The sequence below is a fragment of the Falco cherrug genome, chromosome 2 (genome assembly GCF_023634085.1).
Source record: "Falco cherrug isolate bFalChe1 chromosome 2, bFalChe1.pri, whole genome shotgun sequence".
NCBI classification, from domain to species: Eukaryota; Metazoa; Chordata; class Aves; order Falconiformes; family Falconidae; genus Falco; species Falco cherrug.
In genome coordinates this window covers 761,770-902,886 of record NC_073698.1, presented here as the reverse complement: position 1 = coordinate 902,886, position 141,117 = coordinate 761,770, and the positions used below count along the sequence as shown (strand labels likewise).

Below are 141,117 nucleotides of genomic sequence, written 5' to 3'. Positions count from 1 at the left end.
GAAGCTGGGCAGATACTAAAAACAAGTGGAAACTTCAAAATAATACTAAAAAAACATCCTTGAAACCATCTTTAAGTACCATAGAGAAACAAACATGTCACAAGCCCTGTGGTTTCATTTCTTTGATCACCTTTAACGGATTAATTCCCAGTACGCGTAAGAGAAACTGCACACCCACCCAGGTGTTTTCAGCCAAAGCCTAGAAATCACTCAGGCTAGCTAAATCCTGCTTTCTTGATTACTGCAAGCAGGTCTGACGCCTGCAAAAGGAGCACTTCATGAATACCAGAAGCAGGGTGCAACCCAATGTCACGCAGAGCATCTGTGCAAGAGCCAAGATCATTACCCACAGTACCGTCAGCTTTCCTACTTTTGAACAACTCCAGTGCATGGAGCCTGCTCCCTTCTTGGGTAATTGACCTCATTCTCTGGAAATGTCCCCGGTGCTTTGCCTGAGTATTTATCCTGAACACAGCCCCATCCTGTTATTGCTGATTGTGCATAGAAAAGCTCTTCCTGTCCTTGAGGTAGTTTCCAGGGCTCTGCAAAAACTGTTCTCTGCTCTTTGCACCTTGCCCCAGAAGTAGTTAAAGCTTCCAGCGGCTTCCAGAGAAATGGAGAACGCGAAGCACCTAATGGGATGGGGTCTAAACCATCCTTATTTTGTTCTCAATAAACTGCAAAAATTCCAGCAAGCCTTATTTTGCGCTCAGTTATCTCCATGTGCACTGAAGCAACAGAACAAATGACAAAATGTATTTCCTTCTCCATAAACATGCTTCATTTTGCATCATTTAGGCTGAAATAAGTGACTAAACAGCATTACTGAACATCTTGCTTCTCCAGGTCAGCTTAGTAATTTAAGGCTTGCCTCTGCCAAACCCTTAAGAAAATTATGAACTCTTACAGGTGCTCTTCAGCCTTACTTCGCTCAAGGAGCAGCCTCAAGGTCTTTGCTGAATCATAAACTAACCAGGCAGTGTCCTTCTCATCTGGAGTTTGCCCCAAGGCTTGGGCCAGGTTTGGAGCAGGATGCTGCATTTTTCCCACCCGTCGGTGCCAAGGGAAAGCCATCCCTGTTCCCTCCAGCTCACGACAAAGGGACACTTGCCAACAGGAGACACTGCCTCCCTCCCAGGCAAAGCATTCCTGGTCCCAGGTTGAGTTTGCAGCCATCCATCATGGGTGGCCCATGTGAAAGTATGAGGCCGGTTTGCAAAACACTTTAAACCTAGTGATGAGCCAGTTGTCCAAGTGTTGACTCAATTGGCTCCAACCCCAAGTGCTTGTTAGGGCAGGCCCAACACTGGTGGTGCAAAGGACCTTCTAACTGAACGTGGATGAAGACCGTTTTTTGGCAGATGAGCCAAAAAACAAAGCACAGCCCTTATCTCCAGGGCCATTTTCAACACCTCAGCCAGAGGAAGGACTCTGTTTTACGAGGGATGCAGTAGGAACAGGACTGAAACATCATATGGAAAAATCTGAGATCTTGTGTGGTTCTCATTTGATCCGGTCCCTGCTGGTATCCTAATGCTTTCTTTCATCCCACCCCAAAGAGGGGACCCATAGCCATCAGTGACTTTCAGCTCACTCCAACAGGGGACCCAATAGCCATCAATGACCTCCATTCCACCCTGAACAGAGGACCCACACCCATCAACGTGGAGCAGCTCTGGGGCTGCCTGTCCCAGGGACAGCACCAAAGCACCAGGCAGCTCTGGGAAGGGAGCCATCCGTAAAAGCTCCCTTGCCCCTAAAACTGCATTTTTACAAGCAGTGAAAAGGTTTGATCACAAGACTGAGTTAATACACAGGTGGCTATTTCTCTTGTAAGATACTCTAGGAATCTGCTTTGTGTCATTTCTGCTGGTGGACTGGCCCTGCCCATCTGCTAAGTGCCCATCTCCTGCCTTTCTGCAGAGCCTCCCGCTCCCCACGCTGAACGCAGAGATGCCAGATGCAATCACAAAAAACAAGGAGGTATGTCTCAAAGATTTCACAGCACAGCCCCATCGGGTCCAGCATGCTGAGACCAAAGTGGGACCCCTCTTCTTCAGAAGCCAGGTCATCCTTTTTTACTGGGATGTGGTGCAAAGAAGGCTTGCTATGAACACGGCACAGGGACCAGATTGCCCTACAGCATTTCTCCATCACGTGTGTTTCATTCTGTCTCTCTTTTTAAACAACAGAAGGTAAAAAATCGCAAGGTGATTCAGGCTGGAAAATCTTCAAAAGCTGTTTTCATAAACTATCACGTAGAAAAGAATAGTAAGTATAGAGAGGAAAGAATGTTTGGTGATGGAAAGAAGAAACAAAATAATCAGGAGAGTCACAAAATGGGAGGTAAAATTCTCTTCCTGGTGACTAGTAGGTGAGCCATCACTAAAGCCTCCAAACTTCACCCAAACTGTCTCCGTCTAACCATCACACATTAGCTACCCCCCGGTTTCTGGCTCTGAAAAGAGTTTTGTATTAGACATCCCAGTGATTTCTGCAAGATTGCTCTCCTGACAAAAAATACAGACACTTCATATTTTTCAGGACTGGACTTTAGGGGATAAACTCTCCGAAATAATGAATTTATTAGCACAGCTCCCATAGCCCTGACAGCAAGCCCCAAGCCCGCAGAGGGAACAAATTTCCTTCTGTCTTCACCCAGGAGCAGGGAGCTCAGTTTTATTCATTTCTCAGAGGCAAAGAGCAGAGCATCGGTGTGAAAATCCCATCCGAGCACTATAAATCCGTGCCCACACAATCGTTTCCATCACACGGGTTTTTGAAATGACAGTGCAATGAGGTCAGTGGGGGAATAACCCCCTGACTTATTCCTCTAATTCAGCATTAGGCCAGACAGCAAACGGTGCAACTAGCAAAATAAAAACCTGCCCACGCTTGTCCAGCTGTGCCTGCCCTGCCCTTCATAAAACAGAGAATTTCCAATAAATTAAAGGGATAATATTCAGGAAATATGGAGGAAGCTGACATGGGTTGACTTCAGAAGGTCACTTTTCTTGAGCATTTGCCAAAGTATGGAGTGTTTCTTTCAAAAATACAACAGCCCTTAGCAGAGGCCTCCATAGACGAAAGCCCAGCTGATTCCCTTCAGCACAAAGAGCCTACTCATTGCTAAGCTAATTGCACTGGATTAAAATCACCCTGAACAAACATGCATTTGATTTTAATTGCTCAGACTCTGGCTCCAGGCAGCACTGGCCATCCTTGGTGGGACAGGGAGGGCAGCCTGGCTCGGATATTGTCACCAGCCTTGAAAGAGGGGGTCTGAGGAGGCTTTTGGGGGTGAGGAGCTGCCAGTGCTACTGTAGGGGTCTGATTCCTGTTATGACCTGAGAGCTGAGCAAGAGCAGGTGGATGCACCCAAGCTACAAACACTAACTGCGGGGGTGGGAGGAAGGTTCCCCTTCCCATGGCCTTGCTCCAGGCTCGCGGCTTGCATCCCTCTTTCCTGCCTGACTTTGGGTTCTGATGAGGTTTTGGCTCCTGTTTCCCACTGCCCCGATGAGCCATAAAGCCACGCAACATTGAGAGCTACCAGCCCCAGCTTCTTTGATCACCATGAAGTGGCATAGTCTGGACACGATGGCAAAGCATCTGCTGTAAGCAGACGAGGAAGAGATCTGCAGATCTAATTAAACCCAGCAACATGCCTAAATTGCATCTTGAGGGCTTACCTAGGAGGCAGGATGAGCACAGGGAGGAACATCCCTTTTTCTTACCAGCAATGCAGCCTATTGCATTGCTGTTGCCAGGACCTATGTTTGCACAAGTGGAGAAACCTCATCCAAGCGGGAGGTGGGGGATGCACACACTTACGTTTGATGAACTGGGTCAGAGAGAGGTTTTGCATGTGTTCAGAACTCGACCTGAGCTGGCTGAGCACATCCTCGCTCTTCTTGCTGTCGTTCTCCTTCCCACTCGCCACCTGGGGACAGACGAGAGGCTGTCACTGCACCGACCATGCCAAAGTTTCCCCTGAACTCGCTTTTTCTCTCCCAATTCATGACGGGCAGCAGCCCATGCTTCTTGCAGATGGAGTTTGCAATGTTTCTGGGCTTGGCCAGCACTGTCCATGACTAGTGTGGGACCTGTAGCCACCGCAACCTCCCACCTGCAGCTGCTGCTGAGTGTCCACACTGTTGGGTTTCCAATGGTGCTGAGAGCATCCATGCCTGTGTCTGTGTTATGGGGCAAGAGCCAGCTTCCCTGCCTTTCCCAGAAGGAATGAATCACACTTCAAAAATACCAAATGGGGCCGTTACCCAGGTACAGCGCACTGTGTGCTCAGCTCACACGAAGGTGGAAATTCAGGAGGTGTAAGCCTTTGCATTAGGAAAGACGGATATCCTCAGGGAGGTGCTTTTCTACCCCAGAGGGCCTGTTTTACCTCTGGGTCGGGGTGAAGTGGGAAGGAGCAATACACCTAGACCTCCACCCAAAGCAGGTTTGCACACTGGTTTTGGATGGAGGATAAACGTTTTCCCTGTGTCTCTTTGTGTAACAAGGTGCTGCACAGGTGCCTTTGCCCCTACTACCAGCAAGGACAGCAGGCAGAAATTGTAGGAGGAAAAGATCCAGGCGAGGAGAGGGTCTGGGAGGGAAGTAAAATATTTTTCATCTCCTAAACCAAGGCTGACCCAGAGCAGGGAAGTACTGTGGGGAGCAGCCACATACCCCTCACTTCGCCCAGCCCCTTTCTTCTCCTGCTCCTGGAACCCCCAGCTGAATTCTACCAACTCCTACTCTCTTTAATGCTTTTAATTTCTTCTAGCCTCATCTTTCCCATTGAACAGCAGCAGTATGGAAGGGACATCCTCTCCCACCCTGGTCCATGGGAGGGGACAGATCCTGCAGCTCCTTCCTCTTCTTTCTTCCCTATTCAGAGGAACAACACTTTGCAGCTGGAGAACAGATGGGTCCAGGCGTCTCTGCTTAATTTAGCCTCAGCTTGTGCTTACAGCTCTGCAGGACACTAACCCCAGTGCTCAGTGTCACGCTGCTGCTGCTCAAAAGCAAAGAGCTTTTTTGAAGAGGAGAGGTGGAAGATGGAGGGCTTGGATCATCTAAGGTCCATTGCAGGTGCATTCGATGACTGCATGTCCAAGGCAAGGGTGTGACATGCAAGGGCACTGTCACCCCCTCAGGATGCTAAGGGAGAGGAGAATTGCTTGGACGTGCATCAGATCCCCTGCTCTGCAAGGTTTTTTTTGAGAATCACTGAGATGGAGGGCATTAATCAGATTACATGCGGTACTATACATGTGTATTAGCAAAAAGTGTTCAGCAGGAGTGCAGTTTTCATGGAAAACCACAGTGTGTTTTTAGCCAGGCCAGACCCAGCAGACGCTTCTCTGACATCCTACATCAGCTCAGCAACGCCACTGTTGCAACTCTTGACACACATTTAATGAGTAAGTTCAATGAGTTAATGAGTAAGACAAATGAGTTAGTTCAACAGAAATTAGATGTGCTTGATTCACAGAAGGAACTGGACAGCTCTTTGCCTGACGCGATCTCTTCTCCTTTGAAACCAAGGCTGACTATTACACATCAGAAAGGTCAAAATGTCCCGTGCTGCGAATGCCATATTCTCTTTTTGAAGAGGGTCTGCAAGGCAAAAGCAATAAAACTCCTTTCATGGTTTTTATTGCCAGAGCTCAGCATTCAATACATTTTTCAAATGCAAAGATAAGACCCAGCTTCTATTCACTTCTCAGTTAGGTTACAGGGTCTCTTCTCTCTGCTCAAAAAATGCAGTGCTTTCCAAAAATACATCCAAGCTGCTACTGACTGTGGCTTTCTTAACTTCCAGTTGTTTATACTTCAGAGAGTTAATAGTCTGCTGAGCACTGTCTGCATATGGGGGGGAGGGGGGGGAGCCCCAAATCCCCCCATATGGGATGCCTCTGCGTGAGTGTGACCCTTGCAAGCAGGATGTTTCTCTGCACATCTTCTGGCTTAGCACTCACCCGAGGGGCAGCTGCTGTTTGCACAGGGAGCAAAGCCATCAAGGAGGAGGAAATCTCCTCTCCCCACGCTGGCTTGGCCCCTTGGTATATTTTTTGCTGCCTGAAAGGATCAGGAAATGCATTCCTCTGGGATGAAGCAGGCACACACCAGGAAAGCAAGCTGCGGAGGGACCAGCACAAATCCTGCCTGCTCGCTGCAGGCAGGGGGGCGAACTATGCTGGTTCTACTGTCAGAGATGCTCAAGCCCTGCCAACGATGCCACGCTCCTGCCACTGGGGATTTTAGCATTACTCAGAGGAGACATTTTGGCAAGCCAGAGTCGGTAGGTGCAATATCGTGGGCTGGCTGCTCAGCGCTACCCCGACTGTCTGCCATAGCACCGTGCCAAGGAAAAACAATTGTGGGAAACATCTTGCAAAATTCCCACACACTTGGACTTTTCAGGATGGTCCCTTAAAGGGCTCAGTTTCCTGGTGCACGTCCACCAGTGAATGGGCTCTTGTTGCATCTCATGATTTTGAAATGGGATTTTATCTATCGCCGTCGCTGCCAGCCTCGTGGCGGGGTGGAGGAGGCAGGGAGGCTTTTGAGGAAGGAGGATGACGCTCCCTCATGCTTTGCATTAGGAAGAGCATCCCTAACCTGATCTCAGCCTGGGGAAAGCCCCCATTTCCCTGCACGGACATGAATAAAACAGGTATGACTGAGCAGGGCTGAGACCTGAGCATGCTTGGCAGGACAGGTAAATGAAAGCAGCTTGCCTGTGAGCTTTCACCAACCTGTTATTGCACCTGTGAGAAGGTGCTGACAGTCTGGTTTTATTCAAATACACCACTGCAAAAAGGGATAAATAACCTGCTCTGTGACAGAGAGGTTTTCCTTGCTTCATTTGGGGCTTCTACAGAGTTTCCCTCCGGCTGTGCAGAACCTGGCGCTCCCAGCTCAGTGAAAAATAAGGTCAGAGAAGCTATTTTCACATTAAACAAACCAAATGTAAAACCTCATGGCTTGAAAAAGAATTCTTTTCCTCCTACGAGGTCATGCTCCCTACAAGCACTTCATTATGTCTCTTCCAGCAAGTGTGGGTCCCAGCAGGGACTTTATTTCCTAGAGCAGTAAAATAACCAGCCAACAGGCACCTTGCTCACGCTAAATGGGATGATTATTTTTAGCCACTGTTTTTGCCTGTCTTTAAAGCTCCCTGGGGAAAATCCAAACGTGGAGACCACCTCATTCCTGTAACATGCCAGTGGCACCACCACGCCCTGCCATTGGCCCCCAGTTGCTTCCCAGATGGTGCCCTGTATTTCTAGACTGCCTTGGATGGTGCTTGAGGAGCTTTAATGAGGCAGCCTCCAAACATTGCAGCCCCAGGAGCAAATCTTTCCGAAGGATTAAGATTTCTCTGTCCCTGTGCTTTAAACTTTCCCTGCTAACTAATAACCCGAATTGGAGCTGGCAGTTAAGAGTTCCCCATCGGTTATTTTCATTTCAGCTGTTCACTTGCACTGGAAGCACACCGGGTCACTGCTGAATAAACATGGGACGATCTGTATAAATGCAGGCAATCTGTACCCAGGCAGGAACCGGAGAAGTTATTTTTCACTTCCTCAGCACTGTTGCACAATGTCTCTGCTTGCACAGAAGGGTCAGGTTGCTGCCCCAGCTCCGTCCCACCATGCTGGACGTGGGATGTCTGTTGGGACGCCTGGGGACAGCCCCCGACAGAGCCGTCAGCTCTTTGCACCCTGCAAACACCCTGCACGGGTTGGGAAGTCCCCAGCAACCCTGGCAAAGGGCAGGAGGCTCCTTGCAGGCTCAGGCATGCTGGTGCAATCCTGTAATGTAGCTGAGAGCAGCACCAGCATCCACGGGGCAACCTCAGGGCAGGGCAGGAGGGGTCCTGGCTGCATTTGACCTGCAGGAGCTTCTCCTCATCACAAACATTCTGCTTCAGGACCGGAGGGACAGGCGTTGCCAGGACCTTGCCAAGCAATGGTGCCACCTCCAGCGGGAATGGCGATGTCCAAACATTTGAGATGGACATCTGTAGCCACACATGTCCATCACAAACACATCTCTTTCAAGGTTCTCTGTGCTCGCAGCCCACTCCTGCCACTGCACACCAGGTGCTTTGGGGGATAAAATAAGTTGATCCAGCCTTCCCACTGAGGTCCTAAACTTGCCAGCTCCCCACTCCACAGCTTGAGGTACTGCCCAGAGAGATGGGTTTTGCCCTGGGCAAAGGGAGGTGACCTCTTAACCTTCTGCTTTGCCAGGATGGAGCTGCATGTCCAGCTTGGCGTTCCCCTCTTTCCCCAAGCATCTACTCCAACTATCCGGCAGAGCAATTGAAAGTAAAATCTGGAGATACTGTACAGATGACAGGGGACACATCCCCCACCATCCCAGCAGAAAATCCCATCAGACGCACTTTGCTAGGCCATCACGAGTCATCTCATTTCTGCACACCCTGAGCACTCCCACAGCTCACATCCCTCCAGACCCACCATGAAACACCCCCAGAAATCCACCTCCTCTGTTCTGCAAAGGATTTCATCTCCCAGCCTCTCCATCCCATCCCTTGAAGCACAACTTTGCCCCTTCTACCTCCCCCATTAGCAATGCCAAGGACAGAGTGTGGCTCCTTTCCACTCCATTTCTGCACATCTTCCAGCTGAGGTGCCACGTGTGAAGCTTTGAGAGGAAGGACCCAACATGGAAGAGGTTGTCATCCTGCTCACCTCTTCTGGTTGGCACCCACATGACCCCCAGATGGACGGGTACCTTGGGTTAGGGACTGATGGATCAGCAGCAGCCTGTTCTCCCTCCTCAACAACACCAGTGATTTAATAAATAAAGGCAATGCAGTAGGTCCAGTCTCTCCAGACCGAGGCAAAGCAGAACGTGCAGCACCATATGGGAAACCATTAATTACACTGGAGAACATGAACATTAGGAAGGTAAACACAACATGGCTAAATGGGAGGAAGAGAATGGAGCATCCCAGACGGATGTACTGAGCTTCTGTGAGGTGCTGGTGGCTTCCTTGGTGCTTTGGTGCAGAAGCCCCAGCTAATATTTTCAGAAACCCCCTTGGTATAGTGAGACGTCATGTACTACTTAATCTGCAGAGGAGAGGGAAGGTGGGAATTGTCCATGCAGAGGGGGCTGGGACACCATATAGGAAAAATAGGCAACTAAAGGGCTGAAATAACAGAAACCGAACCAAACAGTGCAAAGGGCACAGCCACACATTCAGGGTTTAAAACTAATTTCCACTGCACAGCTGGAAATGCTGGAAATGAAAGGGGGAGGAGAATGAGAAATAGCTCCAAGTCTATCTCTGCATAAGCATCTGGTGCAGCCATGGAAGGAGTCAGTGTGATGTGAGGAAGAACTGAGGACAGTGTTTCCAGGAGAGCTGGGGAAGTGCAGACTCTGCTGTACCACCACTGAGGACCAGATCCAGACTGATACAGCACTGGGAAAACCAGCTTGTGGCTGGGATGGGTGACAAGCAGGGCTGCTGGGATGGAGAAGCTTTTTGGCAGCAGAAGACTAGCTAGCTTCCCTCGCCCAGCAAAAGGAAGGGTTTCTATAACCACACCAATATAGCAATGATTAGGAAAAATTATTTAATCGGGATTACGGGCAGAATAACCAACTAAAGAGTAAAATATAGGGTGGAGATTAGGCAAAGCTTTGCAACATGCAGGGAAATAAGTTTTTGAAACCTGCTACCAGTGAGGCTTAGGAGGAAAGCACTGATGGGATGGACCAATATCCAGTGTGACTGTTAACCGGAGCTGCCAGGGCTTGGACACAACTGGGACATGTAGATCTCCTTCCCATAAAATCCAGCTGAGTTTTCACACAAAGGCATCTGTTTGCAGATGACATGTGCTGACATTACAGGGGAGGCTTTGTCAGGGCGAGGAGGAAGCGTCACTCACCCGCTTTGTGCAGCGTCCAGGGGACGTTTGGTTCTACGTGACTTTGGAGTGTCACAGAACAAAACCTGAACTGGGACAGAGTCGGGTGTACAAGACAGATCTTGCAGGTGAGAAATGCTGGGGGAGGGCAATGCTACTTCTTTTGTATAAGGTCCTCCTGAGAGCACTTTTCCCCTTTTCAAACCCTTTTCACATCACCCACGGAGGTGCAGGGACTGGGGAGGTGCTTTATCAGCTGCGATGCAACAGCTGCTGAACCTGCAGGATGGACAGACACCGTGGCCAAGCAAAAGCACAGGGAAAGTAGTCAGAGTGCAACTGCCTGCATAGGGATGCAGTAACATCGGCAGCAACAGATGGTAAAGCATGAGCTAAACCTTGGCTACTCGGCAAGTGGAAAACACTCAGACACTGTAGTTCCCCACAATCCAGGACACAACCCCAAGAAATGGTTCAGGCACATGAAGGCAGGATTAAACTGAAATTATTGGGAAAAAAATGATCTTGGAAACTGGAAACAGTTTGTCCAGTAACAGCCTCATCCTCTCATGCCTCCCTGAGATCATGACAACTTCATAGCTTTGCTGGGATCGTTTCTCAAATAGGATTATTCAGGATACTTAGGTGCTAGAAACCTACTGAGAAGTATCAAAGCAGAGAAATAAAAATGTTCTGGGTCTGGAGTGGCTGATTTATGAAAAAAGATCAAAAGAGCAAACCCTCATTATCCTTAATGTTAACATTAAGTGCACAAGTCATTCCAGGAACTTCAAAGAAAGAAGCTATCAAATAGAAGTGAAGCTGAAATGTCATTGCAGAATAAATAATCTAGATCTGTCTCAGCTGATGGGAGGAGGCAAATAAATCTCCGAAGAGGCAGAGGGCTGTGCTGTTATTCAGTGTTTGCTGGCTGGTGCCCATTGAGGAGGATGGTCCTTGGTCTGGAGAAGCCACCAAGGGCTCAGATGAGTTGTATGGAGTGAGGCAGGAAGAAGAAAGGCACATGAAGGTAGGATGAGAATCAGAGAAGGGAAATAGTGCTTTTGGCTGTGAGAAGTACTAAGACATGGACCAGCCTTTGCTACTGAGATCTTGTTTGGTGGACTCTGCAGTGGGGAAACACACCCACAGCTTGGTGTGGACACATTATTCCCAGACAGCCCCATCATCTACTGAGACATCTGTGGTCCCAGAGGTCTGCAGACAGCAAGTGGCAAAAGGATAGCTTGGCCTGGGGCACCTGAAATTCCTTTTGGGCCTCCAGAAATGAAGCCCACAGCTGGTGGTGCAGAAACATCTCAGCTTCTTCTGTGGACAGAGCAGATCTGTGCTTTTCCCATGTGTTGTTACGGCTGCTGTGCCTGGAGGTATTTTCTGTGGGTACTATACCGTGCTGGGGCTTTTACAAACATGGTGGGAAAGCCCCCAGCTGATGCTTAAGTACTTGCAGCTTGTGCTTGCTCTACTGATAGCTTTTCGTCCTGCTTTGGACAGGCAGAAACCCTGAAACTGAAAGCAGCCAAGGAAATGCTGACCACTTGAATGAAATGAAGCTGCAGCTGTATTTAGACAGGGTTGACCCAAAGGTTATCACAATGTCCATTCCTGCTGGTCTGTAAAACCCTGTGCTGAGCCCATCCCTCCCTTCCCTTCTTGCAGCATGTTGGGGACGGGGCTTTGTGCCGCAGAGCTGCCACAGGGGTCCCACCTTCCCTCACTGCAATGCCACATCTCCCCCTCTCCATCCCAAACCAGAGCCGAGCACAAGAAGAAACAACAGCTTTGCTCTGTGTAGTGAGAGGACATTGCAAGCAACCCTAAAGCCACAGCAGGAGCCACCACAGTGCTGGGGACCTACAGGAAAAGGGTGGCTGCTCCTCCGGGGGCAGAGGCAGGTAACATTGGAGTCAACACTTTCCCAGAGCTGAGCTTTGTGCACGACACACATTACCCTCCTGCGCTGCATGTCTTACCAGCTCTACCCATCCCTCCTGCATGGTTTTGAGATTTATCCCTGGCTGATGATCTTTTGGAGGGGAACCATGCCTCTAACACGCTCTAACTCGGTGGCCTTAGAGAGGCTGCTGCCTCCAGCTCACTGCAGGGGGTTGCCCTTCCTGATGGAAAAGCGGTCACAATTCTACCCTTAGCCAAACCCTGATTTACCACAAGAGCAAGCAGGAGAAAGTGATTTACATTTTCCTTTCTGCTATACCTACAGAAAATCACCCGTGATAATGCAGATTTCCTACAAAGCTTTGAGCGCTCCCACCGCAGACAGATGTTTGGCCCAGAACAGCATCTGGCAAAGTTGCTACAGAGGTATTTTTTTGTTTTTTAAGCAGAGCCCCTTGCTGCTGCTGGCATGGGATGGGCATGAGCTGGCTTGGCTGGCCCTGACATCTCCTGTCCTGCAAGGGGGGCAGAATGTTGCCATCGTTTAGGTAATTTTCTTATTATTGTTTTTTTAGTGTAAGCAGTTTCCAAAAGCTTTCTGGGGGAAATGGTATAATGGGGAGAAATTCAGTAAGACCCGGGGTGCAAAGGGTGCTAAGGTATGTGGGACTGTTCTCTACAGATGTCAGCCAGCAGAGTAGAGTGAAATCTTCCTGATTTTTTTTTTTAAAATCAATATCCAACCAATCCTTCCTTAAACTCTTCAAAATTTTTTGGGCTGATCAGAGTGCAGCACTTGCAATAAAGCACAGTTGTTTTAGTTCAAAGTACATTATTTTCTCTCAAAAGCCATTTATGAAATTAATATTCCCATCAGCCCTAATAAAGAACCTTTCTCCTAAGATGTAATGCACCCTTGCACGCTGAGCAGGTTCTGCTAATATACATCATCCGTAATGACCTTAAAGCAAACCAAGCTTCACAAGGATAAATCAGGCACGTTGCATTCAGTATTGCCCTCCTCCCACAAAGCTCTGAGCACTTTCCACCCCATTACCTCGCAGGACTGCAGCACCTCTGCAAACCTCACAACATATATAACTTAGGAGTAGATCGTTGTACACCTAGAAGTGTAACTGGTATAACAGGTCACATTTTCCCAGGCAGGTGAAACCCAAATCTCTCTAAGAGTTGCTCATTCCCGTGGAAATTCAGGCAGCTGCAGGAGAAATGAAGAATTCTTCTGCACCAGACAGCACACGGACTTGTTTAGGCAAGAGAGTTTCAATGTTGCCCCAAGGTAAAATATACGTGAAAGGCAATTACACAGGCTAGAATACAGCCAAGGCATCCAGACGAGCACAATTTCACCTACTAAGCGCGTTCCAGCAACTCCAGGAACATTCAAAACCATAGCATGATGCCTTCTCTAAAAGAACAATTTGCTTTGTGGCATCCCTCACAACACGCTGGGACCCGCAGCCAGCAAAACACTTGGGAAGCTCGCAAGCTGTTTTGTATCTTGGCATGAGCACTGAAGCACTCAGGAGGGCTCTGTAGAAGTAGAAAAAAACCCCAACTTGGTAGTAAATACAGGAGGGTTGCTGTGAGAAGAACCTCAAGCCAGACAGAGCTTTCCCAGTGTTACATGTTCCTACACAGATGAATCAACACGCAGGTGCTACTTCAGTGCCCCACCAAGGAAATTATCACATCCATTAAACTACCTGCACCATGCCGGTACTCATGAAGCATCAGCTTAACATACAAGAGCCTCTGACACGGGAGATGAGAGCAAACTACAGCTCACATCTGACTTCGGGATGCAGCTATAAACCGCATGCCCACCTTGATAGTCACGTGTCCCACAGACGCAGCAGCTAATGCTGGTGGTGAGGGAGGAACATGGAGATAAATCCACGAGGGATTGGTGTGCAAATACCTCTTTTGGCATTTCCCGTGGGAAGAAGAAATAAGGCATTGCAGACAGGGCCACGAGACTGGCTGCGACCAGGAAACCGAGCCACCAGGCACCGACCCACCGTGGGTCTTTATTCATGAGCTGGACTTCATCTGCAACACAAATGGAGAAACAGGCATTAAATCAAAGGTGAACAGAGGGAGCCCAGTGCACCAAAGGGATGGCGATGGGTGGCCCCGCTTACCACAAATTTCAGCCAGCTCCAAAGTGGTGTCTCCCAACCTGGGAATCAATGGTTTTGGGGTCTGAGCAGCATTTGCACGTGATGCATCCAATGGTGCTAAATCACATTCCATTCTTTGTTATCACCAGGGGTGCCTAAAAACCCACTCAGCCCTTTGATGGAGGCAACTAGGACAGGGGGATGTCCTAGATCCGGAAAGGCAAAGGAAAGCATCCCCATCACAGCTTTTTCAGAGAAAGGATACCCATGTTGTGAAAAGCCTGGAAATACTCAAGGGGATAAATTCATGACATCTATCCATACGGAAGGGAAAAACCTTTCTTAAGATTAAAATCATAGAACTGTAGAATCATGGAATGGTTTGGGTTTGGAAGGGACCTTCAAGACCAGCCAGTCCCACCCCCCGCCAGGGGCAGGGCCCCCTCCCCCCAGCCCAGGCTGCTCCCAGCCCCGTCCAGCCTGGCCTTGAGCCCTGCCAGGGATGGGGCACCCACAGCTGCTCTGGGCAGCCTGGGCCAGCGCCTCGCCGCCCTCACGGGGAAGGGTTTCTTCCTCATGTCCAACCTAAATCTCCCCTCTCTCAGCTTCAAGCCATTCCCCCCTGTCCCACCACTCCCTGCCCTTGCCCAAAGCCCCTCCCCAGCTTTCCTGTCGGCCCCTCCAGGCACTGGGAGCTGCTCTAAGGTCTCCCCGCAGCCTTCTCCTCCCCAGGCTGCACAGCCCCAGCTCTCCCAGCCTGTCCCCACAGCAGAGGGGCTCCAGCCCTCTGACCAGCTCCGTGGCCTCCGACGGGCCCGCTCCAACAGGTCCATGTCCTTATATTGGGGGCTCCAGAGGTGGACGCAGTAAAATGGAGTTAACTACCGTTAACTCTCAGCAGCCAGGAGCAGTGGTTTAGTTTTCCGCAGTCTGGCTGCCCACAGAAGGACCCCCTGTTCACAGCAGGACTGGGACCCCAGAGCTGTGCCCACCAGTCTGGTCTGTCAGCCAGTACCTGGTTTGCAGCTCAACCAACAGAAGGCAATTGTTAGAAATGCCTTAATAAGGATTATATCCCTTTCTTCTGTCTGTCTTTCTTCAGCCGGCCCAGCCTCCCCCACTGCCGAGCTCAGGGCACTCTGCCAAAGACAACATTTTCTGTGGGGAGGGTACTTGGTGTAAATAAAACAGGATATGCAGAAGCCGGAATGCAAATTCACAACAGGGTGAGCCTGAACCAAGAAATATTTCTACAGAAAAAGGGGATACCTGTGGTTAGACAGTATTCACGAGCAATCCCAGGAAATGAGTCCTCCCAGAAACCTCTTCCTTAGCTGTGAGGTTTAACACAAACGAGCTATTCTCACTGCAGGGGTGCAATTAAAACTGCAGTCAGTTCACTGGCTTTCGGTAGCGTAGATACTGCCACATCTAATCCCCCATCTCTGGAAGCAACAAATGGTAGGTCAAAGAAATTTGATAATATCTTCCCTGCAAGATGTATGGAGCAAACTGGAATTTTAAATCCCTTCCTGAACAAACACCAATATTTTTTTTCTAGGAAAACATGGGGTTACATTAGATTCAGCATTAAGCAGCCACAGCTCGCTAGCTTTTCCCAGTAGGCTGAAGGTAGCTCTAAAACCGGGTGTTCTCCAGTTCTGGCTACTCAGGCACATTTCTCATTCAGCATCCATCTGCAGCAGGTGGCCTAGGAGAACCGAGCACCAGGGTGTGCAGGCAGACAGCAGACCCTAATCCCATTTCTTCATCCTTCAGAGGCAGATGAGCAAAAAACATCTCACCAAGACTCCCCCACTGAGGAGGATGGATAGCTGCAGCAATAAGCTTGGACGTGGCAGTGTCAAGACTAGACTGTGCTCTTTGTGATGCAAATATCATAAATGTGTATGTTGACAAAGTGCAGGTGAAAAAAAATCTGGTGAAGTCAGTGAGCGGGAACGAGCTGGAGGCTCTGAGAAGGAGCCAAAACTAATGCATCTGTAGTGTCAACAGCCACTGCTCATCCAGCCTCAGACCTGATGCTCTCTCTGGTCACCACCCGAAGGAGCCTGTCTGCCCCTTTTGTCAGATGAGGATGTGCAGAGTTGTATAATGTGTGTTTGCTCTGTTAATAACCAGGAAAGAGCCAAGATTCAAGAGCAGCCAAACAGGAGACGACTACAAATACTTCAATAGCACGGCTCAGGAAGAGACATTTGAAAAGGAAATCCCTTTCACGCTCCTTCCTTGCCCTATTCAGCATTTCCCTTCCACTTGTTTTCACCTTCCTTCCTCCCGCCCTCCCCTCCCCTCTGCTCCTTCACGCCAGGGTGCTGGTACCCATTCTCCATTCCTTTTCTCTTATTTTTTTCCCTCCATCTTGCTCTTTCACATTTTTTTCCAGGTTTTTCTCGTCCCCCACATCCACACTCTTCCCCGCTGCTGGCTGACAGCAAAATGGTCCAGCTGCTGTTGCTGGCATATGGCAGAAAATTCGCAGAAGAATGGACATCAGGTCTGCTCTAAAAGCACAATGCAGATGGACAACCCTCTAATCAGACCTGGCAGCAGCCCAGGGGTGAGGGTTCCCCAGGTCTGAAGGATGTTATTAAAATATGGGATACCAGCAGCCATGGGGCTAGGTTTAACCCTGCAGATGCGTGGTCGGGTGGGAAGGACACATTTATCTGGGCCACCCCCCTCCAGCGCTGATGGGAGCGGTCTCAGAGCATCCCCCGGTGATGGAATTGATTTAAGAGGGGAGACAGCAGGCAAAGGGAGCCAGCCCCTGCCCCACAGGTTGCACCCTCATCACTGGGGGGTGGGATGCCCAGAGTGGGGCTGGACTGCTGCTGGCCCAGTAAATGGGATGCAGTGTGAAGGGTGCTGGCTGCCTCTCTGAGGGCACGTTCACTCACCTCCAGTGACTTTGTCGATGTCGACGTAAAAACGCAGCATGGCAGAGCCCAGCATGAAGCCCACCCCTGGCCCGATGACAGTCACAGAGAACAAGATGCCTGCAGAGGGGTGAGAGCAGAGAGGGGCTCAGCCCTGTGTGAAGGGACCACGGGGGCAAGAGATGCCTTGAGGCAGGACTGGGCTGGACCAGTGCCCACCACATCTGCCTCCAGCACAGGCTATTTCCCTAGCAGCTTTCTTATCTCATCCCTTTCAAAAGATAACAACCCTATTTTTTCCATGCTCTGTTCACAAGAAAGGTTTGCAAAACTCAGATCTTTCCTGCCACTTCAGCTTCCTAGAAAGACTGAAATACACCCAGGAACAAGATGTGCCCCTCAGCATAAAAAATCCAAAGGTTTTTTTTACAAGATGGAGATAAAAGTGAATTACTGATGAAAAAATTAAACAAATCTAAGATTCAACTCCTTTCTTAGAGGTGATCATTTCAAGTAGTTTTGGAGCATCTACTAGAGCAACATTTGATGCAGTAATTCCAGTTTCTCGACAGTAATGGCCTGGGTTTGAGCCACCCTTGCTGTCCCATTCAGTTCAAAAGGCTGTCACAGTTAACAGCTGCAAGAGTTAGAAGGACCTGTAAGGACCACCTCATCCATCCCACCACCCTGGGACATCCCTTTTAGGTGTGTCTTCTCCAGCAGCCCTTCTGCTGAAGGATACTTGCCTACCTCCCAGACGGTTGATGCTGCTTTTTTAGCTTCCTATAATTTTCCCTATATCTAAACAAAATCTTCATGGCTGCATCTGCAGCCCATAGCTGCCTCTTGTGAACACAGAGATCAGATTATTCCTGTTCTCTTTGTTGAAGCCTTTTTTGGTGGAGGACACAGTCATTACGCCCATCTCCAGCTTATCACTCTCAGGTCCAAAGTCCCAGCATCTCCCCTAAATCATCTTTTCCAGCACCCCTGGTCTGTCTGCAGTTTGACCAAACTTGAAGCAGATGATAAGCTATTTTTGTGGAAACCTTCCTAGAGCTGGGTAGAGCAGAAGGGCTATAGCCATCTCTGTTCTCATTAATGCAAATTAGTCATCTGGCCTTGCTATTAACTTAATTCTGATTTCCCCTCTTCCCACAGCAACCCCAGCCTTACCCAAATAGAGGGGGGAGTTCCTCTCGCTTGCAAAGTCGTCGATGTAGGAGATCCCAAAGGGCTGGATGGGGACACCTCCAACGCCCAGCAGCGCCTGGGCGGTGAACAAGACAAGGAGAACCTCGTGGTTCTCTCTGGCAGCGTGGGGGGTGCAGCCAGCATTGCTGAGGTTCCCCCAGGACCCCGGGACCCCAGGCTGGCACAGGTCGGTGGTGTTGCTGAACATGCCTGCCATGACAAGGGGAGCAGATCTAAGGAGCTTGGTTTGGAGAAAGCGTTTCCCTAAGACAGCAGCAAGCGTGTAGGTATGCACGTGGTAGATGTCAGGTGAAGGAAAATGCAAAGAAAGTGCAGAGATTGCTGTGCAGGTGTTCACAGTGAGATGGGTGCATGTGCCATGAAAAGCCACCTCCGCTGAAAATGCAGAGCTGAGATCACTTCCAGGACCTTTGATAGATCTTGCAATAAAGGTAAGTGAGAAAACCTGCAGATTTTGTGAATAGCTGCTCAGGAAACCAGAACGCGTTTTACCCAGAAATGGATTGCAAAGTGAAAGTGCTGATTCTAGCAGCTTTATCTTCCTTAAAATGCTCAGGGAGGCGGTGGTGGTGTTTGTAGCAGGATTTCCATGGTTATGCCCCAAATAACATGCAACTCTTGAGTGCACGACACAGGGCCACCTGCACCAGCACTGCTGAAACATAGCTAATTGTTCCAAACTGTCCTTAGCAGCTGACCCCTGTTTGCAGACATGAATTATTCACCTATTTAAGTCTTCCTTTACTGTCTGCAGCTGTGTGAACCAGCTGTGCTCTCTCTGAAGAGTCAGAAAAAAGCTGTTTAATGAAGGCTTCTAAAAGATTTGCTGGAGCTTCATGGCAGGATTTGGGAAGGTAATAGAGAGTGAAGGTTCTCTTCTTTTTCTCTTCTTTTTCTCTTCTTTTTCTCTTCTTTTTCTCTTCTTTTTCTCTTCTTTTTCTCTTCTTTTTCTCTTCTTTTTCTTTCTCACCCTTCACCTTCTTTCAGGGACAAATCCCAAATCCACCCTGACCTGTTCCTCTGTGAGTGATTTAGTCCTGCACGTTTCTCACAGGAGGTTGATTTTCTGGTGGGATCCAAAAACTCAGAGCATTCCCTGAAAGATGGCTCAGCTAGACAGAGGAAGATGGGTGGGTGAGGTGCCCCACAAGCAGCAGAAGTTAGGTGTGAAACTGATGCTCCCTTATTACACACAACAGCATTTCACCCCCAAAGCTGCCCCCGACATCGGGCTGAGTCAAGCTCCTTCCCAGACCTCTCATTTCCCTTCTGCAAAGGGCCTCAGGTGATAGAGTTTATGAGACTTTCTCTTATCTACATTAGGAAAATAAGGGAGCAGTTCACATGCATGAGGACAACTTGGCTCAACTCGTGGAAGCTGAGAGCCCAGATGGCTGGAGAAGACCAGAAGTACCTGGTGTTTGCCTGCTGTGTGGGTGTGCAGAAGGCAAGGGGAACCAGAGGCACAGCTTACGTTTTGATTGTTTTCGTGCCCTTGCCCATGGTTCCAGCTGTCCCCTGGCTCTGCTTCCCACCATCAGTTGTTGCCTCTCAGGGCTGAGATGATTACCTTCTCAGAAAATTAAAATTTCTTGAGGAGAAACCTACAGCTTTCAGGTCCCAACCCCTCCAGGGAAAGTAATTCCCTTTTTCTGTTACAAAAGGCATATATTCCTAGAGTACCTACTGGCAACGGACCGGTCATACTCGTAGGGTCCAGTTATGAAGTGGGGGAGAGACATGAGGAACCCAGCCAAGGAGACGAGGATGGCACCGCAGCCGATGAAACGAGGTCGGTGCACTCGGCTCCCGAAGTAACTTACAAAGACAATCAGCAACGTGTTCCCAACCTGCAGCAGGACACACAGACCAAGAGGTCTCACAAAGGAATGACAGGAGCACGGGGACAACGTCCACCAGGTAGACTGGGAGAAGCAAGCTGTTTTTCACCTCGTTGAAGGAAGCAAGCAGCCCTGATGTCTGGCTGGAGAGGCCATATCGTCTCTCGATGGTCGATATGGAGCTCTTCAGATAGCCGGAGACCAGGAGCTGGGACAGCTGCAGAAGCCCGTGGCAGAAAACGAAGAACTGTCAATACAAAAAGAGAGTGTCCAGCACGATTACTGGGAGCTGCAACAGAACCAACTGCATGTCCCACACAAAGGCACGATTACTGAACATAAAACCTTTGACCATGAGCCTCTGAAATGTTACCCCTGCACCTGCCATCAGCAGTTTTCTGAAATCAGCTCAGGGCCATTAAACTCTGCTCTGGCAAAAATTACAATAGGGTTAGTATTTGCGAGGAGAGTCTGCTTTCTTCAGCTGAAAGTGGCTTTGGACAAATGGATCATTTCAGCTGGGATGGTGCTAGTTTGTGTTGGCCTTGACCCTGAGATCCAGCAGCAGAAGTGGGATGTTGCACAACCTTCCCGCTCCTGTCCAGCCTGAGTCAGGCAGCCATCCCCAGTGCTGGCAGCAGCTCTTCTGGGACAGGAATGAGCCCTTCCACACACAGCAACAAACAGTTTCTTTAGAGAAAGTCAGGAGAAGGTCAGGGAGAGTAATTCAGACCTTCTGTTTTCCTTTCCTTCCTGGGAAGCCCTGGATGTAAGGGACTTATCTCCTTTCAGAAAATGCGATGATTCTTTTCCACCTGCAGAAGGAAACCTTATCAAAGACTGTCATCCCCCAGAAAATCATCTGACCTCATCTCTTCCAGAATTTGGGGCATACTGGTGCTTTGCTTCCCACGTGGCTTGACCGGCCACACCATTAGAGAGCAGCATCCATCTTCCTGCTCCTCGTGCAGAAGCATTTTGCAAATGCCAAAAGAGGGATGGTGACCACCTCCCCTTCATCCAGAGCTCTGCAAACTACTCAGCAAAGGAAAGGAGCTGGCAAGCTGTCTCCTTCCCTGCTGCCACATGGCTCTCCATAGGCATCCTTCCAGTCCCCAAACAAGTTAAAACAAAGTGAAAAACAGCCACGGAGGGGCTGAAGTGTGTCCAGAGCCGGGCAGGGGCTGGGGAAGGGGCTGCGGCACAGCTCTGGGCGGGCGGGGGGAGCTGGGGGGGCTCAGCCCGGAGAAAAGGGGGCTCAGGGGGGCCCTTCTGGCTCCCTACAGCTGCCTGGCAGGAGGCTGCAGCGAGGGGGGTCGGTCTCTGCTCCCAAGGAACCAGCGGCAGGACAGGAGGGAACGGCCTCCAGCCGCACCAGGGGAGGTTCAGGGTGGGCACTGGGAGAAATGTCTTCCCCGACAGGGTGGCCAAGCGCTGGCACAGGCTGCCCGGGGACGGGGTGCAGGCACCGTCCATGGGGGGGTCAGAAGACGTGTGGATGTGGTGCTTGGGGACATGGGTTAGTGATGGACTTGGCAGTGCTGGGTTAATGGTTGGACTCGATGACCTGAAATGTCTTTTCCAACCGAAATCTGTGGTTCTATGATTCTATGAGACAGACCACTCAGCCGAGTGCAGGACAGGCAGTATCCCTGGGTCCTTTCAGAGCTGCTACCCTCAGCCTTAGATGCTGCCGAAAACCACAGGGTGCTGCTTTTGGTAGATGTTTTCCCAGTGGCTGGCTGGAGTGGGGCATTGCTCCAGCTCCATGTGTTTTGCAGCCAGCTCTCACCAGGCAGTAGTCTTGCCCAGAGGAGCTGCTCAGCCTGGCCTGGATTTCTGCTATGTCTTGTTCTGATCCAGGGCTGAAGTGGGGTCGCTGCCGAACTGGACTGCTCTGTAGGCAAAGGGACTATTTACAGCACAAAAAGGGAAAAAGAGGATGGTCAAGCCCCCTTGGCTCCCTGACAACTGGAAAATTGGGGTATGGGTATCACCACCAAAAGTGATGCGCTGGCATCATACAAAGCAGGATGCAATCCACAACCTTCCCCCCTCCAGGCTCATGTCACCACTGAGAGATGCAACAAGTTTTGACCAAGAAAACATCAATGAGCCTAAGGAAAGCTTTCCCAGAGTCAGCTTTGCTAAAACTCCTACTTTCCTGCAAGATGTGCTGACTATGTCCAGGTACTGTTTCCTGAATACACAAGTTCAGATGGAAATGCTGAAGCCAGATTCATTTTTTCCTAGGCACCCACAGCACACAGGCCAGCGAGTACCCAAATCCAAGACCTTCACAGCATGTTGGCCTACACCAGCTCAGCAGCCTCACATCCTCTTCAACACAGGAGGTCAAAATGGTTTGGGAATCTGGTATTTTACTCTCCTCCATCTGGGCAAACTGAAGCACAGAAAAGAGAGATGGCCCTGCAAAGGATTTGCAGTGGCTTGGTGTCAGCGCCAGGCATCTGGGTCCAGGGGCTGTTTGCTGCTCGCCATCAGGTCACAGCACGGCTGGTGACCTGTCAGGAAAAGAAGGAACAGGCCCATGGACCGTAGATCTGCTGGAGAGATGTATGTCCCTCTTTGTCTTTGGCTGCACACATGATGATGCATTTTGTCCTGCAGCAAAACCCACTTGTTTACATTTCTGTATCTGACCACAACATCAGGGTCTCTAACTTGTATGGTCCAGAAAGACAGTCTTTGTGCCTGGAAGATGAGACCATTATTGACACCAGCATGACCCTGGTAAACAGAGGGGGAGATTTCCCTGAGGACCAGCTGCTGCAGAGCATAAGCTCAGCTCTGCTTGAGAACCACAGGGTGTAATTGCCTACAGCACCTCCAAGACACCAGAGGTCATATGGACAGGCACACCAACATGCATTTCTGTCCCAGGAGATCTCAGCAGGGCTAACCTTACAAAACCTGCTTTCATCTAAATCCTTCCCTGCCAGCAGAGCTGGCTTCTTCATACTTGCAGCAAAAGGAGGGAGAAGCAGCAGGCAGCAGCGCTGTTACACATGAAGGCAACACACTACAATCAAACGATGCCTGCTTATCAGCTCCCAGGGAACAAACGCCTCAACCCAGAGCATTCCTTTCCACCCTCTCAAAGTACAGGCTGTGAATCCTGTCCGCATCGTAAGCCTAATGTGGCCAAAATGGAGTGAATCAGGTCACCAAGAGCCATGAATCAGGTCTCCTCCCTTCAAAGACAGTTTTGGTTGAGTCCCGAAGGTTGAGTCTATACTTGTAAATGAACCCAGCTGGGGACCATTCTCTGATACCCAGGCCACTGGGAACAGTAGCCTGCATCCATCTTCACCAAACTTCAGAACAGGGCAGTTTCACCCAAAACACTTGCTGGGAATGGTCCCCAGTTCTCAGCTTCACAGTTTTTGGGGAAAAGTAGCAGCTGGCCCAGGGCCAAGTCATGGAGTAGGTGATAATTCAGAGGTACAGCCAGGTGAGCTGTATGCTGAGGTCTGCTCAGGGTCTTGGTACACAAAATGCCCCCTCCCCTCTTGGAGGAACTGATCCAGGGACTGGCATCAATGTATCTAGCTGTGGTTCCCCAAGCCTGTGCTGGGGTGAAGGTCCAAGGGCGGGCTTGGTCCTGCCTTTGCAATCATGGAATCAGATAATGGTTTGGGCTGGAAGGGACCTTCAAGACCAGCCAGTCCCACCCCCCGCCAGGGGCAGGGCCCCCTCCCCCCAGCCCAGGCTGCTCCCAGCCCCGTCCAGCCTGGCCTTGAGCCCTGCCAGGGATGGGGCACCCACAGCTGCTCTGGGCAGCCTGGGCCAGCTCCTCGCCGCCCTCACGGGGAAGGGTTTCTTCCTCATGTCCAACCTAAATCTCCCCTCTCTCAGCTTCAAGCCATTCCCCCCTGTCCCACCACTCCCTGCCCTTGCCCAAAGCCCCTCCCCAGCTTTCCTGTCGGCCCCTCCAGGCACTGGCAGCTGCTCTAAGATGCCCAAGAATACAGCCACACCATAATGTTCATCACAGGAGGATTATAATTTTCTTGCAGCAACCTGCTGCTTGTAGCTCCAGTCATCCAGACCAAACTCCTTCACTAGAAGAAGGTTCCTGCATTTTCTACAGCCCACAGAGCAACCATCACCTGTCTCCAGCACCACCACACCACCACCACCACCCCCCACACTCAGGTCTGGGGGATGCCCTCCATGCCACAGTCTGGAAGCCAGGACTTCAGGGGATAAACATCCTGTCTTGGAGAGCAGAGAGCTCCTTCACTGAAATCTGCAGTGCATTTTGATAGACTTATCTTTCCCTTTTCCGGAAAAGAAAAGCAGTGTTGCAGGTTCTGGGGAACACAGAGAAGAGCACAAGCCTGGGTCAATGCAAGGGTATGAGGATATTGTTGGTGTCATGACATCTCAAGGGGATTGCAGCAGCCTAAGGACACCAGAGGTGGAGGACAGGGCGCCTGGGTAACTCCAGGAGCTGGTGGGGTGGTTAAAGAGCCCTCAGGGATGCACCATGTCCGACCGAGGGAGCAAGGGCGGTGAAAGAGCTGCAAAGGCATCCAACCGCAGTGCAAACAGCAGGAAGAAACAAAGGGAAGGAAATCCCCATGGGCTGCCGGGCAGAGCTTCCTAAGATCAAGCTATCAATAGCAGTTTTTAATTAAACATTTCAATCTCTTTTCCTCAATGTGGGCCATTTCTAAAAATGACTGCTAGCAACCAAACACATTAGAGGGGCCAACATCTAACATTTCTGCGCTGTGTGTGTTGAAAGAGCAGAGACTGAAAGATTTATGAAAGCCTGGGTACCCAGGTGGTGACTGCACTAGGTGCTGCACAAACGTTTTCAGGCACAAGTCAGAACCCCAGAGCAAGCAGGGAAACGTTTTCAAAGTCAAAATCAAGGTAGAAGTGGTTGAGAAGGAAGAAACAAACAAGGAATGTGAAGACCGTTGCCTGCATTTTCTCCAACTTCTGCAGTGACTATAAAGCAGCTAGTTTGGGGAAGATGTCACAGACACTTGGCTTTTTGCAGGATCTGCCAGACTTCCTGCATTTCCCATTTCTCTATGATGGTGATTTGCTTTCCTAAGGTAGCAAAGTGGGAGGTCTTGCAATTGAAGCTCTGCAAGGCCAAGTCTCCTTCTTGCTCCTCAGGGAGTCATTGCGGGCAACCACCCTAACCATGGGGCAGTTTTAGGCTGGGGAATATTTTAACGAGTGCGAAATAAAGTAATTGTTGTCATGTGATTTCCAGTTTGCCCCATCATAGCTATGATGATGGTGGTCGGTGTTTGAGACCCAGCAGTGTGTCTGTCACGGGGCTCCCCTGGAACCTCCTGTGATATTTGGTGTAGGGCTGACCACATGCAGACTCAGGTGCCACTCTACACCTTTCTCAGCTAGATCTGGGAAACAGCCCATGCCACAGGGCAGGCAGATCCTATATAGCATCACCTTTCCATGCCATCTAGTTACCTTTCCCAAGGACTCAAGGCTGGAGTTCCTCCATGACTGGACTTGGGACTGGTGCGATCAGCTGGCCTAGGTCTGATGGGCTACCACAGCAACAGGAGAAGATCAGAAGGTGACCTGGATCTGCAGATACTAGCCTTTTCCCCAAGACCTGAGTCCTGACAGCAGGACATATCCACAGAAAGACAGGAGCAGCCCCAGAGCTGGGTTCTCCCAGAAGCAACCCCAAGCCCAGCTCTCTGGCACCTCTTTCCCGTGAAGGGCCAAGCCATACTCATAATTTCACCCATCTACATCAGTAGAATTAAAACAATTCAGAGAATACAAACAAGCACTTGCATAGGCTGAGGAGGAAGGAAGGGAGAGGTTTTTAATGGCTTTTTTTACATAAACATATCTGAAACATTATTATAAGAGTCTGCTCAGGCTCTCCGTTGAGATAACACCAGATGTTGCACTAGACCAGGGACCGATGTAGCCCTGCCAAAACCAGCACCTTTGCAGTGCCAGGGTGCAGAGCAACCTTCCTCCTCTGGAGCTGTGCCACCATCACTTCCCGTCACCAGTGAGGCATGGAGAGTGCCTAAGACCTCTTCCCAGAGGGAAGGGCAGCATCCCTGCCAGGCCTGTGCTCAGGTGCCCTCACCCGCAGGCAGCGATGTCCCAGCCCAATGCTTACACCCTCCACAACCAGCACTGGGATGGGTGCATCTCTGCTCTACCACACGTCAAAGGAGGAGCTTCTCTGCAATCATGCACACCAGAAGGAACTTGCTGCTTTTCTGCTGTTCTCTATATTTTTTCATATATTTTTGCAGGCTTTGCTCTACTAAGCTTGTATCACATCAGCAAGCTGCTGTTGCTCCCTCTCCCTTAGTGTAAGAGAATAGAGAAATGTACTCAATCCTAAACAGCCAGTAAATTGCAGACCTGGGGGTTGAACACAAATACCCCCTCTCTTAGCGGTCTGCAAAAAAATTCTTACAAAGCTTCCATTGTGTTCCTGGTGTTGATCGTGCAGTTTGGCAACAGATCTTCCATGTAAGGGCTCTGAAAGCCGCGCACCCAGTCTTGCCCCCGTTGTCAGAGGGAAGTCCCTATCACACTGTTTCCATGTGTTTGGGAGACTTTTGCTGCTATTTTAAGAAAGGGGTTTGTGCCTTAGCACATGATAAAATCCCATGCACTAGGCTGTGCATACAGAGAGGGGAAAATGGGCCTGGGAGGAATCAGTTTTTTCCACTTCAATCAATACCAGTTGCATGTAATTGGGCACGAGTCCCTACCACTGCATAGATCCACTTGTAATAAAAGCTCGGGGCAGGGTCAGCTCTGGTTTGTTCTTGAACTAAAGCACAGAGCAGAAAACATCAAGGGCTGAAGCTCCCACAGAGAGTGAATGTCCTCAGCCAGCTCCTCGATGGCTTTGGGAAGCATGCCATCCCCTGAGGAGGGATGTTGGATTCACAGCTGTGTCTGCTAATGAATCTGGAAGCCACCTCTGAGTCATTAACATCATTGGGCATGTCTTCAAGGTACAGGATGGCAACAGGCAGGGTCTGGCAGGGACGAGGAACATGCCCATGGGACCATGGCATCGCCCTGGGGCTGCTCACCTTCCTACGTGGGGCCCTACCAGGAGGGGTTTCACTGACCACATCAACACACAATGCCTGAAAACATGTGCACCTTAAACAACCCAGCAGTGATCGCATTCTCAGCCACAGTCTTCAAATGTCCAAGTGGACTTTCATGTCTCCCAGGTATCCCAGTTTTACTGGACAAAACCTCTTTGTATTGACTACGGTGGCTCACACTACGGACTATGCTTTACTGCCAAGCAATTAGTCACTTCCAGCCTGCTTCCTTTTCATCTGCAGGTGAGCTGTTGCCATAACGCACACATAGGCCTTCCAAAAAGTTTCTCCTTCTGTAGCAGTCTCCATCAGAGGATCCCGAACTACTTCGTGTCTACAAGTAAGCAGTTCTTCAGCAGAACTGCTCCTCCCCAAACTTGTGTGTCCATCATGAGATGCTTAATGCCAAGCTTGAAGCCAAGCCAAGACCTTGGACTTGAAGAGAAGCAGCAGCTGACTTAATTTAATCTGCTCTGATGGATTGTAGGAACTCATGACAGGTATCTCTAAAGGCTCAGAGACCATCAGCCCCAGGAGCATTGCCCAGAAGGACAGTTTTGAGTTATGCCTCTGAGTTGCATTTTGACACACGGCAACCAAAAATGGAGAGTTTTCGTGACAAGCTCTCTCTCTGGAGATTTTTTATAATTTTTTTATTAATTAATTATTTATTTATTTATTTCTAAAAAATTAAATTGCAGTGCTGTGATTTTTGGTCCTTCATCTACTTCAAACGCATAAACCACATTGTGCAATGGGTTTGTGTTTCTGCAAGAGCCATTCAAACCCTGGACTTGACATTATATTTTCTGAGGAAGTCATTTAGAAACTGGATAGGGTGACCTAACTTCTTGAAAGCAAAAAAAAAAAAAAAAAAAGATCTGGGGAAAACATGCTGTGCTGACTATAATTGTGTGTTTGGTGACATGCATGGTCAGGTCATCTCTGCCTTAGGGACGAAAACAAGTTCCTTCAGCAGTTTAATGTGAAACATAGAATCAGAAGAGAGGATTTGCTCTCCTTGGCCACCGGCTGCAGCCAGGGTAACACCTGGCAATGGCTTCATCGTGGCTGCTCCCAGCCTGCTGTGATTGCAATCATCCCTGCAGCCTCCTGCAACGCTGCTCTGCCCTGGAGAGATCAGTCAGGGATTCCCTGCCGAGCTTTCCAAGCACAAACCCAGCAGTAGGTGTCTATCAGAAGCAGAACTGGTGTCCACCGTATCCTTTACTTCTGCCCTTCTCAGGGTGGGCTCCAGGGACCCTTCAGCAAGCAGCAGACTCTATCAGGCATGGGTGGTTTCAGAGTTGCCCATTGCCCTGCCCAGGACTCGCCTGCAAAACTCCCCACCAAGAGTTTCCTCTACATCTACCTTCACAGACACCTTTGCTCAGCAAAACAAACGTTGATTCTGTTCACAGATCCGAGCTGACTTTGCATCTCAGCAGCTTTAATCTTTGAAGTTTCAAACCCCTTTAAAACATCCCCACAAGGAAAAATCAATGGGATTTTATTTTAAAAGATAATCTTGCTGGTAAGTAAAAAAAAAAAACCTCAAAACCAAAACAGCTGAATGGACTGAAAAGAGGAGTGGGGGAGAAACCTCAGGACCGTACGGCACCGAGCTCTCCCCTCTCCTGTGCCTCCAGCCTCTGCAACTCTGGTAGCCCTGTGCCTTGGTGACTTCTTCTGAGCTCATTTCACCTCTGCCACAAGGGATGAGGTGGACTAAATTTACCAGCATTTGTAACAAAAACCCCAAACCCAAAAGCTTCCCCACAACAGTGACAAAGAAATCTTACATTGAGCGTAGCAATAGACAATGATGCGATCGTTACTGATGAAGTACAATTATTCGGCCAAAAAAGAATGAACCAGATGCTGCAGGAGAGAGGGTGCCAGCCCAGGTGCAGCCCGTAGTTCTGCAAAGAGCTCCTCTTCGGAGAGGACCTGGGATTGCACAGAGTCCGGCAGGACACTTACAGCACTGCGTTGCCATAAGGGCGGGAGCCCCTCTGCTGTGGGGACAGGCTGGGAGAGCTGGGGCTGTGCAGCCTGGGGAGGAGAAGGCTGCGGGGAGACCTTAGAGCAGCTCCCAGTGCCTGGAGGGGCCGACAGGAAAGCTGGGGAGGGGCTTTGGGCAAGGGCAGGGAGTGGTGGGACAGGGGGGAATGGCTTGAAGCTGAGAGAGGGGAGATTTAGGTTGGACATGAGGAAGAAACCCTTCCCCGTGAGGGCGGCGAGGCGCTGGCCCAGGCTGCCCAGAGCAGCTGTGGGTGCCCCATCCCTGGCAGGGCTCAAGGCCAGGCTGGACGGGGCTGGGAGCAGCCTGGGCTGGGGGGAGGGGGCCCTGCCCCTGGCGGGGGGTGGGACTGGCTGGTCTTGAAGGTCCCTTCCAGCCCAAACCCTTCTGTGATTCTGCGATTCTATAACTTTGAAGAAGCAAGGTATATATGACTGTCTCTGGCTTACATTAAAAATTAAATGAAAAGACAACAGGAAGAATAAGGAATCTGATCTCCCAGCTTACCAGGTCACTACCAACTCTCCTACGTAAAGGAAACTATAATTTTCCGCACATGCTTGCAGTGACATGCTAGGAAAAGCCCATGTTAAACCATGTATGTAATACTGCATATTACATACATGTAATATGTATTACATATTACAGAAAATCCCCAAACCTGTGACTGCATAGGAACAGAAAAAGCATTTTCCATCTTGCTCTCCATCTATTCACTCAGCCGTTTTGGACCTGCTCCCACATCATACCACCTTTGGCTCCCTCAGACCTGTGTGTCTCAAGCTCCCGCTTCACAGTAGTCTGTTCCCATAGCAAAGCACTCCCTGGCTGTCGTCTGCCTGTTTAAACAAGAGCATCTTGAAAGCTGATGTTCACAAGCCAAACAACATGCTCCATCGAACATAGCATCTGCCATCCAGCCAGGCCAATACCTGGCTTATTTTTAGTTTCCTGCTTCCTTGTGACATGTGAGAAAAGAACGCAAAACTTTCAAAATGTCCTTTTTGTGGAAAAGAAGACAGATATATGAACTTGATTTTGATGCAAGCTGAGCACTTGCTTTTCCTGACATCACTGTGGTCAATACTGGTTATTATTTCCACTTTGCAGATGTCTTATCAAAATGTTTACACCCTTTTTTTCTTTTGAGTGTCACTACACGTCATCAATAGTACCTTGCAGCAGACCACCAGTCACACAAGTGGTGTGATCATCATCATTACATGGGACTTTTTAGAAAAATACTATTACCACCAACTATAAAAAGAGAAAAGGATTCCCCACCACCTCCACAGCCAAGGATCACGGATCCTCCTCTGCAAACAACTGAGCATGCAAATAACAAGCTGAGGACCCCCGCCCCTGGCACCAACACAGCCATGGGTAGGAGGCAAGACCATAATACCTGCAGGCAAGCTCAACATCAACATGCTAATCCCAAACAGGCAGCAGTGGCCCCCCCACCAGAAGATCTCAGCTGCTACTGCATCCAGCCTCACACCACTTCCCAGCTTTGATAAGGGGCGAAAAAGGGACCTTCACCCAGGGTTCCCCATGGCTCAGCGGTTTGGGTGCTCCAGGACAGGGGAAATGTGGCCTCACACCTACGTTGGCAAGTCAAGCTGGTCCTGTGCCTTCCCTGGGCAGCCCTCCGACCATCAGATTGCTGTGCAGAAGTGACCACCACCACCTGCTGTTCCCACCACAACCAGCTCTTGGGGCTTTTGCAAAGGGCTTAACCAAGTCCACTCGTCTAGCTGCCTGCACTGGGCCTGGCAGAGCTCTTGGGTGGAGGTGTGGAGGAACCGTCTCCCTGCACGGCCCCAGACACCCAGCAGCAAAACAAGGAGGAGCTGGGTGAGCTCGTGTCAGGGTCAGGAGGTGTCGCAGGGCGGGTGGCCTGAATCATTGCTTAGGACATACGTTTTCCATGAATAAATTCAAGCAAGGGAAGCCAACTAGATGCCATTCCTTGCCTAAATGGTGACTAATACCCCAAGTTTTGCAGGCTGCTGTGTGCTAAGCTTCAAGCATCAATTCCCCCTTTCCTCTATCTCTGCTGCCACCATTACATAGAAGCATTTATCAAGGGTATCATAAAAAAAAATTATTTCCATGAAGACCGAGGCTCATAGCTGCTTTGAGATCTGGGATTTGTTTCTCTTGGAGGTTTTTTTTGGGGGGGGCTGTGGGAATTTCACTGACAGTTGTTAAACACTGCAGAAGCTGCAAGTTAAACTTGCGCTGCAGCATCGCTCTCCCACCACTTGATTTTGGACGGAGCTGGCTGCACATCCAACAGCACTTCTGCCACATTTTTCAAATACATTTGGTAAACAGAAGTCTTATCAATGCCTTCTGCAGGAAGTTAAACTCCTCTTTACCAGGCCAGTAATCCAAGAGGGGATTATAGAAAGCAGGAGGTATTTACCTTGATACTGAGAAATGGGTTCCTGCAGAGCGTTTTCCGGGAGCGATCCAAGTAGCTGCTCTTTGTAGCGGTACTTGTCATCCTGTCAGTCTGCTTTATCCGCCTGCCAAAATAAATCATTCAGCACAATGCTAAGTTGCTCTGCCTAAATTCGCCTTGCTCAGCACAGCAAAATCCTGTCATGCTTGCAAACACCCCCACAGCAGGCACACAGTTGTCGTAAGGAATTGTTAATTATTCCTGGTTTTCATTTTCTCTTAGCACTTCACTTCGACAAAGCAACACAGCAGCATGCAAAACACTAACGTGCTAACTACAAAGGCACCTAAGAGGTTAAAAATTATCAATCATTTCACTTCCAAGGAACAAAGCAGTGCTGGGCCAAGATCCCAGTATTTCAAAATCCCAGCCATACAAGAGCATATCTGGGGCCAACGCCTTCCAACAGAATGATGGACGATGTTCTTTAAATATTATGGGGGTGAGTCCTGTTTAGCATCCTTTTCAATGACCGGAGTGATGGGGCAGAGTGCACCCTCAGTCAGTTGGCTGGAGATACAAGACTGGGAGGAGGAACTGACAGAGCTGATGGTTGTGCTGTCATCCAGAGGGACATCAACAGGCTGGAGGAAGGGACACCCAGAGGGACCTCAATGGGATAGAGAAAGGGGCACCCAGAGGGACCTCAACAGGCTGGAGAACCTCATGAAATTCAACTTCATGCAAAGTCCTGCCCCTGGGGAGGAACAACCCCAGGCATCAGCACAGGCTGTGGGCTCACCAGCTCTGCAGAGAAGGACCTGGTGTTGAACGTGAGCCGGCAACACTTCCTCACAGCAAAGGAAAGCCAGATGGGCTGCGTTAGGAGGAGTGTTACCATGATCTCCAGAGGTCCCTTCCAACCTTCTTCTTTTCTGGAGACATCCAAAACCCACCTGGACACAAAAGTGCAACCTGCTCTAGGAGAGCCTGCCTTAGCAGGGGCTTGGGCTGGATGGTCTCCAGAGGTCCCTTCCAACCCCAGCCATTCCATGACTCTGGTTCTGTAATCTCATCTATTCTGCGATCCTGATCCTGTAATAATTATTTCAATACACATAGAAGGGATGTGGGCAATTGTTACTGCCCCAAGCTATGGGAGTCTAATTGCTCTGATCAACCCCTTCATACCCTTGAATCACACGAGACATCTTGTCTTCTTTTTGTCTGCTATCAACCACCTGCCTAGATTGACCGTCTAAATTAGGAAACAGATCTCCAGACCTCCCCTAATACCACCTTAACCCCAGCCACAAAGAGCGTCTTAGGGTCTTCACACAATGCATGGGGCAGGCTCTGGTCTCCACCGTGCTGGTGCAAACCCCCTTGAGCCATATTCTCCTTCCATGGTAGCTCAGCCCCACAAACCCCAGATAAGCTCCTCTGATTTGGTTAGATACATCTGAGACCAGGATCCAGCCTCTGCGTTACATATTGCACTGTATCAAGCTGTCTGAGCTTTGTAGGTTTGTTTGCAATATGCATTTACTCACTGACACTATAGCTGGCGGTCAGTGCTACAGGGTGAGAAAAATACCCACAGCAATGGAGAGATGGGAGAAGAGGCTGAGAAGAAAAACCCAACTGTGCATTAGCTCAGCTCTTAGATGGTGCTGGAGCAGCCTTAGGCCAAGTGTGAGGGAACTGCCCAGACATGAATCACAGAATCATAGAATCAGAGTCATTTAGGTTGGAAAAGACCTTTAAGATCATCAAGTCCAACCGTTAACCCAGCGCTGCCAAGCCCACCACTAAACCATGTCCCTAAGCACCACATCTATGTGTTTTTTAAACACCTCCAGGGATGGCGATTCCGCCACCTCCCCAAGGCGAGGTCAAGCTCACCAGCTGTGGCTGAGGTCACATTTGCTGCTGCATGTCTGCATGGGGTGTAAGTGGTTTCAGCTCCCCATCACACAGGGCTGGTGGCTTCACCAGGGCATGGTGTGCAGAAGTGTGCTCATGAGATCAAGCGGCTTTGGAGATGCTGGCTGGCCAAATTGCCTTCCCAAGAGCTGACTACAGCCAACCATCGCTCTGCCTAACTGAAGGTGGGGGCTGGGGACCTCCCTACAGCCTCAGAGGCAGAAGCTCCTGCCTGCAGGAGCAGGGCTCAGCAAGCCCTTCTCCATCCCTCCATACGTTGGGTCTGTGATGGATTAAAGCCCTCCTTTCCCACCTCTCATTTTCACCCATGGTGGTTTTGCATCTCCACTGGAAGAATCCTTCCACTCTAGCTTTCTGGCTCCCAACCACCACCTAAATTTAACCGTGCAAAGAAATGTACATCAGTGGGAAGCCACCGTTCCCCTCCCTGCCCCGCTGACCTCCTTCCCTTTGGACCTGCGCTCCCTCCTCCCTTCTCACCTGCTATGTCTGTGGAGTGAATGATGCACGGGAGGATGACGTCTTTGTTGGGTTTTTAGTACCCAGGCTTCCTGCTCAGGAAACTGTATTGTTTGGAGGCACGTTAAACACATTAGGCTTTAGCTTGTTCAGTACACTCTAATAGATGTTTCCACCTCAGTGGCATCTGCAAGCTCTACAGCAAATGGGGTGAAAGGTTTTGCATTATTATTTTGTGTAATTCTATTTCCCCCATGATGAGAGGCAAAGGAGCACATACCACAGCCTCAGACAAATTAAAAAAATGTTCAGGTTGATGTAAACTCTAGTAAATGTAGACTGCCTTAACAATGGCATTTATACAACCCTTAAGTGCAGTGCTCAGAAGTAAATTCAAGAGGGGGACCTGCACTCCACTGAGTTACAAGCTCCACAGCATCCTCTGCAAAAAGCAATTGCTGCCCTCAGCCCCATTTCAAGAGACAAGATATTGCTACAACAAAATACAGGATGGGATCAATAAAGTAAATTTGATCGTAAATTAAAGCATCCATGAAAAGCTCCCTGGAACCTCTGGAGGATTAAGCAGCACAAGAGCAAAAGCACCTGCCTCTCTCCAGACCATGGCATCCAATATTGCCTGTCTCTGGGAGCAGCGCTGTGATGAATTATTTACAGCTACCAAGTTTGTTGCTGGAGCTTCTTGAAAGCTCAGGGGTGATGCAGGGAAAAGAAAAAGGGATCCAGGGTAGCAACGGGGGGAAACTAAAAGGAGTCTGGGCCTGGATTTCCAGGGATGGGCATGCTCATGGAGTTGGTAATCACTGTAGGCTTAATGCCCTTCTTGCCCTGGTTATCTGTATTAATGTCTTTGCTAGCCCTCTGCACCAAAGGTGCACTCAATTAGACCTGCAAACAACAAATCCTGTGGTCTGGAGGAATATTTTGGTCCCCCTGCCCATCCTTTCCAGGACCTTTTGTAAATGTGTGCATCCTTTAACACTTCAGAGTGTCCAGGAAGCTGCTACACCTGGAATTAGTCCAACTTCTTCCCTAATCAGCTTTCATAGTCTTCTCAGCAGAAGAAAATGGTAGAAAGCACTGGTAGAAATGTTTTCAGTAATCCCTGCCTAAGCAGGTTATGAACGTCCCTCACCCTTCACCGTGCCCCAGATTCACCACAAATTTCTTTTGTGTTAAGGACAACCTGCAATCATCTGTCAGCAGCTGGTGGCCAAGGATGCACAGCCACATCTGACTCCATCCCACCACACACACCTCCGTCTCACCACCAGCGAGGTTTCCTGATTCCTTTTCAGTATTGCCTGGGCGTGTGCACTGCCTGTGAGAGAGGGAGGTGGGAGAGCCCCGAGAGACTGTGAGGGGAAACACTCAGCGGGGATCTGAGATGATGCAAAGGTTGCCAGCAGCTGAAAATGAAGATAACCTATTGCACTTAGATACCATCCATCCATCCATCCACGCTTCTTTAAGAATTAAATAAAACAGAAAAGTATTTTGATCCAGCACAAAGGAGAACGAGCAGACCAAATATTAAAGCTGATAAGACTTAGTTGATTAAAAAAAATAATAATTTGCATGAAGGTAGCAGCATGCTGAGGTCGGACTGGTGCTTATTGCCTTCGTCTGGATCGAGCCCAGCTGTGGCAGCACCCTCTGGGGATGGCATTTGCTTGGCAAGAGCTGCTTTTTTCTCCTAGCAGATGGACATCTCCGGATGGAAAGAAAGACTATTTTCAATTAGTGCTATTTCTCCTAAGTAACGTCAAGAGGTCTCACTAAATCTGCTCCTCTGCAGGAAGGAGGCAGAACTGGTGCTGCAGGCTGGGTACAGCAGGGGAAGGAGGCAGAAAGGAGGGATGAGACAGCAAATACTAGAACATACACCCATGATGGGGTAAGGGCAGCGGAGAGCAAAAAGAGCAAAACCGAGTGGGACTGGGGCAAGGGGGGAACTTGCCTGGCCCAGGTCTGCAGCCTGATGGCCCAAGCCCCCTCCGGCACCCCAGGAAGAGGATGCGCTGTGGGAATTCCTATCCCTGCCTTGCTCCAGGCATCCCAGCGCATTGGCCATGGTACCCGTGGAGCGTGCAGGGGCCACACCAGCACAAAGGGGAAAGGTAAGGAATAATCAGTCCCAGAGTGCCACCCCTTGATTCTGGAAAACCTGACCCAAACCTGCTTCCAGCCCAGCCCTGCAAGACCAGGACCAACAGCACCCCACTCCCAGGGCAAGCTGCTTCCCATCTCTGTGCCTCAGTTTCCCCAAGAACAAGCCAGGGAATAGATACCACCTGCCTCTATAAAGTGTTTGTGGAGCAGTGGATAAACTGGGAGAGGGAAAGGCTGTGGGCTGTGGCAGCGGGGGCTGTGTTTTTGCAAGGCTGAAGCATTTTGCAAGGCCTTTTGGCAAGCAGTGGTGCTGCTTCTACAGCACTGCAAGGAAGGACCTAACTGGAGACCAGGCTCTTGCAGAAGCTGTGAATGCAGGAGGCCAGCACCCTTTACAAGCACAAGCCCAGAGTGACCATCCCACTTATCTTTATTAGCTACTCGAGAGCAATTAGGCTGTGTTTACACAATATACCATGATTATACAACGTGCTTAATGAGAATCAGAGGCTGCATTTCCTGGCTGTCTAGAGGGCTGGGGTGGCTGGAGAACTAGGCTGTGGCCACGGGCAAATCCCTGCCTGCAGGAGTGAGGGATCCGAGCTGCCTTCAGACCAGAGGGTAGCCTGGCAGCACCCCCTTCCTTCCCGAGCCCCCTTCAACCAGCCCCAGAGACACGGTTTCTGCATGTTGGTCTCCTGGTGCTGGCAACGGGACATTTCTGCAAAGCTAGAGGAGGTGTCACTGCTTGACTCTGCTCTAGGAGAACCTGCTTTACCAGAGGGTTGGACTAGATGGTCTCCAGAGGTCCCTTCCAACCCCAACCACACTGTGATTCTGACTTCAGTCTTCTGCTCCTGGTGAGACACAGCTCAGGAGAACATGGCCACTGGAAGCCTGCCTGGTGAGTTACTGGCCAAAGAGGATGAGCTTGGCCCATACATGGATGGGAAGGGATGTCTAAGAAACATAACAGTGGGGCAAGGAGTAAGGGCAAAGGCACATTTCTCCCTGAACACCTCCCGAAGGAGGTACCTTCACAGCAAGGGTCTCCTGCTCACGATGGTCTTCACCATGGATGGCAAGCAAAGACAAACGCAGCCAGCATCTGCTCCCCATCACACCTTCGCATCTCCCTAGCTCCCAGGGCAGCAGGCTGCTGCAGTTCTGCTATGAGAACCCCCTCTGAGCATCTTCATCCAAACACTTCACTGCTCATCCTCATTTCCGCTCCTCGACCATGAGGAGTGAAGCCCCACGACCAAGCAGCTGCTGCGGCCAGCCCCACCGTTTCTGCACTGCTCTCCTGTGTACAGCTGCACCCATCAGCTCCGACACAGCTGTATTCATCTGCACACTTCATCAGAGGGGAGAGGTGCTATCTTGGCCTGCAGAGGTATTTACAATTCAGGCACTGCTCTGCTGGAGTGCTCAATGGCGCATTTCACCTTTCCTACCCCAAATCACAGGAGTGTGAAATTCATTTTCTAGGGAGACACAGACACTGAGAGGCTGGCGTCAGGTGGGATGCAAGGTGACAGGCAGAGGTGGCAGGATCCATGACCACAACCGGTGTCGCTGACCCTGGCACAAAGACCTTTAAAGCCAGTGCTGCACCCTGATGAAGCAGAAAATTGCTTCCTTAAAAAGCCTGCGAGTAAAATCTCAAGCAAAATTGCTTCTCCTATAAAACTCAGAGGGACTTTCCATGCTCAACAGTGGTGTTTGGGACTCCAGTGAGGTGCACAGGTGGCCAGGTTTCACCTAGGGTGACCTCTGGGAGATGGATGTTTTCAGTGCGGGGGCTCAGTGAAGCAGCTCATGCAGCAGGACCCCAAGCAGCAGCCACCAAGCACCCATGGGTTTTACTTATATACTTCAGGGAAGGTGATGGATGGATGGATGGATGGATGGATGGATGGATGGATGGATGGATGGATGGATGGATGGATGGATGGATGGATGGATGGCTGTTCAGCGAGCAAAGGTGCCTGATGCTGCAGATCCATCAGCTGATACTATTCCTTCAGCTGCAGGTGACGGATTTCTGCTCAGAGCCCTGTTTTCTCCACAGTTTTGTCCTGAGTCACAGCATCCCTCGGAAAGGCAGAGCCTGGCACAACAAGCCCCGGGTGTTGTGGGCACAGGGAGCTGAGCTTGGGTGTGCCAGCAGGTCAGTCCCACACCAACTGATGCTAGCAGGCTACGATAAAACTTTGCCATTAATTACAGCCTTGCTTGCCTGATGTCTCATCTCTGCTCCCAGGAGATAGTGACCCGCAAAGTGGGGGGCTACAATGTGGGGCCCCCATATGTACAGAACTTGGCCAGATAATCGCATAAGCCTTTGCAGCACAGATTAAGATGCTCCACTTGTCCCCAGGCCACACTTTCTTTTACAGCAGGCCAGCAGAAGTACCCCAAAACCTCCCAGTTTCTCTGGGACTTGCACAATGGTCCTGGCTGCCATAGCAGGGGACCAGGCTCAGTGGCACCAGCGTCCTGTCCCATTCCTGAAGACATAAATCTATCACAATGCCTTCATTAATAGCAGCATGGCTCCTGCTAGCTGAACAAGGAAAAGCACAGGCTGGGCTCAGCAGAGCTTGGGTAAATAACGGCGAATGTAACACAGCAAATTAAATCCCAGCAGGGGAGACAAAATGCCAGCAAATATCCCATAATCTGTCTTCCTTCTGCTCAATAAATCTACAATCACATTGGTAAGACTGGAATAGTGTCAGTGTGTGTATTTATATGAGCGTGCCTGTGTTAAATGGGAAGCCGGTTAGGAAAATGTGGGTGCAATGATGTTCGTAATACAACACGAGGAAAAGACAGTGTATACACATCATTCCCTCCATGGAAAAAAGATTGAGAAATAAAAAAGTATGTGTAGATGTTCCCAAAAGCTGTTTCTGTCTTGCACCAACTGGCAAAAAGAAAGTGAAAATGAGACCAGCTTGGTGACTCCTTGCAATGAGAAATGTGCCAGGGATAACACGTCCCAGAAACCTCACAAGAAGCTAAGCCAAAGAAAATCTGTTACCAAGAAGTTAAAAGATTAGAAGAAAGATGGGTGTTGAAACCCATGAAACACAACCATGGGTGATGAGGAAGAGGCAGCAGCCCTGCTTTGGCATGGGGCAGGGCCGGCTGCTCTCTGGTCCCTGCCAGCCCTGACCCCTCTGACTTGGGAAGGATGAAGCCCTCCCCATTTTCGTGATGAGGTCTCACAGAGCTCCCTGCCCTCCTCGTCATGCCCTGCTGAAGCTGGAGACTGTCTTGGAGGTGTCCTCACCTTCCTCAGCACTGCAAGATGCGGTGAAAGGGTGGGAGCTCACCCAGAGATGGGAACTCTCACGCCATCTCCCATGGAAGTGAGGCACGTGGAGGAGCTGCAGCTGTGGATGCTGTCACACAGCTGCGGAACTCACCTGACCCTACATGTGCACTGGGGACACCTGGCCCTGAACCACCTGCTGGCCTATGCTGGCAGTCAACAGGGAGAGACCAGCACTTCCATGGCCCAACCCAACCCAATGTGGCCACCAGAAGAAACATGACAAGCCAGTCGCATCCTCAAGGTGTATTTGCTACTGGCAAAGGCAGCAACGTATCCAGCCCGGGGACACAGTGCAAAGCCCAGCGGTCTGAGGTAAGGTGAGATCAGACGCAGTCGCATTCATTCCCTTGGGGGGGAACACATGGCAGGATAAAATGGAGAGGGTCTCCACACTGAAAAAAAGAAAAAAAGGGTTGCTTTTGGGTGGTCATTTTTGAGCCAGCACACAGCTTTCCTGCAGCTCTGCAGAGCAAGGCCGGCAGAGCCATGAGCACAGCATGGGACTGTCCCCATGTGCTGGAGGACCTTCATGGTGGCAGTCGCCATCATCATGCATCCTTGGGAAGAAGACGGTGCCCGCTGCACAGGCTGAGGTGCCAGAGGGGAAAGCCTCTTGCCTGCCAGAGGGGAAAGCACCTGAGAGCAAAAAGCAGCTCAGAGCCCAGAGGGAAGGCATCGCAGAGGGTGCAGGCGAGGGAGGCGCTGGGGCTGGGGTCCCCAGTCTCAGTGAGTTACATGAGCAGCAAGGCTGGGAATTGCTTAATGACATGAATCATTTGCAGGGTTTCCTTTTCAAAGGCTGCCCAGAGCTATGGGGCTGTCGGGGTCCAGTGCCCCAGAGACCCTCCACTCACCCGTCTTGCTCCTGCTGCCTCCCAAGCTCTCATGGGATGCATCCCGCTCTGTGCAAAAGCAACTTCTCGTTAAACCTCACCACGCTCCTGCCCTTGTTCCTCCCCGTGTGAACTATGGGTTGGCTTGTGCCAGCAGCTGCGCTGCGGGTGAATGCAGCTCAGCTGAAGGACATGTGGATGTGTAAGATTTTGCCAGACAGGAATCTCACAGCTGTGCAAGTTTTACTCCTCTGTAAGAGCTTAGGCAGTGTATTGAATAGAAAGTTAGCCCTCTCCTCTAGACCGTGCCAGATGCTGAGCATACTCTTGTATGGGGGACGAGCAGATGTGGCGTGTATACCAAAAAGTGATGCCTTGTGTCCTCGATGGGGATTTCCTATTTTAGCACCACCTCCTGTGTGTTTGGCAGGGACATAGTCTCTCCTCCAAGCAGATCAAGACCCCAGGACAGGAGTTAAAATGATGAATGAAATATGAAAAAACCTGTTCCCCAGTGGGGACCTGCCTTTCCATAGGCTGCAGACACAGTGCTTGAGTCTGTGGAGAAACATCTGCTGATAGAAATCTGAAGGAAGGTGACCACAAACCAGAGTTTTTCTAATCTGGGGTTTTACATACTGTAAATACCTTCCTGGTACTTTTTTTCCTCCATACGTTACTGATGCTTGGACAGGAGGGAAGACATAGGGAAAGATGAGTATTTTTAAAGAGCTGTAGGACTTTGCAGTGCCGTTGGCAAGGAGCAGCTGGAGGAAATGTATGAAAGCAAGAAAAAGGCAGGGGCCAGAGGGGCTTCAGTGACTGACAGATGCAGACAGGCTCTGATGAGAAAAACTAACTTTTTGTAGGGGAAGCTATTGCAAAACGAAGAGCAGGAGACACTGCAAAAGCCTCGTGCCTTGAACGCACAGCCTGAGTGAAAGCCCCAGGAGCTTCCTTGTGCACAGCCTTCCTGGAGCAATCCAGATGTTGTTTGCTATATATAATATACATATATATATATATATAATCTACAACTTCTACAAAAACCAAAAACACCCAAACCAGGATTTTCCATCTGCACACATGGTCTGCCCAGGACCATGGACCTGATCCCCTGCGCTGACGTGAGTATTGCGTGAGGAGCACCTATACACCAATTTCACTTACTTCCTACCCATTTGTTTCCATGGGACATTCAAGAGCAGCTCTTTTCTCTCTCCAGGCTAACCCATTGATTAGCAGCCAAAGTGCTGCCAGATTCCAGGAGGAGACCAGTAAGATTTACTTCACTGGGAGCTGGAAACCGTGCCGGCCACCCACACACAAGAGGGATTGATCGAAGGGTAGGTGCAGAGAAGTGCTGCTATGAGGAATGGGGAACCGAGAGTAGAGCTTAGGAGAAGTGAAAAAATTCCTTAGCCAGCAAAAGAGAGCTGAAGAGGAGCTGTTTATAAACACCCAGGAGGAAATGCTGTGAGTAGAAGGGAGTTGGTGACATTATGGGACTATGCTGGGACCAGAAGCAAGTGCTGGAGCAAACAAACCCTTGAGGGGGCTGGATCTGGCAGGAGAAAGGGAAGAAACACTGATATTTTGGGCGACAGGGGAAATTAATTCATGTCACAACTAAGTGTCCTTCTTCCATTATTTAATATTAATGGACTGCAGAAAGTCATCTTTATTATGGAGGGCTGTTGCTTCTTTTCTTTTTGCTGCCAGTTTTTTTTCCACCCTGTGGAAGAAGCACCTCCTGCTCACCTCGAGAGCAGTTATGGGCTGGCGTGCTCAGACAGATCAAGAAAGCTCAGTGAAAATGGAGATTGTTTTCTGGAAGTCCCCGGACCTGCAGCTTGCCCCGGCCAAGCTGTCTGTCTGCAGCCCGGTACCCAGCCAGCAGCGAACCCTCTCCTACATCCCTGGGAGCGATCTTGTCCCAGGGTTTCTCCAGCCATCCACCCAGTACCAATTTCTCCCAGCGGATATTTCAGAGCCTTGCAGAGTTTGAAACATGTTTCAAGCCAGAAATTCCCCATGTCACTTGCTGCTCTGCAGCGTCTTACGCTGTCTCCACTTCTTTTGAAAATCCACAAACCCTGGGGCTAACGACAGGTCCTGAGATGTGTAGTGAGGCTCCCAAGCCATCCCTCTGGTCCACATTTAGCAAGGTAATGGCTCCGGACATGGAGCATTTAATCCACCGGATAGGTTAAGCCAGGGCACATGCAGGATAAAGGTCCTGCATGGTGCAGACCAGCGCCCCCAGGGAAGCACTGGGACCAAACTGAGAGCCAGGAACCACATTGAAAGGGGAGGGGTGAGGATCTATTTTTGACCAGACCAAGGTCCCCCAAGACGCCTGGGTTGCTGCTGCAAACCAAGCAGCCCAGCAAAGCTGAACGGCTGGGTAAGGAGTGCTCGGGTGAGCCAGGACGAAGCATTTCAGAGCCTGGGAACACCACCCACGCCCAGCAGCATGGCTGGCAAAAGCCAGAAAACTGGAGGAGTAGGAGGGAAAATGAAGATAAATTAGAGTACGTTGCAAAATAACCAAATAATAAATAACAAAAAGGAGGGCTGGGAGTCAGGAGGGCTCTCACAGCAAGCTTGATGTCAGTGGTTCCCCTAACAGCCTTTCAGAAACTTTATGAGGGAATTAGCCAAAGCAGAGCACAGCTTTGTACATGTCTGTGCAAACAAGGTGGGGGAGCAAACCCCCACTCAGGCTACACGGCTTTTCAATAGCTGCTGCCTCTTAGTGCATGGCAAAGCAGATGGGTGCCACATGGATGCCACAGCAGGGAGGTGATGCTCCTTTCTGATGTTTTTCACCTTTCTGGCATCTTGTCCCTGAGCACAAGACACCGTAGACCAGTGCAGGGAGTGGGGAAAAAAAAAATAAAAAATCAGTCATGAAATTTCTGCACACAACTGATAAAAGGTCCTCTGGAATGGATCGATATGGCTTGGACCACTGTTGAGAAATCAGATCCTGATGGGAGCTTGGATAAAGCATGCTCCATTGCCCGCTGGAGCTGTACCAGCAACTGCAGACGAGCTGCACTGCACTGCCTCAAACGGATGCTGGGTAAGGTTGTCATATGCAGCTCACAGGGTGAAATATAGACATGAATTTTGATAAGCTCCTGAAGCAGCTCAGCTCTGGCCTGTTTTTATGGCTGGGTACCCTTGGTGCTGCTCATAACCAGCCCTAAGTGTCTCTCTTTTTTGCCTCATTTGCTGTTGCTCTTTCATAGAATCACAGAGGGGTTTGGGCTGGAAGGGACCTTCAAGACCAGCCAGTCCCACCCCCTGCCAGGGGCAGGGCCCCCTCCCCCCAGCCCAGGCTGCTCCCAGCCCCATCCAGCCTGGCCTTGAGCCCTGCCAGGGATGGGGCACCCACAGCTGCTCTGGGCAACCTTTAATTTACTCCAATATCCTTGACTGGGATTTTCCTTTTTGCTCTGGAACTGGTGCACTAAGCATAACAGTAAAGAGCTCAGAGCCTGCTCGGGTCAGACATGAAGCAGCAGGACCTCAGAGCATCATGGTTCCAGGGATCCCACCCATTTCCCAGTGCATTGCAGGGGCTCCAGCTGGAGAAAGCCCATGGCACGGCTGCAAATCCATGCACGCTGTGACAAGGTGCCTTAGACACATATCCAGGTGAGACAGGAGGGAGGGAGGGATGTGCCCTTCTGACACAGGAATTGCCCAAAGCCACCAGAGATATAAGAGACCCAGGGTGCACCCCTACGCACCTTGCAGGGAGCCTTGAGCATCACGTGCCTCTTAAGCGAAGAAAAACCTGCTCAGGAACTGGAGCAGTAACAGGTTCTACCACCTCTGCACACAGACATAAAGCATCCTTGAGCAGCCCTGAGCCTGTGCCCTGAGGTCGCCCCAGACAAACCTCTGCTCCCTCTCTCTCCAACCTGGATGTGCTGCCAGGGATGGGTCAGCCTTACCCCTAGCTGACCAGGTCCACAGGGGTTGGAAGCAGAGGGGTGCAACAGCCCCCACCCAGGGTGGGACACCTCCCCATCCCATCCCAGCACAGCCAGCCTTGATGTCCCCATGCCCACCAGGAACACTACAGCCAAAATCAGACAGAAGCAGCAAGCACGGCCGATGCATGATCAGCTGGGCTGTGCAAAGCCCGGTGCCTTCTTGCAGCATTTAATCCCACCTCTAACCTGTTAAAAAACAGGGTTTTCAGGGAGGACAAGCTGATCCCACAGCCGGCTCCCAGGAGGCTACCCCACCTCCAGGTTGTTAAGCACTGGACAGTTTAAGGGACACATCTGCTCCAACATTTGCAAGAGCCAGAAGAAACCAAGAAGCCTGATTCACTCAGACCAGACCAGCTAAGAAAAACCCAGCAGGATGCTGGCGGGAGCAAGCAGAGGTAGCAGCTCAGCCCTGAACACAGGGCTCCCCCCCAGGCTAAACCCACACCTCTCCAGAGCAGCAAAAGCACATGACAAAGAGAGTTGCATTCCATCACCTCGATCAATGGGCTGTTTGCGTCTTCACCCCCAGCTGCAGAGCTGCACAAAGGCTTTCCCTCCAGCATTAACCCTCCCCTGCTCCCTCCACCGATTTTCTCAGAGCCAGGAGGTCACATCGGCTTTTTGTAACCAACGCTGTGATCCTGCTTTGGGTCAGGGTGAATCGGTTCCTCTCCCAAGGAATGTGCTGCCGGAGAAGCCTGGGCTTGGCCAGGGTCCCCAAGCGGCACCCACAGGGTCCCAGCCCAGGCCAGGTCCACACATCCTCCCCGAGAGCCTGCCAGGACCCGGGGTGAGAATGGGCATTGCTGTCAAAGGAGAAGCAAACCTGTAAGACAAAACCAACAGTGGCAGCCTTGGGGAATGGGAAAACTCCCTGCAAAGGGAGAAATAAGTGGAGCTGCCTTACTGGGAAAAAGACTCAAATAAATAGACGCAAGCAGCGAGGAAGCGACAAAAGACATGTGCAGAAAGCTGGCACGCAACAGGCACGCAGAACATTTGTAGTCGCTCCTTTTTTTCCCCCTTTAGCTTTTAAGCTGCTGGGAAAATCCAGCTCCTAAGCCAAAAGGGTTCAAGGAGTCTTGCAAAACAACTCAGGGAAAAGCAGCGTGAGAAACTTCGCATCCAGCAGACCCCCAGCCCGCCCTGCCGCTCGGAGGCAGACCCCGAGCGAGCTCGGTACCAAAGTCATCCTCAGCATCTCCTCGCAGAGGGCAGCTGCTGCCATACTCACAATTTCAGGACTCTCCCGATCCCAGTCCCACTGCGCTGGGAGCAAAAGTTTTCCTCTGCCAGCGGCTGCTGAGGCCATTCACTACTTTTACTTCCCAGCCTGGAGGTGGGGATGGGTGTGTGGAGGTGGGGCTTAGGCTGCAATTTCAAAAGCCGGAGTACATTTTCACCAAAACTTTTGCAATCTCTGTCAATAGGAATTTATTTTTTTTTCGTTTTCCCTTCTCCTGAAGTTGCAATCCAAAAATGACAGAGCTGCCCATGTGGTTTGCTGATACAGGGCTTTGCAAACCGCTTACACAATAGTCCCAGTCTCCAAACTGGTCTTTGCTTTCTTTCCATCTCCTGGCTCTCCTCCCTGCAAAGGGTCCCATCCCTCTAGAGCTTTTTCTTTACATTCATTTTCTTATTCCATTTGCTTTATCTGCATTTATTTCTTTAACTTACGAAGCTGTGGTGTTAGCCTGGGATTTGTGATTGGGAGCATTTGTTTATATAACCCCAGAGTATTTATTTTTCAATATCTCTCCCCATTGTTTTTTTGCACTAATTACTAAGGCACTTCCAGATAAGAACTGGAGGAGTTAACAAACAGGCAGACCCCGTTAAAGCTGTCAAAGGCAAACTGGAATTTGTCTCTTTGGAGTTCTGGTGCTTTCTCAGCCCTACCAGCCTTCGCTGTTTGTTCCTCCTCCTCGCCCCTGGTTGTTGGATTTGCTCCATCTGCTGCCGGCTGGGATGGGGACGTGGACCCGTGTGTGCCACGGATGGAGCTGGCCCTGGCCATCTCTGTGCTGCAGAGAGATGGGTGAGATGAGCTGCTGCCTGCACTTAGACACCATGAACAGAGGTGTGGGGTGAAAGCAGACAGAGCTATCAACTTGTTCTGGAAATGCATTGGCAAAGAAAAACTCGGCTGTCCCTTTTGTGTGAGCAGAGGTACAGAGGTTGTCCTACAAGCTGGAATTGCTGGGACCCACTGCTGAGCACCACCAGAGAGGCAAAGCTCATCACAGGGGGGTTTAGCTCATCACAGCCTGGGACACCTGCAATCTTTGGGTGGAGGCAGGGGGATGTAGTGTGAGGATGTGGTCCCCAACAGGAGCTGGCTGGTGGTGCTGCGTTTAACCTGTGGGCTTGGAAATACATCCAGGCACCCAAGTGAGGATGCTCATCTTTACCCACTCCGGAGGCTCGATCCACTCCAGGATGTTGTTCTCCGTCACCTCTGCAGAAGAAGGTGATGGAACCACCACGAAACACAGCTGGAGATATTTCAGGTTCTCCAGAGAGCGGCATAAACTGCCTCTCTCAAAACAGGTCCTGGATGTTCATCCTCTGGACCTCCGGCCTCACTGGCCTTTTGCAGCTTCAAAATTCAGTATTCCCACCATTGACTGGGAAAATTGGCTCTCCCCACCAGCCCTAACTCTGCCTATATATTTCTCTGCTCAGAAAATCCAGGAACCTCTCTGTGACCATCTGCAGATGCACTAGCTCAGATGCAGAGTTTGATTTTATACAGCTTTTAGGTGGGACTGGGAAGATAGTCCATCTCCAGCTCCCTGCCCTTTCACTCTCTGCCTGCTACTGTGCCATGGTAGTGGGAAGCCCAGAGGCTGCTCAGGGACCTGATAACTTGGAAAAAGGTCAAGAAAGCAAAGGTCTTAGCAGAACAGCCTCAGTTATGGATCCTTCGAGGCTCATGCCCTCGGTCCAGGGGAGCACAGGTTTGGTAGGGCTCCAGGATTGCTGTGGCCATCGTTACCTCCCTTGAATTTTGAGGGGATGAAGAGGATGCCAACACAAGGCTGGCATGAGGCGTTTGGTCTGGACAGTTAATGCTGAATGTGTTTTACTGCTTGGCTTGATAACCCACAGTCCCTGGAGGTAACATTTTCAGGATCAAATACCATCAGACTCCATGAGCCGCTGCTCTCTCAGTGGATCATACACCCTTACCCTGCACGCATCTTCCAAGTTCACTTTATAGTCTCCATAAAAACCATTTGAGTACATCTTTTTAAAAAAAAAAAAAAAAAAAAACACCAACAACAAAGAGGTTGTTTTGAACATCTTCCAAAACCTGGATTTCAAATTATTTCAAAGTTCTAGAGGACTGGGTTCACCCCTTCACCTGCTGCTGCCACTCGGCCAGAACAACACACCCTGCCCTGGTGCTGCTGCCGGTCCCTCCCGCTGCCTCTGCCAAGGATGCCTGGGTGTACACGGCCTCCGCTGCCCTGAGCATTGGTGTCTGGGGCTGTCTCAATTGCAAACAGGTGCACAAACCCAGGCGAGGTTTCCAAATTCACACTTGTATTTCATGATGTTGCAGCCTGGGGACCAGGACAGCTGCAAAGTCACATCCAAGGAGAATACGAGTACTGGGGGAGATGGAGAGATCTTTGGTGGGTTCCCCATTCTCTTTTCATCCCAAAAGCCACAAGCTCCCAGATGGAAAGTCCAAATGGGATATTTTCCAACTCAGGGTCGTGGTGCAGCAGCAGCTGAGAAAGGTGCAGTCACATTTTCCTCCTGGCATTTCTTGATGGGGTCTGACAGACGGGATGCCCAGCCATGGGAAACAGGGCACGCTGGGCAGAGGGGCTTGATGTTTCTGAAGGGAAGATTATCTGTTTTCCCCACACAAGCTCATTAAATACTAATTAAACAGGCACTTTATTAGCCCTAGCAGCAGAGATGCATTTTGCTAAGTAGGAGACAGCCAAATCAGTGTGTTCAAAAATACTCTTCGCCCAAGTGACCCTGAGCTGTCCTCCCGAGCAGGGCTGCATCAGACAGATAATGCACTGCAGAGAAAATAAACTTTATCAGCTCTCGTCGGCACTGCAGTATCACAGGAAGGCATTATTAGATCTAAAAAAACCTATTAATATTTTACAGCTGCATAACTCCTTTCTTTCCAGAAAGGCTGTGCAGCATGCACAGGCAGTCCCCCAGGACCCACAAAACATGGTTAATTTGGGTGTAGGGGGTCGCAGCTCTTTGACAGGGGGGAATAACCCGGTGGGAAGAGGACACTCTCCAGCTGCAGAGGAGCAAGGTGCAGACACCCAAAATGGCCCAGACAAGGGGGTCATCAGCCCCCATGCCCAGAGAGCAGCAGGGAAAGGTGGACACCGCTTCCAGCAGCAATATCAAGCTGCTATATTGCACGAAAGAAGAGCACCATCTATTGACTCCTTTTACTCTTTTTCTAGCTGCTGTGAGCCAGCAGGAGTTTTCAACGTGCACAAGGCTGCCGCTTCATCCCAGGACCTGGGTGTTTGGCAGAGCACCCTGGAAGGCAGAGAAGCATCACCTCCTTGCAGCAAAACATCCTTGCCCCAATGGTCCAAGCTGGCTGCTCGCTGGCACAGCACCAGGTTGCATCTCCATGGTCAGACAGGTTTCTCCTGCAGCCCCAAAAGCTGCTCACCCATCTTTTCCTTTGTAGGGTGCAAAGAGCTTTCTGCAAAGCATTAGAGCTGAAGGGGAATTTGGCTGTAAGCTAACAGATGCCACAGGGCATGCAGCCCGGCCATGGCCGTCACACACAGCCCAGTGCGAGGAGGGGACAGCAGCCACCACCCCCTTGGGCTGTGGGAATTCAGTTAGCTATATATGCATTAGCTATACATGAATTAGCAATATGATTTGGTATTGCATCATGTGGGAATGGGATGCAGGCGAAACACTGGCAGAGTCGCCCAGAGCAGCTGTGGGTGCCCCATCCCTGGAAAAATTCCAGGCCAGGCTGGATGGGACTGTGAGCAACCTGGTCCAGTGGAAAGTGTCCCTGCCCATGGCAGGAGTTTGGACTAGATGGTCTTTAAGGTCCCTTCCAGCCCAAACTGTTCTAGGATTCTAAAAAAGCCCATGAACTCCTTGGAAAGGGAGTGTTTCTCTGGGTGCGCTGGCCCGGTGGCTCCCAGCCTGGTGCTGTCTCCTGCCTGCTGCTGCCACGCTCTGACCAAGAGCTTTCCTGCAGCTCTTCCAGCTTTTAGGTCACTGCAAGCCTTTGACCTTCAAATATTTGGATATGCAGACCCTGAGTGCGTCTCATGTAAGTGAAAAGGATAATTCCTATGGAAAACCAAGCATTAAGGGAGTCCCCGTGACTACAGCCAGACTGGGCTACACAAGGTGCTCCCACACCAGTCTCGTTACAGCCACTTCAGCGGCGTCAAACTCTCTGGAGGATGCGGTGGAAAAAGTGTTTCTTGGAACAATTAAAACCAGTTTGCAGCAAACGACAGCAGCATTTATCCTGTGCAAAGGCATGATAAAATCTCCTGTTTCTGAAATTACAGACATCTACGAGTGAATAAACCAGGACTTCCAGCCTGGGAGAGGCCATGTCAGTGAGCTCATATCTGCCCAGGCTCTGCTGGTTACTCCAGCTCTGCTCTTGGTCCAAGAGTTAAGCTGGGCTTGCAAAGGAGCAGCTCAGTGTCCTGCATGGGAGATGGAAGACATCACCTGTGGGGCTGAAGGCTGACCCTTTTCTGCACGTGGGGCTGGGAAAAAACAGCTGGACTAGGGCTGGGATTTTGCAGTTCAGCTCAGAGCCAGCCAAAATCCAAGACAGAAATGTTTTGAATTCTGCAGAAATTGGTTGCAGAGCTGGGATCTAAATGGGGTGGCTGGAGTCCACCGGTGGTAATTAGCCACCTTGCTTCTATACATTTTGAAGCTGCTTTCTGAATCCCTGCCTTGCCTTTTAACGCGTGCAAGAGCGCACTGAGGGCTGTCAGCAGCTGTAGCACAGATGTTGATGCAGTTTGAGTTCAGAAGAGGAAAGCCAAAGCCAAAACCAGAGGCTGAACTCATGGTTCCTTTCCTGTCCTTCAGCCACGGGACTTCCATTCCTGTCCTGAAGAAAGAGGAATCTCACGGGCTGTGCAAACGCAGTGAGAAGTATCCTTATTATTCTGCTTCCAAACTTCATCCTGGAATGCTTGTAGAGCAGCAGAGGAGGGAAATCTCAAGGCATACATATATTCAGCTGATATTTCAGTTCTTATGAATGGGCACTGCTATAGAGACACACAGGAGAGAAAATTGCGACAGAACTGGGTTTCGACATCTGCAGCAATAACTGGGAAAAGGCAGAGAGAAATCCTGCCTTGGGTAAAGGAGGAGGAAAACAAGAAAGGGAAAAACTACAACCTTCCCCCATTCTGTTCTTGCAAAACTGCCAGCCCGCTCCCTTGGGCGTAACTATTTTGGGACAGCATCGCCTGTGATGTGTGAGATGCCTTCAGTCATGGAAAGTCTTTCAAAATATGGGGTTTTATGAATAACACAGAAGGAATAATGTTTCCTGAAGGATATGCTTTGACTTGAAAACCTTCCAGCAGGAGATTAACGCCGCACTCAGAGGCTGCCTGAGCTCAGAGCATTTATGTTCCTGCATAATTGCACAAGATGCACTTCTCAGAGAGTTTCAAGTCTATTAATGCACTTCACTCCTCGGGGACATGGTGTCAGAGAGACTGTGATTTATGGACAGAGGCCATCATGCTGTTTGTGATTCAGGTTTTTTTTTAAAAAAAACAGCTTGCAAGTCATGATCCTTTGCAGTCTGGTCCAGATTTCCACCCCTCACTACATCTGAGTGCTACGTGTTAATTGGGAAACCTAATGGCATTATGTAAAGGCTAAAACTTGAGTATGCACATAGCAAGAATGCACTGAGAGGAACATCTGGTTCTCTATTTTTTTCTGGGGTTTTTTTTTGTTTGTTTTTGGGGTTGTTTGGTTTTCTTTATGAAGCACATCATACAAGCGGGGCCAGTGTGGAAAGCAAAGTCTTCCCTTAGTCGAGGATGTCCACTGGGTGAGCACTTACACCCGCCACCCTTTCAGCACGGCTTTAAAATGCGGAAGGTACTTTGCAAACACCTTTGTTGCCCACACGGTCTTTCTGCTGAGGCTGTAGATGGATACTAATTAATGGTGTTCGTGATGGCAGCAGAATTATTGAAGCTGAATGCATGGGAAACAGCCACCTGACCATGCCTAGTGTGGGCAGCTTGATCTACATCTAATGGGGAGAGCAAGGTCCTGCCATCTCCTGCCATTCCCTAAAGCTGTTCTGTCCATGCCGGATAACAATTAGCCTTAATTGCTTCTAATGACCTGAGTGCCCACAGCGTTGCTATGAGGGGGGGCAGGGTTTCTCCTAAGAAGGATCTTATTGAAAAGTAATTAGTCCCTGAGCCAGACTGCAGCGAGTTCAAGGCAGGCACCACCGGGTGCTTAATAATTGAACGAGTTCTTGCTTCTTGGAAGCATTTGTAATTTGCAGTTATTATTGAAGTGAGACTTTACATGAATTTATACACAGAAATCCTTAGAAGAACTGTGCCTTTATCAGCCCTCAAAGTTATCTAAATTTTAATACACTTTGTCTTTACTACAGTAAGCTAAATAAATTGCTAGGCAAGTAAATGCTATTACAGCCCTGCTAAAGCACTGAATGCTTCCCATTTTCACCAGCACCCTTTTTCTTTTTTTCTGAAGATTTTTTACTGTCACCTACCAATTGAAATGTAATCCCACCAAGGCCAGACCCAGCCCAATCTAAAGGGATGAGAAAGAACTGTGGTCGGTCTGTAGAATGGGAAGGTCCTCGGGAGGCAAAGCCAGGCTGTATGGCCCAGCAAGGAGAGACGTCCTGTTTGGGCTAAAGTGATTTAAAAAATCATTTTGACATTGCAAAACTCCATCTGGGAGAATTTCAGTTAAAAATGTGTGGGAGTGAGAAATATGATCCTTCAAGAAATGCAGCCCATGAGAGATGACAACTCCAGGGGGAAGAGAAGGGTTTGGGGATTTTGCTCTCCATGATGCCACCAGCTGGATATCGCTGAAACTGGAGAGTGATGCTGCAAGGATGCAGGGGACAAGGAAGGGCAGAGCAGTTCCAGCAGAATCCAAACAGGATTCCCCCCAATACTGCAGATTAAAGATTTATTTCTTTTTTTTTTTACTGTGTCCTCACCAGGAAATTCCAGTAATAACAAAAGTCATCCTGAAATTGCTCTGCCCTAGCACAGACTTTGCTAGGGAGAAGGAGGCCAGTGGAGATGTGAGAGGGTTGCATGATGAGCAGCTCTCCACACAGACACTCACTGGCTTTCATCCATAAATCCTGAATGAGGAGCAAAGGCAGCAGGCAGGGAAAGCAGGGAAGGAGCAGGACCCAGATGAGGACCTAGACCCACGCAGAAATAGGGTTAGTCCTAAGAGGGGTTAGCGATGAAGATGATGATGGGTCAGTCCACCCAGCATCCCAGGTGTATCTCAGTGCAAGGAGTGTGGAGGGAAATAGGAAGAGCTGGAAGCCTGGACTTGGGTCAGTGGCTCCTACTGACCCGTTAAAGACCCAGTGAAAAATTCACGCAACTCAAATATTAATAGAAAAAGGACTAATGTTTTCAGGAAGGGCAGACAGGGGCAAAAGAGGAGTGTGATGGCTTCGGTACCATCACAGAGGTACAGATTTATTCTGGAGTTCAGACCACACCAAGGATTACACTGGCTGCAAGCCCCTAGGAGAAGGGACAAGAAAATGAATGCTGTTGTGTGGGTCTGCTAGAAAGCCATAAAGATCAGGTGGAGGAAGATTTGCAGGCAGCTAACAGGGTCAAAAAAACTGAAGTTTACAGAAATGAGGGATTTTTAATTCAAGGGATGGATGGAAAGTGTTGTAAGAGTGTGGGCTGGTGCTCTGGCTTTGAGCCAAGAAGGAAGCCCAGGGAAGGTGGGAACCAGGTGAGATCACTGGGACAATACTGAAGAGCAGCAGGAGCACATAGCAGGGAGCCAGCCAGCAAGGACAGCCACCAGAGCTGCAAGGATGGCCACCAGTACACAGAAAGGAGGAAGCCCAGGGAGGAGCTGGTCTTCTGCTCCATTGTGGCATTGCCAGCCAACACCGCCTAATGGCTTTTTTCACATCAATGTTCACCGAAAGGTCAACAGCAGCTGCAAGCAAAGTGGACACCTACAGTGGAGGGGAAAGGATGGAGCCACAAATGGTGAAAGAGGGGTTTGGGGAGTGCTTGGATAACTTCAGTATTTTAAAATTACTTGGGCCTTATTTTAGAAGACTGAAGGACAGGGTCATTGCCAGTGCTGGGTTTGGAAAGTCATGGCAAGAGGCTGTAAATCTGGAACAGCGCAGAGCAAAAGCAGCTGAGAAAACAGGCAGGAGCCACACTAAGCCCCGCTGTGCCAGCTGCACGCAGAGATAAGCCAAGCTTAGAGCCAGCTACTGCTGACAGCCAAGGAGGGACAGCATGGGCAGCACCGCAGTGACATTCAGCAAGCTCCGAAGTCCTCTCCATCACAACCTTTGCCTCAGCAGGATGACACGGAATAACCTCAAAATATTGAAGTTTAATTTTTTTTCCTTTGATTTCCAAATGATTGAGTCTCACAGGAAAGCTGACGTGCTCCATCATTGATCTCTGTTCTACACCAAGAGAGCCTCCGATGAGCAGGACACTTGGCCACCTCTCCAAAGGGCTGAGCTCAGCTGCAGCAACATCAGAAAAATACCTCCCAGGCACAATGGCCCCTTCTCATCAAGTTAGACTAATTGGGTTTTCTAAACAGGAGAAGAAAATGTCCACATCTGAGCAACCGTCCTGCTTGCAAGGAGCTCTCAAGGTTGCAGGAGCAATTAAGAAGAAGACACCCATGTCCAGGTGGCCAGCAGCCCACCCCACCCCTGAGATGGTCCAACAGTGGCCCCAAGAGTATAATCATTCACAGTGCAACATTCCCCTGAGTCAGGACGGTCACTATTTAGCAACCTTGACTTTCTTTTCCACTGACATCCCAGGTCCCTCCTTGAATTTGTGTCAGCTTTATCTTGTAGTATGCCATGGGAGGAGTTTAATGACCGGATGGATGGGACTCCTTATGAAGAGCCACCTCTTCTTGTTTGCTTTGACGGACCTGCTGGTGGCTTCATTGGATGTCCCTGGAGTCACAGTGCAAATTCAGGCATTTAGGTTGCCTAATGAGAGGTGGTAGATGCCCCATCCCTGGAAACATTCCAGGCCAGGCTGGACTGGGCTCTGAGCAACCTGGGCTGGTGGAGGTGTCTCTGCCCGTGGCAGGGGGGTGGGACTGGGTGGTCTTGAAGGTCCCTTCCAACCCAAACCCTTCTGTGATTCTATGATTCTAACATGAGGTCTGCAGGGCCCTGATCAATGCACATCTCACTATAGGGCTCCACCTGACCAAATGGAGATTCCCACCTCCAGGTAGCTCCTTTGGGCCCAATAGAAAAAAAACAAAACAAAACAAAACAAAACCAAAAAACAAAACCAAAAAAACAAAACAAAACAAAACAAAAAAAAAAAAAAAAAAAAAAAAAAACCAAAGGAAGCTCTGAGGACATGGTGCCTTCAGCCATGCAGGTGACAGTCCCGTTCAGAGGAGGAGGCTTGACTGGTGGCCACAAAGGTTTTTCCAGCCAACCCATCCAGGGCCTGCACCGTGGGTCCAGGACAGACACTGCAAACCCTGGCAAGCCTTGCTCCACCAGCGCATTGCTCCAAGTCCCTGCGCTAGGCACGGCTGTGCTGACAGAACCCCAAACCCTTTCTTAGCTCACAGTGCTGCACTAGGGGGTGTCAAAAGCGCGTCCATCGCTCACGAATCCAGCCATAGAGGAAAACCTGGATGCTGTATGCAGACAGCGGGTTTGTGTGGCTGATGGACACTGCAAGGAGGTAAGGCGTGAGGGGCTCCCACCCAAGTGCCAGTCACTTGAGCCATGTATCCCCCCAAAATAATGGGGGGTGCACTATTTACATGCTGAAAAGCTGGTGGGAACATGCAAAGCATCAGCTGGTAGTTACCACTGAAGCTTGGGATGGAGATGGGTGATGGAGGGGATGGGCAAGTGGGCAGATGGATGGAAGGAAGGATGGATGGATGACCTCTTCTGCCACCGGCAAGAGAAGAGGAGGAATCGGGCGGGCCCTAGGGACACTGGGGCCCCCCCCAGCCGGGGAACTGTGTGCTGGTGTGCCGGGGGGTGGCAGTGTTAGAGCAGAGAAGGAGGACGCTCCCTCCATGCGAGCAGGGAGCCTGCAAAGTCCCGGAGTCCGGATGCCCAGAGCATCCTTAACCCTCAGCTCAGCAGCTCTCCAGAGACTCCTGGGACTGGGAATGAATTTTATTTCTGTGCACATCTCTGGGCAAAGAGAGGAAATAATTAAAAGAAAAATAATTTAACTGTCAATTTTTAGCTAGGCAAAAGGAAAAAACAAACAGCAGTTCTGGGTTCTTGCTGCTCACAGTTTTGTGTGAGCTAGGACTGCAGCCACCTGCATCTGGAGCAGGTCCTAGGGACATCTCGGCTTCCTGCCAGTCTCAGTTTCCCCATCTGCAAAGTCAGGGCTGTTCAGATGAATTTCCCAGTGAATCAAGTCACCACCACCCACCTCTCAACCCACTGCACAGAAAACCCCCAGCCCTGCCTATAAATCTGGGGCCACTCACCCGAAGAGCACCTGGGAAGCTGTGGGGTACAAGCTGCATAAGACCGGCTGTGCTTTGGGGTATCACTGACTCTTTCATCCCTTCCTAATAGCATGGCACATGCCTCGTGCACAGACAAAACACACTGGGGGAAGGAAGGTGTCACCCTCACCCTGCCCCAATACCCCTCTCTGTTCTCTTTTTTGCAACTTGAGCTATGGGGACGATTTATATAGGATTCACGCACTGTAGGGAAATGCATTTTTATGGCATCCAAATACTGATTAGATCTCACTGTGACATTCACCTTGTTTGTAGCACATCCATTTATTTATCTTTCCTTATCCAGCTATTTTATTAAGAATCGATTGTGCACGCTTGGCAAAATTGTGTAGCTGAAGAGTGACATCCAGTGTTTTACGCACACAAAGACAAATGAGTATTTTCCTACCCAGAACTTTTGGAATTCAAAATCAATGGGGTGGTCAATAATCTTTTAAACTGGGTTCATTATTCCAAAAGCATTGGTTTGCTCCTATATAGGATCACTCCCAGCTCGAGCACGGAGGAGGGCGAAGAGGGTGGAGATATGGTGGACGCAGATCTGATATGTGAATCCACACAACAGCAGGACCAGGGGATGCTCACTGAAATCAGTAAAGGAACAGTTTATAACAGGGAAGTCCTGGTTTTGTGCAGCAGGCAATGAATCTTGGGGATTTGCAGCCCATGAGGCTGTAGAAATGCAGAGGACCAGCAGGTTAAAGGGGAATTTACAGCCCACAAGGCTGTAGAGATGCAGAGGACCAGCAAGTCAAGTTGATGGACAAGTGGTCGATGAACAGATGGTGAAGGGGCTGTGTGACAGTGTTGGCTGCTGGGGCAGTGTGAATGCAGAGGAGCCCAGGAAGGGGCTTTCCCCATCAGCATCTCCATTGTGAACAGCAGACTGGGGTGAGCTGGGCCATGGTCTGACACGGCTGGGCACCAGCTGTGCTCTTATGTTCTTGGCCAAACACTGCTAATTTATTTTTTTATTATTATTTTTATGTTTTATCTTAAAAACAGAGAAATAATGAAACAGAAAGAGTGAAATCTATTTCAGATAGCATCCATGTAAGAAATTTTTGCATAAATGAATTCTTCACTGGAGCTTTTCTCTTTGAATCTAGCATATATATGAAAATGAAAGTATTTGCCGGCAAGTCATAGTTAGGAGAATGAAAGCACTTGTGCTGCTCTGGGACATCCACAGGGTACAGCGGAGTTTGCTTATGGGAGAACGAAAAGTGGCTCCAGGGTGACGCCCCACCTCTGCAGAGCAGCCCAAAGTGTAACCTCTCGCCACAGACCAAGTCACCCAGAACTTCTTAATGTGTCAGATCTGCAAATAAACAAAACAAAACAAAAAGTTTAAAACTTTAAAGCTCTTCCTGCATGCTCACTGGGACCCAAGCAATCAGAGGCTCAGGCTCCCCGAGGTTTCAGCACACTCCAGCACCAGCCCTGCAAGCCCTGATTATGCTGTCCCTAGATATTAATTATTCTGAAAAACATTTCTAAAACCCCAAAGAGCTGCAAGCCACGGAGAGACCAATTTCGCTGTTTTTACCAGTGTTGCCACCCAAGTGTAAGAATGAGTGTTTCAAAGCAAACACATTTGGAAATGCAACTTCTTCCGAATGTTTACGGGGAGTATTTTTAATATGAGGACCCAGGAGCTCTGCCATCAGGGGCACCACGTCCACTCGGATGCAATCAGAAATTCAAGTGGGAAATTGTTCCCAAAAATGTACGTCAGAAAATGCATGGAAACAAGCAGAGTCATTACCTGCCCTGTTTGCGCTAAGCATGACCATGGCTTAGTGTTGACATTACTTGTTCTCATGTCCACGGGGCAGGGCCAGATCCTGCCCCCTGCATGGCAAAAAGTGGACACATGCCCCTGGTCTTCTTGCACCAAGAGGTGCTCCAAGAAGTGACCGCAGAAACCAGATGACCAGAGATGAGCGTGCAAGGGGGGACAGGGTAGGAGTGGCAACCGCGTTGGTTTGCAACTTGTCAGTTTTTGAAAAATTGCAGAACAATTTGCAGATTGAGGGAAGGTGAGGGTGGGACATGGGGTGTCTGGGCTCTGAGCAAGGAGTGGAAACCACAGGGAGCACCAGTGAGACCCATGCAATGGCAGACAGCAGAGGAGAAGCGGTTCATGAGCTGGAGGAGCAATGTGGCAGTGGGAGAAGGTAGCTCAGACAAGTCTGAAGGCGAAGGGAAGGAGAGGGTAGAAAAGGAGACGAAAAAGTAATGAACTGAGCTGAACTAGCATGAAGCTTGGCTCTTCTGCCACACCCTAGGAAGAGTGGGAGCTCCCAGGTGAAAGGACTTGGCCTTCAAGAGGCACCAGGGTCTCATTCAGGAAGGTCTGGTCGGCTTCTGCCTGACAGCTTTGCTGCCCTGTCCCACACCTGGCCAGATGTGCTTGGGAAGCAGGGATGGCACGGGAAGGCTGCTACTCAGTCAGCCGTAGCACAGGGAAGGGATCTGTCCCCCACCCAAACCCTGGCACAGGTTGCTCAGAGGGGTCGTGAAGTCTCCATCTGTGGAGATACTCAAAACCTGACTAGACAGAGTCCTGGGCAACCTGCTGCAGGTGACGCAGTTGATCTCAAGAGGTGCCTTCCAACCTCAACAATTCGGTGATGTGGTCATTTGTCTTAAAGCATTTAGCAGCCTCCTTTGCTGACATCTGCCAGTCACACTTGAGCAAGTCCCTGCAGCTTCATGTGTAGCATTTTCATGGTGCAGCTTCTCCAGCTGTTCCAGATGTCTGCTTCCAAATGAGATGAGCTTCCCCAGGGGAGCATCTCACCCATCATAGCCTTGGGCCAGAACAGGGACCTCAAACCTGATAAGGTGTAAGCATTTGTGCTGACCTCTCCATCCTCCCGCCACCATGGCCATCCCACCTCGGCCAGCTGCAGACACCATGGTGGTGACAGCACTGGGGTCCTACAGAGCTGCACTCCTGGGAGGACATCTCTCACATACCACCAGACATTGGTGTGCTCAAGACCATACAACATTCAAGTTAAGCAGACTGTTGTAAACCAACACCTTGAGTGACTTTGTCCTGTCCCCAGGGAAGCCAGTGATGACATTTTAAGCCGGAGCCGCTCTTAGTCCTGAGGGTGTGGGTGTTTCACAAAATTGAGGAGTTTAATAAAATTGCCATCCTGAGGGAAGGATTGTTGTCCTGTAACATTTTTCCCCATCAATTATCTATCAGAGGCTAGATAATCCCAGGATCACCTATAGCGGGTGCATCTGAAGCTACCTGTAATTAAAAATTAAATTACAGCTGACAAGATCACATCTGGAATGGTTTATAGTAAGCAATGAGCTCCTCCTCCGTGCCATACAAGAGATATTTTATCACCTATTCTTCTAGAAGAATATCAGAACTATATGTTCAAATGACTAAACGTAGGGGAGACTTTTCTCATCCCTACTCTAAGCTCAGGAAACCACAGTTATATGGGTTTGTCTACATGGAAATGCAGCTGGTGTCTCCTTGTTAGTCCCTGGAGTGAGATGTGGACAGCAGGAATATATCCACAGCAGAAACATGATGGAGAAGGTGTGAATCTCACACCAAAACCTCAACAAGTGTTGTCAGCACTTGGAGGCTGTCAAGGGCACTAAGTCCATTCAGGGGGGACTTTGCACAGCTCCACCATCTTCTTGATTCTGGCTCTGATGGCTTTTGGTCAGGACATGACTGGAGAATGGCAGGGGGTGAGAAATTTAGGAAAAATTACTGAGGATTCAAAGATGCCTGCAAACCACCCATGACCGTAAAAGTTTATTTCAAAGATTCTGTTTAAAAACTATCTGGCTCACTCTGGCATGAATCCCATCTCACACTTTACACAGCAAACCACACTGGGATCCGTCTTTGTGTCCTCACATTCCCAAAAAGATCCCAACCTCTTGCCAAGCCCTCAGTGATGCTCTGCTGACCCCATCTCCCCCAGTCTGAGGATTCAGCCTCAGGACACTGGACCCAAGGAACTGGTATCTAAACCCCACCTATATTCTGGCTTGACTTCTCTTCCCAGGGATCATTCTGGGCAAAATGATGAGGATACACTCCAGGAGCACCACCAGACCCCACCACCTAGCAGAGCTCTCCAGCTCTTTCATTTATCAAAGACATGACTGCAGTTTGGAGGAATGACTGGGTCAGAGCAAGAGAAGTGAGACAGGTTTGAGTTTTTGTTAGGTATCTAGATGCTCCTGAGATGCAGGTGGGTGCAATTATTCACCAATTGCTAATATGGTAATCAAATCCATATTTTTCTGTATGGTGTCCATGGGTGATCCTGCACCACAGAAGCCTGAGTGCACCAGAAACTATTTACACAGGAAAGGATTTAACCCTTTCTAATTGCAATCCAACAGCTTTCACTGAAGACAGTTAAGGGACGGTGAAGGTATTTACGTAGGCACCTGGAGCAAGGGGATGTTTGTGTGGGAGGTCACTTGGAGAAGGAGTTTAGTTTGGTATCTATGAATTGCACCTCAAAGGGAATGTCTCCATTCATTGACCACAGAGCCAGGTGGCACTGTCTTCTCATGCCACGTGCCTCAATTTCCCAGTCCACGCAGCTCTCAAGGGCTGTCATTTTTTTCCCTTGGCTTCAGCCATGCTTGACAAAGCCTCCAAAAGAAGAAGCTGTGAGGTTTAGAGGCAACGGTCTCAGGGATGGAGAGGGCAAGGAGATGGGCTGCTCACAGACGGCTGAAGTAGTCACCTGGTTGTCCATGTAAAGGGGTTGTACATGGGCCAACATACCTAGACATACCTGAGCACGGTGTATGGAGCAGTCCTGGGCTCCTGTCTGAGGTGGAATTAAGAACCAGGGGCCAACCTGCAGGGATGGTACCCAAGGAAACTCCCAAGCAGCCAGAGATATTGCCCAGCACGTTGTCTTTGTGATTTCCCATCCTCCTACAACCAGCTAAGCCATGTACCAGGCTTGACCTAAAAATCCTGAAGAAAGGAGATGGAGCTAGACCAGATACAGTTCGGGATCCTCTGTGGTTGTTTGTATTCGAGCTGTGCCCGCACTTGGGAGAGCTGCTGCTGGCCCTCCCTGAGAGCAGCTCCCCTGCCTTGGCCATGCACTACGCCATCAGTGTATGCCTCGGGTGGTGTGGAGGGGGAGATGGAGACTTTTGCACCCTCCAGAGTGTGACCCAGGCATTGGAAAGGAAATGCCAAAGGAAGGGCCAGTATTGAACCAGGGGAAGCTCCTCCAGGTCTGGAAAGGAAAGACAGGTCTTCCTCCAGTGTTTCTCTACCAGCCTCAACACCACAGCTCACTTCCGTCACATGACAGACTCTGTCTGGGTAGTGAAAACTCATCCTTTGCTGCTTCTGACTATGCAAATCTGTTGTACGATCACCTGCTGTGAACTGCGGCATGCAGCAAGGGGATTCAAAACTGTTGAGACGCTCCATCAGGAACAGAACGTGTGGCTGTCCCAGCTCAAGGCAAGAAAACATCTTGGAGAGCATCTCTGGGTGGGGAGCAGGGCAGCACCTTCAAACACCTTCAATATCAGTAGTGGCTTTGCTGGTTGATTACTGCAGGCATTTTGCCCTTCCTACCAAGGATAACATTAAGGAAGGGGAAGACCTTGTTATAACTTCAAAGTGCAAGTGAGTTATTGTCGCTACTATTCTGTTAATTCAATAATATTTGTCTGACTAATTAATTGTTTCGTTTTGATTTACTTTTTTCTCATGGGGTCCAGGATGGAAAAATATTATTGCAATACTTGTCAACAGGCTTCCAAAGAAGGAGAATTTGATCTGCTATGCCTGAAAACAACTTCAAATCAATGCTAATTTTAAGGACATTCATGCTGGCAATTTTAATTCAATACAATAAATTATCTTGGTTTTTTTAATAGAGAGGCATTGTTTATACAAATTACATCCTTGAAACTTACCAGTTCAGAAAAAGTAATAACAAGAAAGAAATGGAGAAGGGTAGATTAGATGAGAAGTAGAGAGTAAACGAGATATCAATTGTATTTAAATCTGAGTGCGGTGGAAAATCTTTTTATCTGTAATATTAAATGGATCTCTCCTATATGATTACAGAGATGAATTTCTGGGTGAAAGGTAAAACTATCTGAAAATTGCCAGAGATTTAATGATGTTAGGAAATTGCAAAAGACCAACCATTACTCTCAACTACTTGTGGCCAAGCACAAAACATTTCCAAAGGAGTTTTATTTCCCCTCTCTTAAATTGGGATACAGAAAACAAGAAAAGGCATAAAAACTTAAATAAGCTGCATGTCACCTTTTTTTTAGCATAAACCTAATGAAAAAAAAGGATGGTTTTTCTTCTGAACATTATCTTAGTCTTGATTTACCCAAAGTTAGAGAAAACAGATAAATTCCAAAGGAATCTGTGCCTATGAAAGCGCAGCAATTGTTTCATGGATTGAACAGAAGATGCTGGAAGTTTCCAAGATGTTTTATTTTGCTGCAGTAAACAAGCATATTCCATAGGGTTTGGGCAGAATAGTCCTTTCCAATTTGCATTAAATCTTTATGAGCAACAAAGGAAGTATTTCTATTGAGAGGAAAGAAAAACTTTGGAACTCAGGAATCTTAAAAGTTCATCACGTAAAATGAGTGGAAAAGTACGGCACGGTCTTTCATACCCATCCTGGAGAAATCCAAAAGGTATGACAAGTTTATATGAATAATGCAATTTCAGAGCTACATTACGTAAAGTGCAGATATGTGAGAGCTTTAAGTCATCACACAGTGTACCCCTCCATCGGAGCTGAAGTCACTGATAGATACTTATTCCTAGCTTTTTATTACAGTGTCTTTGAACTTTATGAATCTCTGAAACATTTCTTACTATGGTAAAAGGCATGATGCTGACCTACATTAGCCAAAAAAATTACTGTGAAAATTCCTTTCCTTTTATGTACCAGGGAACAACCTAGAAGTCAAAAGAAATTCTACATTTTCATCTGAATTTCAGCAACAGCAGCAGATGTTATCCACGTGCTGCAATGGCTGTGGGAAACACAGTGAGCCGCAAGTAGCCAACCAGAGGTAACACAGGTATGGAAAACGGTGATTAAAATGACTTTGGGTGGCAAAGGTTGTAATAACCTAGCAAAAGAGAGATGGATGATTGACTACTGCTGAGCTAATTCCCTACATTCCCTCAGAGCAGAGAAATGGGCGTTTCCATAGTGTGGCTCATCTCCTCCTTGGTGCAGAATGGGACAGAGGAGCTGCACGCCCCAAAATCCCCCTTTTCCCTACAGACCAGAAAAGGGACCCAGGAGGACCAGTCCAGATGCAGGGGCTCTGCATGGAGACTACCCAAAGCTAGGTGAGACAAATCCTTGCCCTCCACGCCCAAAGCTGAAGAGCGTGCCATCTGCAGACATAATCTGCATCATCAACAGAGACTCCAAATCATCTCAGTTGCAGGTTAGAGACAAGAGGGGCTGAGCTGTGTGCTCACAATGTGCTCAGCTCTGCGAGATTTCATCCGATGTGTGTTTTCCTTGCAGAACCTCTGCAAAGCTCCTTAGAGATATGTCTTCCTGCACATCAGCCTACTTCCTTACTCCTTCTTAACCCCTGCAAGCGTTTTGACCAGCCCCACCATGGAAAGCTGCAGCAGCAATGCTTCCACTAAAGTCTTTTTCTTGGTGGGCTTTCCAGCTCTCCAGGATTTCCAGACTTCCCTCTTCATTATGTTCTTGCTATTCTTCCTGCTGATCCTGGTTGGTAATGCTGTCATCGTCACCGTGGCTGTGGTTGACCATACACTCCACAAACCCATGTACTTTTTCCTGATTAACCTCTCTGTGTTAGACGTGCTATTCATAACCACCACCATCTCCAAAATGCTGGCAATGTTCGTGGACAATGCTAAATCCATCTTGTTTCAGGGCTGTTATCTGCAGATGTACAGTTTTCATGGGTTGATGGTAAACAAGGCGCTTCTCCTGCTGGTCATGGCTTATGACCGCTATGAGGCCACCTGCAACCCCTTTCATTACCCAGTCAAGCTGACAAGAAGAATGAACATCCAGCTGGCAGCGAGCGCCTGGATCACTGCGCTGATAATACCCGTGCCCATCATCATGCAGACCTCTCGGCTGGCTTATGGACACACAGCCAGGGTTCACCACTGCTTTTGTGACCACCTGGCTGTTGTACAAGCCACGTGCTCAGACTTCAGTGCCGATTTCCAGACCTTCTTGGGGTTCTCCATTGCTATGACAGTGTCGGTCGTCCCTCTGTTGCTCGTCACCCTCTCATACGTCCACATCATCCTCTCCGTACTAAAGATCAACTCCAAAGGAAGATGCATGAGAGCTTTTTCAACATGTACTTCCCATCTGCTTCAACATGTACTTCTCCATCACTGTGGCGTATGTGTCCGACAGAGCAGACATCCCCGTTGATGTCCATGTCATGAGCAACATTGTCTTCTCTATTTTGACTCCCTTGTTAATTTATACATTACGGAACAAGGAAGTAAAATCTGCAGTTAAAAAGTCTATTCTGAAAATCTTACCCCTTTAAAAAAAACACAGTTTATGTGAGCAAAATTTACAGCAGTGCAGAAGCCTCATGCTATTTATTATTTCAGTCCTCTGGTTAATAAAGACATTGTCACCTTCAGAGTTCTGTCTGAGCTGTGGCATATCCTACGTTCACGTATTTCAGCCTACTTCTGTGAAGTCTTCAGTAGACTTGCTGTAATATTTATAATTTTCCAGTCTGGTTTCTATCCTTCAGTGACTAAATCACTGAAGCACTAAATAAAGCTGTGCATGCACTAAATAAAGCTGAACTAGAGCATTACCATGTTTCTTTACACTTTCCCCTCCGTGGTGCAGCGTGGAGGATGCATTATTTTAATCCCTCCATTAAAGACTTTCAGGGGTGGAAGCAGTTATTTTCCCTACAAATGACAGAGGTGACCCTGAGCTGCTGCTCCTGGGCAAGGAAAGTACAAAATCACTTTCCAGGACTGCAGAACTGAAGAAAAAGTTAAAGATAAATTAAAAATGCAAATTCCATTAATGAAATGGTGTCTGTGTGCAATTCGGGGCTATCAGCCACCTCTTACATCCCACCACACGATTCCCAGGTTCCTGCACTAGGAAAGCCACGGTGAAGCAACAGACAATAAAACACCATGAACCTCCAACCTGAGGCAGAGATGTTACCAAGCATCGTAAACTGTCATTTTTTATCTAGAGCTTATTTAATTCATTTTTTCCTCCAGAGCAGACAGATAGTCCAGTGCAAATGAGCATCTCTGACCTTTTGAGACACGCCTGTTTTTTTCTAAGAGTAACATACTGAAATATATCTTTCCTACAGCATCTGCTTAACATAACCTTCCAAAGCTCATTAAAGGTGTTTGGGGTCTGCAACACAGATTCGGGGGAAGTCTTGGGCTAGCTCCTCACTTGTTCTTCCATTAACATTTTTAACTCAAGATGCAGATTCAACCCATTGCTTTGACAGCCCATGTAAGACTAGACGGGTCTCCATTTCCAGTGCACTAACACCTTTAGCCTCCTGTGACCAGCCTTCAATGCTCTCGGCTGCCTCTGAGCAGAGTACCAAGGGAGCTGAAGAGCAGAAGACTGCCAGGCTGTCAAGGATGTGGCATGACCATTCGCCTGCACTGCCCACCACCAAAAATGGACACATACATTGGGAATTCATTGAAAGATACCTAAGAAAGAATTCATCTAAACATAGCGGTTGATTTGGGTGGAGGATGTTGGTTTTAAAATGTTTTTAAAACATTTCCCTATCATGCAGAGCAGAGCATCTTCTCCATCATGAGCGTGTGAGCAGGACCTGTGAGCTTTTAAGAGTCACTGAAGGCCACGTTCATGATAGGGAGGATGCTCTGCACATTGGCATGACATCGTCTTGGTTGCCTAAAAGTGGCCACCATGCTTGGGCATAGGTCCGTACTCCAAATGAGGAGACACCATGGGATCTAGGCAGAACAAAAGATGCCTGTGTGCTCGTTAGCACACAAAAAAAGCAGTGATCCCTCTTCACAAGACAGGAGACCTGCACACATGTCAAGAAAGAGGTTTCCACCAGGTATCTTGCAGATGCACTAACGAGCACACCAAGTTCGGGTGCCTGAAGAGATTTTGTGGGACCAGGAGGTCTCTAATGAGCTTTGAGGACTTCCAGGATTAGATTCTGTTCGAGAGTAGGCGCCAAAGACCATTAATTTTCCCTTGGTCCCATCTTTTGCAGAATCTGGGCTTTGGGTCTGGGAGAACTGACATTTCCTTGCAGCACAAAGCTCCACCACTTCTAGTTTGACTTGAGTGGAGTTTTCAGTTGAGATCTCCTCCTAACAAAGCATTTAGCAGTGAAGAACTGTTCACAACAGCCAGTAAAATGTTCTTTTTTTATTACTCTCACTTTAAAAACTTAATCCTTATTTCCACTTTGATGTTACTAATTTCCCACCATAAGATCTTGTTTCATTTTTTGTCTGACAGCAGATCCCTGTTGCCCATGTAAATTCACATACAAGACAATCAAACTCTTCCTTAATGAAGCGCCCAGAGGCTCTCACTGTAATACACATTTTCCAAACTTTGAACAATTCTCAAGACTTTTCTCCCAACCCTCTTTATGTTGTAACATTCTTCTTGAAGAATAATCATAAAACCAGGATACAATAATCCTGTATTGGCTGCACCATCATCAAACAGAGATATCACTACATAAATGCTTCCAGCATTCGCTCCTTATACAGGATTGTTCTACTCCTCTCAACAAATCATTTTGCAGAGACAAGTGTTCATGAGGAAAAAAGCCCTAAATATACAAATTTTAGCTACTATTTTGATTGCATGGATTTTTCCAAGTGCCCTGAGGATGGGAAGCAGCCAGCACATCGAGCAGGGAGCTGTGCAGAGCCCGGCATCATGGAGGTGCCAAACCCAAACCAACCATCAGGGCTTGCGTGCCTTTTTCATCCACAGCTTGGGAACTCCTCCCAAATCCCTGCGATGGAATGCTGGAAAGGGATTACATATCCAATGCAATCCAAGGGAAGAGGGAGCATGGTCGATGCAGAAATGGGGAGTGCTGTGCTCTCCCCTCAGCTGGCCATCAGGAAAAGAAAAATTGAGCCAAGGAGAAAGGATGCATTTGGGTTTCCCACACCAGCGGGTAGGTAGTTTTAAACTAAAAGAGAGTACATTTAGATTAGATCTTAGGAAGAAATTCCTTGTTGCGAGGGCGGCGAGGCGCTGGCCCAGGCTGCCCAGAGCAGCTGTGGGTGCCCCATCCCTGGCAGGGCTCAAGGCCAGGCTGGACGGGGCTGGGAGCAGCCTGGGCTGCGGGGAGGGGGCCCTGCCCCTGGCGGGGGGTGGGACTGGCTGGTCTTGAAGGTCCCTTCCAGCCCAAACCCTTCTGTGATTCTGTGATGTTCTCAGCTGTCATAACAATCCTGTGGTGGTCTTGGGTGATGGCTCAACCACAAACCACAGTGGGCAACCAGCCACTGCAGCCACAGGCATGAGATATTGAGACCCACCAGCAGCACTGCTCCTCACCTCCCAACACCTATGGGCAAACTGGAGTGAAAAAGCCCACAAAATGAACAAAAAAATGAACATCACCTGTCACTTCTTAGAAGTTTTTTTTCATTGTAAGGGAATGAACCTACTCCAAACCCAGGTGTCCCCTCTGTGTCCTTCTCAGGAGCCATCTACAGGAGCTGCACCCAGGAGGCACCATTCCAGCATATGCACCTTTATCTCTGGAAATTATTAATATGAAGCCATTACTTGGATTTCTGTCCCCCCTTGCATGCTGCAGTATTGCTGGGACTTAGCCTCAAGGAGGAGGGGACCTTTCTAGAACCTCCTAAGAAGAAGCAGAGCTTGCAACGAAGGGGAGAGCCCTAGCCCAGCACCTCTCCACCAGCATGACTATATAAAAGAAGGAAATCCACCCAAGGGATTTTATCTCATTTTCAAATAGCGTTTTCCCTCTGTACACTGTGACCTGTGGATTTACTTTTAGGAACTGGACTTTTTTTACCTGGGTAAAACCTGATGTTCTTGGCTGCTCGAGAGGGAAGCAAAGACCTCGGCTGGCTCTTAACATCTGCATTCGAGGGCAGGGTTAGAGCAGGCAGGGTAAAGGCTTGCAACCAGCATTCAGAACAACATTACAGAATATAACTACCAAGATAGGATGCTAAAGCCTTCTCCACTTCCCTCATTCATCACATTTGACAATATAATATTTTTGCCTAACAGCTAGAAACCATTTCCAGCTAATATTATTTGTTATCTGCAGCAATAGCATTATACTAATATCCAGAGGATCACGCAGCTGCCTTTTACAAGACACTGCATTCACATAATGTGTTTTCTGCTCCAAATCTCTCGGTTTTATATGAAACAAAAAATAAGAATTACATCAAGCAGAAGAACCTGCAGACTCTGAGCACCGGTTTTCCAGATGTAGCTGGGTATTTCCAAGCCATGAGATGTAGTCTGTTTATGAATAAGAAACCCCAAATCCTTCCCGTACCCAATTTGTATGTCAGCCTGAACAACACTGCATAATACTTTATTCTCCATACAAGCAGCAAATTTTCTTACCTAATACTCATCATTGCCCTTAAATTGCTCTCCACCTCACCTTCGGGGATGTCAGCCCCCCTTCTCCAGCCCCTCCACACCCCAGCAGCTCAGGCCACTCTCCTTTTTCAACAGAAATCTTGCAGGAAAACCACAATCCGATTTTTTTCTCAATTCAAAATGAAAGAAAATCAGAAAATCAAATCAAAAGCTGTCTGGTTTTGCATCTGTATAAAAATATATGCACCCCAAGGAGCTTATTAGTGCCCACATCCATCTGATGGTCTCCCCCTGCATCACGAGAGCCCTTTACCCCTTTTTGCTGCTGTTTCTTCATGCCAGAGATGCCCTTCCCAAGTGGGTCATGGGCTTATACGTTGTGCAAATTATGTACAAGTGGATGTGAAGCAAAGGCCACACTGTTTCAGGTGCCATTATAATAATAACAACAGCTTAAAATGATATAAGTGTTTATATAATCTATTTTGCAATCAGAAATCTTCTACATAAAGTTTGTGTAAAAACAGATGTTCTTTTTCCATGGTCCCTTCATGCTCACCATCGAAATCAAAAATACATTTGTTTTCATTGTTTGGTTTGGTCTGATGGTTTCTGCATGGTGTGAAGCGAAAGCTTGCCTCACCTACCACAGCGCTCCACAGAGAAGCACCCCAGGGCACCCCCATGCACCTCCTTCCCCCCCACAAAAGCACAATGTTCACCAGGGTCACTCAAAAGCCTCCAGAAAAAAACACTGAGTGCCACAAGCAGCACCCCATCCCCCCGCCGCTGATGCTCCCCCCTTCTCATGCATCAGGGCCAAGCCCTCCATAGTCAACAAGGGGAAAAAAGAGAGAGATTCAGGCACACGTCATCTTGCCTCTTGTATTTCTCCATGCGGGATAGTCTGCACCTGGAAATGTTTGCAGTCACCAGGGTGACTGGGCTGGACACTTCTCTCCTTAACGCAGATCAGTTCTAGTCAGCTCACAAGGGATCTTGCTGCAGCATCATAGCAGGGAAAATACAAAGCTGTGAGGTTTCCAGGGCTTTTTATAGATTTAAGAGCCAGGGAAATCTGGGTTGGAAATGTCATAACATCTGCAGTAGAGTGATACATTTTATTTTTTCTTTTAATTTTAAGAGAATAAAAGTAAAACTGCAGGATGAGCAGTGGGGGTACCTGCAGGCAAACCTCCGGACACGCAGCTTCTCCACTGGGACATGTCATGGCAGCAGTCCCAGAATCTGGAGAATGAAATCATCATTTTCTTGGCGGTTTAACACCATTTTTTATTGTTTGCACCAACAGTGCAGCCTTGGTGACACGGTTATTTGTTTTTTCCCCTCTGCTTTTTGCATAGATTTTTCTGCTTTTGAGCGCATCCCTTCACTCCCAGAGAGCTACATGACATTTGCTGTGCATTTATCATGCTGAAAATAGTCAAGAGCCGGGGGGGGGAAGGCTTTTTTTGTACACAGAAGAAGAAAAGCCTTATGGCCCAAGCCCCTGGGAGCCCAAGGAACAGCTGGGAAGCCACTCACAAGTCAGGCTTTACTGCAGCTTCCCTGCTTAACGCCTTTCTTCACCATTTCTTCCTTGGAATCCTGCACAACTGCAAACCCCGCCAACAGCTGGCTGTCTTTCAGGGTCTTCCAGTGGTCGTGAAAGCCTTGGTCTTCCCTGCACGCCTCTGCTTTCCCACATCCGAGGCTGATGACCTGCCCTATCAGAGCAGGGATGTTGCTGTGTCTGAGAGGAGATGCCTCCTCTTTCACCCAACCAGGCAAGAAGGGATCAAGAGGGATCCTCCTCCCTGTTCCTGCTGCTGAGAGCTTTCTCCTTGGTGCCTCTGCACCAGGCTGGTGGGAGCAGGGGAGGCACCATGCCCTGGAAGATGCTTTTCCCCTGTGAGGATTCCTCCTTGTGCTGGGGGTGAGCTGAGCCCCGCATACCCCAAGGGAAGGGAGAAGGAGAAGCAGATGTACAGTGTCTCACCAGATACCAAATTCTCCAGCTCTTGCTATTAGAAAGGACAGGGCCTGGGGAGGTCATTGCAAGGGTCCTGTTTGGCCCCACACAACTTTCTACAAGTCTTCAAGACAAGAAGTAGCAGCATCCTTCTACCCTTGCAGCAAAGATGGTGAATGGTGTCCTGGGCTGCATTAGACAAAAGTGTTGCCAGCAGGTCAGAGGAGGTGATTCTTCACCTGCTTAGCACTGGTGAGGCCACAGCATCACAAAAACAACGATTCTGGTTTTCTCTAGAAAACAGCAACTCGGTGCTATAAGCTGCCCCTGAAATGGAACAGAGTAATCACGAACCCTGGGAAGCAAACTGAGCAAAAGCAAAAGCATCATTATCCCACACAGTGCTCTGAATCCTCAGATACAACAATTTTATCTCTTTGTCCACCTCAAAACAGATTATTTGGTGTTTCTGCTGCCACAAACACACCCCCAGAAGCTTTCCTTCTGGCCCAGGCTGGCTCTGACCCTTCATGTGTTGCTCCAATTTTGCTCCTGCGGTCTCACACCGTGTTCAGCGTGCTTTGTCTCCTCTGCTGGGGATCACTGAAGGGCTCCCAAAGGGCTGATCTCTCCCTGCATTTTTTGTCTTCCCTCCACATACCAGTACATTGCCTCTGCTTTGCATCCATGCCCTCAACATCATTTCTTTAAGAACCCACCAGCCTTCAGCTGAGAAGGTGACCCAGGTAGCTGGGAGCCTCCATCCCAGGTGAAGCCACACGCATCTGGGTGGCACGTCCAGGAGAGGAGCCTCATGCCATGGGCAGGAGGTGGGCTGAGCCTGGCCATGACCCCCCAGCCCAGCGCCATGCCCCTGGGGGAAGGAGAGACGGCAAGCTTGTGTGATGCAGCAGTTCCCATTTAAATGCTCTGATGGGAAGAATGAAAATTTCAGCTTTAACAGACCCCTGATTTCTGGAATTCGGTTCTGTGCTGCTGCGAAAGGCGCAGGCAGAGGGGCAGGGAGGTCTGGATGCTAGCAGAAGGACAGAGGAGAGCCCAGGTGGTAGGTGGAGGTGGGACAGGGCAGGATGGGAGAGGATGGGTGGCAGGTGGGGGAGGGATGGTGGCAGTTGGAAGTGGGACCGGGCTGCTGGGAGATGGTGGAATAGGACCAGGTGGTAGTATGAGGAGGGGTGGGAAATGGCATGGGATGGGATTAGATGGGATGGGATGGGTGGCAGTGGGAGAACGGTTGGGGTGGGATGGTATGGAAGGGAATGGCATGAGATAGGTGGCAGCTGGAGAAGGGAAGGGAAGGGGGAAGGAGAGGAGGGATGACAGGTAGAAGAGTGTTGGGTTGGTGGGGGGTGGCAGTTGGAAAATGACAGGGCAGGGCTGGGTGGCAGCAGGGTGAGGACCTGGGTGGGAAGGACAGGTTCAGGTTGGGGCAGGACATAGAGACCCCCAGTGCCAGTTGGTGGTGCAGGTGTGGAACTGGGTAAGTCCAAGAGCAGAGTCTTGGGCAAAGCTCAGGGCTGGAGAGTCTGGTGGCAGTTGCAGGGGGTCAACAAGGGGCTGAGAAAGATGGGGAGCGGAGCTGGGCAGCTGCTGGGAGGGATGGGATGGGGCCACAGCTAGGCGAGATGGTGGGGATGGAAGGAAACAGGGTGACAACCCCCTGGGGTGGGCTGAGGCCGGGGGAGGTTGAGGTTGAGGCTGTGCTAATAGAGTCTCCACAGGACTGGCCTGGCCTGGAGGGCCACAGCGATGGGGACAGGGTGTGTGCACCCTCAAAGAGCATGTGGCTCACAGCACTGCTCTTGCTTCTCTGCCCAGGTGAGGGGCAGGGAGATAGGAATATGGAGCAGGGCTGGGGTTCCCCAAAGGGCAGGGTGGAGGCAGGTGGGATGGGAAGCGAGTAGGGGGATGTGCAAGGCATGCGTGGGGTGACAGGGGATGGGAGACATGCATGGGTGGACATGTGCTGGGGGATGCAGGCATGGGGACATGTGTGGAGGGACGTGGGGGGCAACAGGTGGAGGGATGTGGGATGGAGGATGCAGGGTGAGGACATGGGTTGGGGGATATGGGCTTGGGGACATTGGTGAGGGGATGGTAGAATGGGAGACAAGGGCAGGGGATGCAGTATGGGGACGAGCATGGAGGGACATAGGCTGGGGAAGGTGGGCCGGGGACATGAGTGGGGGGACGCATGCTGGGCTCAGCACCTTGTAATTAAAGAAGTAATCTCATTTGCCTCCTTTTTAAAAAATGTCCTCTGGAGTTTCTTGTATCCTAAGCTTCATTAGAAGCCAGCGTTAGCAGCAAAGAGCTGCTCAACCACCTCCTTTATACCTCTCATTGAAGATGGATGGACTTACAAAATATAAATGTACCAAATTTTTCAAACTTCCATTTAAAATCCTCCTTCTCACTCAGGAGTGGGAAATCCTTCATTGCCTGGTGTGATTAATGCCCTTTTCCCTTAAATGCAGAACCTCTTTGAAATTTTGCTGAAACATTTAGAATCATCTACTCCGAAGTCACAGTGCCCAGGCAGCTGGACACAGAGGATGGGACCTTCACAGAGGTCATTTGCTTTTTAGGAAATCTTTTTTCAACCATGGGTCTGGACCTTAGCCTCTTCAGGGGCTGTGGGTGGGTGCCAAAGGGAGAATGGGGCAAGGAGATGGCTCTGGCTTCCCAGCCAAAGTCAGCCTGTAAATAGCGTTTTCACTGTTGGATTAATTTCTGAAATTAATCAGTGCCTTGGCTGTTCCAGGGGGATATGTCCTATTCAATAACAGCAGAAGGACACCACCACATCATCCATCTCATGCAGGCAAAGCAATGCTCTTGCCCAGTTTTCCTTCCTCTGTTGTTTTTCGCACAGGGCCATGACAGGAACATCATGGACCCGCGCTGAGGATTTCTGCTTTGCTTTTCAGAAATTTGATAGCCAAGGACATCCCGGTTTTCATATACAGTGCAGAGGGAGACCTGATAACCGAGTTTCCATGTATTCAGGCAAGTTTAGACGTCTGTCAAGGATGCACCGACAGCCAGAACAAAATGACCCTTCTCTTCCTTGCAGGCTCATTCAAATATACCAGTGGATCTAAAGAAGGAATGGCTGTTTATACAAACATCCATCATTTGTTTAAAAAAAGAAGGAAGTTGCATAGAGACTGATAAAAAACATTTCAGGTTGGCCATCACACTTGATCTCCCTGTCAAATATTTAAAGTTTTAAACATAATTTCACTCCATCCAAAGAAAATCTGAGAAATCACAAAATACCTCCCTGAAAATTCATCATTATCCAATGATGAGCTCTCAGGCTCCTGCTTTGTCCCTGCTTACCTTCTGTGCCTTCACCTTTTCTTGCACGTGAAACACTCCTTTCGAAGTGGTAAAGGATGGAGTTGGGGAGGTTCTGTGTGTCCCCTTACTGATGCGGGGGTGGGGGACGACTGGAGCATGGGAGCTTTTCCCACAGCCTGAAGCCATGGTTGCACCTTGCAGGATGACTGATACTACAAGGGGTTGGTGGAAGGCTCCCCAGGATCTGTCATCTCCCTCAGCACATGCTTCAGAATCAGGTGGGGCTCTTCCCAGGGGACAGTTGGAGGTTCAGTATCAAATTAACTGGGATGGGGACTGATCTCCCTTGTTAAAGAAGATGCCCTCACTTCTGCGTGAGATGCTTTCTGCTGCATCTCCTTACTAAAATTCCACTCTTCAAACACAGCTGAGATTTTGTTTAGCATTACAGATTTTACAGCATCTCCAGTATAGATTTCAAGGGCAGATATTTCATAGAAACACAGTTTTTAATGAAATTTTTGTCCAAACAATGTGCTTTATAGTCTTCTGGCAGCCTGTAAGCAGGTAGCAGGTTTGACATGCCCAGGCAGTTCAAAGACTTCCTTCAAAAGGCAGCAAACTAAACAAGCACTTCTCGAGAAACTTCCCTCTTCAGGCGCACTTCGTGTCTGGGATGTATTTATTTCTGATACTGCAAGCTCTGAACGTGAGACAGACAGCGTACCCACACAGACATTAACAGTGTCCTGTAAACCGGACATCCCAAAATGCTGTGTTAAACTGGTGGTCACCCATAACCGTCACCAACACCCCTCCTGAAGTCCTTCCTGTAGAACTTAATGACTTTATAATATCAGTCAAAAGGAAAAGAACACCAGTGTAACCTCTCCCCTGAAGATTAAGAGAATATTGAAATGAACCATGCACAGCTCAGCAGACCTTTCCTTATCTATCTCTCTGCAACATTATCAAGCCCAAAACTTTGACCTTCTCCAGAAATACCTGGAAAGTCCTGGGGAGCACAAGCTGCTTTTTTTTCAAAAGAGACTGTCCTAACTTTGAAAACGGCTGATTTTACTTCGTACTATTTTCACTGGCTTTGGTGGAAGTTATCCAGCCTTCCATGCAGCCATCCATGATTTACAGCATCCAGCTGCCCACACTCTGCACTGGCGCCAGAGCCCCCACAGCAAGTCTTCACTTCCTTCACAGCCTGTGTGCAGGGGACTCGCAGGGTGGGAAACCAGCAGTTTTTTTCCCCATTAAAGACCTTCTTGGTAAATGCGCTAGCACAACTGCCTTAGTGAAGTCTTCTGGGTTTCCAGCTCAGTGCTTAATGAGGCCACGTTTTCCTATTATAAACAAACCAGTGATTACGAACATTTTAGGACTAGATAATTCAAACTCTGGCAAAACTAAAACCCACTGAGTCTCTCCTAGAAGACCAGGCATAAGACTGAGATTTGGTAGCCCCACCTGCACCTTCTTTCTCAAACAAGTACCCTAAAAGGTCTCTGAATTGAGGCTTTTGGGGATGCAAACTTACTGGCAGATGCAGCCTATTTAGCTGCAGTGTCTACATGAGGATAAACAGATCTTAAAAGACAGATGCTTCTTGGAAGAGCCATAGCGTAGAGGTTTTATTGCCTTCTCACTTTCATTTAATCTCTAGCGTTCATATGCAGCTTTGGTTTTTTCCCAAAGCTGCATGATTGCTCTCTCAAGGCTGTCTTATGGATCCTAAACCTTAGGCATGTCACTTTTTTTCTATAAAAGATCTTTTAGGTGAGCTTCTTGCACCTTCTCATAGGATCCCGTGAGAAGCAGTGGTATGAATGAGCTAAATGTTTCCGTATCCCCCCTTTCAAAAAACCCAACAAAAACATAAAATATGGGCTGATCCCAATAGCCCTGAACCCCAGAAGTGGCTCCTGAAGCTTCTACCTGCTGCGAGATGCACAGAGCTGCCCTACATCTCCAGCCACACCATGATGAGCGTCCTGTACCTTGTTTATTTTTGTATTTACTAAATAATTTAAGAAGTCATTTAGTTCACATTTCTTACTGACTGCTCTGTTTGAAAATTCGCAGTCGAGTTTTGCAAACTGGAGATCTGAGGTACAAAATCGAGCCTGTGGAGAATTACTTGACGTTTCAACACCTCATCTAACCAAAGGGCATTGGAAGGCAGCTCACGTTGGCTGTGCCAAGTGCCTGAAAAGCACAAGGACCACCTGCCCAAAGATGGAGAAGTTGCAAATGGGCATCATAAAGTCCTTGTTACTGAAGTAAGGACTCCCCATCCACTCGTGTTGATGTTGCACATTTGTGTGTATACGTACAGGTTATGTTAAATGCTGGGAGTGATCCCACCACAGGGAAAATTCCTTTTGTCTTCATAACAGGGAGTTTACACTGTAAAGCATCTGCAGGTTTGCAAGCAAACAGGATTTCTGTAGAGTGATGATGAGCAAAGGACCCTCACACGGTATGGAAACCAAACCTACAGCCATGCCTAAGCATCACACTGTGAAATGTAGACCCTATTTTTTTCTGGAGGAGTGTCAGGTAGCACTTTGACAGGTGAAATCATCCTGCTCTGGGTTTGCTTCTCTCTTGAGATCTCTTCCTGTTTGCCAGTTAAGCTCACAAACCCTGAAAAAAATATTCAGGTCTTAAAAATGCTGGTTGAAATGAAAGTGGAAGTAGCAAATAATTTTTTTAAGACAGCAATAAAGAGGGGAGTTGACTTGTCTGTCAGTTCCAGAGGTAAAAGCATCTGAAGGCTTCAATAAACAAATCTGAAATTATTAATTATTTTTAAAGACAGTTAGATAACGTTTCCAAATAAGCTGTGATCAGAAGCTATAGAAGCAATGACTTTCTGTTATAGATAATCTATTGAAAATTCAGTTTTTTACTGCCTGACTCCAGAAATGAAAGTTGTAGACTCGTGGCCCAGGGGTCTGTTCTTCCCTCCAGACCCTCTTCTCATCAGGTTTCCCAGCCAAATAGCCTGGAAAGGAAACAGCTTGAGTGGGGAGGATGCACTCCTGGGATGTGGGTGTTACCAGCCGCTCGAACAGTCTTGAGCACCATCTCATAGGATCATAGGATGACCCAGGTTGGAAGGGACCACAGGAGGTCTCAAATTCAGCCTCCTCCTCCATGCAGGCTCAGCTCTGAGGTCAAACCAGGTTGCTCAGGGCTTTATCCAGTCGGATCTTGAAGACCTCCAAGGATGATGACCACACAAGCCCTTTAAGAAACTTCCTGCAATTGCTTGAATCTTCGTTATTAGTGTGTCAGAAATAGAAGCTCTGAGGATGTAATTCCCCTTTTCTAGAGAAATGTTTGAAGACCTTCCAGTGCTGTCTGTGCTGCCTTTCCCTTACCTCCAGAGGGAACTGGAGGTGCAAGTCCTTGGGGCCATGGCTGGGTGCCTCTCTCCCAGCAGTCAGTTTTGCTGAAATTTTGTGAGCACTGAGGAAGGCGGAAGGTTACATCACCTGTCTTTCTGATGTGACTCCTGATCTTACACCCGATTTGTTTGCTTTTCTTCTCCCTCATTGAGCAGCAGAATCATTTCAAGTGTCATCACTTCATTGCCCTCCTCTGATGGAGTTGTCTGCAAACCTGCCAGCACACCGAGGTAACCACAGGCTGCAGGGACTGGTCTTGAACAGTTTCTGCTCCAGGTCTGGCTCTCTTGGGATTTCATTTAATGCACCTGTAGGACTTGGAAATAAAGATCAACAACTGCTCTCTCTCTGTCTTTAGACAGTATTCACCTTATCGTAAGCAAATCTAAACTCTGCTGCCCCAGTTTGCTTAAATTGCACCAAATAAAAATCTTTAGCAATATCAAAATGCACACATCTGCTGGTTCTTTTCTGTTCAGAAACACAGTTTCCGTGTTTTCAAAGGAAATCAGTTTGTTCTGACATCATTTGATATTGAGATATTACTGATGTGGTGTTTTCAGAAACACCTTTTGTTAGAAAAATAGTTTATTTGCTTTGATTTGTGAATGCTTTTAAAGCCTGTAAGGACTTTTGTCATTGCCGTTCCTACTTTCAGAAGAGCTGAGATAAATGTGTTATTTTGTACCTATGAGTCTGGATTATTTATAGTGACAGCCTGGCCTATGCCAGTGCACTATGATTGAATTTGGTGGAAGAAATAAAGAGTGACATTCAGAGATGCTGCCTCCTGATAATAGTATGAAGTGTTCAGATGAAAGAATTACTTATCAGCTCCCATGGTGGAAATGTAGTTTTATAAATTGCTACAATTTCACTGAATTTCCTGAGAAGCTGCCAAGGAAAGAGGATAATTTGGAATAATAATAAAGTGGTATTTGTTCAACAAAGAGAGGTGAGTGCCCATGCTTAAAGCGACTTAAGCAATAGTATTTTTTTAGGCACATACACTTCTGGAACAGCCAAACCATTTAGAACCATTGCCCTTCTGAGAGACAGCAACTCCTCCTCTCTGCTATCACCAAAACGTAAGGGAACTACTCAAGAGAAATGCTAATGTGTCTTCCTCATTCCCATCTCGGCCAGCGCCAAAGCTACCACCCAGGCTTTTGTAGGGTCATCTTTTTCTCCTCCTTACTTGACCAAGTTCACAGGTCTTCGATGCCCTTATGGTCTCACTGAATGCTCACCCCATATCAGAGATGGGACGATGCTGTCACTGAGCAATAACATGCTCAGAGGAGAATAATAAACCCCCAGCTTGCCCATTAACCAATTGCTACTAGCAATTAACATGCTGGATGTACAAAATGTAGATGTCAATGAGCTTGACCCAGCCCAACACTGGGCAGGTCTTAACTATGGAGCTGCCCATGCACAGGTAAATGTGCAAAGGGCAGCAGAAAGAAATGCTAAAAAACTTATTTCCAGAGGCTGCTGGATCTCAGGCGCAGTGTGTGGTGCCTCTCACCAGTTGTGCCTATCGATGGGCACGCTCCCATTTGCTGTATTACACAGGTGTGCTGGGCAAAATGAAGAAAAACTAAGAACTATTTTTGTGGGTTTCATATGGCTTAAACAACCTCACTTCAGGACCAGTTTTTATCTGCAGTTATCTGTTTATCCTCCTCCAAGTACTGAGCTGCTTGATGCAGGCAGCTTCTGTTGACCCCACTCAATTGTCGCTTTGACGTTGTTTTTTTGGTGCCAAATTTAATGATTAAAAAATGGCCTGAGTGCATGCAAAAGTCTGCAGCTCATAGTGAGCTGATTTAACACAAGCAATGCCAGGTAATCCCCCTGCTACCAAGAAAATCCCACCTACAACTGTGTTCTGTCTCTGAATCTCTCTGCTGTCGTCTTAATTACTTGTTACACTCTTTATTCCTTCTCTAAATGCATAATTACTCCGTGTTCTCCTACTTAGGGGAGATTTTGTATTAGTTTGAGTAACACCACTTTTGGTATTTGTGATACAGTGTAAGCTTTAAAGCTCCTGAACATACCTCAACAACCGCCATGCCATTTGTTCACCTCCAGGAGGTTCCTGGTCTCCAGATCCTGTCTGTGCCCACCAGATACTTGGAGCTGGCTCTAATCACAAAGAGCTGCTAAGCATCAGAAATTATTGCCACGGTACAGCTATTGTGTTATATTGAAGGCAGTCCTAGATGTTCAGCACTGTAACGTAGCTCTTCTCCCCTTTCAGTTTAAAGTAAACAGCTACAATGAAACCCTGAAGCTACATCTGTTAATTCCCATAAGAACACAGTGAGTTTTAATGATGAGTTCAGATCACCGCTCTGCTCCGTCAGCTGTCTAACCCACTCCCTTGGGAAAGAGAGGAATGATTTGTGCCTGACTGCAGCTACTCTACCAGGATGATGTGTTCCTCAACGCTATAAAACCCACTTTAACTGTTAAAAAATTGCTTCAAATATAAGCAAAGTCAGTTTACAGAGGATTTTTGAAATCATCCCTTTAAAACACTCAATTGGGAATATGCATTATTGTTACTAAGTGCTTTCTGGTAGCTCACTACAGCCTCCCTGTTCTCTTAACCTCCTTCTTCCTCCAAAACAGCACGAATTTTAAAACAGCACACGGGTTTTCATCTTCTGCTGCTTCTGCGTGAACACACTGACAGGGCACCAGTGCATCAGCTACAAAGCACTCAAAAATTAGCTACATGGAGAGCTCCCTTAAATTACTATAATGCACAAAAGCAAACGCATGCTCATATCTTTCCGCTTTAGCAAGAAACTTGCTTTGCACGAGTATCTGGAGGCAAGCGTGGTGTCCAGGGTTGCTGCACACCCCATGGGCTGCAGGGGATGCCAGCTCTTGTCTTCCAGGTGTACAAGCCCATGAAGCTGCAGATCATTGTCAGTGTGGTAGAGACGTGGACCAGGACGGACCAGGTGACGTCTGCCCTGGGTGCTGCAGGTCTTTGCAGAGTTGTGTCAGAGGGATGCTGTCGGTCGCATTAATTACGATCACATCCAATTACTGCTGTATGAGGCCTGCGTTTTAATCACTCAGCTCATGTGCCAGCTATGGGGAGATAAGCAGGGAGCAAGACTATTTTCATCTCTTTCTTCTAATTTTTGCATATATATGCTGCTAAGTCTTTTGTCCTGGTGATATCTCGTGGAAAAAAATGTAACGGCTTAATCAGTCCATGTTCTAATCAGCACATATTTGTCATGTAAATTGATACAAGAACTCTCTTTTCCCTTTCACTCTCCTCTTTTGTATTTTTTCCACACACGTACACACAGAGTGTACAGCTCATTTCTAATTTTTATACACTTGTAACTGAATTATTTTAATCTCATTTTCAGTTTTTACTCATTTTTATATATAAAGCCACTCATTTTTAGATAAAATAATTCATTGTTATATGGTTTGCAACTCAATATTTCAATTAAACCCTTTTGCTAGGACAAGGGAGTTAGCAAGGTCTTTAATCACTTATTTCATTCAATTGCTTTTTAAGACCTAGCACCTTGTTTCTGTTTTGTCTGTTCCTTTCTCCTTCATTTTGGGGAAAAGAAACCTTCTGCATAGTCAAATAAGTATCTCAAAATATATTCAATATTTCTTTTTTCAAATTCAATCTATCACCTTACCAGTTTTTGGATTTTTTTTAATAATGAGGTTGTACTGAAATAGCCTATGGGTCATTCTTCCCTTTTAAGTAGGGAGGAGGCCAATGAGCTTATAAACCGCAGCTCTGCCTCCTTAATACCCCCACCAGCACGATGCATCACTGGTGCTTGCACGCTTGACCTGCGGGTACCAGCCTGGCTGCATATGGGGCTGCCATAGGAGAAACAGGTGGTGCTGGGCTTTTCTTCAACAAAGGAGTGCCTTGTTACCCAAAACCATTATTTTCCAGCTGCAATTCAGTGAACGTATCCCATTACTGAGAGAAAGTTGTTCCGCATTTCTTTAATGTTCACATTTTCCAGCTGCAGTGGCCAGCACTACAAGGAACAGGGGTTTGCCTGGAAAGGGACAATGTGCCAGAAGAACTCCATGGGTGTCGTCTTGGTAAGGAGAGTCCTCGCAGGTTTGCATTGACTGAAAGGAAAAATAAACCTTTTATGTCCACAGTGAACCTTGGCAGTTCATTCTACGTAACTCCAGGGCTCAGGCTTTCACCAATTAGCAGGTACACTGGGCATCTAAGGGAGGTGATGCTGTTCCTGGGTTTGCCGTTTCTTAAAGTAGATGGGATGGTGAAGGAACAGTTCTTCAGTGCTTTCCCCAACTCTTTAGGCATCCTTTAGTTTCCTTAATTGGTTGTTTGCCAGTGCAAGTCCTCAGCCAGCACAAATTTCACAATTACTGAGCAAAGCGTTGAAAGTCTGTGTCTGAAGTTCTCCACATCAACACACCCCAATCTGAGAAATGTGGCCCTGCGGTTTATCTTTCTGCCTGCAGTTCCCTGGCCATGACACCACCAGCGACGTGATGATGCTCGCCCATGAGACAGGCCACAGCTTAGGCTAAAGTCACTGAAACAGAACAAAGTCTTAAAATAAAAAGATTAGTCAGGATGAGTTTGGTACAATGCTCTGGGTGATGCTCTGTTTGTGTTGAGAAAGGAATGTACTCTGAATAATCAGAAAAGATAAGGTGGGCACCTGAAGGAGAGAAGGAGACCATCGAGTCAGGAAATCGCTGAACAAAGAAAATTGAAAGGTCTACCCCACCTAGATCCCACCTATTGTGAATGGAATGATTAGGTGTCAAAATCAAATGAGTATGTATGTAAAGATGTTGTGTAACCTCTCACGAAAACTGTATAAATTACCCGACTTTTCACTGAAAATTTTGGAGCTAGTTTGTCCCATGCAAATCAGCTAGCTCCCCAATGTTTCACGAAATAAATACCTTTGCTGCTTAAGACAAAATTTGTTTCCGAGCAGTTACTCTGTGCCATTTTGGCATCATCATGATGATGCAAAACAATTTCACAACAAATTCTGCAACTGCAACTGCACCCACAGAAGGTGCATCATGTGAACATCCCCAGGGTAAGTGAAGCTTGGCTTTCCCTGGGTCACTGAGGGTGAGATTTGGGTCGTTACCTTCAGTGGTCCACCTCCAGGTGACCACTGTGTTTCTGTTTCTGTAGGTGGATGCACATGCCCATTCCTCCAAAGCATTTTTTAATCTTCCAAACTTGGCAGAGGAATGACCATCTAAGTTGCCCCTGCTTCGTGCAGGTAATTGGACTAGGGCCTTCCAGACCTCCCTTCCAACCTGAATTACTCTGCAATGCTTTATCAAGTGAAAATAGTTCTTTAAATAAGACAAGAGACACCAGTACTCCCTGAGAGACAAACCCACAGAAAACTTGTCTTCCTTGGATCTTCCACTGGTCACAAAATATTTATCTTCCATCTGTTTTTTCCAAGTGCTGCTTGGTTTTGTCTTCTAAATAGCAGGAGCTGCTCCTCATACCTACTCTCTAGATATAAGACCATCATGAAGAAAAATAATTGCACTACTTAATTAATGTCTCCTGAAACCTGTGAAGAATATTTGGTAGACGTGAGCTTCTGTTGTTTTAGCATCAAAGAAACCATACAATATCGCAAGAGCATTCTTGCAATGGTCAGTGTACTGCTGATAACACAATGTCTTTAAAAATTACTCATTCCTCTCAGCTCTAGAGCTCTGCCCAACACACAGTGAACTTCAGCAGGCAGTGAATGTTGATTCATCACAGATTTGCTTGCTTCTGTCACCAAAACTGGGAATCAAACTTCATCACACCAGCGCAGCATTAAGAAGCAGGCGCTCCTTTATTTGCAGCGCTGGGTGCTCGGTGGCATCTCCACACATCAAGCACACCTGTGTAAATTTTACCGTTACATTTATACACAAAATTACAAAGTCGTACACTCCCAATTAAATGATTGGTTAGACATTTGCATATAATTGTAATATTTGCTGTGTCATCCTTTTCTGTTACTACGCTTGCGCAGGGGAAGGGTCTTCACCTAGGCAAGGGTCTTCTTGACCTGTGGGTGCAATTTTTAGTGTTATAATGAAGGGAGTTCACTTCAGGACACCTTAAAATTTAGTTTTGTTGCCAGATTGGAAGGCTGGATATCGGCCCTGCCAAGCTGCCCAATAACTCATCCTGTAACAATAGAACCTGGGTGCTCTGGTTGTGGTCTAGAGAGTAAAGACTAAGGGTATTATGGTCTATAGCACGGGGACTTCAAGTAACAGTCTCGGATAACAAGCAGTACAGCGATTCATACGTCATTGGTTTGTAAGTGCTAATATAATTCTAACACGGAGGTTAACTCCTTAAAATCAAAATGCTCTTATAACTAACTGTTACATAAACACAAAATATAGAAGTTTCCTGTATTTCGCAGTATATCTGGTCTGAGAAGATGCATAAACCTAACTGGAAACTGCTCATGCTTATGTAGAAAAGAAATAGTTTAGAAACACTGAAATTATCTCAGACAAAAAACATCAGCAGGAGCAGCACAGTGAGGGTGTAAGGACAGAACTGACAAACCTAGCACAAGCATTGGTGTCATGGACCAAACATCCAACCATCACAAGCCCTGCTGAAAGGAAAGAGATTTTAAAATCTCATTTACATTCCTGCTGATTTTGAGCTTTTGGAGAAAATCCAGCAACACTGTATTTGTAGAGGCATTTCAGATTCAACTTGAAATGCAGAAATAAAACCACAAGTTTCTCTTCTGGAATATCAGCAGTCACCATTTGCAGTGTCAATTTCTGTAAGACAGCAAGGACTTTAGTCCCTTATACCTTCCTCCAGTCCTTATTCTGTCTGACTTTTTGCAAATTCAAGTTGGTGTTCTTCATCTTATACACTTTTGGGGCATTCCCTAAGATTTTGCCACGTGGCTTTCAGTAATATGGGCCATCCCCTCAGGAAAAACCATTCAAAACTCATTTTGTGGGCTTTTCTTTACAATTTCAGCCAGCAGAAAAAATCTGCAGAGAAGTTAGGAGCATATGTGATCTCCCCAAGTACTGAGATTGCTCTTCAGGGACTTGCCCCATGGATGTATTTAAGCAAGATGGGACCCCATGCAGTGACAAGAACCACTGCTACAAGCACTGCCACAGCCACGAGGCACAATGCGAAGCTTTATTTGGCAGAGGCAAGATGTTTCAACCTAGGAACTGCCAGACCATCTCATGTGGAATTAGCCCTCATCTTCAGATAACACTGCATCTCCTGGCTCCTCCCTTCTCCCTGTCCCCTGCTTTGAAAAAGTCTGTTTTCTCTGCACTGAAAGGTCACTCTTTAAAAGGCAAGCAGGCTTAGAGGGATGGGCCAGCTACTTAAGAATATAAGTATTTGCATAAAGAATACTGCAGAATACTTTTTAAACACCCTGTGATTTTACAACAATACCTATATAAATATACATATAGCAACGTATATGTAAAATACAGTATTGGACTTAATGATCTTAAGGGACCTTTCCGACCAGAATGGTTCTATGATTCTGTATATTTACAACAGTTAGGGTAACAGAAAAGGGCTTTTCTCAAGCAGTAGTCATGGCAGTGCTGTTTAGGAACACCCCATGCCTAGTGTGTGATGGGAACAGCAGATGTGGCCACCCTCGCGCATTTGGCAGTAAGAGGGTCCCACAAAGATGTGCCGGAGACAGTCATTGAGGTCACTTCTGCGTCTTTGAAAGTGACCACAACCTATAATTCGTGCATCTAAATTTCCCCCAGTTCAAACTGGAAGCATGCATGTGATTTCTGTGAACACCTGCCCACATCCTCTCTCAGACTACTTCAATTCTGTAGGAAGTAACGAAGCTTCCCCAGCGCACGTGTCCCGAAGCTGCGGCAAAGCAGATCTGTTCTGCACTCCCTCCCTGGTGACAGCAGCGATGCCACCACCATCTGAGTCCCAGGTTTCTCCATGAGCATACACAAGTGTTCTGTAAGTAAAACCACAGTTCCTCTGTGATCTACCACATTCACATGAAGTTTGGACTTTCTGGGAATCCCTGCACATGAAGACAGTAGTATTTCCCACGAAAGGCATTGCTGGGACAGGCAAGAATATTGATAAGGCAGAATATTTTTGTCATCATGTTGACAAAGGAATTGCCACGTAAGCATTTTGATGATGTTAAAGCGGTGACCAGTGATCTCAGCCACCTCTGCAGGACAGCTGCGGAGTCTGGCTGTTGGTTTTACTTTGAGAACATTCTGGATGTTTGAAAACCTGTAAAAACACATGATGGGAGTCCTGCATTGACCACAGGTTCTCCACATTTTCCCTCAGTACTCTGTTACTCTTACACAACACTTTGTCAACATGAAAGTGTTTTGGAAAAACAGGGAGTCCCCTGGGTTAGAGATGGTTCTGCCTTACTGAAATCCAGATGTCTGAGCTGCTTCTGACATCTAATAGGAATTAGTGTTGCTAATACTGAATATAATGGTGGTGATTCTGGTTTCACAGTAAATGTTAAGATATAATGACCTGTGTCACATAGCAAGTTAGACTTAAAGAAAAAGAGAAAGAAAAAAAAAAACAGGTTTGGGAAAGATTTTAGGCTTTTAATCCAATTTTATGCTCCATATTATTCTGTACAAATGACCATTCTGATCATTGGTTGATCTCTTGGTGGCAAATCTGTTCATTGAGCCACTTTGTTCTTACACTGATTTTCCTGGTCCAAAAGAAGACCAGAACCAAAAGAACAGGGGGACAAAAAAATGTCCATAAAACATGGCAGGTCAAATGCAAGCCATGGCCAACTAGAAGAAAACGACACAAAAACCACTGAGGGGGTTACGGGGGAGCAATTGTCCCTGCCTCTCCATGAACGTCTCCTTTTGCTCTGCAGCCACCCCCCGTGCCCCGCTGAGCTGCCTCAGTGAGGGGAATGTTCAAGGCAACCAATATGGGAACTGTGGCTGGAACCGGACGTACTACACTAAATATCTGGAAGAGTAAGTGCTGGTTACTCGTGGTTACTGGTGTCCCAGAACACTGTTTCCAAGGGAGTTACAGCTTTAGCATTTTTTGGTCGGGATTAGGCACAACAAGAGAGGCAAAAGCAAAAACGGTGTCAGGAAAAGGAGTGCAGCTTTTTGTACGACTTGGAGGCTCTGCTAGGCTTTTCTGGTTGGTTTTCATAGAGGAAGGAATGATGTGCAAGCATTCCCCTACAGTCAAAGTAGGGGAAAAAAGTGCATGGCAACAGGAGGAATTTGAGGGAGCATTTCTTCAAAATGGGTTTTTCCTGTATTTTACTTTCAACCCATAAAGTTAAGCGAGGATGGGGATTTTTTTACAGGATCTTCCAGGTTCTTCTTCTTTGCTTGTCCGGAACAGCCTTAAATCTTATCTCCCATGATCAACAGAAGTTCAGAGCACGACACTTTCCAGTTTTCCTGCAGTAAGGGGTCATCCCATCACCAGGCAAGGGCTGGGGTTTCCTATTCAGTTTGAGAACAGGTTCTCTAACCCTTTTTCTCCTTTAGCATTATTTCTTTTCATGTTGCTGCCATGCACAGCAGCCGTCAGGCAGTACATCTTGACAGACATCCCTAGATAGGACCTTGCTGTAGAGTGCAGTCCCTCAACCTTTGAACTCATCGCTCCCCAAGCCCTCCTCTGTGGACCTGTCCTGAAAGCAGGACCTGCCGAGAATGACCCACATCTAAGTGCAGATGTGGACAATCATTCAAAGGAAGGAGACTGTTTACCAGCACCTTGGAGATTTGCAGTCCATATGCACATTAACATTCACTCAAAAATATGAAGTTGCTAGCACCTAACATTTTTTCATGCTTTCGCTTTGGCACCACCAAGGAGGGGGACATTGCTGTCATTAGAGGAGACACTAGGATGCAAATTCAGAATCTGAGATAATTTCCTATTTTCCTGCTGAGCACTACACAGGCAGCACCTGAGCTTCACTGTTGCCGCCTCTGGGCAGAGATGAGTTTCTGAATAACTACATCCAATTCTTCCTGGCATAAACAGCGGTATTTTTCAGGCAGTGTATAAAATTGGAAACACACATGAAAAGTGAGGGTCAAAAAGGCAAATGGCAATATCTCTGCAGCTTCTAGAGGGATACCCAAAGGGCTGTGCATATGAACCCAAGGCACTGTCGCCAACCGGCATAGGAGAGTCTGTGGCAGTACACAAGGTCTTAACCTCAGGAAAGGGATGGTTGGATGCAAACTGCCTAAAAGGATTGATCCTGGAACAGCTGGAACCTATGACTGTGCCCAGGGCTGCTCCAAGTACATGAGCTGAAACAGGCCAAATTTGTACCTGGTTGTGTACCAGCACCGTGGATCACCACACCCTCAGATGTCTCTACAAACCTCACAGCAGTCTGTCTATCCCAGGAGTGTTTCGTGAGGAAGAGTGCAGTGTGCTAACATTAAAAGAGTACCAGTCAGACAAGACAGCGAGGCTGTCAGCCTTGAGGCAGACCTCCTGAACGATCAGCTCTGCTGGGGACTCCAGTTTCACCTGGCTTCAGACGTTCCCGGCAAGGGATCAGTGAAAGACGGCACATCATGCAGTAGAAACAAGGCACCCTTAGAAAGCTAGCAAGGTATATGAATAGTATTAGGACACAGACTGAATGGAAGGATTATGTTCCTAAGGAGATGTTCTTGATCTCTGATACAAACCCCAGAGTACCTTCTGTTAAGGCCTCCTTTAGCAGCTGAAAAATAGCAACATCTTGTATTGGTTTTCTGGTTTTTCCCTCAGACTGAGTGGCTAACACGATAGCTATGTTTTGGTAGGGTTTTTTTCCATTAGAAGGGAAAAGTAGATTGCACTCTTCTTGTGAAGCTACTAAGAAAATTCAAAGTTTACTTTTTACACACACAAAAGAACTTGAATTGTTGTTCCAAGAAGAAGACTCACTTCTTCCCTTTGACCCACACAGAAGACCGAATTCCTGTCAAGCTGGTGACATACTAAAGGATGAGCTTCCTGCTATTACATGGCTGGGAAAATATTTCTAAGAAAAACAGAGGTGCTGAGTTCCACCAAAAGGGAAGGAGCTGCTCAGTGTTGGCTTCAGTAGAGTTCTCCTTTTAGGACACATGAGTTTCACACCACCAAATGCAAACATTAATTAAAAAAAAAAAAAAAAAAAACAAAAAAACAAAAAAACCCAACACTTGCAAGGCAAAAAGTTGAAAATATATCTCCTTCATTCTCCTTCTGCACAGAGAAGATGCGCTCATGTCTCCTAGAGCTAGGAAGATGCTCCAAGTTACTCACTGCACAAACAAAACAGCTTCTGGAGTTCCAAGGTCTTGTTCACATCATGGACTGGATAGGACAAGACTGGAGTTCCTGAGCCACAAGCTGCTGGGAGCTGGAAAGCACACTGGGGAAATAGGGTTGCATTTATGTACAAAGATCAGGATGGCTGTGCAGGGTTAGTCCAAGAGTGGATCCAGCCCAGAATCCTCCACCAGTCTCGGGCAGGTACCTAGGAAAGGGTATGAACAGAGCAGTCTCCTGAGGTAGAAGTAGGGTTTGTGCATTTTGTAACACTCAACAGGTTAGTTCAGTCTCCCATTTGCTTGGTCTTGAACCTGGAACCTGAGTTTTTCATTCTGTGCTCCCCTACTGCTTGTTTGGAGAAAGGAAAGTCTTGAATTAAATTAAATGAATGACTGAAGAGACTTGGCCCACTGTTTCTCACTGCTTTTATCCCTGTTGACCAGTCAGTGCCCTTTCCTAGTATATGTCATTTTACCATTTCACTAATACAAACCTGCCTCTTTCTGCAGATACGTGTAAACAGGACATGCATCAGCACAGCTTTCCCCAACAATGATAATAGGGAGAAAAAATGCAATGGCAGAGGGGTAAGTGAAAAACATCCAAGTATGCTTTGAACAGCAGAGTATATACAAAGTGTAAATTTGCCTCTCAAAAGCAGTAGTAGAAGTCGAGAATAATTCCTGCTTCAGCAGCACAGAGGTGATTTTGGTTTTCACCCATGACTGTCCTCCCAGATTCTGCTCTGGCCATCCACAGCTCTTCATATCAGTGTTTGTTGGTTACTTTTACCATTTTTTTTCTTTATTCCCTCAAATACTGTGAAAACCAAGTTCCACACCATAACACTTCATCCTTCATTGCATCTGTCAGTGCTACTGAATTTAAATTAGGTGGAGCTGGAGAGATCTTCTAAAAAATGCATGCTTAGTTCTGTAACTTTGCTTTCCTTACAAATACCACAGAAATGGCAATATTGGCTGCTCTTAGTCTTACGTAAAACCTACATATCAGACATTAATACTGGTAGAATTATTTCACATGTGGATTTTTTTTTCTTTTTGTGACATCATTTATGAGGTATCTGCTTCTTTCCAGACAGATATTGTTGTAGAAGAGCAGAAGATCTGCCTGGGTGTTAGTGTGGATGGATGCTAAGGGAGAATAGTGGAAAGATTTGCCATCATCTGTCCTTTATCTGCAATATCACTGAGGACCAGTAAGAAAAGTACTCCCTCAACCAGTAACTGGGAAGGTCTGAGGTCTGCTTTTCTCCTGCTCTGTCACCAGCTTTAGGTGGCTCAGTCCATCATAAGTTATGTTCTTGGCAACAGTGTTCTCAAAGTACTTGGAATAATCACGTCTTTTTCTTGTCTCCAGAGAGAAAGGCTATAACCCAAAACCCACACACTTTTGTTGAGAAGCTGTTCTCCAGACTAAACACACATCCATGAAAATCAATAATTTTTGCTCTGTGTGGTTTGGGCTGCACAAATAAGTGAAGAAATCTAGCCTCAACCCTGTCTCCCAGGAAGAGAGAAAAAAAGTTGCTTGAAGCAGAGCAGCTGTGTTTGGGTGGGAAACTCTCACTGCCTACATGGGCAGGCAGGTGTGAGACGTGGGGGAGCAGAGCTACAGGTCCATACTACCAAATGATAACACAAACCTGGACTAATGGCATATGATAAGAAATCGGCCGATGAGCATCTAAAGACTCACCTCTGCATCACCTCATCATGTGCCTCTGAGAGAGGCTGGCCCCAGACCCGCACTGCAGCACGACCCAAAACCAGGGCGGCAGCCCCAGGGGAGCTCTCCCCTCTGCTGCCGCGCCACAGTGAGGATCCTCGGGATGTTGGGCAGCCCTCTGTATTGGGTTTGTGTGGCAAGGTTTGGGTAGCGGGGGGGCTACAGGCATGGCTTCTGCAAGAAGATGCCAGAAGCTTCCCCAACATCCAATGGAGCCCACGCCAGCTGGCTCCCAGACAGACCCACCGCCAGCCAAGGCCAAGCCCACCAGCAACAGTGACAGCATCTCCAGGGTAACATAGTCAAGAAAGGGGAAAAACCCAGGGTAACAGCAACTGCAGCTGGAGAGAGGGGTGAGACTGTGTGAGAGGCAGAGCCCTGCAGCCCCCCCAGGGCAGGAGGGGCGGGGGGGCTCCAGGCGCCGGAGCAGAGATTCCTGGCAGCCCGTGCTGGAGCCCCCGGCCAGGCAGGCTGTGCCCCCAGCCCGTGCTGGAGCCCCCGGCCAGGCAGGCTGTGCCCCCAGCCCATGGAGCCCCCGGCCAGGCAGGCTGTGCCCCCAGCCCGTGCTGGAGCCCCCGGCCAGGCAGGCTGTGCCCCCAGCCCATGGAGCCCCCGGCCAGGCAGGCTGTGCCCCCAGCCCGTGCTGGAGCCCCCGGCCAGGCAGGCTGTGCCCCCAGCCCATGGAGCCCCTGGCCAGGCAGGCTGTGCCCCCAGCCCGTGCTGGAGCCCCCGGCCAGGCAGGCTGTGCCCCCAGCCCATGGAGCCCCCGGCCAGGCAGGCTGTGCCCCCAGCCCATGGAGCCCCCGGCCAGGCAGGCTGTGCCCCCAGCGGCTGTGCCCCCAGCCCGTGCTGGAGCCCCCGGCCAGGCAGGCTGTGCCCCCAGCCCATGGAGCCCCCGGCCAGGCAGGCTGTGCCCCCAGCCCATGGAGCCCCCGGCCAGGCAGGCTGTGCCCCCAGCCCATGGAGCCCCGGCCAGGCAGGCTGTGCCCCCAGCCCATGGAGCCCCGGCCAGGCAGGCTGTGCCCCCAGCCCATGGAGCCCCCGGCCAGGCAGGCTGTGCCCCCAGCCCGTGCTGGAGCCCCCGGCCAGGCAGGCTGTGCCCCCAGCCCATGGAGCCCCCGGCCAGGCAGGCTGTGCCCCCAGCCCGTGCTGGAGCCCCCGGCCAGGCAGGCTGTGCCCCCAGCCCATGGAGCCCCCGGCCAGGCAGGCTGTGCCCCCAGCCCATGGAGCCCCGGCCAGGCAGGCTGTGCCCCCAGCCCATGGAGCCCCCGGCCAGGCAGGCTGTGCCCCCAGCCCGTGCTGGAGCCCCCGGCCAGGCAGGCTGTGCCCCCAGCCCATGGAGCCCCGGCCAGGCAGGCTGTGCCCCCAGCCCATGGAGCCCCCGGCCAGGCAGGCTGTGCCCCCAGCCCATGGAGCCCCCGGCCAGGCAGGCTGTGCCCCCAGCCCATGGAGCCCCCGGCCAGGCAGGCTGTGCCCCCAGCCCGTGCTGGAGCCCCCGGGGGAGCAGACCCCCACCCGCAGCCCGGGGAGGATTCTACACCGGAGGGACCCACGCTGGGGCAGTGCGTGGAGGACTGTCTCCCGTGGGAGGGACCCCGCTGGAGAGAGGAAGAGTGTGAGGACCCTTCCCCTGAGGAGGAAGGAGCGGCAGAGACAGCGTGTGATGGACTGAGCGCAGCCCCCGTTCCCCGTCCCCCTGCGCCGCTGGCGGGGAGGAGGCAGAGAAGTTGGGAGTGAAGTTGAGCCTGGGAAGAAGGGAAGAGTGGGGGAAGGTGTTTTGAAGATTTGGGTTTATTTCTCATTATCCTGCTCTGATTTGATTGGAAATAAATTGACTTCCCCAAGTCGAGTCTGTTTTGCCCATGATAGTAATCGGTGAGTGATCTCTCCCTGCTCTTATCTCGACCCACGAGCCTTTCCTTGTATTTTCTCTCCCCTGCCCAGCTGAGGAGGGCAGCGGTGGAGCTTCTTGGTGGGCGCCTCACGTCCAGCCTGGGTCAGCCCACCGCACACTCACTGAACCCCATGAGAGGTTCAGCTGTTACAGACCATGAGTGAGAACCAAGGAACACAGGAGCTAAGTCATCCAGCCTGGAGAGGACAAATAAAAGTGCAAGCAAGGGAGTCACAGTCCTATCTTGAAGGAAAACTTGTAAATTTTGAAGCACATGATGGTGACAAATTCATTTTGGACACATTTGTGAAATATGTTGTCATGACAGAACGAACATTTACAAGAGCAGGGCAGGTCTGCAATTAATAAAGAGTACAAAAGTGCTTTCCAACTTTGAAATTAAAATGGCTTCAGAAATGCAAAAAGCACTCCTACTAAGTTGGAAAAAGACAACTATAACCATCTTTCACCTTCCATATGCTGTCATTTCTTCCCTGCTGTCTTTGTAGCATCTCTTCAACAGGACCATCACCTCAGCGATGGATCAGAAGGTCCCACTGCCCTCACTTCACCAACACAGCAGACACCTAATGATTGGTACAAGCCACACAGTCCATGACAGCCTGTGACCAGGGGCACCAGCCCATCACCTTCACACAAAATAGGTTGAACATTTCCACAGTAGCAGCTGAAGCGGAGCAACAAATTCATCTTAGGATACATTTCATCCAGCCTGTCCCTGCTGTGCCCACCAATGAACTGTACTAGCAGGCTGTTTCCCCAGAGAAATGCAGGGCCATCTCATGATTCCTGTATTTTTCATGCCATAAAATATGTGTTTTCTTTTAGGTGTGCAACAATAAGAGAAAGTGCCACTGTGATTTTGGATGGGCCCCTCCGGACTGCAAGCTGGAAGGATTTGGAGGCAGTGGACAGTGGACCACCTCCTTCTTTGCACAGTAAGCACGGTGGGGTGGGATTGCACTGCCTATCTTAGCTTTATTTTTTCTTTACATGTTCAGCACCTCTCCATCCATACTTTCAGATCGCTTTAGACTTTGCCCAGGCATCTCTTTATCCCTTGCTGTTTAGTCATGTCAGATTTTTTTTTCTCTTATCTTGCCTTCTTTTTTATCATTCCGGTTGTGCTTGCCTTGCCTGACTCTATCGGACTATTCTCAGGGCACCCACAGGAACTGCAGATCGATTCCATTAAGCACAGGGGCCACGCAGTCAGAACCACAGTTCAGTAAGGAGGTTGGTGAGGGGTGTTGTTTTGAGCTCATCAAAACCCTCTCAGGAGAATTTTCCTCTCCTCTTAACACAGATATCCAGCACAGCTCCAGTCCTGAGAGGACAAGGCATAAATAAATATGATCCTGGCACGTACCTCTGAGAGGTATACTTCTGCCTTCCTATACGTCACTTGTTCTAACTTGCTGATTAAGACATACCATGCTGTCACTCAGCAGTACTCCACAAACCCATCAGCACCTGACAGCTGACAGCCTTCAAGCTCTTCCCCGATCCTCTTTGCTCATTACTTCTGCTACTGAGGAAGAACTGTTAGATCTTTCAGCTGTTTAGTTGACCAGGCAAATGGCAAGTTGCTCAGGCAGTAACGGGCCCACTGGCGCTGCAGAAATAACTCTCTTGAGCAGATAACAGTTTGCGTGCCAAATCAGCTGTTCTTCAAGTATCCAGCCATTGTGGTATTTTACCTCTCTGCATGGAGGGGAAGGAACCCAAGCAGCAATGTTCTGCTGCTCTCAATTCATGGAGAAAGGCTGATGCCAAGTTTTAGGTTTCTACTAGGGTCTTCTTAGCGGTTGCTTGGGTGTGCTGTGAGAAGTCAACCCTTTTACACTTTCCCTATGAAAAACCTCTCGTACTTTATATATATCCATACAGTAACTACATGCTGAAGCCTCAGCTATTAACTGAAGTAGGTGTTCGACTCATGTTACTTTTCCTTCAGCGTTATATTTGGGTATTTCTTCATCTGTGATCAGGGAAGCACATGGGAAACGTTCCTGCTTGGTTTTTATGCCCTCAGACTCCTTACCATGCAGTCCCAAAGACTCCCCGTTTCGTAGCATCGCTTCTGCCTTCACACTGTATACCACAGAATCATTCAATGCCCGGGGTGGGAAGGGACCCCTGGAGCCCACCCAGCCCAACCCCCTGCTGAAGCAGCTCTCCCAGAGGAGGTTGCACAGAGCTGTGTCCAGGTGGGTTTTAATGCCTTCAGAGCAGGAGACCCCACAGCCTTTCTGGGCAGCCTGTCCCAGCACTGTCACCCTCACAGTAAAGAAATTTTCCTGTAGTAGAATGAAGCTGGGTTAAATTATCATTGATAATATACAGCTGTGGGTTGGCTTCAGCGGCAGTGGGTTGGCCGATGTAGATAAGGTGCAGCTGTGGCTGGTTAAGTGGTTGAGAGCCAATGAAGAGGGAGCAGCTGAGGAAGAAGGGAGAGAGGAAGAAGCAAGAGAAGAGAGAGTGGGCTGTTGATGAGGTGAGGAGAAGGCAGCAGAGAGACTGGTATGAAGAGTATGTTGGTATGAGATGGTAAAAGACCTTTTTGCAGCTTGATAGTTTGGAGAGTGCTGTGACATTTTTCCTCATATTCAAGTGGAAGTTCCTGTGTTGCATTTTATGCCCGTTGCCCCTTGTCCTGTCGCTGGGCACTGCTGAAAAGACCCTGGCCCCATCGTCTTGGCACCTGCCCTTAAGATATTTGTAGGCATTGATGAGGTCCCCTCACAGTCTTCTCCTGTCCAGCCTAAACAGGCCCAGCTCCCTCAGCTTTTCCTCCTAAAGGAGATGCTCCAGCCCCTCATCATCTTCGTAGCCCTCAAGGGGTTTTATTGTTTCTCAGACAGGAACACTGGTAGCTCCCGAGTAGGGAGTGGTGGAGGTGCCATGGAGACCCAGCCCAAGAGCAGAAGGGAGGGAGCGTGCAAGTGAGCATCTGCTCATTTGGGACTGTACACTCATGAATATCTGAATTTATACAGCAAACCACTGTTCCTACTAGTGTTTTGTCATGCCGGAAATGCCTGGTGTGCACAGAGCATAATGTTCTTTCTCTTTTCCAATCCAAGTGTTGAAAGCTTCAAGGAATATGGGAAAAGCTGCCAGAATGCTACTTTTCCTCTTCTTGATTTTGTACAGCAGAAAGGCCAAGAGAGTTGCCGTTGCTCAGTGGATCCAAAGGTAGGCAAAGCTCCACTATTCTTTACATCACCTGGCAAAACTGAGGCACATTTAATAGTTTCCAACTGAGATTCTCAGCATCCCTTTCCACAAGGAGCCTTGCTATGAGTTCACTGTGCAATGCCAGCCACCATTCTTGCAAATCAAGTTCCTCCTGCTTCAAAGACAACCTGCAGGGTAATGCAACGAAATGTGCTCCAGTCTGTGAAGGGGACTCTGTCACAGCAGCCTCTTATCCAGAAATAGCAGCTACAGCTTACAGTTTTCAATCCTTACTGGCATTTGGGTTTTTTTTTTAAGTTTTTCACAGAAATTTTGAAACAAAAGTTGTTGTCTAACTTCAGGATATTTTTTCATAAAATTCAGCTTTTTCTAAATGCCTCTTCCTTTTTTCTCCTTTGGAATGTTTAATCCTTTTTTTTTTTTTTTTAAACCTTTTACTTTGTTTTCATTTTTTTAATTCACTGAAAAATGCAAACAGAACTTGATAAAGAAAGATTTTAAAATATGTGTGTGTAGAGGATAAATGCTTTCTTATCCTCTTACTACATCGCACATTTTTCCCAGGTCAAATGGATTTATAAGCTTAAACGAAAGAATATGGGAATGTGACTGTAGACAGGGAGAATGTTCAAAATCCCAAACCAGAAAATGAACGATGACATTTCCCTCTATAATCTCTGTGCATCCACATGCATCAGATTTGCTGGGCTAATTTATTCTGCCAAGAAGCAGGAAAAAATACATGGAGGTTTGTTCTGCTCTTTGCAGCAAGACTGTCTAGTACCCAGCCACCTCACGTAGTACCAGTTTAGGTATCTCTACCCTTTGTTACAATCTCCAGAGCAGATGCAATAATGCTTTCTCCATACCACAGTGTTGTGCAGTATCTCTGGATCTCAGGTGAGAGACAGGATTGAATTTATGTCATAGTTCTATTTTCTTATCATTTTACATTCACATGTCAGAGAACATGACTTCAAAAAAACACAAAACCAAAATTTCTAAGGTGCTTGTCTGTAAACTAAAGCATCTTATTCTGCATTAAATCACCATCCAAAGGTCATGTTCACAGAGCACTTTACCTTATATAGGTTGCAATCTGGAAGACAGGAAAAAAATCATAGTACCACTCCTCCTCCTCAAGAAGTGTGTTCTCCCACCTCCAATTTAGAAATGACATTCTTGAAGAATGTCCTCCTTCAAGAAAACTTCTCAGTATTTTCCAAACATCTTTTCCCTTTCTTAGTAATTCTTGCTCTCCCAGTTCTTCCAGTGCAAGTCAAAAGCTGCCAGTGAGAACGGACCCAAAAAGCGTGTGCAGCATACCTGCAGAAAATTGTTTAATTGTTTTGGTTTATGTCAAAAGACAGTTTAGGGTAAAAACACAAAGTTCCTATAAATAGAAGTGCATTCAGACTGACTGCTTCAAGAGCTGGCATTAGCATGACAACATCATTGAAGAAAGCAGAAACAATATACAAGCCCTTGTCAGAAAATAAGAATTTTGTCTACATTTGTCATACAAGATCTCTCCCAAAATGAGCAATGTGAGGTGGCAGGCATCATAGTGTCCTGGCAGGGAGCTGCCAGGCAGGGGGTCAAGTTCAAGCCTCTACTCTGGTCTTGGCCATGGGGCTTTTCTGTGGCGCCTGTTGCTGTTCAGCAAGGCTGCCCTATCCGCCAGGAATGTGGCTAATCTAAACTACGTCAAAGCTGATGCAGTTTTATCAGATCAACTTTTCCAAGGAAAAGCTCCCTGGGACAAAAAAAAAAAAAACAAAAAACAAAAAAACACAAAAAAAACCCCAAACATATCCTGCCTCTTCTAGTAAGAAAAGTAGAAGGAAACACAAAGGAACCAGAAAATACAGTCAGAAAGAAGAGCAGCTAAGGTCTCACCTTGCACCACTGGCACAGGGATCACCCATCCAGGAGGCCCAGTGAAGAGCCCTGGGGTCAGAAACTCATGGTCTTCAAGGAAAATTTGGAAGGTGTGGGTTCTGTAATCTGAAGAGGTGACAGAGGGGATATTGGGTAATAATCCCAAAATATATTCAAGGCAACCAGAAACTGAGACCTTGCTTTTTATGTTTATTGTGGGCAGAATGAAAAACAATGAGACTAAACTGCAACATAAGAGATTTTGGCTAGGAAGAAGTGAAAAAACGCTGCATTTCTTTTTATATAGCACTGAGGAAGTTCACCAGATCTCATAGAATAAATGAACCTAAAGAGACAGATGGGGAAAGTTACTTTTTACTGTCAATAGTTAATTAAAGTATGGCAGGCATTGTCACAAGATGCTGATGAAATCAAGCACTGAACATAACACAAAGAAGATTAGTCACATGGAAAGATAACAAGATTAATCAAAATTTTAACAGAGTGTTAGCATAAACTACAAAAGTGAAAGCAGAAAAGGTAGTCTAGCAAAGGTATGCCAAGTCTGACATCTTCGTCTTAGATACCATCTAAATGCATGTGTGAAACAGAACAAGGTCTTAAAATAAAAAGATTAGTCAGGATGAGTTTGGTACAATGCTCTGGGTGATGCTCTGTTTGTGTTGAGAAAGGAATGTACTCTGAATAATTAGAAAAGGTTCCACTGAATGTACTCTGAATAATCAGAAAAGATAAGGTGGGCACCTGAAGGAGAGGAGGAGACCATTGAGTCAGGAAATCGTTGAACAAAGAAAATTGAAAGGTCTACTCCACCTAGATCCCACCTATTGTGAATGGAATGATTAGGTGTCAAAATCAAATGAGTATGTATGTAAAGATGTTGTGTAACCTCCCACGAAAACTGTATAAATTACCTGACTTTTCACTGAAAACTTTGGAGCTAGTTTGTCCCGTGCAAATTGGCTAGCTCCCCAGCATTGCATGAAATAAATACCTTTGCTGCTTAAGACAAAATTTGTCTCTGAGCCGTTACTCTGTGCCATTTTGGCATCATGTGTGGTCTCTAAACACCACAAGGGTCTAGAAATTACAGATTTGATAAAATGCATGTAAAGTAACTCTGTTCAGGTAATGCAATTTAAGAACTTCACTACCATTTTGAAAATATTATAAATTAGAAAAAGCCACTGAAGACAGAAAACGTTAATTAAGAATACCAGGGAAGCACTGAGACAGGGCAGAGGTTAGAAACTCCATTTGCAGGTAACAGACCTAGAAATGTAGCACACCGTGACAACTGCAGTTATAAACAGAACATGAACTGGCCCAGATCAAGGCTTGTGCAAAGCAGCACCTCATTCCTGCATGCCATAACAGCCTGGGGAAAGCATCATAACCAGGACATGGTGAGCTGCCTCTCATCTCCTGAGATTCTGCTGACAGCCACAGTTTGCATCCAGGACTTGGTATTTAAAGGTCCTGTTGCACAAATATGTCTAATCCCTCTGAATCTACTTGTCCTACTGCATCCCCAGGATCCTGTGGCTGTACATTTCACACACACACACACAAAAAAAAAAAAAAAGCCTTCACCCTCTGGAAGTGCATCCTTCTGAACAGTTCCACTGTTCCAGTATATATTCCTTAAAATTGTAAACACCCAACTCTGTACCACTAGCATAATAAAATAACGTTCATTTAAGTATAGGATGCTGCACTAACCTTAACATTTTATTTCTCAGAAGAACCTAGCAGTGGAAGAGGGAAGTCCTAAGGATTAAGCCAGAGCAGTGCCTCTTTGACCCCAGGGGGCTGAAAATAACCTACACTAGCTCTGAGAGCAGCCTCACGCATCGCTAGCTCTGTGAGAACTGTGGGAAGCCGCTGCTTCCCAAACCTGTCACATTAGTTTTGAGTTTGTTCGGCTTTAAATAGCGATATTACCTTCTCTGAAATAAACAGGTTTTCTTCCTATTTCTGTTTACAGCAAACAGCTTCTTTTCTAGGAGGAAATCCATGCTCCTCCAAGGGTTCCCATCTTGGCTTCCTAGGCATTTTACGTCTGCTGTAGCAGCAGCCTGGGTCATCACTTTATGGGCCTTGCAAACTCTGCAGCCAGGCACATGGCAGGCTGTACCTCGACATTTTGACTTTTTAGGCTGAGTGTTTGGATTTGTGAGTCCAGAGCACTGGAGACAGTAAAACAATGGTGTCTTCAAAAAAGCAAATACTAGGTATGTACCTTTATCTGCATTCGGAGAAGTCATGCACATCTTGTCCCAGAAGCCTTCGTAAAAGCTCCTCAGATCATTTGGTTTTAAAGACCATCTTTGTGAGGCAAGCCAGGCTGCCTCAAAACCTTCCCAACTTCCATTCTCCTTCTCCACATGCTTGCAGGGATTCTGTGGTGACAAATTATCACAGAATAAAAAAGACTCACTTCTGTGTCTTGGAGAAATACCAATGTCATCTTTATATAGAGCAAATGGATTGTTTCCACATGGGGGCTAAATGAACAGATAAGTGCCTTCAGCCATGAATGAGGAAAGATAAGCTCAGCCTTCACTAATTTCATTGTTAGACCTTCAGGGCTGAGCATTACATTTTCAGAGGGATAAGCTCACCCTTCATACAAAAAGTCTCTGAAAATCCACCTAGTAAAATTTCTTTGATGAATACAATGTCTTTCCTCTAGTCTTTCATCAGCTCTAAGCTTTCCACAGTAAAGTCACTCCCGAAGACTGCCATGTGCCCATACCTCAATAAATTATTAACCAAAGAAAACCCTGTGACAGCAGCCAAAGGGCCCTGTCAGATCTTACAGATCTTCTCTACATGACAATTAAGGATCACAAAGGAGGTTATTTCTCCTGTGAGTTCAGAGAACAGAGCTGAAAAGAGCAGGGCCAGATTTCACAGGAACAAGGACTTGGCACTCCAGGACAGGCTCAAGAACACGCCACCTTGCAGAGCTTGGCAGCTTCGTTCATGCTCCCAGCAGTGGGCGAGGTCGGCTGGCATCCTGCCTGCTTATTACGGTTTGCCAAATTTCAACCATACACACTTTTAAGTGTGGTAACATGAAGTATCTACCCACAGATACCGCCTGTACATGACAGTACAGATCCTTAGGGAACTCTTCTTGTTAAACTGTTGGGAGGCAGTTTCCAGACTTGGGCTCTCTTGAACTCTGGAAGAGTTTTCCTCCCACAAATCGGTAGAGTGGACCCCAAGAGCTGCTCAGTTTGCTTTGGTAGTGTTCCTTCCTAGCTGTGAGAGCTGACGATCTAGTCCCTTGCCATCCCACTCACCAAAGCTGGAAGACAAGACGACCACAGTTCCGTAAGAGGCAAAAGGGTAACTCAGTTTTCTGAGGGGTGCCACCCATGGTTATCCAAGTAACGCGGGGGGTACAGCCACAGCATCAGCCTGCACGGGGCTACGCACACACATACATCCACTCCATGTGGGGACAGGTTTCAGTTTCTGCAGAAAGGCTATAGTGAAGTAAGTCCAAATAACATACTGAGCCTCTTCCCAAACTTCTGAGGGTGGCTCAGCTGTAGAAATAGCAAATGGAAATATTCTTTTTATCCTTGTGAATAACTACTGTGTAGTTATTCTGAATAATATATTCTGAATAATATTCTGAGCCTGAAAACTGCTCAGACATCCAGTAGGCGAGCAACATTTCATCTCATTTAAAGACTGCATCAGTTCTCAAAGTGACGATTTCCATTCCTAGTTCCTTCACAGTTTCCCTATGTACACGTCTCCAAGGCTGCCCAAAAACAGGTAACAGTGCAAAGCCAGCGGGCAGAGAAAAGCAGCTAAGGCTGTAGGTTCTCTGTCTCCTTCACTTTGTCAAGCTCTCTGCATGCACAGAACCTGCTGAAAAACAACACCCACCCTACCTCAAACAAATGTATTTCTGTATTTTCTTTATATATATATATATATGGCAAAGTCACATGCTGCGGCATAATGAAACAGCTTAGCCCATTCCTATTATTGTAACTGTAACAAATGTGCCCATTTTTTACTCTTTCCTCTTCAAAATTTTGAAATTAAAATATTTATTTTCTGGAGAGATTTTGAAAAAGCCTTAAAATGTGTGGGGGGGGGTGTCCAACTTAAATGGTCATTTCAGTTATCTTAATTCAGGCCTTGGTACTTCAAAAACACTCTGTGTTATCTGTAGTACTGCAGGGCTTTTTCTCTTTTCCACCACTCAGCCCCATGTTGCTCCCTTAGTACACTGGAAAGATAAAGAGAAGGTAAAATAAAAGGCAAGAATGTGCAGAGAAAACCATTTTTGGGCTCTCTGCTTTCCGCACCTAGAACTCACAGCATCTGGTTGCTCCTCACACTGTTCTGCCTCATGCTTCTTCTCCTCAGTGGCCACCAGAAGATAATTTCCAAACACTTAATTACCACCCTCTAAACCAGATCTTGGCATTCAGGGGAAACACAACCTGTTCCTTTGTGGACTATAAGTGACGCAGGGCAGCATGAGAGCAAGGTCACGCCACCACTCACAGCCAAACATCCCAGCCCTTCCTTTGCTATTTCTCCTCTCTGTTTCCATCCCTTGCCAGAGGAGCACCCTGAGCTGACTTGGCCACTGGTCTGTCTCAGGCTAAGCTCATGTCCTGCAATTAATGCCCGCAGATGAGAAGAGTTACTGGGAGAAGGTGACAAAAGGCTGACGTAGCTCTGAGCTCACAGAGGGCCACAGCACTGTATTCTCACCTGCAGCTGGTGCTGTCCCGGCTTTACCTCCTGGCTCACTGCAACATCCCTCACAGGCTTCTACCAAAGGTATTAAAACAACTATACTGTTTGCATTTAAAAAAAACAACAACCTGCAGTCAGTTTATCTCAGATTCTTCACAAGATGTTTACTCAGCACTTTGCTTTTGAATCCTAGCACTCAGAAAGAATTGTTAAGACAAGGCTTTTAGTGACGATTGTTGTGCTGTGCAATTTTACAAACAATAACATGAATGAAGTACCTCTTCCTCTGTATGTGAGAATTCTTGCCATCCTTTCTCTGAACAATTCTAATCTTGAAGTGACAAAGTGGAGGATGTCAGGAAAGTAACCACCGGTAGCAAGTGCTTCTCACATCGACCAGCTCCGGTTCCTGCTTCCAGAGCAGCACGCATCCTCTTGGCTCAAGGAACAGGTCTGGCTTTCCATCGTTTTCACAGCACTTCTGCCTCTGTACCTCCTTTTGTCCTCGGTCCTTTCTTGCTCACTTCTGTACTGACAGCCCTGAATTAGTCCTGAGCAGAGCGTTCAGACAGCACAGCCCAAGTCTGAACCCATCATGCCACCCAAAATGTCCTACCACGTCCCCGAGCACTGCAGGAGCCCAGGAAACTGCCCTGCAAAACCACCCAAACATCTCCATTCTTCTCTGACAACTTCTGCAGGACTGACACTGACAGAACGCTGCAAAAGTGAGGTAAAAAATAAATAATACAGAATGTCAAATAACATAAGAGACACTGCACAGACTAAAACATTCCCATTCAGATATATTTCTCTAAAAAGTAATTTTTCTGATTACTCCAGAGCCACCTCAGAAGCTGTAGGCTGCCACCTTGCAGTGTTAGGGAAAATAGACACAGCTTGGCACACAACACTGTGCATGCCAGCTAAAACCCAGCCAGAAGACAGCAAAAGCACAATAATCTACAATAAACACCCAATTATCACCACTGATCCTGAAGCGTCACTGTTACAGGCAGTGAGCCCACAACTGGAAGCAAGTTAGCTGCACCAATCCTTCAGCACCTGGTCTGAGCCTACACTGGAGAGAAATGGGGAGGAACATATCGCTGGAAGAGCGATCACCTTCTGCACAGGACACAGACCTGTCGGAGCGGGCCCGTCGGAGGCCACAGAGCTGGTCAGAGGGCTGGAGCCCCTCTGCTGTGGGGACAGGCTGGGAGAGCTGGGGCTGTGCAGCCTGGGGAGGAGAAGGCTGCGGGGAGACCTTAGAGCAGCTCCCAGTGCCTGGAGGGGCCCACAGGAAAGCTGGGGAGGGGCTTTGGGCAAGGGCAGGGAGTGGTGGGACAGGGGGGAATGGCTTGAAGCTGAGAGAGGGGAGATTTAGGTTGGACATGAGGAAGAAACCCTTCCCCGTGAGGGCGGCGAGGCGCTGGCCCAGGCTGCCCAGAGCAGCTGTGGGTGCCCCATCCCTGGCAGGGCTCAAGGCCAGGCTGGATGGGGCTGGGAGCAGCCTGGGCTGGGGGGAGGGGGCCCTGCCCCTGGCGGGGGGTGGGACCGGGTGGTCTGTGAGGTCCCTTCCAGCCCAAACCCTTCTGTGATTCTGCAAACATGGGCTCATGGTGAGGCCCAGCCCTGTGATCTCGGTTCGAGCAACATCCTCTTGGCAGGGGAAACCAGAGTCAGTGTGATGATACACAGCCCTTGCCAGGACAATAGTAATGTACCTGAGAATAACACATTTAATTGTTAAAAATAAAAAAGCCTAAACCTACAGAAGTGTTAGCTGGGAACCACCATGTAACCACTTTGCAGAGGCACTGGCACAACAGAAAGGCATTAGGCTGACTTTTGCAAAGATTTGGGAAGCTTCTGAGTTTATTACCACATTTGCACACGGATATTTCTATATATTTGAGAAGATGCACAGACCTGCACTGCATTATTACTTGTATTGGACTTGCAAATCTCCATGTATGCCTGCATTGTTATCCACATTTTAGTGTTCTGATTGTTAAAATATGATGTGCGACTAAAGACAACACTGCAACGTGACCTAGCCATGCTTCATAGAACCACAGAAACATTTAGGTTGGAAAAGACCTTTAAGATCAAGCCCAACTATAAAGCTAGGACTACAAAGTCCACCACTAAACCATACCTCTAAGCACTGCTATCAGACTGTTAATAAAATGGAATGTGTTGCTATTAGCTGGACTTTAATTAGAACAAATGAGTTAAGGGTTAATTCAGGTTATAAGCATGTTGTATGTCCTGCTAAGCACTTCCTTTGGTATGGCAAATGGTTTTGTTTAGAAAGAAACTTCACCAAGCAAGCCCTCCACAAGATAGAAAAGTTGATAGGAAGATGTCACAAGCAATGAGCTCAGCAAAACTAGGGGAAAGGTAACTCTGGCAGGGGGAGAGCAGGACCACCAACCCATTGACCGCTGACTCCAGAAACCCACCGACCACAAAAGAAGCCGAGATTGAGTGTGCAGACTAATTAACACAGGAAGCAAGGGAATTGCTTAAGAAATAGGAAACTGAGGGCAAAGTAATGAGAGTTGTGTAACTTGCAACCAATGTAGAAACAGTGTAAGGTTTTGGCAATCAAGGGGCTGGCTAGGCATTTGAGGGTTACCCCCTAGCTCCCTACTTTGCAACTGGAATACCTCGATTCAGTGCATTAATTGGTGTTGTGCACCAGGCAGTGAGCCCACTACAGAGCAATGGCACCACACCTATGTGTATTTTAACCCCCCCCATGGACGGTGCCTGCACCCCGTCCCCGGGCAGCCTGTGCCAGCGCTTGGCCACCCTGTCGGGGAAGACATTTCTCCCAGTGCCCACCCTGAACCTCCCCTGGTGCGGCTGGAGGCCGTTCCCTCCTGTCCTGCCGCTGGTTCCTTGGGAGCAGAGACCGACCCCCCTCGCTGCAGCCTCCTGCCAGGCAGCTGTAGGGAGCCAGAAGGGCCCCCCTGAGCCCCCTTTTCTCCGGGCTGAGCCCCCCCAGCTCCCCCCGCCCCCCCCAGAGCTGTGCCGCAGCCCCTTCCCCAGCCCCTGCCCGGCTCTGGACACGCTCCAGCCCCTCCGGGTCTGCCTGGGGGTGAGGGGCCCAACGCTGAGCCCAGGGCTCGAGGGGCGGCCGCACCAGGGCCCAGCACAGGGGGACGGGCACTGCCTGGCCCTGCTGGCCACGCTGCTGCTGACACCGGCCACGCTGCAGGGCCCTGCGCCGCCCCGCACGGTGCCGCGCTGCCCGGGGCGCATCCATGCCCTGCAGGCCGCGGCCACGCCCCCACCCCCCTCAGGGGCGGCCGCGCGGGAATAACGCGGTTCCCCCCCGGCCCCCGCGGTTTTCCCTCTGGGCGGCGGCAGCGCCCGCCGTTCCCTCACAGCCACCGGCGCCCACCGGCTCCAACCGGCCGCGACCGGCTCGGAGCCGCGCGCCGGCCGGGAGCGTCACTGCTGTGCGCCGCCGCGTGACGTCAGAGGCGCGCCGGGCCGGCGGGCGTTGCTATGGAGGCGGGGGGCGCCGGGGAGGAGGAGGAGGCGGCGGCGGCGGACGAGTGGCTGCTGCAGTCCCTGCGCCTGTGAGGGAGCCCCGGCCCCCCTGCTCCGGCCCCCCGGTCCCCGCCCCGCCAACCTCCCTCGTTCCTTGTCCCGCAGGTACGGGGACCTGCACACCTTCGAGCTCCAGGCGCCCACCCGCCTTATTGAATGGGCCCGGGGGAACCGTGAGTGCGGGGCGGGCGGCACCGGGCCCGGCGGTGCTGAGGGCGGCGAGGGGTCGGGCCGGGGCACCGGGGAGGGAAGAGGGGCAAGGGGCTGGGGCGGGCTGGGCCCAGCCGTGGGGAGGAGGCAGGCCGGGGGCCGGGCCAGGCCGGGGGGGCAGGGTTAGGGCCCGGGCCCCAGAAGCGGGGTCGAGAAGCGGGGGCTGCACTGGGGTTCAGCCTGGGCTGGAGCTCTGGGTCTGTTCCAAAGTTCGGGGTGGGCTGTACGATAAAGAAGGGAGATTTAGGTTGGACATGAGGAAGAAACCCTTCCCCGTGAGGGCGGCGAGGCGCTGGCCCAGGCTGCCCAGAGCAGCTGTGGGTGCCCCATCCCTGGCAGGGCTCAAGGCCAGGCTGGACGGGGCTGGGAGCAGCCTGGGCTGGGGGGAGGGGGCCCTGCCCCTGGCGGGGGGTGGGACCGGCTGGTCTTGAAGGTCCCTTCCAGCCCAAACTCTCTGATTCTGTAACTCCAGAGTCTGTCTGAGGGAGGGGGCCAGGTCTGGAGGGGGGGAGGGTATCTCTCATCATGTCCCTGGTTCTTCATGCCCACCCCCAAGGTGTCTGTGTAGCTGGGTATGGACAGTCTGGTGGGAACGAGATCCTGCAGCTGCTCCCACCGCCAACACTGCAGGCGAAGGAGACCCAGGTGGGTGTTGCAGCCAGGGTGGCACCAGACCTCTCTGTCCTCCTTGACCTGGTGTCTTTAGAGACCAAGCTACAGTTGTGCTGGGCTTCACAAACTGTTTCTGGTTTCTGTTGCTCTGACAAGGGCTTGGCCAGGTTTTGAGCAGCTTTGGTTGAAAGGTAAGGCACATAAGTCACCTGGCTGCTGTCCAGATAAAGCAGTACAGGTTGGGCAGTCCAGTCATGTAATTCTGCTGCGCTGCAGGCAGATTGTGCTGTGAAAACTTCATCTCCAAATGTGTGAATGAAAGCATTTTGTGTGGAAGTAGGACAGATGAGGACACAAAGGCAAATGAAGAAGGGACTTGCTGAGGCACCCGAGCCTGGGGGACCATGCTGCTGACCAGTGAGGTTGGCCCTTGGGTGGGTGACCTCTACACTAAAGCAGAAGGTGTTGTTTAGTCACTGGGTGAGCAGAAAGCTCCTGAGCCAGACATGCACAGATGGCAACAAACCCAGGCAGAGCTCTTGGCAGGAGCTTTCCCCAGTGTTTGGGTTTTTTTTCTCCCCCTCTAACTATTTTGGGATCCTTCAATCCTATCCACTTCTGTTGAAATAGGCATTACTGGACAGGCAAAGCTTTACCAAGTGAGAGTGTGCCTTGTGTGTCTGTCTTTTTTTCATGGTAACCAACCACACCAAGTTCTGCACCATTAAGTGTGAAGAAATGACTTTGCCCCTGATTTCTAGGGCCTGTGTCCAGAGAGAGATTTCAAGGTGGAATGTGGTGGATTTTCAAACCGCCCAGTGTACAGCCTGAAGTTCGTGCCAGACACCAGGTACGGCCATAACATGGTCCTTCCAGGGCATATTGGAGATGGTGAAGGGGCTTGTCCCCTGAGAGAGAGCTCCTTTTGCTTGCCTTTTCCCAACGCAGCTGCTCAATCCTGCCAGCTCCGAGAGCAGCATTAGTCTGGGTGAGGAACTGCTGGCCAGTGACGTGTAGTGGTCCTCCCAGAACTCTGTCTGGGTGTTTGGAGAGGAGCCATCTATCAGCAAAACAGAACGCACCCCGCTGCTGCAGTACTGAAAGCCACAGTGGTGCGCCTTGTGGGGTAGATGGCAGGGAAACTGAAGCTGCTGCTGGATACCTTGAATCCTCAGCTTCTTCTAGAAGCAAGCTGCAGGGGCTGGTGACGTAGATGCTGGCTCACCAGGGATCCCTCCCTGCTCCACTTCTGAGCAATGAGGGCATGTGTAGTTTTCTTGCTCTGCTTTTTCCATCCCTTCTGCATTTGGCACTGCGTGGAGGTGCTCAGCAGATCAGGATACTAGTGGCTGTTGCCACCTCTCTGTTAGTCCCTGCACATGCAAGTTTGAAGGGGTTTTGCCTGCTGTGGATTGTAGACCAAGCAAATACGCTTCCTCTGACTGATTCATTTCACTCCTCCAGTGCTCTCCTCCTACACAAGCCCCTGTTGCTACTTTGGCGCTCTTTGTGCTGTTCTTAGTCTAGTGCTTTCGGAAAGTGTGCTAATTAAATACCATTGCCTGGGACTGTGTTTGCATGGGCTGAGTAAAGCACCCTGGCATGAGGAGTTCTGGGATCACGGTCCTTAAGGTCTCTTCTGGGCTGTGAGCAGAGGCAGGAGCTCCTGAGCACAGAAGGAACAGCAGACCAGTTTGTCCCAGGCCAGAGAAAAAAGGCTGTTCTCTGCTCATGAAGAGTTTTGTGGGGTTCTTTTTGTTTCCTCAGCTTGCTGGTGACGAGTGGCCCACCAGACAGCTCCCTCCAGGTATGGCAGGTGTCAGCAGAGGACTCTGGTAAGGGAACATGTTTCTGAGCTTGAGTAGTTTCTCAATGTGCTCTTTGCATCAAGCACCTCTAGCTTCCCCTTCTTCCTGGATGTAAAATGAGGAGAGGAGTGCCAGTCCCGTTTACTGACATCCTGAGTGACTGCCCTTGTGTGGCAGGGGCTGGAGAAGGGCATGAGACAAAGGGTCTACACAGAGTCTGGTGGCTTGGAAAGATGTGGACTTGACAGCACAAACCTCATAAGGGAATTAAGTAGGTTTAGGCCTGTCATGGTGTTTTTCCACTTATTTGTGAGCTCTTAGTTATGCAAACAAAATCCCTAACCATCCAGTTGGCACAATGTTCCCTTAGTATCTCCAAGGGTTAGAAATAAAATAGCTCCATACGTCACCATGTATGGATATACCATGAACCACCTCACTTCTCCAAGCCTATGTCTGCTTGCTTCTAGAAAAGGATTGCCGTTGCTTCATCTACTAATTGTGAAATACTTTGAAACCACCAGAAAGGAAGTGCAAAATGTTATTAGAAGTTTTCTTATTCTTCATTGAAAATAAACATCTTGATTCACAACTTTCCATGCATTTTGCTAGATTTTAAACAGCTTGTTGTCAGTCCTGGCTGGATGTGCTAGAAACAGTGGGTTTATTCCGGAGAAGGGGTTAGTCATAATTGGATTTCTTACTGGTTTAGTAGGTCGCTTTTAGCTTTGCGAGGAGTCTTTGTGAAACAGCTTAGTCTTGTGGATTACTTGACTCCTGATGTGTTTTACAGCGCTTACATCTCTTTCAAATAGATGTTATTAAATCTGTAAGCACCATACCTACAGAAAATAGCACTGGACAACCTTGGGCTAAAATTGCAACCATTTCGGCCAGAGCCCCGTGGGTCCTTCACGGCTCAAGACTCAACAGCGTCCAAATTACAGAGGTTGAATCAAGGAAAAATGTCTACATGGCAGGTATTTAAACCAAGTCTAATATCTGATTTTTGAAAAGTTAGGGTTTGGGTAAAGCAAGGGTAACTGCTCCGGTGGCAAACGTTTCGCTGGGTGGGTACTTTCAGACACGTGACAAAGGGTACAAAGATATTTGCAGACAGTACATTGTCTTGAGGAAGAAGGCTACAATGCTTCTGTCAATCTCCACTACTCCCATGACAGTGACTTCTGAGGCTTCTGCCCCAGATCTGGGCCCTACCAGAGCACCGCAGGTGGTTTCAGTGCCAAGAACTGGGTTAGCAGAGGGCTGCTGTGTATGTTGTCCCAAACAGGGGAGGTGCAGAGTCACATCACTTGGGGCTGTTGAAATCTGGCATCGATTTGTTACTGAGCAAACTCTATGTTACTCTGCAATCTGTTTGTGTGGGTGGGAGGAGGGATCATGCCAGCCTTGTTAAACCAGCCCTGCCTGACCTCGAGGTGGTTAATCCAGATCTGGTTTATTGGGGGTCCTTGAAGACATCTGCCTTCACCTCCACAGTAAGGCTCGGTGCCCACACATCTCATCCTTTGGTGAGAACAATGTCTGTGTATGTGTCCAGTGGCTGTAATGCAGCGCGCTGAGCAAAAGGAAGGTCTGTTTGTCACTGCTGTGCTGTGTCCCTGTGCTGCAGGGACTCTCGTGACTCCCGCTGCTGAAGGGTAGTGCTGGAGGCATTTGCTCGTCAGAGCTCTGGTCCATGACGGGTCCCGCTCCAACAGAGCTAGTGTTAGTTGCGGGCCTGCCTGTCTCCTCTGCCTGGGTATTAACATCACCTTTGGAGGGGTACAGACTGTGCCTGCTCCGCGTGGATCCTGCGCAGAGACGATTCTCGAGCAGGCAGTTAGTGTCTGCTGCTGGCTCTTTGGAAGAACTACTTAGCATTGCTTGAAAGCCACTTCCAGGAACAAGGCTGGAAATCTGCTTTCTCGGGCAAGATTGCAGCAGAGAAATCAGGGAAATGCTCCTCATGGCATCTGAGATCTATCTCTCTTTTCTAGCCTCCAGCAACAACGAGGAGCTGGGCGGCCTGGCCTTTCTGGATTGCAACACGTTGCTCCTCTGTTGTGCCAAGGGGCAACTGTGCCTGGCCGACATTCGGCAGCCGCAGAGTCCCTTGGAGGCTGTGTCCGTCCCCTCCGCGCCGTGTGGCGAGCAGTGGTGCATGGGAGTCGGGCGCCAACCTCAAGGCTCTGACTCAAGCTCCCAGCCCGTAGCTTGCCTCTCAAGCGGAGGGCACCTCACCCTAACAGATGTGAGAAAAACCTCCGAGTCCTTGGCCTCAGTAAAGTGCAGAGTTCCCTCTCCCAGCTCAGGTGCGGAGTTCCTCTGTGTCTCCTGGGCTCCTGCGCTGGAAGGCTGCCTTGCTGTTTCAGGTATGTGCTTTGGGCAGAGATCTCCTTTTCTGGATGCTTTTTTGATCTGTATTTCAGATCAAGTGCCTCATTCACCCCACCTTACTTTAAACACCCCTGTGGTTCAGTGCTGCCCCTGGAGCCAGCAGCGGTGCAAGCTAATTTATGCAGCTACCTCTCTCCAACAACTACAGAAGGGGACTGCGTGGGTCCGGGGGGAGTTCCCCCCCTGGAGAACAAAGACCCCAAGCCCTTAGCAAACACTGTCCTGATAGTGCCAGTGACAGCCTGACCGCCACGATACTGTGCTGATAAGACCATCTGGGCAGCAAGTCTGCCTCTTGGCTGGAGCATTGCAAATTCAGACTAGTGAATCTGCAAGCTTTTTGGATCTGGCCTGTGTTCTCCCCAGCAGCTGTTAGCTGAGACAAGCTCCTCGGAGGCTTGGATGCTCTGCCTGTCACAGGTTTTCAGTCTGGGCCTTTGTCCTCATTTCTGTCTCAGTAGCCCTGCTGGGAGGTGAGCAGGAGTCCAGTAGGACTAGAGCAAAGCAATTTACTGCTGCAGTCTCTCTGATTCCCTTTTATTCAAGGTTTTGATGGGACCGTGCACGTGTACAACTCGCAGAGCTGGGACAGCTCTGGCAAGGAAGCAGAACCGATCTTTGTTCACAAAGGCCACGTATTCAGCAGACTGGGCAGCAGCGGAGGTCCTCCCCCGGTCACCGTGCACACTTGGCATCCGCAGAAACCAAGAACTTTACTGTCGGCAGCAAGCGACGGTTCCCTGCACGTCTGGGACTGGGTTGGGGAGTGTGGGTAGGTGATACTTTCGGTGGGGTGGGGGGTGTTTCCTGTGTGTGTTCTGGTTTGCGTAGGCTGCGGGGTGTCTGTTTGCATGCAGATACTGTTTTGAGACAGTTGTAGTGAACAGAAGCAGCTGTAAAACGCTATTTTAATACAATAAAAGTTTTGATTGTGATACTACTTCTCCTGTGTACCATCCTTCAAATGATAGCTGTGACCATGTTAGCAGCCCTGTAGCTCTGGTTGCATCCGCTAGCCGAGAACACCCTGCCATCATTCTCTCATAGACTCGTGTCACGTCTGCACCATACTTTTCAGAAGAAACAGACAAAAAAGCACGAGCATGGTTTGAGGAAATGGGCTATTCTGTGGCTTATTTAACCCGCTGTCTTCCAGGCCCGAGGCACCCAGGGGAAGGCTCTACACCCCACAGGATGCTGGCCTGTCGTCACGTGTGTGTGCCACGAGCAGCGGCCTCTGCTCAGGAAGTTGCAGTGCAAACGCAGCCTGCTCGCAGCCTCAAAAAGGAACAGGAACCACCTTTTTCAGCCCCAGCCTGTTACAAGCTTTGTCCTCCCCCTGTGTAACTGGAGAGCACCCAGCCTAAGAAAAGGCGTTGGTATCTTTTTGGCTCTTTTCCCACCAACTGAAAGTTTAAACTTGATGGAGCTAATGTGATTTCCTGGGCCTAAGGAAGCCAGGCAATGGCTTGCATTGCCTACGCTGCTACCAGGGTGTTACTTGAGGGGGGAAAAAGCTGTCTGCTCCTTATCCTGAACGTGGAAAGCCGCGTTTGGTGGAGCAGCTGGGGAAGGGAGTCAAGAGCCGTGGCAGAGGCTGGTAGCGGGGCAAGGGAGGGATGCAGGCAGGGGGTGCTCACCGGCAAAGCGGGGGACCCTGGCTTGCTCTGGCACTGGGGGTTGCGTGCGCAGCAGCCAGCCTCCATCCTGCGGTGCAAATGCTCGCGTGGGACCCGCCAGGCTGCCCCCGCTCCCTTCTGCATCCCAGCACCCCACGGTCACTGTCCCCTCGTGCTTCTAAGTGCTTTTTCAAGGTTATTTCGGGAACTGCTGCTCTGCTTCCCTCCAAGAAGGGGTGCAAAGGGCTCCCCGCTTCTCTGGGTGTAAGCTGGGGTGGAGGACGGGCGCGACGGGTGCTGGCGCAGGGTGAGTTGGGGTGAAGGTTGTGTTTGAAGCGGCTGGGGAAACCTTGGCGCTGGGAATGCGGCGTACGGAACTGCGCTGTGTCATGGCAACAGCTGTCTGCCTGCGGGTGCTAGAGCTGAAACCTCCTCCCATCCACGCAGGAGCAGGGGGAGCTCCCTGCTGCTCACCTCGCAGCTTTCCTCCCAGCACAAGCCATGTGGGCTCTTGCCCCCGTACCCAAAACTATCCCTGCCTATGTGGCAGGGTGCGGAGGGGAGCGTCTCCTGCCAGAGGCTGGTGGGGGTTGATGCTTTGTTACCCACCGAAGCCGAAGCCGTAGGTCTGTGTCGCCACCGGCAGTTGACGTACCAGCGAAGGAAAAATCTGTTCGATCCTAGGAGGAGCTGAGCACTCCTGCAGGAACACCTGGTCTTCTTTTCCACCCCTGGAGGGTCCCCAGCAAAGCAAGTCCAGCTGTGCCAACGTCAAACTGATGTGACTGGGTTCCGGCCAGGGGCCTGGGAGGATTTCTGCCCCAGTGAGGGACAGCTAGGAGAGTTCCTGGCCTTCCAGGCTCTCTGCATCTGCCACTGAGCCTGTCCCTGCTGTGGGAGAGCACAGCGTGCCCTTCCCCTGCACTGAGACCTCCAAGTTCACCAGTTTAGGAGGTGGCTTTTTTGACCCAAGGTTGGGACCAGGCACAGTCCCAGGAAGGGTAGTGTGTGGCTGATGGGTACACGGACATGGAGGGTTCCCAGGGCGGGATCCTGAAGCTCAGGGCATTTTTCTCAAGCACCCCAGGGAGCACAAGATTTGGCAAAGTGAGGTGCATGGCTCCACTGCTGGAGCTCCTCTGGGCTCCTCCACAACATGCAGCCTTTAGAGAGAGACACCCACCCGAGCGAGGGTCTGGCCTTGGAGGAGGTGGGCTCTGAGGAGGAGAGAAGACTACTGCAGCCTTCCCAGCAACCAGGCTTCATCTTCCTCACCATCTCCTTCGCAGGGTCGTGGTGGAGGACCTGACAAGCAGAAGCAGCAGAGCTGGGCCTGACCGCCCCAACACCCCATGGTGATGCAGGTAGTGCAGAGAGGACAGGGAAGCAAACTTGCTTGACTTTCCAGGGAACTGGGGCTTAAGCAATAGCACAGTTTGTCCTCATCTAAATTTCTCTCTTCCCCCTTCCTGGCAAAATAACTTAAGCCTTCTTGTCCAGCTTGAACCAGATTTGACAGGGGACTGGAGATGTCCAAAACTCTTAAGTACTTGCAGCTGCTGAGGCAAGGGATTATGCACAGAGGAGGGATGTCCCCTTAGATGTGGCACTGGAGAACTCACACAGGGCGATAAGGGCATTCCTCCCCGAAATGTACCATGTGGACCTTCTAGCGATGCCTGAATATTTGATGAGAGTCTGGCTGTGTGGCTGTGGGAACTTTGGCTTTGCTGGAGCCACATTTGTCCTCGATGGGAAAGGTTGGGATGGTTCCTGCCAGCCCCCAGCGCAAATGCTAACACCCATGAGACGGCCCGACTTAGGGATGGGCTCCTTCCCCAACAGCATCAGCGTGGCAAGGGGCAGCCTGCAGCTGCGTTGGATGCGGATGTGTCCAACCTCTGCTCTCCCTGGGACCACAGAAAGGTTCTCCAGGACCCTTGCCTTTGCTGAGGCAAGCTGGCCACAGAGCCTTCCTCTCTGGTCTAACCCCAGGGCAAGGTATCGCAGCTGGGGAGAGCGAGTGGGCTGGACACGCCGGGCTGGAGAGATGTTTCCCAGCGGGTAGCAGATCCAGAACGGTGCTGTGGATGTTGGCCCGAGCAAGCCGAGCAAGCCATGCTCTGGGTTTCTCCTCCCTTGCCTGGGAGGGGACAAGCCACAGCTCTTCCCTGAGAGGCTGTCCCCCATTTCAGGCTGGGAAATTGGGAGGTTACTTGGCTCACACACACCCATATCCTGGTCCATCCTGCTCCCGGGGGCGATGAGAAGCTCACTGCAGCACCAGCTCCACCCTCCTTGCTGTCCCTCCTGGGATGCCCACCTGCTGCAGCGCCAGGCTTGAGCTGTGGACTTGTGTGGAGATGTGCAGGCATTGCTGCGTCCTTCCGAGGAGATGCTTCACTGCTCTCCCTGGCTCCTTCTCACCCCCTTGTTGGGAAGACATGATTTCAAACCAAGTGTGAGCCTGGGTTTTATTCTGCAGTGTGAGGCTGTGTGCTGCAGCAACCAAGGGAGCTACGGTGAAAGGAGGAGCACCCTCTCCTGCGCCCAAACAGAGGTCAGTGGGAGCAGAGGCAAACTTAATGCAACTATTCTGTGTGACACCTGGGGCCGAGAGGTGGTCGATGTTTGCAGCGCGGCTGCCAGCACTGCTTTCAGAGGGTGCCTGCATGTGTTTCAGGACTGGGGACTTCTGCTTCATGGCCTTGTGTTGCTCTCTAAAGCTGCTGGGCTGTATTCTTGGGTGAAGATTGGCACGGGCATGCCTTGCTGGGTTTAACAGGGCAGTACCTGTGTGTGCTTGTGCCCCTGGCAGCTGGACCATCATCTGCTCCTGGAGAGGCTGGGACACCTCCATTTGCACTGAGAACCATCCAAATTGCCCTGTCTCACATGATGATGACACAGGCCTGGTACCCAGCTCTCAGCATCATCCCTGCAAGTTGTTCCTCCTGTACAAATGCACAGTACCGGAGAGTCCGCAGCATTTACAGCTGTCTGGCTGCTGCGAGAGGCTGGCTTTGATGATAAGCACTGTGGCGGTTGCTCTTCTTCATGCTTGTGGGCACTGGCTCCCGGATGTATCGTGCCCTGCAGTGCCAGCCTTTAGGGCACAACCATCAGCTATGAGGAGCTCCTCGGCAGGACCCTGACTGGACACCACTTGTTTAATAAGTAGCTCGTTAGTAGGCTGTGCTCGCTGGGTACCGCGTGGCCGTGCATTTTTTTTTCAGAACCACGGGGTGGCTCGACAGAGTGGTGTGAGCAGGGCAGGTGCTGCTGCTCACCCTGGTCCTTGGCAGGAGGAGCGGGATCCGCTGCGGTGGCTGCGTGTCCATCTGTGCTGGTCTGCTAGGACGGTGTCTCAGCTGATGGAAAGCCACCGGCATTTCGGGGGCAGGGTATAGCCCGCCGTGAGAGCGACGTGTTGGTTCGGTGCCTTGCCCTGGATGTCTCTCTCTGCTGGCAGAGTGCCCAGGCAGGGCAGGCTGAAGCTGCATTAGTCATTTCACACCCAACCCACCAAGGTTTCAGGTGTTGGCTAAGAGCAACCAGGGTGCTGGGGTGGTGGAAACTGTGGGGGTCGTGCCTGGGCAGGCAGCTCTCCTGTGCTCCCCCTGTGCAGGACACAGCATGGTGCCAGCCCGGTGGTAGTTTTAGCATCGATTTGTGCAGGTTCTGCTACAGCCCAAACCTTGCAGACTGCGCACACGTGCACACACACGTGGACATCTGGTATGAGCCGAGGGCAGGAGCCAGGCTGGCGTTTACCCACCATATCTGCGTGACCTTGGAAGCCAGGGCATGCCCCAGGGAGCAGGGAGCCGCGGTGGCCAAAGTCTCCTGCAGGCAGGTGATGGGGGGGGGGGGGGGGGGGGGGGCTGGGGCTGGGGGGGAGCTGAGGCAGCCAGAGCCCCAAAGCCCAGGCAGGGATGCTGGAAACACCAGGGCTGAAGACGGGCTGCAGCTAAAGCTCATGTCCATGCTAATACACAAATTAATTAATTTGCTAGCGGGGAAACGTGCAACTGAGGACAGGAACAGCAGGATTATTCGATGCCGTGACAAGGAAACCTGCTCTCTGCGTTTGCATTTGACTTGCTGGGGTGAGACACAGCAGCAGAGGGGGGGATCAAGAGCCTCCACCCATCCCCCAGCACCCTGAACGGGTGCCTCGTTGTATTAGACCCTAGCCCCTGTCCTGAGCCAACAGAAGTGTCCAGGTGCTGGGACTGTATTTTATGATTTATTCTTTTTTTCTGAGTTTAATAAACTAGAATAATTTATTTGACAGAACACAGAAACATCACAGATATGGTGGAGAAACCAAAGAAGCAGGTATCAATGAACAGTACAAAGTAACCACTTTTACAAAAAAAAAAAAAGGTACCACTCTGCCCATCAGCTTTACCCAAAAGTAACGGGGTGAGGGGCTCAGCTCTGTGCTCCCCCGGCCAGGGAAGGACGGAGCTATCCCCATGGGTTGCTCTCAGATGATGATGCTGACCGCAACAGCACAATAAATAGTGAGAAGGGCCTTTCGATCGGTGGTGGGAGACCCCAGCAGACCCCAGTGGGGTGGGATGGGACCCAGGCACCCAGCAAGGGAGCCCCAGGACCAGCACCGCCGTCGGGAGGCACAAGCATCTGGTGAAACACTGGTTAGGGCAGCAAACGCTGTGCTCCCCTTCCCTCCCGATCCCCAAATAGGTGCTTGACCCCCATGCAGGCACAGATAAGGGGAAAACATCAACCAGGGGAGCTTTGCAGCTTGGGGTTGCAGGCAGGGGGGCAAAGCATCCTTGGTGTAACGCCAATGGGAACAAGGCTTACACCATGACCCTGCTGTGGCTGAGAAAAGGCATTCGCAGCCTCTCCCAGAGCAGATGGCACAGACCGATGGCGGGGGCCCGCATGCCCCTGCTGCCAGCCCTGTCCCTGTGTGCCAGCTCCAAGTCTGCTGGCCTTACCTGGCCCCAGCAACTCATAGCTCGGAGCTCCTTCCCTCCAGGGAGGCTCTATTGGTGTAAAAATCGGTGCAACTGAAGGATAAATCCCCGGGGTCGGCTGCTCAGGTGGATTGGGGGTGGGGGGAAGAGCAGGGGGAGCGATGCCCACCCAGCTTTGCCAGCTCCAAAACCCCGGTGCCGGCTTGAGCCTTTACTGGGGAGCAGTTGGGCTTCGGTCTCAGGCAGGGTCCAAGGGTCAACGCCAGGCTCGTGCATCCCGGGCAGGGAACGCATGCGGCAGGGCCAGACAGGAGGGGACATCCAAGGTGTGCGGGTGCCCTTTCCTACGAGCAGGCTGCCTAGAAAAGACCCCACCCACCCCCCATTCTGCTGCACCCCCTCCCACCCACCCCCCGTAGCAAACTGGTGTAGAGACCGGACTTAATATAAAACGCATAAAAGAGGCAGCTCATAGGAAAGGGCTCTGAGCACAGCGGGGAAGGGGCAGTGGGTTGGACGGGAAGGGGGGGGCTAAGGCAAGGGGTGCTGTGACCCCCCCAGACCCCTCTGCCTCCAGCACCCCTCTGGCCGTGCCCTGCATGGGAAACAGCAGCTCTGGCAGCTGGATGAAGAGTGACAACACGGCACAGCTGGAAGATTATAATTGCTGTCGCCATCGGGCGATCCATAGGCTCCCGGTACAGGTAGAAAACAAAATTAATTAATTATACAAAAGAGAAGAAGCCTAATGCACGGGTGTTACTGGCGCAGGCCGGCCAGGCGAGCTGCGGGGGGCTCGCTTATCTGTCGTTGAGCTGCGGGGAGTTTGTCCGCTCCTCCTCGTCCTCTTTGTCATCCTTCATGCCCTTGAGTCGCTGGCGGGCAAAGTCTTCGAACACAATGTCGTCGTCACTAGCGGAGACAGAAGGGAGAGGGGCTTTACTGGGGGGGGATGACAGGGTGTGTGGCGAGCCTGGGATTTGGGGGCACCCACTGCAAAGCTGCCCTGGCTCGCACGGCGAAGGCAGGTGTGCTCCCACATGCTCAACCTGTGCTGCGGCATCTCAGCAGCTCGGGGGGCTCTTAAAACCCCATCCTTCAGCAAACAGCCTCATTTTTCAAAGCTTTACCAATGCTTGCCCTCCCCCCCCCCCCCCCCCCCAAAAAAAAAAGCCCCCAGAGGGGTGGATGCCTCAGCGCTTGCTCAGTGAGCCAGCTGAGCAGCCCAGGAGTGATGCGCAGCCCCAGAGCTCTGCATCGGCATCACTGGGGCTGTCCACGCCATTCCCCCTGCTCCTCGGGGAGCGGCTGGGTTGGTGGAATGCTGCAAAACCTCCCAAACCCACTTATTCCAGCACAAACAAGGAGCTGGGGATTAACCCAGGCAGTGCAACATGACCGTGGCATCACCAGCCCCGGGGACTCCGCAGGGACACCCCCACCCCTCCGATGCACGATCCCGGCGGGCGCTTTCTTACTGCGGTTTCTCCTGTTTTTTGGAAAGCCGTGCAGGGAGATGGCGAGGGAGGAGAGAAGAGAGACGGGCAGGGCATGCGTTACAGGTTACGTGCGTGGGGTTAGTCACGGCGTGCCGATCCCACGGTACGGCACGGCACAGCAGGCATTAGTGGGTTAGGGGGGGTGCCATGCAACCTCTGGAAACACTTCACATTCCCACACAGACCCCGAGGAGGGGGAGCGGGGGTTTCTTTTTGTCTCTTACTTTGTGTCAAGCTCTATCAGATTTGTATCTATGGGTGCTTCGTTCTCTGGAACTGAACAGAGGGAAGTATGGCACAGGATTAGTCACCGCAGACACCGGGGTCGTCACTGCCGTCCCACCGGGTGGGTGCGACCCCTCCCAGAGTGTGGCTGCAGGGGGGTGATGGGGGCACCCCCATGGTTTTAGCCATGCTGCCCTGTGAACGGGTTGCCATGGGCTTGACGGGAGCCGAAAACCTCCATCAGGCACCGCGCAGCCTCTCTGGCACAGACAGAGGAGCGGGCTGACCCCTCTGCCCGCTCCCACCCCCCACCCCATGGGGGTGCTGCCCCACACCCGGGGCTGGACACTCACCGTCCCGGTGTGCCGGTTCCTCCTTAGGTTTTGGATGCATCAGCGTGAAGGGCAGCTCCACTGCAACATCGCTGCAAGAGAGGCTGGGGTAAAGCACAAGGCTGCCTGCGCTTTGCAGTCAGAACGAGGGAACTTTGGGGAGGGGTGGGGGGGGCAGAACAACATCCCACATTTCAGCTGCCAGAGAGACCACAAAGCCGAGAAAAAAACTGTATTATCCTTCGTGGAGCCTCTTTGCAGCTATCGCGCTTCTTGCTCGAGCTTGACCCTGCGCTTTGGGATCAGCACAAAGCCCCCCGGGCTGCAGGGCCGGCCAGAGGGCACGAGGGAGGAGATCAGCGCAGCAAAAATCTGCCTTTTAGCAGCTTAGCAGCAGCCGGGCATCCAAATCCCCTGGGATAAGGCTGCGTGCCGGCAGCGCCACATGAACGGCAGCAGGGTCTGGGCACCGTCGGCATGGCGGGAAGGGATGGAGGAAGCACGCCGAGTTTCCCGGTGCTCAGCGGGCACAGGGACAGCAGGGTGGGACAGCCCCAACACAGCCCCGAGCTCCTCCGGGGACTGGGCAGGACACAGCTCTGCCTCTTCCACCCGCAAGCGTGGTGCAGCAGGCGGGGGAGCGCGTGGTGTGTCCCCCCGTGACACCCCGCAGGAGGGGGGGCGATGTGAGGAGAGACTGGGAGAACCCCGGAGACTCTTATCCTCACGGCTGGAGATGCTCAGCCCTAAGGAGCCACCTCCAGGCTCTGCTCGCTGCCCCCAGCAGCACCCGTGGGCCCTTCTCCCACCCGCCCTGCTGCTCTGGCACGAGGGGCGGATGCAGGGTCCGACCCCCACCGGCACCCCCATCCCACCACCCCATCCCATCTCTGCCAGCTGCCCGGCCCTGGGCTTCGGCTGAGCTGGTGACCCCAACAGCAGCAGCATCCCAAGGACAAATACATGGTCAGGGTGGCAGCAGAGGGGGCTGAGGCGCTGGAGGGTGCAGTGGGGAGCTGTGGCAGTGATTTGGGGGTCTTCGGAGGTGGGGGCGGTACGGGCATTACCTGGAGGCGAGGTCTCCCAGCAGGCTGGCATGGGTCGAAGGAGACAACACATTAGTCACCGTCCCCCGAGGGTGTGTGACCCACCCCCCTCCAAACCTTGTGTCCCCCCCACGCTGCTGAGTGCCAGGGCAGGTCTGTGAGGGGGATGGGCCCCATCCTGCAAAAGGTGCCGCAGCACAGAGCAGGGGGAAGCAGGGTTGTTGTATGAATTAATGACCCCCCCAGCAGTGGCCACACCGGTGTCCCCAGAAAGGGCCACCTCACCCAGAGCTGGGCTCTGCCACAGCTTCACCATCCTGCCCTGGGAACTGGGCAGCATCCTGGGGAGGACACACCGAGGCCAGACCCAAGCCCAAAGGAAAGCAAAGGAAGAGAGGGGGTGCAGCGTGGGGAAGAGGGTCCCCAACACTCACCCTCCTCGTGACACCACCAGCTTCACCTTCACCTTGTAGGAGACGATAATGCCCAGGATCTCCTTGTTGGCTCCATCTCTTAACCTGGAGGAAGGGGCAGGTGGCAATCAGTGTGAGGATGTCCATGGGGACCAGCACCCCGTCCTCTTGAAGGCCTGCCCACAGGGGTCTTCCCCAACCCAAGCATCACCCCTGGAGCAGCAGCTGGATGCCCACCAGGGCTCAGACCTTCCCCGCCCCCCGTGCTGACGGAGCAGGTGCCCCAGGGGTGGCTGGAGGGGCTCACAGCGTGCTGGATGCCAGGTTGGTGTCCTCGTGCTTGAGCTTGCCATCCAGTGCCAGCCCTCGCTTCTCCCGGTTGTTGGCGAGGAAGGGGGTCAGGGTGTAGACTTTGCAGAACGTCGAGCTCGGGGCCACCATGTCACTAGGGATGACAGCCAGCATCAGCCAGAGCCCCAGCTCCCCACCCAGCTCTAATAACCCCACGGGCTACTCTAGACATCTCCATCCCAGCCTGGGGGAACATCTCTGTGCCAGGCCCAGTTTGGAGAACATCTCCATCCCAGCCTCAGCCTAGAGGACATCTCCTTTCCAGGCCCAGTCTGGAGGACATCTCCATCCCAACTTCAGGCCCAGCCCAGACATCTCCATCTCAGCCTGGAGAACATCTCCATCCCAACTCCAGACCCAGTGCAGCAGCCACCTTTGTCCCTGCCCCAGCCTGGAGTTCACCTTCAGCTGGCAGGACGCAGAGGGTAACATCTCCCAGGGTGCCATCAAAAAAAGGGCCTCCATCTCCCCACTCCTCCCACCAGGACCTGTTCACTGAATGCAGCATCCCACTGGTGCTGCATCAGGGCAGGAGATCTCCAAGCCTCCTCCAAAGTCCCCAGAACCCCTCACAATGTCCCCGAGGAGCTGGTACTCACTCAGCGTCCTCCACGGCCACCGGGCACTTGTACTGGGCAGTGTTGAAGAGGCAGATGTCGGCGTACTGGCGCACTGGGGCGAGAGATGGAGACATGGGTGTCGGGGAGGGCCCCCGCAGGGACGGGGACAGCAGCTGAGGGTGGCGAAGCCATGCTCCTCACCTGAGATCTTGATCTTCTTTACCGTCTTGCTGGTGTTGTTGGTGACGTGGACGTTGACGCTGATCGGCTCTCCATGGTAGTAGATCTGCGAGGGAGCAAAGGAAGGGGGACAGTGAAGTCCCCATCCTCCCCAGGGTCACCCAGCCAGTGTCCCCTCCCCACCCACCCACCTCCTTGTCCAGGGATGCCTCGAGGTGCAGCGGTTTGTCCGACATGAGGAACTGCCGGGTGGTCTCCGCCATGGGCTGTGGGCCAGGCCGCTCTGGTGCGTACTGGACCTTACGGATCACCAGGCGCACCGAGTTCCTGGAGGGGAGACGGCAAGAGGAGAACCCAAGTGCCCGGCTGCCTGGAGGCAGCTCTGCCCGCAGCCTGCCCTCTTTCTTGGCCCATTTTGGGTCAAATCCCTCTTTTCTTCTGGTCTGCTGGGTCAGGAGAAGGATGCCGTGGGAGGTCTCGGCCGGATGCCCAGCTCACCTGGCCTGCAAGGGGGGGAAGCCCCACGGACGAACCAAGCTGCCTGTGTGGCCCCATGCCATGGCAGCGCTGGGCTCCTGGCTTGCAGCACAGTGGTGGGTATCTCCATCCCACCCCCAAGATCATCTCTGACCCATCCCTACCCTGGGAAGCGTCTTCACCCCAGTTCCAGCCCAGGGAAGACCTCTGTCCTGGAGATCATCTCCATCCCTGCCCCAGCCTGGAGGACATCTTTATCCCAGCCCCAGTCTGGAGAAATCTCCATCCCAGCCCCAGCCTGGACAACATCGCTGTCCCAGCTCCATCCTGGTGAACATCATCATTTGCAGTCCAGCCTCAGCCTAGCAAACATCTCTGTCCCAGCCCCATCATGGGAGACATCTCCATTCCAGCCCCAGCCTAGAAGACATCATCCCAACTCCAGACCCAGCACAGCAGACATTTCTGTCCCTACCCCAGCCTGGAGTTCATCTCCATCTCAGTCCCATCCTGGAGGACATCTTCATCCCAGCCCCATCCTGGAGGACATCTCCCTTCCAACCCCTTCCTGGATGTCTCCATCCCATCCCCACCTCCCCCACTGTGGGTAGCAAACTGGGGTGCCCCTTCCCCATTGCCACGTCACAGCCCCTGCCAGCACCCTGAGGATGCTGCTCCCACCCAGGCTGGACGGATCGTCTCTGCTCACCTCTTGTGGATTTTCTCCTCCAGGTTCTCTGCACAGAAAGCTTTGACCTCATAGTCCACACCACATGCCTGAAACCAGGAGGGGGCAGAGAAGAAGGCAGGGAAACGCCACAGCACCCTACCAAGTGATGACCCCAACCAAGGGCCAGTCTCCAGGGCTCAGTGGCGCAGGGACGGGTGGACCTTACCTTCCCCGTGTCCTCCGGACCCGGCTGCAGTGTGACGGAGCAAGGCAGGTTGGGGGGGATCTGAAAGGGAAAGGGGGGTTAGGACATTTCCTGGTGCCACCAGCACTCCCCCTTCCTTCCCACGGCGGGGGAGGACAATGAGGAATGGTTTCTTCATTTCCCTAATTGCATTTCCCAATTGCGCGGTGCCCTTTCCCTCCTGGCCCCACTTCAGCTCAAGTCCCGCTCTGCACCCACCCTGGACAGCCGCTCGCCTCTCCCAACCCACCCCCCAAAGTGTTACCAAAAATACATTATTTGGGGGTTTGGTTTGGGGTTTTTTTTCGTTAATCTGGGGGATTTGGAGGAATTAAGCTTGTTCCGCAGGGGGTCAGGGCTCTGGCCAAGCCCGCAGGGCTGAGCCGATGGCTCAAGCCTGGGAAATGCCACCAGGTCCCCCTGGCTCGCTCCGGCGGGGGGGCTGCCATTGCCAAAGCTGCACTGGGGAAACTGGGGGTGCAGGTACACAAAGTGAGGGTCAACCCCCACCCCATTCCCCACCCAAGCTCTGCTTCACTTTGGGGGAGCACCTGAGGACGGTGTCGCTACCCCAGTCACACTCGGGGCATGGGCCCCTGTGCCGCCATGCACCCCGTGCCTCAGTTTCCCCACTGGCAGCTGCTTTTTGTTCCCCAAGTTTGAAGATCTACTAAAACCCCTGCATCTTCATCACAGGTGGCAGCATCTCACCCCGCCCAGGACCCCACGGGGCCAGAAGGGACCCCAGCGTCTGCAGGGGAGGGGGCGTCACCATCCCCTCCAGCAGTAAGGGAAGAGCACCCAGGAGCAGTGCCACCCGCGGCCGCCCTACCTCGAAGGTGAAGGGGTAGGCGTGCTCGCCCAGCTTCTTGATCAGCCGCTCCTGCAGCCGCGTCAGGGGCTTCTTCTCCTCTGGGACCGGGGGGAAGGCCTGGGCGTTGGCCACGAAGAGGTCCTTGCGGAAAGTCAGCCCCAGCACATCCAGGTCCTCACGGCCATAGCGGAAGGCGCAGGTCAACGTCACAAAGACTGCAGAGGGTGACAAAGGGTGGAGGTTGGTGGCGTGTTGACATCATGGTGTAGCGGCATCAAAGCGTGGTGACATCATGGTGTGGTGCCATCACGGTGTGGTGCCATCATGGCACGGTGTATGGTGTAGTGGCATCATGGTGTGGTGGCATCACGATTTGGTGACATGGTGGTATGGTGTGCTGACATCACGGTGTGGTGGCATCATGGTGTGGTAGCATCATGGCGTGGTGACATGGCAGTGACATCATGGTGTGGTAGCCTCATGGTATGGTGGCATCATGGTGTGGTGACATCATCGTGTGGTGGTGTCATGATGTGGTGCCGACACAGCATGGTGGCATCATGGCTTATCCCAGTCCCAGCAGCACTGGGTGGTGGCTCCCAGGAGGTGCCATGGTGGGGAGATGAGGCCGCAACCCAGGGACCAGCCAGATGTGCCTTGGGGTGCCCACCACAGGACCCCTATCCTCTGCAGGACAGGCCACCCACTGTGGGGACGGGGCTGGAAAACGTCACCTGGGGGCCCAGAGACCCCACAGCCAGGGCAGGACTGCGAGGGGACACTGGCCACCCCCCGTGGCGGTGCCAGCTCCACGGCCCCGGGCAGGAGGGACCCTGCGGGAAGCCCTTACCTTTTCTCTCCTTCAGGTACTCGGGATCCACCAGCACCACGCCGTCTGCAAGGGAGCACCGCAGCGTCAGGGGACACCCCCGCGGGGACGGGGGGACACGGCAGGGCTGGGGGCACACTGGCAGGGCCAGGGGGCTGTGCAGGCAGCGTCGGGGGGATGTGGCAGCAGGGTTGGGGAGGGGGTTGCAGGCAGGGTTGTGGGGGGCAGGCAGGCAGGGTCAAGTGGGGATGTGCAGGCTGGGAGGGTGACATGCAGGTGACAGGGGGGAGATGCAGGCAGTGGGGGGACGTGCAGGCAGGGTTGGGGGTCCATGGAGGCACGGTTGGGAGGGGATGTGCAGGCAGGGTTGAGGGGGGACATCCCACTCAAGCAAGCCCAGCCCACCCCGGTGTGTCCCCCCAACCTTGCCCCGGCTCCACGTACCCACGGGGTCCACCACATCAATGTGATCCACGAAATCCCTCTTCCCCAGGTAGACGGTGAGCTGCGGGAGGGATGGCGGGGTCAGGGATGCGTGCCAGCACAGCTCCGGGGATGTCCTGGGGTGTGGTCACCACCCACTGGGGGTCCATCACCACATGTCACCCCGTCCCTGTGGCACCCAAAAGCCAGCCGCCCCTCTGTCCCAGCTCCGGCCCCAGGAACCCCTCCAGATGTCCCCAGACCTGGAGGCAGTTGGCATCTGGGGACATCTGGGTTCAGGACAAGCCCCAGCTGGGACCCCATGGGCTTGTCCCCGGGGGTCTTGCCAGTGGGGCAGGGCTGAGCCCCACAGCATCACCCCCCCCAGCTCTCTCCTGATGGGGAAACTGAGGCACGGGGCACAGAAACATCACCCAAGGGTTAGCAGGAGCATGCTCCTCAGGGAACATGGGAATGACGAAGAGGGACGTCAGCTCCAAGCTGGGACCAAGCCCTGGTGCTGGTGCATGCTGCCACCGGCTTGGACAGTCCCCGGCTCGCCAGCTCAGCATCCCTGGCACCAAATCCGACTTGCCTCCCACCACGCAGCCCCAGCGATCCCAGCCGGATCCCAGCTGGAGCCGGTTAGCTCCGACCCCAGCCTCACCCAGCAGGTGACTGGATAAATAAGCTTTTCCCTCCAGCGCAGGGCAGGCAGGAGCCGGCAGCTGCCACGCCGGCACTTAGAGGCACCAGCCCATGCTGCCAGACCCACAGAAATCCCACGGGCAGGGCTGCCTGCCCCCAGCACCCACCTGCTCACCCCCTGACCTTGGGCAAGCCCCCCCCAACCCTGCTGTGCCTCAGTTTCCCTCCCTGCTGGCGCAGCAGGATGCTCTGGCAGCCAGCAGCTTGCAGGGCATCTCTGGGGTCTGCGCCTCGCTCCTGGCTGTGCTTGCAGGATTCGGGAAGGGGGGACACCCTGGGAAGCACCGGCTACCCCCGCATCCCCCCCATCTCCCTGGGCAGCTGCTGGCCCCCCACTTACCTTCCCGTTGGGACTGGCTTTCTTAAACACCCTGCAAAAGACAAAAGGGGGGGGGTCGTTAGCGGCTGGGGCACCCATGGGTGCTGCGGGATGCAGCTGCATCACAGCGGGGCGGTACCTGACCCTGTACCACACAGCACCCACAATGCCCAGCCCTACACGGTGCTGTGGGGCAGACTGGCAGTACCTGACCCTATATACCATATGGGGGCATGCAGAGCCCAGTCCTGCCCCCATATGGCCCGGGGCGGGAGGGGGGGCTGGCCATTCACCCCCCCACCCCATAGGCCATACGACAGCAGCCAGCCCCACCCCCGTGCCTCAGTTTACCACCCGAGCGGCACGCTGGTGCTGGCATGGAGGTAGGGCCCGACACCTTCCTGCAGTGCAGTTACACCAGGGAGGGGTTTGGCCCCTTGTCTGCAACAAGTGGGGTGTCCCAGCAGCCCCCTGCCCCATGGGGCTCATGCTTCGGGGGGGTCCCTGCATGCGTCTGCCCTGAGCAAGACAGGACAACCCAGCTCTGCTGCTGGGCAAGGTGCTGCGCAAGGAGCAGTGCAAGGTGCTGTGCAAGGAGCAGTGCAAGGTGCTGTGCAAGGGGCAGTGCAAGGGGCAGTGCAAGGTGCTGTGCAAGGGGCAGTGCAAGGAGCAGTGCAAGGTGCTGTGCAAGGGGCAGTGCAAGGAGCAGTGCAAGGTGCTGTGCAAGGGGCAGTGCAAGGGGCAGTGCAAGGAGCAGTGCAAGGTGCTGTGCAAGAGGCAGTGCAAGGTGCTGTGCAAGGTGCTGTGCAAGGGGGCAGTGCAAGGTGCTGTGCAAGAGGCAGTGCAAGGTGCTGTGCAAGGGGCAGTGCAAGGAGCAGTGCAAGGTGCTGTGCAAGGGGCAGTGCAAGGTGCTGTGCAAGGTGCTGTGCAAGAGGCAGTGCAAGGTGCTGTGCAAGGTGCTGTGCAAGGGGCAGTGCAAGGAGCAGTGCAAGGTGCTGTGCAAGAGGCAGTGGAAGGGGCCGTGCAAGGGGTAGTGCAAGGTGCTGTGCAAGGAGCAGTGCAAGGTGCTGTGCAAGGGGCAGTGCAAGGAGCAGTGCAAGGTGCTGTGCAAGAGGCAGTGCAAGGTGCTGTGCAAGGGGCAGTGCAAGGAGCAGTGCAAGGTGCTGTGCAAGGGGCAGTGCAAGGAGCAGTGCAAGGTGCTGTGCAAGAGGCAGTGCAAGGTGCCGTGCAAGAGGCAGTGCAAGGGGCCGTGCAAGGGGTAGTGCAAGGTGCTGTGCAAGGAGCAGTGCAAGGTGCTGTGCAAGGGGCAGTGCAAGGAGCAGTGCAAGGTGCTGTGCAAGAGGCAGTGCAAGGTGCTGTGCAAGGGGCAGTGCAAGGAGCAGTGCAAGGTGCTGTGCAAGAGGCAGTGCAAGGGGCCGTGCAAGGGTTAGTGCAAGGAGCAGTGCAAGAGGCAGTGCAAGGTGCTGTGCAAGGGGCAGTGCAAGGAGCAGTGCAAGGTGCCATGCAAGGGGCAGTGCAAGGGGCAGCACAGGGTGCCATGCAAGGAGCAGTGCAAGGTGCCATGCAAGATGGTGTGCAAAGGCTCTGCTGTACAAAGTGTCGCGCAAGGTGCAGCATGAGGTGCTGTGCAAGATGCCATGCACAGGCCCTGCTGTGCAAGGTGCTAAGCAAGGTGTCATGCAAGATGCTGTGCAAGATGCCGTGCAAGGTGCCATGCAAGATGTTGTGCACAGGCCCTGCTGTGCAAGGTGGTGTGCAAGGCAGCAGCAAAGGCCCTGCCATGTCAGATGCAGTGTGAGGCGCTGAGCAAAGGCCCTGCTGTGCCAGGAGCAGTGCAAGGTGCCATGCAGAGGCCCTGCTGCGTGAAGCCAGGCTTTCTGCCAGCCAGGGAACAGCACGGCAGAGGGGCCGCACCCAGCAAGCACCACAGCACCCCGCTCACAGCTCCCCTTGCACGCAGAGCTGCCCAGCCCACCCCAGGTGACGGAGGACATTTCTCCAGCCCAAGCCAAGCGGTGCAGGGAAGGGTCCCAGGGGGAAGAAGCACCCACCAGCACAGCCCTGTTGGGTACCAGGGTCCACCCAGCCCTTGGCATCTGGGTGAACCAGCAGCCACAGGCACTGCCAGCGCCCTGCTCTGGAAAACACAAGGCGTCAGGAAGCAGGCACAGCACACCGCATGGGGAAGGCGCCCAGACATCACCACGATGGGCAGCAGCCCAAAGCCTGCAGAGCAGCATCCCAGCTGCCTTCCAGCACCTTCGTCTCAGTTCTGGGATTTAATTTGTTTCTAATCACTTGAAAGTAAATTAAAAATAAGGTTTCCACTGCACACACAGATATTAAAAAGGAGGCTGGGATGAGGTTGCAGCATCATGGCACAGCAGCTTCCCCGGGGCCAGGGACAAGCCCTGTGGGTGGCCTGGGGAGCTGGCTGCAGCATGGGACACATCACCGAGGACGGGGGCACCCCGAGGGATGAGCCCCCATCCCAGTGTGTTTGCATCCACTGTGGCTGTGGGGTTATGGTCCCCACTGTCACCTCTGCCCCACGGGACGTGGCTGGATCCCAAAGCCACTGGACAGGCGAGGAGAGAGTGGGGTGCCCCTGTCCCCAGGGCTTTCCACCCATCCTCCATCCCAGGGGATGCCCTGCGCTGTGGGAACAGCCCCCAGGCACCCCCCAAAATCCCTCTGCAAGACCCCACGGAGCTGCGGGGGAAGGATGGGGGTCCCGCATGCCACCGCGGTGTTGTAGGTGCTGGGGAAGCCGGAGCATCCCCAGTCTGGCAGGGGCAGGCAGGGCTCCCTCACCCAGCACTGCCCCATTTCAGAAGCTGTTCGGAGCGTGCCCTGGCGTGAAGCCACCCATAATGGGTTCTCCTCGGATAATCCCTCCTCGCCTTTAAATTCCATTAAAGCCATCCGGGAAGATTAGCAGCTGCGGTTCAAGGCTGGGAAAAACAATTCCCAGGGCAGCTGCTCGGCTTTGCCAAAATACCAGGGGGTATTTCGGGGTGGGGGCTCCTCCAGGCACTGCTGGGATGGACCCTCACCCCAGGACCAAGCCGAGCCGCTGGCATCCCACTGTGTCCTGCTGAGGGGCAGCAGCAGCCACTGGGTTTGCGTGGCACAAGCAGGGGAGGAAAAGAGCCGGCGGCAGCTTGGGACAAGCCCGAGGTGCAGTGCCCGGCCGGGGGTGAGCACAGCCCTGGCGATGGGGTGGGATGCACCGGTCAGCTGCAAGCACCGTGCTGGGGGATGCGTGGTGACACACTGGGGAGGGTCCTCGCACATCCAAGTGCCAGCAGCACAGTCCCTGCGCCCAGCAGAGCCTCGACAGGGGTATCCACAAACCTGCCGTGCGTGCTGGGTGCCCCTGGTCCCTGTGCCCACATGCCAGGGTGACCCTCACCCCTCTGCCGGCATGCCAGGGTGATCCTCAAACCATGCCCAGGTGCTGCACTGTTCACCCCCATCCCTGCATGCCAGGGTGACCCTCACTCCCAGGCTGGGGTGGCCTTCATCCCCATGTCCACGTGCCAGGGTGACCCTCAGCCCCGCGCCCACACGTTGGTCCACGCAGGAGGGCCAGCAGTGCCAAGGGTGCCAGCAAGCCCCAGCACCAGCCTCACTGGCCCAGGAAAGCGCTGGTGCTCAACATAGTATGGCCCTGGGCTACCGGGGACATCCATCCCCCCGGCTCCCATCATGCCATGTCACCCAGCAGGCATCACCACGAGGTCCTCAGGGACCGGAGCACCCACATGGCACCGCTCGGGCTCTGCGGCGCATGCGGCCAGCCGGGAGCAGGATGCAGCCCCACCGTGCAGGCAGGAGGAAGCGGTGTTGCTCCTTCAGGAAGCCAATTTTCACCACCCCTGAAATCCCAGCGAGATTCCAGGAAGCGGCTGGGATTCCCAGGAACGGAGCCACTCTCCCCAGTCCTGACAGAGAAGGGGCTCAGCATGGAGATTTCCTCTGCGGAAGACTCAGCAACTGGGAAAAGGGTAGAAAAAAGGGGATTGCTGAAATTCAGCATTCCTGCTGAGTGACAACGCCTGGCAATGCCGGGAAAGGGCCCTTCCTTCATCCGCTTCCAGCTCAGCCACCGCCGGCAGCAGCTCTCATGCCAGAGAAGCCCAGGCAGGAGGAAGAGGGCAGGGGGCTGGGCAGGGGGCTCAGCCAAGGCTGGAGGAAGGCCGAGTGCTGAGCTGCTCCAGCGAACCCCTGGCACCACCCACCCCAGAAGCACGAGGATGCTTTTACACTGTGCAGCACCCTCCCCCCCGGACCTTGTTGTGCCTCGGTTTCCCCATGAGCCTGGCCCTCATGCACCTGCAGAAAGAGTGGGGAGGTACTGCCTGCCTGGAGGGGGGCACGGGCCATGACCCCCGGAAAGCCGAGAGCCCAGGGACACCCCAGCATTGAAAACCGGCAAGAGGTCAGGCCCCCCAGGGTGGGCTCTTGGCAGGGCCCATGGTGGGGAGGGGCAGTACAAGTGCATTGTCATGTCTGTGTCCCAACAGCCCTGCGTCCCTGCATCCATGTCCCCGGATCTCTGTATCCATGCCCCTGCACCCCCACATCTCTGCATCCCTGTGTCCCTATGTCCCTGCATGTCTGTGTCCCCACATCTCTGCATACCTGTGTCCCTGCACCCGTGTCCCCACACCTCTACATACCTGTGTGCCTGCATCCCCACATCTCTGCATCCCTGTGTCCCTCCATCCATGCACCCGTGTCCCCATATCATTGCATCCCTGTGTACCCACATCCCTGTGTCCTTGCATCCCTGTCTCCCTGCATCCATGTATCCCCATGTAGCCATATCCCTGCATCCCCGTGTCCCTACATCCTCATGTCCCTGTGTCCCCACATCTCTGCATCTTTGTGTCTGTGCATCCTCGTGTCCCCCCGTGCCATCCCCTCCAGAGCCGCAGGGCCCAGCATAACTTGGCCAAGCTCTGGCAGGGGACCACAGCAGGATCCGGCCCGGCCGTCGGGCTGCTGCCGAGGGAGCATGGGGGCCAACCCACGCTGCCGCTCTTGCTCCCTTGGCCCCACATGAGCCCCAGGAGATGACAGGAGCTGTTGACAAACCCTCTGCCAGGCACATAAACACTCAGGAACATTGGGAACATCCCGCCAGCCCTTCCTGGGTGGCCTCTCCTCGGTAAGGGCTGGGGGTTGAGTGTTCCCAGCCGAGGTGGGATGAGCATTTCCATGAACAGGATGCTCGGCGCGAGGGTTTGCTGGCACCACCATCCCCAGTGCACAGGGTGAGGGCTGGATCCTGCACCAGCACCAGCAAAACCAGCCTGAACAGGAACGCTGCTGCAACTAAATAAATGGGGAGGGGGCGGGGGCAGAGGGGAGGAATAAAGGACCTGGGCTCATCAGGCAAGGGCATCAGCACTGTTACTCAGTGCTTCCCCTTCCCCACAATTCATTAATTGCTTTTAAGGCCAAGGGGTGATCAGAGCATCCAGTCTCAAGAGCCAGGGATGGAGGGGGTGATGCCACCCTCCTGAGAGCCCAGGGCAATTAACAGGGGGATCCTTCTGGGTAATTAATGAGACATTACATAAAAGCAAGGTTGGGAGCATCCTCTGCCAGCCTGACACCTCCCTGTCACCCACCATCCCCTCGCCAGGGACCAGCACCCAGGGGAGACCCCGGGGAGGGCTCGCACCAGGAAGGTTCCAGCGTGCCGGGAAGCCCTGGGAAACACGGCCAAGGGATGGAGGCTCAGCTGGTCCTGCTGCCAGGACCCCCCCACCCTGAGATGCTGTGAGCGGGTGCAGCAGTGATGCCTCCTGCCCAACCTTCATTACACAAACGAAGCCACTAATGAACCCCAGCAAAGGCGAGATCGATGGCAGGCGCTGCAGAAGTGCTGAGCAGGAAACAATTACTCACCGCTCCTCGCCAGCACCCATCCACGCTGGCCCCACGCCGGGGGCAGGAACCCCACACAGCCCCCCGGCTGTGGGTGCAGGACTCTGGGGTGTCCCCATGCCATGGGTGCACGAGCCCCACTGCAAGCGAGACCTGCACGGCCCCACACAATGGGTGCAGAAGCCCTGCAAAACCCCGTGCTACAGTGCAGGAGCCTGGGCTGGCCTTGTGCTATGGGTGCAGGACTCCTACACAACCCCACATTACGGGTTCAGGAGCCCCATAGGGCCTGAGACATGCACAGCCTCATGCTGTGGGTGCAGGAGCCCCGCACAGCCCCACCAGCCCCATGCTGTGGGTGCAGGAGCCCCACGCTGCCCCACGCTCTGGGTGCAGGAGCCTGGGGTAACCTCATGCTACGGGTGCTGCATCCCTCCTACCAGAAAGACCCCCACAGATGCACATCCCAACGGCCACCTCTGCCCAAAAGCACCCATGGGAGCGGGGATGGGGCATGCTGGGACACAGTGGCTTTTCGCACCTCAGCAGCTGCTCGATGCCGGGGGGGACCCTTGCCCGCCACCACTGCCGGATCCGGGGGGAGGGATGGAGGAAGCGTGGAGTCTTCCCTCCCCCTCAGCCCTTCCTGGTGTCGAAACGCTGGAGACATGAGGCAGGAAGCTGCCACCGTCACTGCCCACCAGCGATCTCCAAGCCTGGGGGCCCCGTGCCACGGGCTGGCAGCCCCAGTGCCCCCCGCGCCCCCGGCACACTGCCACAAGGCCATATCCTGCTCTCCTGGCCACCCTGCCCTCTCCCTGCCACTCATCCGGTACCTTAATGAGCTCGTTAGGTACACGTCCGGGACTAATGATCGCTTTATTTGGTGGCTGATAATTGAGTGGGGGCCGTTTTGATCTCTGTTCGGAAGATTTACGAGGATTTGGTTCCCCTGGGCATCAGAGCGGGGTCTGACGGCAACGCCATCGATTGCCTTGAACCTTGGGTGGAAGAGCCAGGGTTTTCACTGGCTCTCACGCTAATGGGGCCAGCGGGCAGATCTAATTAGCCAGAGCCGCGTTAGAAGGGATCTCCAGGGATAACGGAGCCGCCAGCAACCACATCACACGCTCCAGCACAACCCCGTGGCGGCGGCCAGTGGCTCTGTGCCAGCTGTGCCGGGATGAGCACCGAGCACCCCAGCAGCCGATCCCAAAGCCTGAGCATCCCATGGGCTGAAGGCTGCATCCTGCATCCCCGCTGCATCCCGCCGCATCGCCTGCCAGGCTCAGCAGCAGCATCCCCCAGCTGGGTCAGAGCTTCGCTGGCTTCCTTGGCAAGGAAACGCCTTGGCTGTGGGATCCGGGATGTGTCTGGATCCTGCTGTTACTACCAGAGTTTGTTCTCCAAACAACATCCAGGAAGCAGGAGACTCCCCTCCCGGGCCACCTTCCAGGGCTCCTTCTCTTCCCAGCGGAGATCCCTGTCCTGCTCCCAGACCCTACGCATTCATCCAGGGGGATGCACAGGATGCCAGGACTGCAAAGCAACCGGGGGGACCTATTGGTCCTGGCGCGGTTTGATGCGGCAGAGGGGCAGGATGGGACCACGGGGTGCAGGGAAGGGTGCAGAGGGGTGCCCAGTGCCAACAGAGGTGGACTGCCACACTGGGACCACTGCAGTGCTTCCCCAGCTCCAGCCTTGGCTCCGCTGACAACTGGGAAACCACCCTCCACCGCAGCTCAAACCACGGGCCACCAGCGGAGCACCCGACTGGCCCATGGAGGCCAGCAGGTGCCCGTGGGGCCGCAGCTACCCTGCCTGGGTGCTGGGCAGGAGGAGCTGGGGAGGGGGAGATGCGTGTTCTTGGAGAAGCTGCAAATATCGAGGCGGCATGTTTGGCGGCCACCGGGCTGGCCTGCTCCCCGGCACTGCCAGCAGCCACAAACTTGCCTGTTTACTCCACCGAGCCACTTCCTCCGCTCTTCCCACCGCGGGGCTTTGAAGGGGGCTCGGCAGGAGGCTGGGAACGGCAGCACGATGACGCACGGAGCGGCACCGGCTGAGCCCCCCAGCCCCCCGCCGAACGCGGGGACAGCCCCTGCACCCTGCATGCCAGGCTCGCCAGCACCTGCATGCGACCCTCACCCACGGAGCACCCAGGGCCACGCCGGGAGCTGGGTGACCCCAAAACCCTGCACCACAGAGGCATACAGGGGAGGCTGTGGGGACCCCCCAAGAAAAGTGGGGTGGCCCCACGCTGGCACTGGAGGAATCATCAGGAATGATGCTTTTTTTGGGGTGTCCGATGGTAAACCAGCTGCCGCAGCTGAACCCCCTGACCCCCTTCAGAAGCTTTGGGATGAATCCATGTGGATTTGGGGTCAGAGCTCCGAACAGGAGCTGAAAGGGAGATGGGGCGGGGGGGATTTATCAGCCTAATTACCCCCCACCCAGCTCCCTCCGGAGCGCCGCGTGGGCTGGGAGATCAGCTCCTGCCTCCCCTGCCTGCACGCCTGCCCGCGGCTGCTGCCAGCCCATGGGAATGCCGCTTGCTCGTGCTCCCCTGGGCACCCAAAAATCTCCCAGGGTCGAACGGGCTGCATACCAGGGATCGCACCCAGTGGGGGGAAACTCAAAGGGTGCTCCAGCTCCAACCCTGCTACTACAAAAGCGACGCTCGCTCCCTCCCCCTGACTCCGGGGGGGGGAGGGGGTGCTGCTTGCCTGCTCCAGGGGTGCGACAGACGTGCCAGTCCTCAATTAGGGATGCTGAGCTGGGGGGATGCAGATGCTGTCGGCCGTGGCCAGGGCAGCAACACCCAGGCAGCCTGCCCAGCAGTGATGCCCCCCCAATGCTGGGGGCTCTGCGAGAGCCCCCATATCCCAACCCACCACCCCAAAACACTGCAGCATTTCTGGAAGGTTCTGCCAAAGCAGGACCCCCTCATCCTTCCCTCCTGCCGTGGGCTGCGGGGTGGCATTAGCTGCACCAAAGCCCCAAGTCCTGACACTCAGGTGCTGGGGAAGGGGGGGGGGGGGGGGGGGGGGAGGGGGCTGAGGGGAGGGCAACGCCCCCACTACCTGCGCACCGGTGTTGGGGGTCAAGCGGGAGCACTCCTGAGCACCTGTTCCTAAAAAATACATTAATGATGGGGAGGCCCAGGGGATGGAGAGCTGTCAGAAAGGGATCCGGGTGAGGAATGGCACCGAGCCGGAGCCTGAACCCCTTGGCCACAAGGGGAGGGGTTGTCACGGGAGACACCCCCAGACCCCCCGCGCATGGGCTGGTGGCGGTCACCGGACTCCCCGCCAAGGTCCCGAAATCCCCAAATCCCGTCCCCAGGGTGGACACCTCGGCAGGTCTGTGAATTCACCCCAACCACCTCTGCCGTGCTCCGCACCCAGGGACGTGGAGGGTGGCTGGAGGGTCCCCTTACCCCCTCAGCACCACGGGCGTCCCCAAAGGGTGGCAGCCACCGCGGTGGCTCCCAGGGGACCGAGGTGTCGCAGGCCACCGTGGCCCCCCCACCTGCAGGCCTGGCACGTGTCCCCCAGCACCCCCCCATCGTGCCGAACGCGGGGCGGGGGGCGCAGGACCCGGCTCCCCTGGGTGTCGCTCCCTGCTCCCACCCGAGCCACGAGTGGGAATAATTGGGGTGACACCCCCCAAAAAAAATACCCAACAACAGCCACCCAGGCTCCGAATCGGACGGGGCAGAGCAACAACGGCGCCCAGCACCCAGCCAGCACCACGGCGGGGCGGGGGCGGCCGAGGGTCCCCGCGTCCCCCCCGGCCTCGAGCCGCTCACCGCCCACGCCGGCCCCCAGGTCGCCCCCCGCAGCGGGCGAGCCCGGCGGGGACCCCCGGCAGCCCCGGCCCGACCCTGCGGCTCAGCGCGGGGCAGCAAGCGCCGCCCCGGGATTCCCCCCCCCCCGCCCCGGGCCGCCCGGCTCCCCCCGCACCCCCGGGCCCACTCACCGGGTGCCTTTGTCTCCCATGGCCCCGCCGATCCTCAGGGCGGCTGAACCGGGAAGCGCCGGCCGGGCTTGGAAAATTACTGGCTGGATGGTGGAGGGGAGAGGCGGCGGCGGGGCGGGCGCTGGGCTCGGCGCGGCTCGGTGGGGCTCGGCCCGGCTCGGCCCAGCCCGGCGCGGCTCCGGTGCGGGCGCTGCCGAGCGCAGCCCCGCGGCGCTGCCGCCTCCGCCCGCCCCCGAGCGGCGCGGCCCCGGGGCGGGGGGGGCGGTGGCACGCGCGGGGCCACACGCCGGGGGGGCCGGGGCGGGGGGGGGTGGGTTTGTGCGCCGCCTTGCGCGCGCGCGGGGAGACGGCGGCGCACGCACACGCACACGCGCACACACACACAGACACACGCACACCCCGCGCGGGCGGGTGCGAGGGGCAGGGGCGCCCCCCCGTGCATGCACGCGCACATGCACACCAGGAGGGAGGGGCGGCCCCGCGTGCGCCGGGCCGCGCGCACACGCTCACGTCCCGCGTGCACCGGTGCACGGACGCACACGGAGGTGCAGGCTGCACGTGCACCGGCGCCGCGCGCACGCAGGTGCACCGGTGCGCGCGCACACATGCATGGAGACGTGCAACACACACACACACACACACACACACACTCCGCATGCACCTGTGCGCACACGCACTCACAGAGGTGCACACACACACACACGCAGAGGTGCATGCCTGGTGTGCAGTGGGGCACACATGCACTCAGAGGAGTGCAACCCCTGCGTGCACCAGTGCACACAGACATGCATGGAGTGCACAACCCCCGTGTGCACTGGTGCGTGCATAAAGACACATGGGGGTGCTTGCTTTGCAGCGCGCACACACACGCAGGCATGCGCCGGTGCACAACCACACGCACAGAGAAGTGTGACACACACACACACACTGCATGCACCGGTGTGCACACTCGCAGAGGTGCACCCACTGTGTGCACCAGTGCACACACACACAGAAGTGCAACCCCCACGTGCACCAGTGCACTCACAGACATGGGTGCACCGGTGGGCCCACACACGCATGGAGTATGCAACTGCCTCTATGAACTGGTGCACAAACACAGGAAGGTGCACACGCCACATGCACCAGTGCGTGCACATGCATGCACGGAGAAGTGCAACCCTCCACATGCATCAGTGCACACATGCACTCACAGCTGTGCACCCTGCACGTGCACCGGTGTGCACACCCACACACATGGAGCAGCACCCCCCACTGCATGCACACAAATGCAGGCGTGCATGCCTTGTGTGCACTGGTGCACAAGCACACCGAGAAATGCAACCCTCCCCTGTACAACTGTGCATACGCCCACACAAGCACACACTGGTGCACCCCTGCATGTGCTGATGCACACCCATGCACAGGTGCACGCGTGCACACATACACACGTGTCCGCCCCCCTGCACCGGTTCACGCACACACACGGAGGTGCCAGCCCCGCGTGCACCGGTGCATGCACGCACAGAGAAGTGCAGCGCCCCGCGTGCACGGGGGCGCGCGCTCCCCCACCTGCCCACCCCCCGCACGAAGGGAGGTGCGTGCACACGCATACCCCCAACCCCTTTGGGCGCGCGCACCCCACGGGCACGCGGCACGCACCCACCCCACGCGCACTCCCGCCCCCGCGCTTCGGGGGGTCTCGGCGGGGGGGGGGGGGGGGGAGAGATTGTGACCCTCCTCGTCCCCTCCCCATGGGCCCCGCCCCCTCCCCGTTGGCCCCGCCCCGACAGGGACCCGGGCCGCGCCTCTTTCCCTCCTCTCCTCCAATGAAATTCAGCCCTGCCTGCAGACAGCCCCGGCCCTCCGCTTTTGATTGGCTGTCTCTCTCCATTCGCCCGCCTCCTGCAACAGAACAGCCAATCAGAGCCGCCGTGGGAATGGGCCGGCAGGGGCAGGGGCAGGGGCAGGGGCAGGGGCAGGGGCAGGGGCAGGGGCAGGGGCAGGGGCAGGGGCAGGGGCAGGGGCAGGGGCAGGGGCAGGGGCAGGGGCAGGGGCAGGGAGTGGGGCGCGCCACTTCCCGCCTGCGGCTTCGCAATGGCGGGGCCTCCGGGGGGCAGCGGCTGCGGGGTTGCGGCCCTGCCCCCGCCCTGCCGGGGCGGTGGGGGGAGCGGAGGCGCGGTGCGGTGCAATGAAGTGCTGTGCGGTGCAATGCGATGCAGTGCTGTGCAGTGCAGTGCGGTGCAACGCAGTTCTGTGCACACACACACATCTTGCGCGGGCGGGTGCGGAGGGGCAGGGGCGCCCCCCCCATACATGCACGCACACATTGCAGTGCGGTGTAATGCTGTGCGGTGCAATGCAGTGCTGTGCAGTGCAATGCAGTTTTGTGCTATGCAGTGCAGGTCTGTGCGGTGCAGTGCATTGCTGTGTAATGCAGTGCTGTGCTGTGTAATGCACTGCGGTGCAATGCAGTTCTATGTTATGCAATGCAGTGCGGTGCATTGCTGTGCAATGCAGTGCCATGTAATGCAGTGCGGAGCAATGCAGTGCAGTGTAATGCAGTGCTGTGCTGTGCAATGCAGCTTGGTGCAGAGTAATGAGGTGTCGTGCAGTGCTGTGCAATGCAGTGCGGTGCAGTGCCATGCACTGTGGTGCGGTGCAGTGCAGTGCAGTGCGCAGTGCGGTGCCCTGTGGTGTGGTGCAGTGCTGTGTGGTTTGGTATGGTGTGGTGCTGTGCAGTGCCATGCGACGCTGCATGGTGCTGTGCAGTGTGGTGTGCAGTGCTGTGCACTGTGGTGTAGTGCGGTGTTGCATGGTACAGTGCAGCATGCTGCGGTGCTGTGCTGTCCTGTGTGGTTTCATATGGCATGGAGCTGTGCAGCGTGGCACTATGCAGTGTGGTGCAGCATGGTGCAGTGCGGTGCACTGTGGTGTGGTGCTGTGCAGTGCTGTGCTGTGTTCCCATCATGGGGGAGAGCTGGCTTGAAAGGGTCCTGGGCCCAACTTGCTACCAGCAACTCGCTGCAGGATTGCACCGATGGATGCACAGCACTGTGGTGCAGGATCGCACCTGTGCATGCCCAGCACCAGCCTGCAGGACCTCACTGCAAGGCTGTGATGGTGGGTATACAGCACCCAGCTGCAGGATAGCACCCATGGGTGCACAGTACGTCACTGCAAGACTGCCTTGGTAGATGCACAGCACCTGGCTGCAGGATTGCACTGAGGACGCACAGCACCTGGCTGCAGGATTAGACTGAGGGATGGAGAGCATCTGGCTGCAGGATTGCACTGACAATGCCCAGCACCCAGCTGCAGGATTGCACCCATGGGTGCATCGCACCACACTGCAAGGCTGCTGCCTTCCTGTCCAGTGACCCCGTCACAGGAGCTGACCATGACACAGCCAGTGTCGGGGCTGGAGGGGACACGGAGTGGGGGGCTCAGCCCCCCAGGGACCAGGACCCATGCACGAGGCCCCGGCTGTGCCCACACCGTGCACAGCCCACATCCTGCTCCCACAGCCTCCGCAGGAGGAGGAGGACCTGAAGAAGGGGACCTGACACCCCCCCCCCCCCCCCCATGGCTGGACCCACGGGGACCCACCATGCCTGAGTGGAGGGGCAGAGGTATTTCGGGGTGCTGGGGCTGCCCCACAGGGTGCAAGGTCCCACCTGCACCGAGGGGGAACAGCACGGGCAGGGACAATGGCCCTCTGTCCCCCAGGGGTGACCCACATGTCAGGGCAAACCCTGTCCGTGCTGTTCTGCAAGGGGATGCTGAGGCTGCCTGGCTGGTGGGTGCCCCCCACCCACCCCAAACGCACCCACCTTGGTCCGGAGACACACACACCCTGCCCCCAGCCCCACTGGCTGCTGTGGGGAGTCTAGCACTGGGGACACTGGGAGCACTGGGTTTGCCCATGGCATGGCCACTGTGTGGGCAGCAGGTGCCACCTCATGCCTGTGCCCTGCCGCGGTGGGCAGGGACCCCCCGGGAACCCAGGGTTGCAGCTGGGGGTGCCGGGGGGGACCAGCGAGGCACAGGGGCAGCAGGGCGGGGATGGGGAGGAGGCAAGAGGGGGCTGAGCAGCCCCCCAAAATCCACCCCAGCTCTGGGAGAAGGTGGGGGACATGCTGGACCCTTACTGGTTCACTCAGGTGGGCTGCCCGGGAGGTGATGCTGCGTGGGGCATGGCCACCTGGCTCAGCATCCTCCTGAGGCCACCCAGGGGACAAGGGGTGACAACCAGGGATGGAAGGACAGGCAGGAAGCGGCAGCTGAGACCCAGGGGACAGCCCAGGGGCTGGGGTGAGGGGCAAGCTGGACAGCTGTGGCACCCCACATGCACCCAGGATGACAAAGGGACATCCCAGAGGGAACAGAGTCATCAGTGTCAGAGGCAGGAGGGGGCAGCTCCTGGCTGGGGACCCTCGGCAACCCCTCCGCGCTGCTCCCGGACTTGCTCCGTGTTAAAGGTTTTAATCCCAGGACTCGCTCTCTGCTCCGCTGCTGGGTTTGATGGTGGCTCGGAGTGGGAGGGGGGACACTGGCAATTTTTTCTAGTTTTTTGTAGTTTTTCACCCCAATTTGAGCAGCTCAAGCAGCACCAGCAGGTGCCAGCATTGAAGCCTCCAGGGACTTTTCCTCCGGTGCTGCCTGGGCTGGAGCCATCGGATCGGGCGCTGGATTGATCCCGGGTAATAAATTGCTCATTAGTGG

The 141,117-nt window shown here is 51.5% G+C and overlaps 4 protein-coding genes, 1 long non-coding RNA gene and 1 pseudogene across 10 annotated transcripts in view; 3 read left to right on the top strand and 3 right to left on the bottom strand.

The window, feature by feature from the left end:
* Positions 1-45,603, bottom strand: part of SLCO2B1 (solute carrier organic anion transporter family member 2B1) — a 68,113-nt gene extending 22,510 nt beyond the window's left edge. Inside the window, exons 1-8 of one of the 4 annotated variants that reach the window (XM_005445937.4) lie at positions 45,451-45,603; positions 31,507-31,609; positions 20,050-20,187; positions 19,787-19,949; positions 18,061-18,288; positions 16,906-17,004; positions 13,783-13,913; positions 3,835-3,943 (exon numbers count right to left, since the gene is read on the bottom strand). In XM_005445937.4, coding sequence (XP_005445994.1) covers positions 3,835-3,943; positions 13,783-13,913; positions 16,906-17,004; positions 18,061-18,288; positions 19,787-19,949; positions 20,050-20,187; positions 31,507-31,587 — 949 coding nt within the window. In that variant the 5' untranslated portion in view covers positions 31,588-31,609; positions 45,451-45,603. Of the gene's footprint in view, positions 1-3,834; positions 3,944-13,782; positions 13,914-16,905; positions 17,005-18,060; positions 19,950-20,049; positions 20,188-31,506; positions 31,610-45,450 lie in introns of those variants that run through there. The other 3 variants (XM_027814869.2, XM_055703087.1, XM_027814866.2) reach the window with 3 other exon arrangements.
* Positions 45,604-62,542: 16,939 nt separating this feature from the next.
* On the top strand, positions 62,543-64,604 carry LOC102055631 (olfactory receptor 2AT4). Its single transcript, XM_055701616.1, is given in 2 exon segments — positions 62,543-64,422; positions 64,424-64,604. Coding segments are annotated over 2 exon segments (927 nt in total). The 5' UTR covers positions 62,543-63,676.
* Positions 64,605-71,462: 6,858 nt separating this feature from the next.
* On the top strand, positions 71,463-96,030 carry LOC102055797 (disintegrin and metalloproteinase domain-containing protein 20-like; annotated as a pseudogene).
* A 5,358-nt stretch (positions 96,031-101,388) lies between these two features.
* On the bottom strand, positions 101,389-105,505 carry LOC129735426 (uncharacterized). The gene is made up of 3 exons (XR_008731050.1): positions 102,552-105,505; positions 102,289-102,348; positions 101,389-101,794 (listed from the first exon to the last, which is right to left on the bottom strand). It is a non-coding gene; the product is annotated as an uncharacterized LOC129735426 (long non-coding RNA).
* Positions 105,506-105,651: 146 nt separating this feature from the next.
* On the top strand, positions 105,652-111,810 carry WDR73 (WD repeat domain 73). Of its 3 annotated transcripts, none has more exons than XM_055702966.1 (8): positions 105,652-105,869; positions 105,946-106,013; positions 106,607-106,695; positions 107,424-107,512; positions 108,430-108,469; positions 109,264-109,450; positions 110,471-110,845; positions 111,417-111,810. In XM_055702966.1, exons 1-8 carry the CDS (start codon positions 105,796-105,798, stop codon positions 111,644-111,646), a joined length of 1,152 nt encoding a protein of 383 aa, XP_055558941.1. In that variant the 5' UTR covers positions 105,652-105,795; the 3' UTR covers positions 111,647-111,810. The 3 variants fall into 3 exon arrangements, with proteins under 3 accessions (XP_055558941.1, XP_055558940.1, XP_055558942.1); XM_055702965.1 differs by having other exon boundaries at positions 108,430-108,497; positions 109,286-109,450; XM_055702967.1 differs by having other exon boundaries at positions 105,734-105,869; positions 109,286-109,450.
* Positions 111,811-116,725: 4,915 nt separating this feature from the next.
* ARRB1 (arrestin beta 1) lies at positions 116,726-136,665 on the bottom strand. The gene is made up of 16 exons (XM_055702443.1): positions 136,414-136,665; positions 126,553-126,583; positions 125,526-125,586; positions 125,103-125,147; positions 124,271-124,467; positions 123,421-123,480; positions 123,234-123,301; positions 122,239-122,374; positions 122,069-122,153; positions 121,907-121,979; positions 121,264-121,401; positions 120,978-121,061; positions 120,565-120,588; positions 119,519-119,589; positions 119,165-119,216; positions 116,726-118,353 (listed from the first exon to the last, which is right to left on the bottom strand). The coding sequence occupies exons 1-16, from the start codon at positions 136,431-136,433 to the stop codon at positions 118,242-118,244; spliced, it is 1,257 nt and encodes a 418-aa protein (XP_055558418.1). The 5' UTR covers positions 136,434-136,665; the 3' UTR covers positions 116,726-118,241.
* Between the last annotated feature and the right edge of the window lie 4,452 nt (positions 136,666-141,117).

Coding starts and splice junctions, on each gene's coding strand:
- WDR73 (XM_055702965.1), top strand. CDS start 105,796: ATGGAGGCGGGGGGCGCCGGGGAGGAGGAGGAGGCGGCGGCGGCGGAC. Junction 107,513..108,429: donor AAGTTCGTGCCAGACACCAG/GTACGGCCATAA, acceptor TTGTTTCCTCAG/CTTGCTGGTGACGAGTGGCC. Junction 110,846..111,416: donor AGGCTGCCTTGCTGTTTCAG/GTATGTGCTTTG, acceptor CTTTTATTCAAG/GTTTTGATGGGACCGTGCAC.
- ARRB1 (XM_055702443.1), bottom strand. CDS start 136,433: ATGGGAGACAAAGGCACCCG. Junction 125,587..126,552: donor AAGCCAGTCCCAACGGGAAG/GTAAGTGGGGGG, acceptor TCCCTCCCGCAG/CTCACCGTCTACCTGGGGAA. Junction 123,302..123,420: donor GTCCGGAGGACACGGGGAAG/GTAAGGTCCACC, acceptor TCCTGGTTTCAG/GCATGTGGTGTGGACTATGA.